The sequence below is a fragment of the Phoenix dactylifera genome, chromosome 3 (assembly GCF_051530095.1).
Source record: "Phoenix dactylifera cultivar Ajwa chromosome 3, Ajwa_hap1_PhDact_Kaust_v1.1, whole genome shotgun sequence".
NCBI lineage: Eukaryota > Viridiplantae > Streptophyta > Magnoliopsida > Arecales > Arecaceae > Phoenix > Phoenix dactylifera.
Window position 1 is genome coordinate 16,697,284 of NC_143192.1, and position 144,179 is coordinate 16,841,462.

Here is a 144,179-nt window from a genome sequence, read left to right on the forward strand (position 1 = left end):
ATCCTCGGCTCCTTCCGTCCTCCTCGACTCCGCTCTAAAGTCCATCGTGCTCCTCTGACTCTCTGAGAGACCCAGCGAGTGGTGACTGGCGAGCCGCCGCCCGCCGGCCGGATCTCCTCTGAGAGGAGTCCTCGCCAGCTCTCCTCGCCGTCCTCGGCTCCTCCGACCTCCGGGCTCCGGCCTCCTCGGGGTCCTCTACTCCTCCACTCCTCCGTGAGCAATTTAGCATCCCACTTCCCATTGTTCCCAAATCCCAAGTTCCCAGAGACCCAGACGGCCAGACCCCAGTTCCCAGTTCCCACTGATTCCAGGCAGTGAGGCAGGTGAGTTAGTTTATTAATTAATTTTTTAATCTAATTAATTTTTGTTTAGTCAAGTAAGAGACACTAAAATTGATTATTTTTTGGTCCAATTGTAGATTAGTTGTGACTTCAGCGGTTTGGCACTATTCGGCCTCTTCTCGCTGTCGCCGTCGAGTTCAGCACTCTTCCGCTTCTTCTCGACACAATTAAGTTCGGCAATAATTGTCGGAACCCGAGTTTGTTTTTCTTGACACAATCAAGTTTTATCATTTTTAACTTTTTTATATTTTGATTTATTTGTGGTGTTTTTTTAATTGCTTAGTTTGATAATATTATTTATAGATTAAAATGTCTAATAGAAAATATGATTGTGGGTATGAAAAACTCAAAAAAAAAAGAAAATAGATTCTTTTCCAAATACATGCATTGCTTACAGGATATTGTTAACAATACCTGTAACAGTTGCTTCTGCGGAAAGAAGTTTTTCAAAATTAAAGTTGATAAAATCTTATTTGCGGTCAACTATGTCTCAAGAAAAATTAAATGGATTAGCTATATTATCGATTGAAAATAGTATTTTAATGAATCTTGAGTACAAAAGTTTGATCAGCAATTTTGCATCTCAAAAAGCTAGACGGATTATTTTTGAATAAATTTTTAAAGTATTTTGCACTTATTAAAAATTTATTATTATTATTATTATATTAAAAAAAAGGCCCCTTTTAGAAAGTTCGCCTTAGGCCCCCAAATGCATTGGGCCGCCCCTGAATGAAACTAAGGATAATGATGCTGTTGACCCCCTAATAGATTTTGATGAATACAAAACACTAGAGTAAAATTCCATTATATCTTAACAATTTAATTGAGGAATTCATGTGTCTTATTAAGAATATTGTTAAGAAATGTCTAGGCAAGTTCCCATAATTTTTATGAATTTATTGAAGAATATTTTGAGTTAAAGAAAACAGATCAGGGACAGTCGAGACGTCTCCGGATAGTTTCAGAGACGTCTCTGGCACAAACAGGAAGAACCGGCACACTTGGAGACGTCCCCGACACCTGCCGAGTCGTCCCCGCGTTAGCGGAGTCGACTCTCTCAGTAGCGGAGTCGACTCTCTCAGTGGCGGCAGAAAGGCAGTTTTCAAGAGATATGCGCGAGACGTCCCCACAGTAAGCCGAGTCGTCCCCGCAAGTAAAAAGGAGACTTCCCGAGTCGTCCCCAAGATAGCGGAGACGGCTCTCTCAGGGTTTTCCAGAGAATGGTTTTCTGGGTGATAAGGAAGCGGAGTCGACCCTGAGACAGCGAAGTCGTCCCCATGCATAAAGTGCAGACAACCCGAGACGTCCCCTGAAGGAGCGGAGTCGACTCTCTCAGGAAATACCAGAGGACATGTTCTTCGGAGATAAAGAAGCGGAGTCGTCCCCAGATCAGCGGAGTCGTCCCCATTCAAAAAGTGCAAACAAGCCGAGACGTCCCCTGAAAGTGCTGAGTCGACCCCAGACAACGGAAAAAGTAAAATCTTGTAGCCGAGACGTCTCCCGTTGAAGCGGATACGTCCCCGGAGCGACTGGGACGCGACTGACAGCTTTTCAGGTTTGGTTTGAATTTCAAATCCTTCTTTCTTTGTCTCTAACGGCTATATTTGCTTTTTGGGCTATAAAAGGGACCTCTTAAGTGCTTCTCAACAACTCTTCACCAACCCAAAGCTAGATCATTCAAGAGAGAAGTAAGAAAGAAAAGTTCAAGGGAGTGAGTGCATTCAAGTGAAGAAATCAAGTGTTTTCAAGCTTCCCAAGTGATTTCAAGCTCAATCACTCTCGTGCGCTTGGGATTCAAAGCTCACACTCAATCCTACGCGCTCCACATCGGAAGAATCAATATCTCCCATGCTTCCAACGGCAAAAGGATTCTTCCGGGTTCTATTGTTCATAATTGCAATATTTGCTTTTTAGAGCTTTTCCTTTCTTTTGTAAACTCTTTCGTTGTGGTGCTTGTTCCAGTCAAGGGACTTGGAACAAGGGAAAGGCGTCCCAAGCCTAAGTGAAATTGGGGGTTTTAGGGTTTGTTGTGAGCCCGGTGTAAAACAACGAGTTGGGTAGTAAACTCGCAAAACTACCGTACTGTAATCGTGGATTATAGTGGAAATTCTCAAAGGTGATTTGGGGAGTGGATGTAGGAGCAGTGGAAGCTCCGAACCACTATAAAACCTTGTGTTTGCGATTGACCTTTCTCATTCCTCCTTCTTTACTTTAGTGCATATATTCGTGTGTTTTATTTTTAATTAGTCAAAAGTTTTTAAAACACCCAATTCACCCCCCTCTTGGGTGACCATCTCTGGGCAACAAGTGGTATCAGAGCAGGTGCTCTGTGTATTTCTTGAAAGACCTAACCGTCTTAGCCAAAGATCTAGATGGCAACACCCTTTAACAATGTTCCTGCCGAGGGGCAAGCAACCAATAGACCTCCACTCTTCAATGGGACAAATTATACCTATTGGAAGACTAGAATGAGAATCTTCATTCAAGCACAAGACTATGCCTTGTGGAGAGTTATAGTCAAGGGACCACAAGAACCATCACATGTGGTTAATGGCATTCGAGTTCCCAAACCTGAGGAGGATTGGGATGAGAATGATGATAGGATGGCTCAACTCAATTCTAGAGCCATGAACTCACTATTTTGTTCTTTAGATGTAAATGAGTTCAATAGAGTCTCTACATGTAGTTCCGCTAAGGAAGTATGGGATAGGCTTGAAGTTACCCACGAGGGTACAAATCAAGTCAAAGAGTCCAAAGTGAACATTCTAGTTCACAAATATGAATTGTTTAAGATGGAACCTAATGAAACCATCACATGCATGTTTACACGTTTTACCGAAATTATTAATGGCCTAAAAAGCTTGGGCAAATCTTACACTAACCCCGAACTTGTGAGTAAAATTCTCAGGTCACTGCCAAAAGCATGGGAAGCAAAGGTCACGACGATTGTAGAAGCCAAAGACCTCAACACTTTGGGGCTAGAACAACTCTTGGGCTCATTGATGACGCATGAGCTCACGATGAAGCAGCATGAAGAAGAGCTGCCAAAGAAAAAGACAATCGCACTCAAGGCTACCTCAAGTGTATGTGAAGAAGAGAGCAGTGAGAATGAAGAAGAAAGTCAAGATGAGGACTTGGGTTTGATAGTAAGGAAGTTTAAAAAATTCATGAGAAGAAAGAAACCCTTCCCAAGAAAGAAATTTGGAGGGAGAAATGATTGGGAAAAAGAAAAGGAAAAAGAAAGAGACCCAATCGTATGCTATGATTGCAAGAGACCGGGACACATTCGTTCCGAATGCCCTCAACAAAAGAAGTATTTTGGAAAGAAGAAGAAGAAGGCATTGAAGGCAACGTGGGATGATAGTGACACATCATCCTCCGAGGAAGAGAAGGAAGAGACCGCCAATCTATGCTTCATGGCGTTCGAAGACGACGAGGTATGTCAAAACCCAACCATAAATTTTACTTTAGAAGAATTATATGAGGCTTTTCAAGAACTTATGGGTGATTGTAGTATGTTAGGAGCAAAGAATAAAGAATTAAAAGCCTCCAATCAAAAACTAAAGGAAAATATTGAAAACTTATTAATTGAAAAGGAGAGCATTAAAAATATTAACACTACTAACCTAGAAATCAAAAATTCAAAACTGAGCATTGAAAATGAAAAGGCAAAAACACTAATTAAGGAATTAAATCTAAAAGTAAAATCCCTACTCGATAATAATACCTCACTTGCACAAAATGTTGAATCTCTTAAAAAGGATAAGGAAGAACTAGTCAAAGAAAATTTGAATCTTAAGAATGAGGTACATAAATACAAACCAATTGTTGAAAAATTTACACAAAGCTCTGAAAAATTAAATCTTATTCTTTCAAATCAAAGAGCTGTTTTTAATAAAGCCGGATTAGGATATAAAACTAATGAGCAACAAAAGTATCTAAAGAATTTCTTTGTAAAAGCAAAAGACGTAAAAACTGAAAAACCAACATGCTTTCTTTGTGGAAAGAATGGACATAAAGCCTACTCTTGTATTCAAAGAAAAATCCAAACTAACAAGAATACATTTGTAAAAGCTAAAAGCATAACTAAAGTATGGGTGCCTAAGGGAACCAACTACACTAACCACGAAGGACCCAAGAAAACTTGGGTACCTAAGAGCTTCACATGATCATTTTGCAGGTATGCCTTGCAGCCGGAAATAAAAAGAGAATGTGGTATCTTGATAGTGGTTGCTCAAGGCATATGACCGGTGACAAGAGTCTCTTCGTCACCTTGGAATCAAAAGAAGGAGGAGTAGTCACATTTGGAGACAATGCTAAAGGCCGAATTATTGGTGTTGGTAAAATCTCCATATCACCCTCCTCATTTATTGACAATGTATTGTTAGTTAATGGACTAAAACATAATTTGTTAAGTATAAGTCAATTTTGTGACAAGGGCTTTAAAGTATCATTTGAATCATCACTATGCATAATTAGTAGTCCATTTGACAATGAGATCATACTCACAGGACATAGGCATGGAAATGTTTACATGGTAGATCTTGATGATCTCACCATGAAGGATGGCCAATGTCTTGTAGCCATGAATCCCAAAGTCAATGAGACTAGTTGGTTATGGCATCGTAGGTTAGGGCATGCTAGCTTGGATTTAATCTCAAAATTAATTACAAAGGATCTAGTCAAAGGACTACCAAAAATAGACTTTGAAAAGAATAAAATTTGTGCTGCATGTCAATTAGGAAAACAAACAAGAAGTTCTTTCAAGTCTAAGAACATAGTTTCAACATCAAAACCCTTAGAACTAATTCACATGGATTTGTTTGGACCCACTAGAACTGCTAGTCTAGGGGGTAAGAAATTTGGTCTTGTAATTGTTGATGATTTTTCACGTTTTACATGGGTTTCATTTCTTGCACACAAAGATGAGTCCTTTCCCGCTTTTATCAAGTTTCATAATAGGGTTTCAAATGAACTCAATCTTAAACTAAAAGCAATTAGGAGTGATCATGGTACCGAGTTTGAAAATTAGTATTTTGAAAAATTTTGTGAAGAAAATGGTATCAATCACAACTTCTCGGCACCTAGGACACCCCAACAAAATGGGGTGGTAGAAAGGAAGAATCGCACACTAGCAGATATGGCTCGTACCATGTTGTGCGAATCGGATCTACCAAAGTATTTTTGGGCTGAAGCAATAAATACTTCATGTTATATCTTAAATCGTGCTTTAGTTAGATCCATCTTAAAGAAAACACCTTATGAGTTGATAAAAAGTAAGAAACCTAATATACGTTATTTTCATGTTTTCGGTTGTCGATGCTTTATTTTGAACAATGGAAAGGACAATCTAAGTAAATTTAGTGCTAAATCAGATGATGGGATCTTCTTAGGTTACTCCTCATCTAGTAGAGCATACAGGGTCTTCAACAAGAGAACTCTCGTTGTTGAAGAATCCATTCATGTTGTTTTTGATGAAACTAATAGAGATTCTTCTAGAAAAGAAGAAGATGGTGATGTAGGTATACTTGAAGACCAAATAAAAGAACTCTCCACTCAAGACAAACAACATGAGGATGAGATCAAAGAAGATACAAATCAGCGAGATGAAGAAGATCAACCTCCATCAAGAAATCAAGATCTTCCTAAAGAATGGAGGTATGCACATGGTCATCCAAAGGATCTAATCCTTGGTGATCCTTCACAAGGTATAAGAACTAGATCCTCTTTAAGAAACACTAGTAATTATCTTGCCTTCGTTTCGCAAATAGAGCCTAAATCACTAGAAGAAGCTGAAAAAGATGATAATTGGATGAATGCTATGCAAGAGGAATTAAACCAATTCGAGAGAAATGAAGTTTGGACTCTAATGAAAAGACCCCCTAATGTTTCAATTATAGGCACCAAGTGGGTGTATAGAAATAAACTAGATGAAGATGGAATAGTAATAAGAAACAAAGCTAGGCTAGTGGCCAAAGGATATAATCAGGAGGAAGGAATAGATTTTGATGAAACTTTTGCTCCTGTTGCTAGGTTAGAGGCTATTAGACTGCTTTTAGCATATGCATGCTTCATGGATTTTAAACTCTATCAAATGGATGTAAAAAGTGCATTCTTAAATGGCTATATAATGGAGGAAGTTTATGTAGGACAACCTCCAGGTTTTGAAAATTACTTACATCCAGATTATATGTATAAATAGCATAAAGCATTGTATGGACTTAAGCAAGCTCCTAGGGCATGGTATGAAAGATTAAGTAATTTTCTAATTGAGAACAAATTTAAGAGAGGAAATGTAGACAAAACCCTCTTTATTAAAAGAAAAGAAAATGACTTATTGCTTGTACAAATTTATGTGGATGATATAATTTTTGGTGCTACTAATGATAGTCTTTGTCAAGAGTTTGCCAAGCTTATGCAGGGAGAATTTGAAATGAGCATGATGGGTGAGCTCAACTTCTTCCTTGGGCTGCAAATAAAACAATCAGAGGAAGGCATCTTCATCAGTCAGACCAAGTATATCAAAGAAATGTTGGAGAAATTCAAGATGAAGGATGCAAAAGAAATCAGCACACCCATGGGCTCAAGTTGCAAGCTTGACAAAGATGAAAAAGGTAAAAGTATAGACTGCAAATTATACAGAGGTATGATAGGCTCTTTACTTTACCTTACTGCTAGTAGACCAGATATATTATTTAGTGTTTGTATGTGTGCTAGATACCAAGCATGTCCTAAGGAATCACACTTGCAAGCTGTTAAGAGAATTTTTAGATATCTAGTAGGGACATCTAATGTAGGCTTATGGTATTCTAAACAATCTGACATAAATTTAATTGCTTATTCCGATGCTGATTTTGCCGGGTGCAAACTCGACAGAAAAAGCACAAGTGGCACATGTCAATTCTTGGGTGCTAATTTGGTTTCTTGGTTTAGCAAGAAACAAAATTCAGTTGCCTTGTCCACAGCTGAGGCTGAGTACATTGCAGCTGGAAGCTGTTGTGCCCAAGTTCTTTGGATTAAGCAACAACTTGAAGACTTCGGTATCAAAATGGATAATATACCAATTAAGTGTGATAATACAAGTGCAATCAATTTAACAAAAAATCCTGTTCAACACTCTAAGTCAAAGCATATAGAGATTAGGCATCATTTTATTAGGGATCATGTGCTGAAAAATGATGTGATGATTGAATATGTATGCACTGAAAATCAATTGGCTGATATCTTTACAAAGCCCCTTTGTAAAGATAGATTCAACTTCTTAAGGAATGCTTTGAGCTTGTATGATCCTAGCAAATGAATTGAACTTGTATTGCATTGTTTGCTGCGCAAACAAGTAATCAACCTCAAGGTAAACATAAGTGAAAACATGAATTCATCTAAGCTAAATGACGAACTGTTTGACTTTCCGGAGGATGGTTACCCTCCCTTGGACTCTTCATGGAGATATTTTCAGAGCCTATTTCATAGGTATTCGAAATTTGGTCAAACACTCCTCATTTCAATATTAATAATTCAAAAATCATTATCAAATTATTATAGGATGTATCATTAAGGGGGAGGATCACAAACAAATTCACTCTAAGTTCATCAAAAAAAAAAAACATGTTGATTAGGGTGATTAAACAAAAATTGGGAGAAGATAGAATTCAGTCTGAAATTTTTCAGTGCCGGAGACGTCTCGGGCAAATCGCAGAGACGTCCCCCCAGGGGAGACGTCTCGCCTTAGTCGCGGAGACGTCTCGGGGACCGAATGAGGGCTTTTTAAATAGGTCGAAATCGCTCGAGCCGACCCGAGCTTCCTCCTTCATCCCCAACCAAAACGAAAAACCCTAGCCTCCATTTGCTCTCCACCTCAAACCCTAGCCTCCGTTTGCTCTACATCACAAACCCTAGCATCCATGGCACCAAAGAAGGTTAGGACGACCCGTGGAAGGCGACCTAGGGTAGCGGCCGACGGTGAGGATCGGCGGGAAGAACCCTCCGCGCCGTCTCCTCCGGTTGCTCCGCCAACCACGACTATTTTCTGTGCAAATCGCACAGTCACGACCGGAAGGTACATAGATTTCTCATTTTTAGATCATGAGGGGTTCTCTATTGGAGAGAGACTCCGAGCCCAAGGGTGGGAGCACCTTTGTACCCTAAATACCTTGACCTACCCCGGCCTAGTTAGAGAACTTTTTAGCAATATGGCCTTAGGGGACCAAGGGTACACTGCATATGTCCGGGGGACATTAGTAGAAGTCAATGAAGATGTCCTATCCACTGTCTTACAAATTTCTAGGGACGGTGAGGCTCCAACCTCACATCCCCAAAGGGAGTCAGCCCTAAATTTACTTTTAGGAAGAGAGGACTGCGGCCCTCTTGATGTTGTCAATTCCCAGGACCTAAATGCAGAGATGAGACTTCTCTTAAGTATTGTCAACCGGGTCCTATTTCCTAAAACCGGTCGCTTCGATTTTGTTTCGGAGCGAGACTTAGTTATAATGCACCACATCCTACTAGGGATCCCTCTAAACCTCCCTAGACTCATGCTAAATTACATTGCCCTATGTCATAGGTATTCTAGGTTTAGTATACCCTATGGCATGATCTTTATCTTAATCTTTAAACACTTCAAGGTTCCCATTCCAACAAATGAACCTGCAAAGCCCTTGAGAAACACCGACTATTACAATGAGGGCACAATGAGAAGAATGGAATTTCATAAGATAGATGGATCGTGGGTCAAGGTACCAAAGAGAAAAACCCAAATCCTAGAGCCTGAGATCCCACATCATGAGTCTGACCATCACTCTCCTCCACCTAGCCACATGGATATCCCTGATATTCCCTCCAGCTCAGCTGGACCTTCCACATCCATGCCACCACCTCCTCCAGTTAGTGGGCCCTCCTTTCTGTCAGAGGATCAGATGCGCACCTTAGCATCTGCCATTTGCCAGCAGATGAGGGAGGAGATGAGATCCATGATCTCCACAGAGTTGGCCCCCATCAGAGCTTCACATGAAGGGCTTCTACAAGAGATGAAGGATATTAGAAGTCAAATTGAAGCTACAACACAAGAGATAATTGGTGTGGGTGCCACCCAAACCATCAGATCATTAGAGCTCAAGGACAGCTTGAAGAGCATTTCCAAGAGTCTTAAAGAGCTAACAAAACCAGATGGCAATGTGAGCACCTTAGTTGCCCAACTCAGAGGAAGAATTGAAATGGCAACTATAGAGTTTGAGGCACTTGTGGCAGGTTTCCACAAGTCACAGGGAGATCAATTTAAGACCCTCATGGATTCCATCAACACATTCATAGATGCAGCTTGTAAGGTTTATGAACAAAATACAGCTGGTAGGGCCCATGAGCAACGTCGCCGATGATGGATATCTTGTAGGATCTTCTTTTTGTAAATCCTAGGCCATTTTTGAAACACTTTTGTATTAGAAATCAATACTTGTAATGATTTCTTCTTTTTGACTATGTACTGACTTCAAAGGTTCACAATGATACATGAATACAATCCCTTTTGAAAACTGTGTACATTGCCAACTCTATGTATGTGTTTCTATGAATGTGAATGTGCCTCTTGATGTGTCATAAGAATCTCATAACATACATTAAGTATTCAGATTTGGCACAACGTATCAAAGCATATGAAACAGGGGGAGCACAACCTGAATATCAAAGGGGGAGTAAAATGAACACTGAATATATTGAATATAGAGATAATTTGTCCCCTTCATTGTTGATGACAAAAAGGGGGAGTAGATATTGAATGTAGAGATAGTGAAAGGGGGGAGCAGTTATATATATGGATATTGAATATGGAATGCAAAATTTATAATCATACTCCAAAGTTGATTTAGAAAAGATAAAATTGAAGAATATTGACCTTAAGATAATTGCCCTTCTGGAAAAGAAAGGGGGAGTCAAAAAGAATCTAGCTTTCAATTATCCTCAGCATCAATACTTCATTTTAACTTGATTCAAATTCAGTTGATATGCCAAAATCATTTAAGAACTATAAAGATCAATCTTATGCACAAGGAAAGAACTGAAAATTGAATACTTTGAGTGATGCACATTGTATCTAGTTCTAATCAAAACATTATACTTGTACATCTGATCGAATACTGTGTATATGTTTAAATCTCAAATTTTGCATATACTCAGTATTTTGTCATCATCAAAAAGGGGGAGATTGTTGACCCCCTAATAGATTTTGATGAATACAAAACACTAGAGTAAAATTTCATTATATCTTAACAATTTAATTGAGGAATTCATGTGTCTTATTAAGAATATTGTTAAGAAATGTCTAGGCAAGTTCCCATAATTTTTATGAATTTATTGAAGAATATTTTGAGTTAAAGAAAACAGATCAGGGACAGCCGAGACGTCTCCGGATAGTTTCAGAGACGTCTCTGGCACAAACAGGAAGAACCGGCACACTTGGAGACGTCCCCGACACCTGCCGAGTCGTCCCTGCGTTAGCGGAGTCGACTCTCTCAGTAGCGGAGTCGACTCTCTCAGTGGCGGCAGAAAGGCAGTTTTCAAGAGATATGCGCGAGACGTCCCCACAGTAAGCCGAGTCGTCCCCGCAAGTAAAAAGGAGACTTCCTGAGTCGTCCCCAAGATAGCGGAGACGGCTCTCTCAGGGTTTTCCAGAGAATGGTTTTTTGGGTGATAAGGAAGCGGAGTCGACCCTGAGACAGCGGAGTCATCCCCATGCATAAAGTGCAGACAACCCGAGACGTCTCCTGAAGGAGCGGAGTCGACTCTCTCAGGAAATACCAGAGGACATGTTCTTCGGAGATAAAGAAGCGGAGTCGTCCCCAGATCAGCGGAGTCGTCCCCATTCAAAAAGTGCAAACAAGCCGAGACGTCCCCTGAAAGTGCCGAGTCGACCCCAGACAACGGAAAAAGTAAAATCTTGTAGCCGAGATGTCTCCCGTTGAAGCGGAGACGTCCCCGGAGCGACTGGGACGCGACTGACAGCTTTTCAGGTTTGGTTTGAATTTCAAATCCTTCTTTCTTTGTCTCTAACGGCTATATTTGCTTTTTGGGCTATAAAAGGGACCTCTTAAGTGCTTCTCAACAACTCTTCACCAACCCAAAGCTAGATCATTCAAGAGAGAAGTAAGAAAGAAAAGTTCAAGGGAGTGAGTGCATTCAAGTGAAGAAATCAAGTGTTTTCAAGCTTCCCAAGTGATTTCAAGCTCAATCACTCTCGTGCGCTTGGGATTCAAAGCTCACACTCAATCCTACGCGCTCCACATCGGAAGAATCAATATCTCCCACGCTTCCAACGGCAAAAGGATTCTTCCGGGTTCTATTGTTCATAATTGCAATATTTGCTTTTTAGAGCTTTTCCTTTCTTTTGTAAACTCTTTCGTTGTGGTGCTTGTTCCAGTCAAGGGACTTGGAACAAGGGAAAGGCGTCCCAAGCCTAAGTGAAATTGGGGGTTTTAGGGTTTGTTGTGAGCCCGGTGTAAAACAACGAGTTGGGTAGTAAACTCGCAAAACTACCGTACTGTAATCGTGGATTATAGTGGAAATTCCCAAAGGTGATTTGGGGAGTGGATGTAGGAGCAGTGGAAGCTCCGAACCACTATAAAACCTTGTGTTTGCATTTGACCTTTCTCATTCCTCCTTCTTTACTTTAGTGCATATATTCGTGTGTTTTATTTTTAATTAGTCAAAAGTTTTTAAAACACCCAATTCACCCCCCTCTTGGGTGACCATCTCTGGGCAACAGATGCTATTTGGTTATGGCACCGTAAGTTAGGTCATGCAAGTATGGACACAATATCAAAACTAGTTAAAAGAGATTCTGTGATAGGTTTGCCAAAACTAAAGTTTGAAAAGAATAAAATATGTGAAGCTTGTCAATATGGCAAACAATCAAGGAACTCCTTTAAATACATAAATTGTGTCTCTACCTCTAGACCTCTAGAACTACTACACATGGATCTATTCGGCCCAACTAGAACCACAAGTCTAGGAGAAAATAAATATGGTCTAGTTATTGTAAATGACTTTTCTAGATATACTTGGGTCATGTTCTTAGCTCATAAAGATTAAGCATTTTCAGTTTTTAAGAAATTTAATAAGGAAGTAACAAATGCTAGAGATACTTCAGTCATAGCTATTAGAAGTGACCATGGAACCGAATTTGAAAATCATTTATTTGATGAGTTTTGTAGTAAAAAGGGAATAACTCATAATTTTTCTGTACCTAGGACACCACAACAAAATGGAGTTGTAGAAAGAAAAAATAGAACCCTAGAGAAAATGGCTAGAACCATGTTATGTGAAAATAACCTCCCTAAGTACTTTTGGGGGGAAGCTGTTAGATGTATGCCCTAGAAGCCAATCTGGCTGACACATTATTAATTCTAGGGACATAATTTTGTACTTGACTATTTATTATTGAATAAATAAAAGGCATCTTTTCATTCATTTTATTTATGTGTCTATGAATCGTTCAAGAAATTAATAAGATGATGATGCATATTCTCAAGAGTTGAGAATTTGAGCCATGTATCATTGGTGATTAATTTCTAAATGCTCCTGATCAATGGATCATCACGAGGACGGTGATCGATCCGATCAGTGCACAGATCACTTTCCTTCTGGATGGATGAGACTTCAGTCCACAGTGTAGGGACACTGAAGTGATAGTGCAGGTGCTTGTTAGAGAACAAGGGTACTAAGCGTGACCAAGACAAGAAGTTACTTGGACGTCTATCCACTCGTCAGTGACTTGCTTGATGTTGCAGTAGTATGACTGGTCCTTTGACCTGCGGTGCTTCGGCTACTCACAGTGAAGATTGGAATGAGTCGACTCCAAAAGTGCCAGGCCAGCTCCAGACTTTGGGGAGTCGACTCTGGGTTAAGTCGAGTCGACTCCCAATCGAGAAGAGCACTTTAATTCAAATCCAGAACAGTTGCCGAGCAGACTCCAGAAAAGTATGAGTCGACTTCTGCTGCAGCCGAGTCGACTCCAGATCGCGCGAGTCGAGTCCGATCCCAACGGAAACATTGTCAGGATGTGCAGAATGTGCAGAACGGCTAGAAGATTGTGTCTAGCGGCTAGTTTCCGTGGGGAATGGCTTAAATAGCCACAGAGAACTGTAGCAAGGTAGAGAAGTCATATTCTTTTCAAAGAAAATACGAAATCTTCATCTGCCAAAGGATTTCAACGGAAAAGAAGGAAGAGGGCCATTAACTCCATTCAACCAACTCTTTCCAGCATTAAAACAACCGGCTGTAATCCGAGGGGTTATAGTGAATTCCCAAGTGAGGCTTGGGGAGTGGACGTAGGAGCAAGGGTTAGCTCCGAACCACTATAAAATCATTGTGTTTGTGATTGCCTTGTCGTCTTTTACTTTCATTTCATTCACTGCACATAGCATCTAATTAATCAACTTGCAAAAAGTATTAATTAGTAAATCACAAACCATTTAATTGCAATAATTATTTTAAAACCCAATTCACCCCCACCCCCTCTTGGGTTGTCTATCTGGGCAACATTTTGGAAGAGGAAGAAGGGGCTTCTCGAACTCTAAGTCTCCTCTTTGAATGCATTGATAATCTGATGTCAGAGGAGAGCCTTGAATGCGAAGGAAACGTTTGTTGGATGGAGTTCAATGCGCTTTTTCCTTCTTTCTCTTGTATTTACTCTTGAGAGCCTTTGGTAGGTGGAAATTCCTTTTTGTTTTAATGGAATAGCTCTCTTGATGTCTATTACTGTTCACTCTGGCTATTTAAGCAGTCCACTTTGAAAACTAGCCGTTAGACAACATTTTGTGGCCGTTCTGCACAATCTGCAACTCCTGACAGTGTATCCGTTGGGGTCGGAGTCGACTCGCTCGATCTGAAGTCGACTCGGATGTTGCTGGAGTCGACTCATACTTTACTGGAGACGACTCGCCCACTGTTTTAGGATTTGAATTAAAGTGCTGTCCCGTTCTGGAGTCGACTCGGCCAACCCTGGAGTCGACTCGCCAATGTCTGGAGATGACTCGGCCCTCCGGAGATGACTCGTTCTCAGGGTTCCAGAGATCTGTTTTTCTGCATTTCTTTCTCGAGTCGACTCGGATCATCTTGGAGTCTACTTGGCTCTGAGAGCCCGAAAACTGATCCTCTGTGTTTGGAGTTGAACTGCCTCGAAGTCGACTCGAATTTTGTTGGGGTCGACTCGGCTGACTTGGGAGTCGACTCGGGAGCACTTGGAGTCGGCTCGGCTCTCAGGATCCGAAAACTGTTTCTCTGTGTTTTGAGCTGAACTGTCTCGGAGTCAACTCGCACATTGTTGGAGTCGACTCGGCTCTCAAGATCCGAAAACTGTTTCTCTGTGTTTTGAGTTGAACTGCCTCGGAGTCGACTCGCACTTTGCTGGAGTCGACTCGGCTCTCAGGATCCAAAAACTGATCCTCTGTGTTTTGGCTTAAACTGCTTTCTAGTCTTGCTTTCCTCTGAGAGTCGACTCGTACTTAACTAGGAGTCGACTCGCCAAACTTCGGAGTTGACTCGTAACCTTTTAGAGTCGACTCGGTTGCGAGATCTGAAATACATTGTTCTGTCTTTCTTCTGTTACCCTTTGGAGTCGACTCGGAAACGTCGGGAGTCGACTCGGCAACCATCGGAGTCGACTCAAACCCTTCTGGAGTCGACTCGCTGACAGGGTCTGAAAATCAACTTTCTGTCTTTCTGTCAGTTCTCAGTCGGAGTCGACTCGTAGTGTACCGGAGTCAACTTGAGCATGTGCCAGAGCTTCTGAAACACTTGGAGTCGACTCGTAATCTTCCGGAGTCGACTCGAGCTTCAGACTTTGGTTCAAACTGAGTTCCATACTTAGCCAAAATGTATTGAACCAAAGCTAGAGACACTTAAACATAAATTCACAAATATTAGGCTGAAACACTAGATTGAATTCATTAGTATAAGATATACTCAAATGCTTTGAGCTCATCAAAATCAAATAGGGTTATAATCAATCACTCCACACCTTTAATATCTGCAATTGTCCAACAAATAGCCGTTTGATGCTCCTTAAGAATCTACACAAGCTTTTCTTCTTGCGGTGCACTAAGTTTATTGGAGATGATCACTGGTAATGTTCCTCTGTCTCCAAGGAACACGTACTTGAGGTGACTGGGGAGAGGCTTCAAATCTGGAATAGGGCCTGCAAAACAGAGGGTAAAGGCCTTTCATTAGAAACTGGTAATGCAATATAAGAAACGTCTGCTGTAACTTTGAAAAATTATTCAATGCTGCAATAATTTTCTGCAAATCAGTACTCAAGACTAACTCCTCATTCTCTTGCTCAAGATGCTTACTAATGGCAACTTCTAATCCATCTTTTCCATCAAGTTCAAAAACTTTCTGTGCTAAAGAATCAATCACATCAATAGAATAAACAGGATTATCATCACCAGGATATTTCATGGCATCATAAATATTAAATTTAATAATTTCACCATCAAATTCCATGGTAAGTGTGCCACTATGAACATCTATCTTAGTCTTGGATGTCTTTAAGAATGGTCTTCCTAACAAAATAGGAGCAGTTTGATCACCATTCTCTATATCAAGCACATAAAAATCAGCAGGAAAAACCAAATCATTAACTTGCACAAGAACATCCTCAACTACACCCTTAGGATAAGCATTAGATCTATCAGCCAATTGAATCACAACACCAGTTTTATTCAAAGGTCCAAGTTTCAAAGAAGCATATATAGAATATGACATGACATTGATAAAAGCTCCTAAATCTATCATGGCTTTCTCAAATCTAGTAATACCTATCGTACAAGGGATAGTAAACATACTTGGATCTTTGCACTTTGCAGGAATTTTTCTTTGAATAACTGCAGAAACATTCTCTCCAACTCTCACCATCTCACATCCTTTAAGTTTCTATTTCCGCTTAATTGTACACAGTTCTTTCACAAATTTAGCATAACGAGGTACTTGTTTAATAGCATCTAAAAGTGGAATATTTACCTCGCATTTACGAAAAGTCTCATATAAATCTTTATTTTGCTCATCTTTTCTAGATTCTGCTAAAGCTTGAGGAAAAGGAGATACTGGTTTATAAGCCGAAAGAGGCGGAAACTTATGCTTAGGTACATCATCGTCATTGGAAACGTTCCTGTCTACAACGACATTTTTCTCCTTTTCTTGTTTCGACGATGCAGGGGTTCCCTTTGTTGGAATCTCAACCTCTTTACCACTTCTCAAAACGATTGCACTTGCATTTTCTCTTGGATTTACTACTGTTTGAGAGGGTAATTTCTCCGAACTTTGTGCCTCTAGCCGACTAATTGCGGTTGCCATCTGGCCCATTTGATTGTCCAAACTTTGAATACTAGCTCTCGCCTCATGTTGAAATTGTTTTGTTTCCTGTTGAAATTGCAAAGTATTAGTGGCAAGAGTCTTAACAATATCTTCTAAAGACATATCAGAATTAGAAGTTTGGCCCGGTTGTTGTCTCGGAGGATATGGCTGCTGATATTGCTGAAAATTTGGACGGTTTTGAGTTGCGGACTGATTTACTTGTGGATTTCTATAACTAAGATTGGGGTGATCCCTCCATCCCGGATTATATGTGCTCGAATAGGGTTCATACTTCCTTTGAGGTTGTCCAGGAAAACCACCCGCTGCATTCACTTGCTCAGTGGGCTCTTCTTGAAGAGTTGGGCACATATCAGTTGGATGTCCTACTACCGAACAAATCCCACAAGCCTTTTCTTTTTGCATATTACCTACAGCCATTTGACGAACAAGAGAAGTTAGACTCGCAATTTGCTGTTCAAGGGAAGAAATATTTACCTCATTAACATGCTTAGATGGAGGGTCAAGCCTAGTGCCAAATTGTTGAGAATTGGCTGCCATATTTGCAATCAAGTTTCTCGCGGTTTCTGAAGTTTTATCCACCGAAGCTCCTCCACTAGCAGCATCAATCATGCTCCTTTCAGTGGGTAGAAGGCCCTCACAAAAATACTGGATAAGTAGTTGCTTACTAATTTGATGATGGGGGCAGCTTGCACATAATTTCTTGAAACATTCCCAGTATTCGTGTAGGGACTCTCCGTGTTGCTGCCTTACACCACAAATTTCTTTTCGAATGTTGGCCGCCCTTGAAGCTGGGAAATATTTCTCTAAAAACAATCTCTTCATCTCATTCTATATGGTAATACTTCCAGATGGTAGATAATAGAGCCAATCCTTAGCCGAATCCTTCAAAGAAAACGGAAAGGCTCTTAATTTAATTTGCTCTTCGGTCACCCCTGTGGGTTTCATACTCGTGCATACCACATGAAACTCCTTTAGATGCTTGTGAGGATCTTCACCTGCAAAGCCATGGAAAGTGGGCAAGAGATGTATTAGTCCAGATTTTAATTCAAAAGTAGTAGCATCTAGAGTAGGGAATGTTATGCATAATGGTTGTTGATTCAAATTAGGGGCAGCAAGCTCTTTCAAAGTTCGATTTTCAGCCATGACTTCCTCTTCTTCTAAATCAGAATCGCTAGCAAATAGGAAATCAAGAGCTAGATCGTTCACTTCAGAATTTCTCCGAGCTTCCCTCCTCAACCTGCACAAAGTTCTCTCTATTTCTGGATCACACTGCAAATCACCTTGATTAGAAGAGCGAGTTACAGTCATAAACAATCAAGAAAACTCTAATAAACCATGAAAAACAAATCAGAAAAAAAATTAGAGTAATGAAAATAAATAAAAATTCTACGCTAAAACACAAAAATGCCTAAAAAAAACTATAAAACAGTGGAATTTGGCCTCGAGAGGGTGGGGCTAGTAATCTAATGGATTAACTAGTCTTGCTCAGAACGTCGTTTACTTTCAGAAAACTATAGTAACAAGGCCTAGTTCCACCAAAAATCAGAATTCTGCTGAAACTGTAACTATCGAAAACTAACGATTTTTCTTTTTTTTTTCAAAAATTTCAAGCACGAAATAAAGATCACAAGAAGCACAAAAATCAACTAGAATCACTCCCCGGCAATGGCGCCAAAATTTGGTGTGCTGTCGCAGGCAACCAAAAATAAAACCTATACTCCTAAAATATATATGTAGTAGTGCGAGTAAGGATCGTTTCCACGGAGAGTATCTAGCCTAGTTTCATGCAACTTGAACAAGGACGGAGGGGGGGGGGGGGTTTGTGTATAACGAAAACAATAAAACAATTAAAGAACAATTTAGATTAAAGTATTGAAATCAATCAAAAGAACAAATCTTGGCCTAATTCAACATCCACCATCGGAATTTTACAACTAATCATTGATGCAAGGATATATCAATTTACACTTTGAATGTCCACCGTTAGAAATATTTTTCTATCTCTTCTTAGTCATAGTTAATTAAAAACAAACGATCTAATTAACTCTAACTACTAAACAACCCAAGACAAGCGCTAAAGGTTTAATCTAGTAGCAGCCTTAAGAATTAGAGAGATCGATGAAGCTAAACAACACAAACACAAGCGGTTGCATTTGATTTAACCGAGTATTTTTCCTAAGATCTGAAAATTTCTGACGCAGTAAATTATTAGATCTTAGTTGCTTCACAGATTAGAGGGATCAAATAATTACGAATTTGATATCTAACCTAGCAGTAGATTGCAATGATAATAAACTAGTAGGCCTCCTAGTAATTAAAGGAAAACAATCATGAAAATATGCACAGAAGGACATTCGACATCAAAGCATAAATTGAACAATGAAAACAAATTCAGATCTCACAGTTTTATTGATTCCGAGGCTTCTGTTTCCTTAGACTAATAAAAGCTTTAGCCATGTAGAGCCATGGATGAAAACTTCCAAGGAGAAAAGAGAAAGAGGAGTCCTCCCAAAGAAAAGAGAAAGAGCCCCCTTTCTTTCACCTTTATCCCTTCCAAAAAAATCTCCTAACAAATATTCAAATCTAACTAATTATGAAAAATAAAATAAAGTCCTAATATAACTGGAAAAGTGGTATTTCCAGCTGGGATTTTCGTGCATCAAATCTGGAAACTTCTGAGAATTGACCGAGTCAAATCCATGTATTGCAGGCTAAGGACATGCAGCAACTTTAAGACCACTTTTGACCTTGATAAAGCCAGTATCTATCAAAACTCAAAACATGAAAGTTGTAGAGCATTTTCGTAGCATTCCACAGCATCTTGAATCATCTCAATCAGAGCTCGGATGAGAAAGTTATGCTCAGATTACGAAGCAATATCGAAACTATCCAAAATCACTCAATTAACTTCGTTTTGTACTTAACATTTCCATTTGCATCCTAAATCAAAATATAAGAATAATGAGTACATTTAGGCACAAAATAAGTATACAAGACTAAACATTAAGAAAGAAAAATATGACATTTTGCATTCTCATCACTTCTATCTCCATGAGAATCTCGGACTAAGTAGCAGTGAGGGGAGTATAGTTTCCATACCTCCCTGGTGGTGTTCTCTGCCGAAGCCGTAATCTCGGTCGGGGTTGCAGCCTCGGGCGAGGCAGACTCCTCAATCGAGGCAAGTTCTTCTCGCGGCGAGGTGATCGGCTCCTTGAGCGGTCGTATTCCTCGCGACGCCTCTTCTGCCCCTTCGAGGGTCGTTCGGCGGTGTCTCGTCATGAAGCCATGGCCTCTTCAGCCTTTGCATACTTCCGAGCTTGGGCCAGCATCTCCGTGAAGTCGGCAGAAAAATTCTTCTCGATGGAGAAGAGAAACTTGTAGGACCGAGCTCCTATTTTTAAAGCTGATATGGCGATCGATTGGTCGAGCTCGCAGACCTTCCAGGTAGCGGCGGTGAAATGATCGATGTAGTCTTTCAGGAATTCTTCTTCCTCTTGCTTTATGTCGAGAAGAGAATCTGACGTTCGCCGCTAGCGCCGGCTGGTGGCAAAATTGGCAGCAAACTGTCTACCTAGCTGCTCGAAGGAGAGCACGGTGCTCGGCTTTAGCCCGGAGAACCAAAGTCGGGCCGTTCCTCGGAGGGTTCTGGGGAAAGCCTTGCACAACAGAGCCTCCGAGAATCCTTGCAGTGCCATGAGAGCTTTATAACTCTCTAGATGATCCAAAGGATTGGTGGTCCTATTGTAGAGCTCTATCTGGGGCATTTTGAATCTTGGTGGGATTGGCTTGTCCTCGATTAGGCGAGAGAAAGGCGACTTGGTAGTGAAATCGGGGTCGCCCTCGCGCCTCAATTTGCCGCTCGAATTCTTCGACCTTCTTGTCAAGTTCTCCGCCTTGGAAAGTCACCATGGTGGTCCGTCCCGGTACTGACTGATCCAGGGTTGATCCGATTTTCGAAGGCTGCGGCCTTCTATCCTGTGGCTCCTTAACAGCTCTCTCCGGAGAGATGCTTGGGTAGAACCCTGGTGACGGTGCCGTTTTTCATTGTTGATCCTTGAAGAGCCATGGGGATCCCGACCTTGGGACACAGACCCATCTGGAAGAAGTGCCGATCGAACATGAACCCATGAAGGCAGTACAAGAGGGGCCTCCACTTGTTGCAGGCCTTGGACTGCTGTTGCTAGTGCCTGGACTTGCTGCACCGGCATGTTAAATTGCTTAGATTGGATCTGCGGAACTTGATCTGTCGGAGGCCTCGGTGGTGGGTTCTGGACTGAGCGGCCCAGGCTTGGTGCACGCTGTCTGGAGGCATTAGAAGCCCCTCTGCTCCTTAGTCTCATGATCACGACTCGGTCCCTTCCTCTAGCGCTAACTGTTGCTGGAAATTAGACTCGGAGGTGATCGCGGACCGAGAAGGAGGAGCTCCGGCTGTGATGCGGTGGCGGGCGGCTGTCTCCGGCGGACCTGCAAGAAGCCTTTGGCTGGAGGTTCCGGCGAAGGCCCTCTGATGCTTAAGTCAGAGAGGGGTTTTGGAGATAATGGAGATAATGGAGAGATATTTTTGGTTAGGAGAGAAGGTCCCCCCTAGAGCTTTCCCCTTCTTATAGGAGGAGGTGTAGCGGTTATATGCAATCGGATGTGATTGTGCGAATAAATGAGTTACCTTAAACGGTCCGAGATTTCGGGCTAGCTGATGATCAGTTGAGATTGCGTGAATTCAAATGTTGACAGCCGTTGAGGCAGGATTGCGGGATTTGATCCTGGATATGGAGGATTTGATAGTCCTTTTCTTAGGCAGACCGACTGGACTGTTGGTGGAGTCGGGGTCGGCTCAAGGTCAATCGGGCTTTGCTCAGCCGAGACCATACGTGCCGAGGTCATGCTTGCCGAGGTCGTGCTTATTGATGTCATGCTTGTTGAGATTGTGCCTGCCGAGATCGTGAACGCTGAGGTCGTGCGCGCTGAGGTCATGATTGCCGAGAACATGCTTGCCGTCATCACGCTCGCCACCGGATTTCGGTGCTTTGACCATGTGCTCCGGGTGATCCACTTTTTCCCCCAACAGAAACATATGATATCTTTTTGCAAGTAAGTGGATTATAGATGCAGATTTCACCCATACTCATTGATCACCAAGAACCTGGCCTCATTGGATATAACAAAAATTAATTTCAAAAATTTAAATCCTTCAACGTAAATGGAAACGAAAGCTGAATTAAGCATCATAAAACCTGAGAAAATTATGGGCTATTTTATAGTTTGACTTGAACCATATTCAACTTAGTTTGCACTAGAGCGTCCCACCCTTGGATAGTATTTAAATTAAAATAAAATTTCAGATCATATATCAAAATTAAAACAAAATTTAAGGCTATATATTTTATTCAAAAAAATAAAGGGTTGATCATGAGAACCTTCTGGAGTCGGCCGGCCACCTGCCACGTGATGCGTTCAATGAAGGGAGACCGAACCGGCGGAGCCCACCTTCGCTTCTTTATTTATGGCCACGCCTGTACGTCTTTCTTCGTTTGGCTCTCGCTCCTCCCGCCGGGCCACCCCTCAACATCATATCCGATCATTTCTGCACCCCAACGGACCGCCCACGTCAACGTTTCCCTTGTTCCTTGTTCGTGGGAAACGGAACGCGAAACGGATTGGTGTTGGTGGGAAACGGTTAAAATATGGAAATACGGGCCCCATCTACGGTTCCTGCCTTTCAGAACTTTCGACCTTTTTAAGCTTTCCCCGAAAGGCATCGTTTTTGGAGTGGAAGGAAAGGAATTCCTATGGGGCACAACTGGAGTACCAAACAGATCCTCGATACACGTACTGGTGCAATATAAGATGTCGGCGCTGGTTGGTGCGCGAGTGACCAATGGAGTGACGCATGGCAACGACGTATTTGGTAGAGATTTGGGCCTCACAGTTTTGATTGAAAGATTTAAAGCGTAAGGGGCGCGGCATTTCATGGAAGCGATTCTAACCCTCTGCTTCAGAAAACCTAAAATCCATTTAATTTTTACCTCGGCCGCTCTATATATTTGTTAATCCCCCGACAGAACCATCGAGCGACGACTCGTACGCTCCAAAGAATTCAATCTAGAGAGAGAGAGAGAGAGAGAGAGAGAGAGAGGAGGAACCTCCTCTCCCTGCATTCCCTGTCCTTCGAGATCCGATCCCTATAAAACCCCTCGGTTTGTTCACAGATCCAAATATATTGTTCAAGAATTCCAGATCCGATCTCTATCTTGATCGGGAGTCGTTTGACGCGAATTGGATTCGATTTTTGTGGTGTTTCTGGATTGATTTCAGGGGAATGGCGGATGATGCCGGCGCGGCTGCAGGGGAGGATCCGGCGAAGTCCTCGTCATCGTCGTCGTCGGCTGCGGCGAAGAAGCAGCGGAGGGGGTTCTTCTCCCGGATTTGGAGGGGGATCTTTGGAGTGAGGAGTGAGGACTATGAGAAGAGGCTGCAGTACTTGTCCAAGGAGGAGGCCGCAGTTCATGCGAGGATGAAGCGGCGGGCTCAGTCGTCCAGGAGGATGGTCAGGAATCTTATTGTTCTCTCCGTCATCGTTGAGGTGCGTTCTTGATGCCATCGTTGGCCAGTGCTTCCGTTCGTGGAGTTGTTTGAGATTTTCGGAGTTCGAAATTTCATAATTAATGCTGTGAGTTGCTTCAAGACTCTGTGTTTGGTTTGTAGTATTCGTCAGGTAGGTAGTTGGTGCTCAAGTATGAAAATTTCTTGATTTCTTTTAAATTTTGCGCTCATACTTGCAGTTGCTGTGACCATAAGGCATGACAAAAGATACGAAAAAATAAAAGGAAAGAGCTTGCTTATGAGAATCATGATAGCTTCTTATAGCGTTTTGGTTCCTTATTTAGAAAATTAGCTAACAGAGTGCACTGGCTGTACTTCTAGAGCTTGATTTCAGATGGGTGTCTTGTGGTCATTATGGCTTTTGCTGGCCAAATGTTCTATGGGAAAAGCTTGTAATGGTGGAGTCTTGAATACGATGTCAGGAAAGAAAAGCAGTTAGGGCTATGTTGTTCCAAATGATTTACTGGGAATGGAATTAGAGGTTTGAAGTTGAAGTTCTATAAGATATAATACATACTCAGGATACAACTAACAAATGATTTCTTCAGATGCTTACACCTATTCTCTCCAACTTATTATAGCCAGCTCTTTGTATTCCATAGTTTGGCTCCAAATACGACTCCTAATCATTAAAAAACTGCAGTGCTGTAATGTTTTCAGCTTTGAACCCCCAACATATCCCTTGATATGGTACATCACTTTTATAAGTACGAAAACTCGATATTAGCCACTTGACTTCTTTCTTGAATCTGTATTCACTACTTCCATGGTCAATCAGCTGTGACAATGAGCAAAGTGCCACCCACTTTCATGTCTTTTGGGCTTGTTTTGTGTCCTTAAAAAAGCCTGTTCCCTTATTGCCAACACTATATCCTTTACCTTTTGGTTTCATCAATTTGTTTCACAAAGTTTGTCCTAAGGATTGTCAAACTAGTTATGAACCAATGTTTGATTTAAAAGTTGAGGCATCATCCTAGGTGATTTCATATTTGCTGGAGTATCTGACACCATTTTGTGTTTTGGTAGCTATAAAATCTATGCATGGATATGTAAGTGATGGCCTGATCATTGTAAACCACACATCATTTGAAGAACGAAGTGTTCCAATGTGCTATATGAAGATGACTCTGGAACCATGTTAAACAGGGTTAACAAAACATTGAAATCTCACTAAGGGTTGTTCATGGTTTTTTAATCAATGACAGTTTTATTTGCTCTTATTGATATTCAATTTCTTTGTGAGATCTGCCAAAAAACCATGTTTCCTCTTACATTGTCATAAAATGAATAAATCTGCAATATGTTCTTAGAAAGTTGATCATAGTCATTAACGAGTATGATCGTTTTCATTCTTGATTAGGAATTCACCTTTGTGTCTGGAAAACCTGATATAAAAAGTGTTATTTGTCATTAATAGCCTGGTTTACGATTCTATATCTGCACAGTTAGCATTTCCACAGACCATTGGAGCATCTCTATGACCAGTTTTGTGCATGTGAGATACAACCTCTCGAGATAAATGGAGGAAAACACTTCAAACTTGGAATTGTGGTGCACTTTTTGTTAACTTTCAGTGCTAGTTTGAACTCGATGTCATTTGTATTGAGACCACCTCAGATTTACAGAACTGATGTAATTAACCTATATAAAGGCCGGTTCCAACCTTTTCTCTATTTAAAATTTAATTTGGACTCCGGAGCATGGTCTGAGATATTTTTCTCTATTAATCATGCATGAATGCCAACTATGTTCTAAATCATAAAAACACAAAACTACTTGATATTTTGACACCATCCTTTTTCATTTTCATTGCTGCAATAAGTTTGAAGAAATCTGTGCTGTAACTGGATAATACTAATATTCTAGCCAAAGAAGTTACGACTAGTGTGTTGAGAATAGTTAGTAAGGACATGAATGTGGAGGATTTTGTTAAATTTCCAGCCATGCGGGAGCTTCTTTGCTTGAATGATGATTAGATTATTGCATCAACTACTTCAACCACTATTTGGAATCTTTGCTTCATTAATTTGTGCCTCATGCATGAGCAAATATAGAATAAATATAGTCGTATATATCCTTAATCCTAAACTTTAAGCTACTCTGCATATTGTTCATATTTTTCTCCTTTTGCCTTCTCATTGGGGGGTGGGGGGGGGGGGGGGGGTGGTGGGAGTGTGTGATGCAGGATAATTTAGGAGGATGGCCTGCTATGTGTAGATGGGCTTCAAGGGTGAGGGAAATCAAATAATAGGGAGAAAAGTGTATAGAAGAAGAAATTAGAGATAGAGGACACAGAAAAGGAGGGGGGAGAGAGGATAAGGAGAGGAGAGAGAGAGATATAAGAGACAGAAGCAACTTTCTTGTTCAACAATACAAATACAATGCATGATTCAAATATATTCTCTTAGCTATTCCATACAATCAATATATACAACCTACCCTAACTTGAGGAACTCATAACCAAATACATTAAAAAGCTGACTTGGGGCCCAAGTAACTTAAGGCAGGCCAAGCAACCCAAGGATCATGATTCTAATAAAATATAAAAAAAATGCGCCTAATACATAAATAAATTTGGGCCATATGATAGTTTTCGTGTTTCGATATATTGTGTTGACACTGTAGGTAATTGGATGAGTCTTGAATCATTATAAGAAAATTTGTGTCCTATGATCCTAGCCCTTAACTTTATCATACTCTTCTGCTGCATTGATCTTGTCCTCGAGATCATTTCGATGCTGTCTATCATTATGCTTCATTGTTGAATCCCCAATATTTGATGATGGAGGCCAACTGGAAATTTTCTTGCAATTACTCAATCAATTGATTATTCTATACTTCTACGATCAATGACCATGAAACTTTTGATTATCCAATTGATAGCACCATTGATAAATCTGCAAAATTGGTGAGGAACTGATCTTTGAAGTTCTTTGAGACAATTGCAATCCTTGTAGATGGTGATCCATTCCTTAATGAATTAGAAAGTGCTCGAAGCCTTCATCTTCAAAGCCTTCATTTTTCTTATCGAGGTTCTCTAAGCATGGTGCATCTTCAATTGCAGCTTCTTGATTTGAAGCTCAATTGCTTCTTGGACATTCTATGGACTGATCTTTGATCATAAGATTCTTATCTGATGGATATTTTTATGCAATACTTTTGATTTGTTTTATGTTGATAGATCTGTGGTTGCACTGGAAGAATATGTGCAGAAGCTTGCTGATGATTGAGGGTCAGATATGATGAAACTAGATAGATATATTGCACAACACCCTGGGTTATGGCATATGCTTGCAAAAAAGCTTTAGTTGATGCAAGATCAATCCTGAAACCTAACCCTTCATTTGTTAACATGATGATGAGGGGAAAGAGGAAGGATAAAAAGATCATCTAGGGGAGAAAGGAAGAAAATAATAGGACCCTTTAGCTTTGATACCCTTTGTCAAATTTAGCTTACTATTTGGTGACATGTCAAAAGACAACCGACGGAAGAATAGGAAGGTGAAATAAGGATGAATAGTGTATGATCCTTTTGCTCTGATACAAAAATGATGCAGGACAAGTTAGGGGGATGGCATGCTATGCATGCATGGGTCTAGTGCATTGGGATAATCAGGGAAATATAGAGAGAAGAGAGTATGGTAAAGAAGAGAAGGCACTTGAGCAAGAGAGGAGAGAGTGAGGGTGAGGCCAGAGAGAGGGACGGATAAGAGGAAGCAACAACTTTCTTACTCAATGATGCAAACCCATTACTTGATTCAAGCCTATCCTCTTAGCTAGTTCATACACTCGATACATATGGCCTACCCTAACTTTAGCATGTAACAAAACACACTAAAAAATGTGACTGACTGCCCAAGTAAATTGATGGCCGGGTAACTCAAGGCCCAAGTTGCTTGACAGCTTAGCAATGCAAGGACCATGGCCATGACTCTAATAAAATATTAAACAAATACACACCTAATACATAAACAAATTTGGACCAAATGATAGTTTTCATGTTTCAATATACTTCATTGATACTCTAAGTAACTGGATGAGGCTTGAATCATTAAAATGAAAATTGTATCTCATGATCCTAGCCCTTCATCAAGGAGAGGAGGTTTCGATGCAGAAAAGATTGAGGTGGTCAAATTTGGAATTCTTCATGATGATCTCAATCTTTTTCAAATCTATAATTTCCACTTAAATTTGAAATTAAAACTAAGATCTACACAACAAATATGTAAGAGAGAGACTTTGAGTCTTACCAAGGAAATAGCAAGAATTATAGAAAAGAAGAGAAAGAAGAAACCAAGGATCATTCCTTGATGTATCCAAAAACTTTCTTGTCGTTGTTCTTACTATATGTATATTGGCTTTATATCTTCCAACTCTTGAAGCTTGGTTTTAACTGTTGATTTGATCAAGGTTTACAGTGCCAGTTTCGGTTCACATGCCAATACCCAAATGGTACAGTGTTGGTATATTATGGTTCGTGGTATCAACAGTTGGTATTGTGAAACATTCTTAGGGTTGCAAACAAACCAAACATAAGCAAGCTAAGGCTAGCTTGAGCTTGGCTTGAAATTTGAAAACATTAGCTTGAGCTCAGCTCAAGCTCAATTCAAGCTTGGAGGATGGAGCTTGACCTTCACTGTCTCACATTAAGCGGGCTTGAGATCAGCTCTCTTCAACTTAAAATGACATTGTTTCCCTATTGAAATAGCAGAGATTGTGAAGAGAATCTTAGCAGCCGCTGAAATGGATGGCAAGACTAGGATAATCAGATCAATATTTTGTTGTGAAAAATCACCTTCCTCAAGGCTAGGATCATAAATATGAAAAGAATATAAGTAAAACTGAAGGCCAGTGTCAATGAACGTGGGCTTTCATGGTGAATAGATGATTTTGTAGAGGAGTCGGAGTTGTTGTGGTGGAGCTTGTAGGTGAGAGAGAAGTGGGAGGAATGTGTAGGCTTAGAGCCATGAGGATTGGAGGGAAGAAATAGATCCTTCATCAGAGAGAAGAGAGAAGGGGAGTGCACCACTGTGGAGTGTTAGAGACAGATAGGAGGAGTGGACTAGAGCATCTTAAAAGCTCTTTAATTAATTATGATCCAAGTGCCTAGAGTGCATATAGCATCGTAAGAGCTCTCGTATTGGTCCTAACCTTTGGATTTTGATCAAATGACTACAATGTACTGCATATATTGCAACCATTACATTAAGATGTAACAATGGAAATACATTCTTTGAAAGATAGTTGCTAATTTTAATTTTACATACAATGAAAAATAATAAAAAGTTCTATCCTTAGTATTTGAAGCTATATCAAGCCAAGCACGAACAATCTAGGCCTAGTTAGTTTTCATCTTTCTTGTGTTTCAAGCTCAAATTTCTTGCTCATCTTCATCTCGTTTACTTGTTGAGCAAGCTAGTATCACGCCATGTTTTAAACCAAACATGACTTGTTCATGAAGAGCTTGCTCATTTGATGGCCCTAGGTGTACAAGGTATTGGTTCCCTATGGATATGCATCAGTATGCCTAGTATGGACTGGTATACTCAGGTATTGTAAACCATGGATTTAATAAAATTTGTTCAAAGGCTAAATTAAAACTTGGGAGTAAATAAAATAAAACTATGATATTATATTCCTAATCCTGCCGTGACCACCCTCAGACTAGGTTAACTTGGTCAAACCAAGTCTGTTTGGTGTGCCAAACACAATGAATTGATTTGCCTCCCAAAGCATGTGCCATATAGCTGAAATGGACTCTGGCTTCTGAAGTTATGGCTTCCAAAATAATGAGTTTTTCCTGACAATACAAAAAAATTCAAAGTTATGGCTTCTGAAGTAGGCATGTTAAACATCTTTGGCTATTCAAATTTGAAATTCCAAAAGATGCAATTATCTTATAGATTAATGACTTTTTAAAATGTTAAATATGTTTTCTTCTTTCGTCAAATGGATATTATTATAAGAGAAAAATAGTTCTTGATGCTTAAAGTGAAGCAATTAACCCGAGAAATAGGCAAATAAGTTGTTAACTGAGGACTTTCAGTGCTGATGAGCTTTTTCACAAAGAATAAGTGCTAAACAGATATTTTCGAATTGCCATTACTGTGTAAGTTGAAAATCTTGGTATTCATATAAAGAATGCTATGCTGGTAAAATATGCCTTTTAACACTAATGGTTCATCAGTGAAATTTGTTGTTCTACTTCAAAATGAGTTATGATCAGTGATAAAATTTCTAATGTAATGTGTTTCTCTCTGAGAATGTTGATCAGAAACATAATGCATATTTATTAAATTTAGAGTTTTGGTGTTCACTTATGGCCATGAATAACAAGTGAAGACACTTAGAATTTCACCAAATTTGTTGAATTTCCTTTTCTTGTTTTGCAGTATGTGCAACTACTTCTTACTGAAAAATCATGAATATGGTGGATTTGTTGTGACTATGCTTGTATAGTCAGAATACATGACACTTTAAAGTATTGGACAATAGATAGCTGGAACATCCTTTCACTTTTTGAGAACTAACATCTATAATATAGTGGATTGTAATAATGCTTTGGACGTCTTTTATATTCAAAATGCTTTCGAGTTCCTGTGGATGTCAAAGCAGGTGGCATAGAGGTCAAAGCAGGTGACTCATATTCTTTTGCAATCTTCAGCTAATACTTATTCTACATATAGGATGGTTTTGCATTTAACCCTAGGGTTTTCTTAGGCAAGTGTGGTAAAATAAATCAAAGGTCCGCAAGTAGATGCCTATCATTTGTCATAGAAAGACAGGGCATATAGCTTACGTGAAGAGGATTATTTGTCTGACATTATTTTTCAAAAATGATGTGTCATATTTTTCAGTGAATTTTGCACTTTTGATTTTACAATTATCATTTCCTTGTAGATCTTTAGAAGTTTTGTTTTTTTTAGAGGGGCTTTATTTCTGATCTTTCCCTTACCGAGTTTGACATCCGACATCTCAAAATCTGGATCCAGCTATTGTGCCTATATAACAAATATTTTCTTCTACTTTAAAGTAGCAGGTAGTGTTATAATTTGAGATGCTGTGATAACCCTTTGACTCATATGAAATGTTTAATTCCTCATTATAGCATGGGGACTTTTGTTGGATGCATAACTTGCATGTATGTGAAATTTAATGTTTTTGCTGTTTTCCCATATATGGTGAATATGTGGGTATAAAATTGTTTGGTTCTTGATGCATGTAGGTGGTTTTGTTTGGATGTCAGAAGATCTTATTGGCTGATAAGATCTTCAGGTGGGGCATTATTATTGGAAGTCGTGTTGAAAATGGGATCTTTATGAGGGATGAGGGAGAGATTGCGGAGCTAGAGGAGCAACTAATCTTTAAATTTTGAGGATAACATAAGTCACATTTGAGAAGTGTTTTTATCTTTTCCCTAAAAAATAGGATTAGTTGCCAACGCTGTCTGCCTCCTATTTATTTCTGCCACTTGGTTCTGTTGGTTTTCTCAAAAGAGAGGCCTTGTTGAAAGATCTTAGTAGATCAATAAGATTTTCTGACATCCAAACTGGACCCTTAATATAACAATTTACTTGATTGAAATGGGCTTAAATAAAGTTGCCATATTTTGTGTTTGAGCATAATTTATTTCAAGAGTGTTTGGCAGATACTCATTTAAGGTGCACAAGAAGTTAATCAGTTGATCAGTGAAGGACTCCCTTTTTGATAGGGATGCTAAATAGTGCAGGCTATGCTTAGGGAAGGTACTCGATCTTGGCCTTGCATTGTAACAACATCATTGACCTAGCGTAGGATAGGTGCCTAAGTATGAAGTCAAGGACTGCCGAACCGGGTTGAACTGCCCGGCTCGGGCAGTGCTGAGTCGACCCGGTGAAAAATCAGGTCGGTTCAACTAATCTCTTCGGTTCCGGCCTACAGCACTGGCCAGAACCTCTAGGTTCGACCCAGTTTGGGTAGTGCTGAGCCGACCCGGTGTGAAATTAGGTTTGTTCGGCTAATCTCTTCGGTTCCGGCCTACAGCACTGGCTGGGACCCCCACAACACCGGCTGAAACTGGTTCCTTACCGACCGAAACAGGCCGAAACCGGTTCCTTACCAACCGAAACAGGCCGAAACAGGTTCCGTACCGACTGGAGCCTGCCGGAACCGGTCAGTTCGGTGCAGACTCAAATTCATTCGCACCGAGTCAACCTGGTTCCAAATCGAGTTGTTACTGTGCCTCAAACTATTGTGCCTCAAACTATTGCCACCTGATTGATGCTTTTAAAGCATCAGATGGGCATTGGGAAGGCCTCTCGGGTCTTTCCAACAGCATTTGAAAGAGGCATCGCCACTCGATCCGATTTTAGATATCGGTATGTATGTTGGACTTTAATTGTATATAATTGATTGCATTATTTTTTAATTTTTACATCACTATTTGATTTGAGAATATTTTATGTTGTTTATTTTATGATTTGTATCATTTTAAAGTAAGATGCATCATATAGATTAAATCGGGATCATAATAACATCAAAAAAACATCAACAAAACATTAAGAAAACATCAAATTAGACTTAAATTCATAGAAATAGTTCAAAAAGAGTGATTACCAATTAAATATTTTTGAAAACTCCAAAAAAATTGGACGTGCTGGTCCGTGAACCAGCACGCCCTACCCGTATCGATTCGGTATGATACCGAACCAGTACCGAACCGTACCGGGCGCCGACTGGTATGGGTCCTGGTATCGGTGTGGCAGATCTTGTATCAAGTTGCCTCACACATTGATGTTTTCCTGCGTAATGCTGGGCTGAAAATTGGACCTAGCTCTAATTTATTGGAAGCTCTGCTTGAAGTTCATGGGCTTGAGTTCGGAGGTCAAACCTAGTTTTTTTTTTTCAAGCTTAGGCTTATGCTGGTGACCTAGAGATGCCCATTAAAAACCATAATTGCCATTGCATGGTTGCCTTAGATTTGAGCAATTCTTTAAGTCAGCTTGGGCAGCAAGTAATTAAGGGTTTTTGTTTGAAATGGACAACTAACAAATTTTCTGTGGTTTCTTGTTCTTGAAATGTTTATGAAAATGATCTTGTAGAATTAACAGAGTTTTGCTAAATTGGTAGTTAAACTACTACAGTGAGATTCTCATTTTTGCAAGTACGTTTAGGGTGATTTTCCTTTGTATTATCTAAGAGAGGTGTTCTTGTAGACTGAGAATATAGATCTGTTAGTTTTGTTAGTATATTTACAAAATTTTTGGCTTCTTTTTCATGGAAGGTTAAAATGCCAGTCTCTAGCACTATTTGTTGGTTACGTAAGCCAAGTTTATAATCTTATTGGTCGATTATCAATGCAATGATCATATAATGCCTTATAGTAACCTTTACCTTTGGTGTTGCACTTGCTTCAGTATTATGTTCCTGCTTTGATTTTTAGATGCCTCGAACTATCAAATTCTTATATCAATAACTATTGCTATTTTTCTACTTAAAATTGCTTTAAACTTGACCCTTCAATTCTCGTACTATTTGAATCTTAATGTCAACAATCTTTGCTTAAAAAACACTACTAAAATAGCAATCATTTTGATTAACTTACTTGGATGGTATTTAATTCCATCATTTTCAGGTGCTTATGATTTGTATCATTTTCAACAGCCTTTGCTGCCAATTATAGTGTAGGATTCTCTTACAAGTGCAGAAATATGTGCAAGTTCGATATATCAATAGTTTATGGACATCATAAATTGTAAATTAGGTTGTTTTCCTTTTCTAGATTTAATAGAAAGTTATTACTGGTAAATATTCGTCAGTCCCTGCTGGTTCAGAACTCCTGAAAATATGGTATTCGGACTTAATTACCTGTTGGAAACTAGTAGTTTATCTTAGGATCCTGCTTTCAGCATATATTTATCAAAATATTCTTTGTTGAGTAGTAGAATGGATTAGGAAAGTATCGTGTTCTTAAAATTGTGTTTTCGTGTCATTTCGATGTCTTTAGAAATGATGTAAATTATGTTACGATGATTTCTTATTCAATAATGTAAACATTTTCTTTATTGTGGTGGATTCCAAATTCATCCTCATGTTCTTACTTTCTCTTATCTTTCCTTTTCAAAGTGTCAACCCAAGCTCACGTTGGTCTTATTCTCAAGGTCACATCATTTTGGGTTTAATTTTGAATATGCTTGTCTTGATGGGCTTCATCATATTACAATATGATTTGTGCCCTTACCAAGGTTTGTAAAACTGGTACCATGACCTGCACCAGTTAGGTACCAGGTCAGTATGGTATCGTATTGTATTGTACCATACTAATACATAGTATGCATGCTAGTACCGATTAGGTGTGGACAAGAGTGAGCAAACGAGAAAGAGAAGAAGGTGGAGAGAGAAGGGGGATGAAGGACCTACTAGATAAGGGGAGGCAAATCGGTGTTGGAGATCGTTAATCAAAGTCTAGAGATCATGGAGGGGGCCGATGGTTGGTGAAGCGATGGAGAATATCGAGAAAGGCTGGAGGTCACGGTGGGGGTTGGTGGATGGCAGATGCAAGGTTCCCCATGGTAAGCGTATTACCAGTGGCCTAAGTGGAGGGCAAAGAGCCATCATGGGTGGATTGATAGAGACAAAATGAGCGAGCAATTGAGAAAGTTCGAGATAGTTTGGGGAAGGGAGGGGTTTTTAAAAGAAAATGATTCTGCCGAATCAGTAGATGCCTATTAGAACTGGTCCCTAGCAGACTCCATGGACGGATTGAGAGAAAGAGAGGGCGAACGAGAAAGTTTGAGATAGGTTTGCAAAGGGAGGGGTTTTTAAAGGGAATCGATTCTGCGGAACCAGCAGATGCCTATCAGAATTGAGCGGAACCTAGCAAAATCGGGCAATTTTGCTTGGTTCAGACCAATCTGCATCTATTCTGTTTGAGCAGCCAAACTGACTTGGTTCCACACCAGTTCGGGTTGGTGTAGGTCTGTTTGGCAAACCCTCGCCTTACCTACATGGCACATATCTATGTTTGTTAGAAGGTGATGCATTGTTCTATATGGTCCTACATAGTGTAGAATCATTCTGTAGCATGTTTGATTGGTATGCTATGATTGAAAATGTAATATGCTTCTTTGCTTGCTTGCATAGTGTTTTTTTGATGTTAGTTTGTGACTTAAAGTTTGCTAAAATGGTGTAGTGTGTTATATATATCTTTTAATAATTCAATTGAAGACGGAAAAACTTAGAGGATGAAAGATCTATATAGATCACATGTAGGAGGGCCCTTGCAGGCCAAGAATCTGTATTTCTTTTTCCTGTATTTGGCACTAGTGACATTACAATGACTGCAGAAGTGAAAAACAGTGATTATAAATTGGTGCTTTCTGTTTTGGTTTTAAGGATCTCACACCACAAATGCAATTGCATGCGAGCCTTCTTGAACCTAAGATTATATTTGTGAGTTTTGACTTTGTAATTGGAAGGCATTGATCTGTAATTTGTGGCTTATAAAGTTTGAGGGAACACATCTATTGGTGAAATGAAGGATTCTGGTATGGATATGATGTTAGGTAGAAGGGTTCTGAAGCTAATATGTTGATTTCTTTTGTTTGGCACATTTGCATTACCATCTTGTGTCTAAGCTATGTTCTTTCATATAATCAACAAATTATGTTAGTATCAGCTTCGCATTGTGCTGCTTCTGAGTTATTTTTTGAAAAATTCAGCATAAAATCAGCTGTCAATGATGGAGAATATAGTGGGGACATTTTTCACTTTTGAGACATTTTGGAGTGCATCAATGGCCAGATTGGAATGGGGAGTCATGATATACATTGTTAGCCAAGAGCAGTGTGTTTAAAGCCAACCTTCAGTTTCTCCTGTTTTGTTTTCCTGTTATTTTGCTTTTTCACTTCTGCTTTATCATTGTTTACTAATAAATCTACAGGTTGATCAAGGTTGTCATAATCAAAAGTCAAGTATTTGAAAGCAATTTTGGTAACAAGGAATCAATTGGAGATAGGGTTTAAGAAGTTCACAAAAAAATCAGAAAAGGATTGGAAACATTAAAAAATAAGATAAATTGAAGACTCTCGGATGGCAAGTGATATTATAAAAGAAATGAGTATTTAATCTATTACCTATAGGTATTTTACAAGTTAGTTGTTGATCGGTCATAGTTATTCTAGGGAACCATCTGTAGATAATACGATTGGTCAAGAGTAATGGGGAATCAATTAGTGGCTTCATGAAATTGTAAACAATCTTTCAATGAAATTTATGGTGGAATCAGTTAGTGATATTCTCAATGATATTTATGTTCTCTTGGTCTTTGTAGCCAAAACTGGAGAATGTTCATGTTATTGTTTTTTGTTTTTGTTCTCTCTTTATTCTTGAATTAAGCCTGGATAGCAATGACCAAGGATTCATGTCTAGACAGTAGCAGCATGTCGTGCCAGTATGTACCATTGCAGGAAGAAAATGGTATCCAAGATGGATGTCAACACCGGTTCCTTCTTGAACTAAGATCACCCAACTGTCCTGGTTGTTTCTGGACACCTGGGATGCGTTGGGATGGTCACCGAGATGGGCTAGGACATTTTTGTTTCTAAAATTCTTTTTAGTTCTTGTTAATGACTGTTTTAGTTCATCCTGATCATACAGTCCCCTCCCAGTTTTGTACTGTCTAAAGAGAAAGCCAAGACAGGGTCTGATAAACACTTGGCAACAGCTGTTGAAACATCATTGGAATAGCTGAGGTTAGATAGTTGCAATATGCTCCAGCGTTTGGTAATGTTTCTCTTAGCTGTAGCCCATGGATTCTAGGCTGAGAACAAATGGGAAAGGATGGGCTAAGTTTAATGGGGCCTTTCACCAAAAATAAGAAAGTGCAGGCGTTTCTATTCACTTTTGCTGCAAATGGTGTGATTCCCTAGTTTGCAAATTTGTTTGTTATCTGGGTAAGCAATGAAATACGCTTGTCTTATGATTTAGTTGATGAAATCGAGATGGTTGCCTGCGCCATTGTTAGATGATATTTTGTCAAGCATTACTACTTTAGAGAATAATCAAATAGCAGACATGTACATAATGTCATTGATATACCTACTTCCAGATGACGGTGTATAGAGAAATTCTGCACTTACCGAAGCTAGTTTGTATATTTCTCCATGTTATAATGCGAGAATTGTCATAGTTGAAAGATCTTGTCAGTGTTTTATATGAGATTCAATGTAATTTTAAGAGTACTCAAGATGGCATATTTGATAATTTTAGGGGCGTCTTTGATTTTATAATAGCAAAGTTTATATGTGGTCTAGATGAAAATTCTTAAAAAATGCTTAACTTAGTTTTCTGTGTTGCTGGGACATATTTTAGACTTGTTTTCATCCGCTCTGCACAATGGCAGGAAATAAAGATATTAGTCTATGCAGATTTTCAGATATTAATATCAGAATACTGGAAATTAGTTGGCCCCCTAGCTAGGTGAAGACCATGCTATATTGTGGATTTTCTTTTTCTTTTTTTCTTTTGTCAATTGCTGTTTCTTTTCTTTTTTAAGTTTCTTTTAAAAGCATGGTTACAAGCACTTGTTACAGGACAATTTGTGCTGTTGCCACTGTCGAAGTAGGGCTGGTTATTTTCCATATATTCTTTTGTTTCAGGAGTGTTGTCAGTATTTATTTTGTCTCTCTGAAAAGTATATGCTTTCCTATTTAGTTATAGATTGCATTTTCCACTGGAACCATGCTTCTCATATCTCTTAATTTTTTTCCTTTTTTCAGGTTGTAGCAGTGGGTTATGCTATTATGACGACAAGATCACTAGATCTGAACTGGCAGATGAGGGCAGTTCGAGTTTTGCCTATGTTTGTTTTGCCTGGTTTATCTTCTGTTATCTATTCAACACTTGTAAGCTTCACAAGGATGCGTAAATATCTCGAACTCTAAACTCAAGCTGAATTGTTATTTAACCTTCACATTTACTAGTGATCTTCTATTTCTCATCTACCTGTAGATTGTTTTTAATATTTATTACATATATATATATATATATATATATTTGTCTTGTGTATTATTTGGTCGAACTGATTTACCATAGAGAGTACCTTTATGTCAGCAAGAAGATTGCCTTTCCAAGATCTTTGTTTGGTCCAAAACTTTTGTTTTCTTTAACAATATGCAATATAAATATGAACGCTTACTTGAGGACACATGGCTTGGAAATTTGAATTTGTGATGATTTTGACACACAAGGGGCTTTAACAGATTTTTTTTTTTTTGTGTCATTCAAAAACATGTATGCATATTTGATGCATCATGCCTTTACAGGATGCTAAATGTTATGATCCTAATCGGTGATCGTTGAACCGGTACCGAGAGTCGTATTGGTCGACGACTGGTATGGTATGATAGCGGTATGTACCATATTGAATCACGGTGTACTGGAACTAGAGGGAGAGGGGGGAGAAGAAGGAGAGGGAGGAGGGAGACGGAGAGAGAGGTTGAGGCCTCCGGACTCACCTGAGAGAGAGAGATAGTCCAGACATGGAGATAGAGAGGCCGACGAGGGCTTTGCAAGGGGATAGAGGTTGGAGGAGGAGGCGAGAGGGAGAGAGAGGGGAAGCGAGGGCTTCGAGATTTTTGAGCCATCCGACAACTCGGAACTTGGTGATGGGGACCGAGAGAGAGAGAGAGAGAGAGAGAGAGAGAGGATTCACTTGGTCTGATGTCATCATCATCGGACATGGATGAGAAGCTGTCCAATGGTGCCATCGGAGGATAAAGGCTGGTGGAGGAGAAGGGAGGTGAGGGCTTCAACATTCAAGGGCATCAGGAAAGTCCGAGCTCTTTGAGCCTTCGAGCCTTCTTAACCAGCCTCGATTTGATTGGTTGAACCGTGCTTGTAATTGATTGTTAGGGTTTGATATATCCTGAACTGGCTAGTTCGGTACGGTTTGGTAATCCCTGACCTTAACAAAACACCGAAAATGGCTAGCATTAGAGGTTTGCTAGACTTAGGTCTTAACCCGATATGTAGTAGACCATCATGCTCCATATCTGATGTCACTGGTGGGCCACTCTATGGCGGCTCTCACTCTAGTCTGGGTAGCCCTTGCTATGTGACAACTTTCACTTGAGGACAACCGGGTAGCCCTTTCCCTATGGCAGCTACACTGTAGTCACTAGGATAGGCAGCTCTCGCTCTAGGTATTTTTTTTTTCCGGCAGCCTTTTCTCTAGATTGGCCATTCTGTGGCTCGAACTCTGGACATAGGGCTAGCTTCAATACCAAATGTTATGACTCAAATCAATGCACCAAAAATGCTTAGGTGTTTAGAGGCTTGGAAATTTGAATTTGTAAATGATTTTGACACATAAGGGGGATTTAATGGAAATATTTTTGTTGTTCTGAAAAAAATTATGTATTTTGACATGTTTAAGCCTTTATAGGATTCTCAAGCAGAAAATTCTTCTACGTATCTCTACTACTAAAGAGCATTACATATTCAAAATTTGAATAATATGCATTTTTCTGAAGAATGCTTCCTTTTGTACTTTAACACATCACATTGTAAATTCTGACCTCATTTTGTTCAGGTCCTTCATCCTTCATGATCTATTAGGAATATCATTCAACCTACAATATGGCATATTTTGATGTTTGACTGCTAATTTAAACTATTTTGACAATCCATATTAACTATCTAATTCCTTTGTATTCTGCTGAATCATGCCTTATATAAATTTATCTGTCTGACTGCTTTTTACCATTTTAAATGAGTTTTCTTCCTTCTGTCAATTTACTTTCTAGTTTCAACTCCTTTTGGCAAAAATTGTTTTACTCAAATATAATCTTGCAAAATACAGGAGGATTTATGTATTAATAAAGTTGTCAGTCATTGCTCGTCCTTTGTGCTGGAGCATTCTCCTGGCTTTTGTTGTTATCATCTTAATTAATATTCCATTCAGTTTAAACAAAGGCATGGAGCTTGTGTCCATATATTATTTGAACATGTCTTTAAAATACTGTGGAGATGTCAACATGTCCACAATTCCCATAAACAGCATAACCTGTGTCAATGTTGGTTGTGCCAAAAAGGTGATGTTCTAGAAATATTTGGGTCCTCAGTGATGTAATAGTATTCAACCATGCATCATGGTCATATGTTCAAAAGAAATCTAATTGTATCACATAAAAATTACATCCCTGATAGATGATAATGGCAGATTAATTGACTCTAAAACATCTTGGGAATACCTAACTGACAGACTCCCCATTCTCTTAGGGCAATCGTAACCATGATATCATTCTTATCATTTAGGATTAATTGATGGAGATGGAAATCCACAATTTGGCAAAACTTCATAAGAAACAAAATGTATATGAAACAGAATTTTCTAACAACTATAGAGATGCTCTAACTTTATATCTGAGTGAACAAAGATCTTCATATTAAAGTTTATGAGATTTTGGTATGTTAGAGGCTTTTCTATGTTAAGAATACTTGGGAAAGGGCTAGATAGTTGTGATTGTGATATTTATTATAGTCAGCAGGAATCTAAATGGGTTGATAAATCCTTCAGTTTTACAACATCACCTGAAGCTTCAGTTTGGTTGGACAGTCCATGTGGCTAATAAGCTATCTTTGCACGGCATCCCCATGTACAGGATCAGTTTGTATTCTTGACATTTCTGCCGTGTCCAATTTTCTTATTCTTAAGCAACCTCCTGATTATGCTTAGTCGATCATGATTATTTTTTTGTCTTTCTTTTCTTTTATTTTTGTTTTGACAAAATTTGACCTGGCTTTCTTTTTTATTGATTCTTTTCCCTCTTAAGAATGCTAGCCTATCTTACTGGTGTCTTCTTAGGCTAGATGGTTGTGATTGTGATGTTTATTTATTATAGGGTGAAATGCTTGCCTCTAGTAGAAGGATTATTTCATTACATCTTTGCAAGCCAACGGAAATAACCATATCCACAATAGACAATCCTTCCTGCTTTATTGTGGTGGCTTGTGTTGATTATTATTTATAAAGTCCTTGTTGAATACAAAAAAAATTGATCCATCTTCATGTCTCCGTTCAAGTTTTCTTGGGTTGCTTCTGTACCTTTTAACACTTTATTTTCCTGATTCTTCAATGGGGTCCCTTGCTTTGCTTAGTCTATTGCTAATTCTTCATTGCATGTGATCATCCCATCCCAAAAGGCTCTGTTTCTTTACCATCTGTTGCTGAAACTTCCACTGATAACATAATTCACCATATTGTATCTTGGTGGCAAGGCTAAGTAGCAGCCTGTAACTAGTTTACTGAGTTACATGTCTTGTGACAATTTTTTGCAAGATGTTAAACGAGTTTTCCTTGGTGCTGCATATGGCTATGCAGATGTTTTGGTCTGTTTTATGCAGAATTTTCTTTGATGGACCTAACAATATGTGAAGAGTGTTTCCTTTTTACCTTTTACTTTTCTTCGGTTTCTGCCTTAGTGTTTCTTTGCTTCAGGTATCTTATGGGATTTCTGTTTTCTTAGAATTGTAATTTTCTCTTATCAGAATGTTGTTGCATGTGTTGTTGTACTTGATATCCTGTTAGATTTCTAATGACTGAATATTATTTAAAATTTATAGAGTTCTTTATAATTTTCATGTGTAATTTAACCTTTCAGCAGTTTCTTCTGCTGACATATTTCCTGAGAATGGATAGATTTTATTGGCGTCTTTAGTTATTTTTCTTTCGGGTTTGTGAGATGCTTTTTAAGGAGCTTGCTGATTCACTACAAATGTTGATAGTTGTGGATGTGTTACAATATGTTGATAGTTGTTTATGTTGTATGATTAATTGGGATACTGATGTGATTCGGCACTCATAACTGATTATGATTATAATATCCTGCTGTTAGTTGATCGCAAGGACCAGAAAATGCTTGAAAAGCTACGTGCTGAGAGGAAAGAAAAGATTGATGAGCTTAAAGAAAGAACGAATTATTACACAACACAACAACTTATTCAGGTGATTAGCTAAAGTTGGTCATGTACTCCTTTCTTCCTTCCCCTGTTCATCATTTTTGTGAAGTCAGGATCTGTGCTTGCATATTATATGCAATATATATGTTGTTATTTAGTATACTACTTCCAAGTTGAATTCCTGCTTTTGATTTCTGACATTATATCTTGTGCATAATCATGAAATTGGGATTGATAAATGACCATCATAACTCATTATTATACTATCTAATTCAGTCATCCTGTTTAATGCTAATGTTCTGTTAACCTATGATGTGATCTAGTCTCGGAAGCTCGGACTGGCTAAAAATGAAAGTCTCTGAGAGCTTGGATCCATTTGTTCTTGTCTTCGACTAATATGGTGCTGGTTTGCTTATATTTAACTCCACTTATTTGGTGCCTCTTTGTCCAGAAATATGACCTTGATCCTACTGCAAAGGCTGCGGCAGCAAGTGTTCTAGCATCTAAATTGGGGGCAGATTCTGGTTTGAAAGTTTATGTTGGAGATGAATCTAAGACCGATTCGCTGTCAAAAAGCAAGGCTGTTGAGCTGGTGCAATCTGATGGGCTGCGGAATAGGAAACAATCTCATCCAAGAAGCAATTATACTGGGAGCACAACTACTCAGGTGGTAAATGAAATTTCCACGGAGTTCAGGGGTGACAGCCAAGATGTGCCAATTCAGTCTCAGAAGGTTGTTGAACATTTTAAAGGTTCAAGCCCTAGCAATGGTGGATGGATTGCACGCATTGCTGCACTGCTTGTGGGTGACGATCCATCAGAGTCTTATGCACTCATTTGTGGCAACTGCCACATGCATAATGGTGCGTAAAATAAATATCATGTTCCCCTGATGGTAATTCATTGAACATTTGTTTGTTCCATTGGATGCAAAGTAATTGATTCTGTGGTTGGATATTCAGGACTAGTCAGGAAAGAGGATTTTCCTCACATAACATACTACTGTCCACACTGCGATGCTTTCAACACACCGCCGCAATCTGTAGAAGTTGCCTCAGTTTGCGGTTCTGGCAGGACCAGTCCACCTGCTCCAATTGATGGGAATCATGCTTGCAATGCCCTGATGGGAAGGGAAGTTGCGGACAATATGACAAATGCTCTGGAGCCCTCTGTGGTGGGGGCTGATAAAGTAAATGCTGTTCAGGCTAGCTGAAGATCTTGCATAATTACATTAACAGTGTTTCTTTTTACCTGTCTCTAAGTTGTGATATGCCTTGTGTTGTGGAATGGAAGTGTAATAGGACCACATACCATTTTACTGTATATTGTGAAGAGAGAGTAGGGTGTCTGGTTATATGTACTGTAAATTTGTGTCTCATTATCCATGAATCCACCAATTTATCTGTAGTAGCTGTTGGTAGAAGTAGGAGTGCTAAATGAAGAGATGATTTGTGAAGATAGGATCTCCTTGTCTCGGAGCGAAGGCTGCAAATGGGTTTGATTGACTTATGACCCAATTCGACTCACTTAGACTTGATTCGACCCAATTTGGAGGACCTATGGGGTCAGGTCGGGTCTTAAAATTGGTTTCGTTCTATTTTTCAGATCGGGTTTGGGTTTGCTGAATCTCAACTTGATTCAGAGAGCTGACTCGATCCATTTTTTTTGGGGTCAATTTTAAATCATTTATCCAACGACTCGATCCGATGTGACTCGAACCTAAATTATCCATTTAGACCTGCAGTCTGTAGGTTTACAGTCTCTACCAGTAAAAATCAAGCTAAAATTGTTTTTTATAAAAAAAAAAAGCAAAGGCAAGAGTTGGGGGGAGTGGTACAATAGTATTTATCTCAAGCTCTAGATCATGCCTCTCCACTCTTAGGGCAACAATCGGTCATAGGCAGAATGCCATGTTGTCGATGGGATGGCTATATATACAGGCGGCTCTTCTCCACCCTTTTCGTACAAAATTGAGTGGCCTTTTCGGTTCTCACCGCAAAATAAAAAAAAATGGCTTAGCATATAATAGGTGGTGGAATGTCATATCACCCTGATGGGTCACCCTTAATGATGATGGGACGACTATAAATACAGGCGGCCTCTTTCCTTCCCATACGAAATTGGGTGGCCTTCCCTATTCTCACCACGAAGTAAAAAAAAAAAAAACTGCAGGGTAGTGGAAATGAAAGGAGCTATAGTGGCTGCTGTTGCTTTGATTTTAGGAGGGTGGAAGATTCGCTCAGGTGAGGGACTTGCGGATCTTGTCGGAGAGCATGGCATCGAAGGCATCAAGGTCCTCTATTGCTACTGTGAGGTAGTCGGAGCTGTGGACAAGGCTCTCCATGCGATTAGAGGAGAGGGAAAGAGAGAAGATGGGGAGAAGGAAGGGGACTATTGAGGTTAGTTACTGATAGAGGAAGTCACCCCTGTCGCCACTAAAGCCACAGATGAATTATTTGAACTTGCAAAGGATGGAGTGGCCGGTGAGGGAGCCCTGAAATGGATCTCCGCCATAGGAAAACTATGCCTGGTCATTGCAGAACACCGCCCCCTCGTCCCACCCCGACATCTCTCTCTTTCTCTTTCCCTCTCTCTCTCGATCTCGCTCGCTCGCTAGGCTGAAAAAAATCGGAAGCTCTCTCGCTAACTCCTTCCATTCCCTTTTTAGTGGTAGTAGTAGCAGCAGTAGGAAAATCCTTCTCGGCTAACTCCATGCCTTGCCTTCATTCATAAATTAAAGCAGCAAGTCCGGACCCAACTCGGATTTGGACCCAGACCCGACGTAGATCCAAATTTTGTGGATCGAGTTTGGGTTATACATGGACTCAATACAACCCGAATGACCTGTTGAGTCAAAAATTATAGTCATGGACCTAACCCGACCTGATTTTCAATTGGGTTGGGTCTGCGTCCAAAATTAAAATCCGAACAAGAAACCGGGTCAGTTTGGATCACTCAAGACCCGAACCGACCCGCTGCTTTTTGTTAGACGATTTATTATGTTGCTAGAAAGATTATATGGCTGCATAACATTTTTTTTGATTAACTATTAAAAGAAGAAAATAAACTTTTAAATTTTGGAAGTGTTCACAAGGATTAAGATATAGCAATGCATGTACTAATAAGTATGTAATTTTAGAAAACCCTAGACTTGACATGGGTATGTTGTGCTTTAAATCAGAGTTGCACAGTGGAAACATGATAAATTGAATTATTTGACATTAGTCAAACAAAATGACTTTGATTTAAGAAGTGTTATGACTTGATTTGGAAGAAGTATCCTCTACTCTTGGAACTATAGGTACAAAAATTTCGTGGGCAAATTTTTTTTTTAGGAGGGAAGAATGTGAAACTAGTGGATTGGGCCTGGTCAACATAACCGACCTAGCCATATTTGGGCCAACTTCATGTGCGACGCATGTGAGGGACGATCGAGAGGCAGACTCCGGCTGGGAGTTTTCTTCCTCTCCGATCGCGATGGTGATCGAAGTCCCATCGCCGCCCAAAGATCACCTGGATAAGGCTGGGATTGTATATTTAAAGAGCTCCTTTTTCCTCCTTTGAGTTCACCCAAGATCAAGCTATCAATCCCAAGCTTCTCCTTCGATCCTCTTCCCCAATTTGTCGTCGGCAGGAGCTGTCGGACCTCCTCGTCGGATCAAGGTAGGTTTTCTTCTTCTTCCTTTCTGTCTATCTAGCTATTTAGATGAGATTTGGACCGACGAATCACTGAAAAAATCATCCGAAATAGGGTGCCCTGTTTTGACCCCTTTTTCTTCCAAGTTTTGCTACCGTTGGCCACCGTTGCCGACAATGACTGTGACTGAGAGCATCCATGGCCACCTCCACCTAGGGCTAAGCCACTATGGGCTACCACCTCCTCTAATCGAAGGGAAAAGGGGGAGGTGGACTCTCCCCTATTTGGGAAAGAAGAAAAAATCTCTCTCTCTCTCTCTCTTCTTTCTCTCTTTTGTTTCCACTCTCTTTCTTTGTTTACTTTCTCTCTCTCTTCTTTCTCTCTTCTTTTCTCTCTCTACCTGAACGTCCTCTCTCTAGAGTTGATTGGACTACATAAGTGACTTTTAGTGATTTCTGGATTGATCTAGGTGAAGGATCTTGATCGAGAGTCGTTGGGCAATATGCTAGCTCCACCCTAGTCCTTGCCAAATGCCGTTAGATTTGGTCACCGTCAATCTCTCTCAAACCATCTGTACCTAGTTCGAACATGATCAGATAAGTTTTGCCTTGATTAGGGGTGTCGAGCACTCCCGCTTGGTCAGTCTTATGAGGGTATTGGAATTAGGATTTCTATTTTTTTGGAATGATTATGATAAATTCTGATATTTTTGTAAATACCAAAATTTTAGAAGTATTTTTGAAACTGATTGGACTGATACTTTAGATTCGCTCGCAAAGTAAGTAATGTAAATCTTTTTCTAGATCTATTGGCAAATTATAGATATTTTCTTAAATGAATCATTCTTGATTTTTGAAGTTGATACATAGTGTTTTATTATTATATGCATCTCTTTCTAGAATATTGTATAATTCTTAATTGATCGTATTGATTTTGATATAGATTATGTTCGGTTGATTTCGATGTCGTATGAATTTATGCATCTTACTATTTGAAACACTGAACATGAGAAAACAAGTTTTTGTTTTGAAGGATTTGGACTCGCAGCCAGACTATATATTGATACCTTGCTAATGGACGTTATTCACTGGTATATCGACATCCTGTTAGTGGAAGTTATTCGTTGGTATATCAATTTTGTGCTAGTAGAGTTTATACGCTGGCATATCGACACCCTGCTAGTGGGGGTTATATATTAGTATATTGACACCCTACCAGTGGGGATTATACGTTGGCATATCGATACCCTGCCAGTGGAGGTTATATGTTGGCACTTTGATGAGTTCATATTTTGGCCTAGCCAAGGGTATAAATATGGTCATAGCTCATAGCTATCGAGATGAACTTTGAAAGATAATTGATTTATGAAACAAAATTTAAAATTTGAAGTGACTGAATGGCGAATCAATTTGGCTTTGAGTCGATGTATTTTGCATGCTGAATTTTAGTATATTATTATTATTTTATTACTTAATTTATTTAGCTAGAGTGTTCATTATTTATTGGACTATCTAGCTTATTATGCAATTTTTTACTGTTTTTACATATCCGAAGAATTAACTCGACTCGAAGATTTATCAAGGAAGAGTGATGAGAGATAAGATTTTAATATCTTTATTTAAACTAAATTTTATTTTAGAGTTGATGCAAGATTTTAGAATATTATTGGTTTTGTAAGACTTTTAATTTTTCTATTTAATAAGAATTTTGAACGATATTATTTAAATTATTTTCGCTACCTAATTTTGATATCATGATGAGATGTCTTGCATGCTCGTGGAAAAAGTTCTCTATAAATGTTCGGCGGTTGCCACGACCCCTGGCTCACGATTTCGTGTCAGGGGTAGGACATCTTGCATGCTCCTTTAATTCTGATGTAGGAAATCTCATAGATAGGCTGGTTTTATTTTGTTTTCTTCTTCTCTGTAGAGCAAAGAAGTCTCCACCTTACTTCATTAAGATAATAGAGCTAGAACAAGAGGGCCCTGAAGGAGGTTAGGGCAATACAAGAGGATAGCTATAACATGGTTGTAAGCGATAGCATATGCAAAGAAGATTTGTTCCTGGGGACCAAAATTTCCCATGATTTAATGTACATTTTCTCTCAAGAGAACCTGCCAATACAAGAGCTCCATCTTGTCAGAAAAAGGATAATAAAATTTTGTTTTCTAAAGTCTTCTGAGAGGGAGGCAATTGCATAAGCTCACTCCATCGTAGTGAGCAATTGATCTCCATTGGCTCATAAGGAAGATCGTTTGTCACCTATGTTAAGCGGTGGAGCCGTATCCAACTCCACCCCACTTACCTTCCTGCCACTTCTCGCCATATCATTGGAACCATGGTTTGGAAGTCCTTATCTTCAACAACAGATAGAGACGATGAGGGGCTGACGTGGTGATTCGTAACAGAAGTAGCCGACGATCACGTTGGAACGGTGATGTGGATGAAGATGGTTGCTTCGTCTTCCCTGGGATGAGTGAACTGGAGACTTTGCTTGCTAATTCGTGGGGGTTTGTGAGAGCACTGTAGAGGAAAAAGAAGAAATTAAGAACGTGAGGTTCTTGGGTTTTTCCTTGGGAGTGAGTTGTTCTTCCTCTGTTTCTTTTTCCTTTGTTTTTTCTTTTCTTTGTTTGTACGTCTCTCAACATATATACAGAATATCGGTGGGATCTTTGTGGACGTAGCCCAACTTGGGTGAACCACGTTAAAATCTTGTGTTGATTTGTGTTTTGCTTGCTGATCAACTTCTCTCAAATCTATTTTTTATATCATCCCATTCCGTAACAACTGGTATCAGAGCTCTGTTCGTGCTTCAAGTGGGAGCAATGGAAGACGAGAAGTTGAGAATAGAGAAGTTCAGCGGGACGAACTTTGAGCTGTGGAAGATGCAGATTGAAGACTGCCTTTATCAGAAGGATCTCTATCTTTCGCTTGGAGGGAAAACTAAGAAGCCAATGGATATGATCGATGACAAGTGGGAGATCGTAGATCGGAAGGCCCTCGGGACGATTTGCCTCTCCTTGGCAGCGTCTGTTGCATTCCACATATCAACGAAGAAGAGCACAACGGGTCTCATAAGTGCATTGGCAAGGATGTACGAGAAGCCGTCGGCATCAAACAAAGTGTTCTTGATGAAGCTGTTCAATATGAAGATGGCTAAAAACGGAAGTGTTGCTGAAGATCTGAATGAGTTCAATACCATCACCAGTCAGTTGAACTCGGTCGGCATCAACTTCGACGACGAGATTCGAGCTCTATTGATCTTGTCCTCCCTACCGAAAAGCTGGAACAGGCTGGTCATGGCCTTAAGCAACTCCTCTGGATCATCTAATCTGAAGTATGATGATGGTATTGGTGTTCTACTCAGTGAGGAGATCAGAAGGAAAGCCTTCGGTGAAGCATCAGGGACGGCTCTACATGTAGAGGGTAGAGGCTGGTCATAGTATAGTTCAAAGAATCATGATAGATCGAAGTCAAGAAGAAGCAAATCAAAATTTACCAAAGACAAAGGAGATAACTGCTGACACTGCGGCAAGAGGGGGCATATTAGGCGCTTCTGCAGGCCTATCAGAATCAGATAGAGAGCACTACACAGGAGACTAGCTCTTCAGCAAATGTTGCTGAAATTTATGATACTGATGCCTTACTTTTGTCTTTGGATGGGCAGGCTGAATCATGGGTTATAGATTTCGGCGCCTCTTTTCATGCTACTGCACAGAAGGACATCCTTGCACATTATGCCCAAAGAGATTTTGGACGCATCTACCTTGGAGATAGAGAGCCATGTAACATCATTGGCAAAGGAGATATGCAGATTGTTGGAAAATATGTCCTAAAGGTCAATCGTCAGCCTGTTGATGATTGAGATGTATATGAATTAATAAATAATAAAAGTTATTTGATATTTTTCATCGCATATTTTAATGCATCTTCATGAACTCAGGTGATGTGATGAAGTCCTTAGAACTCTTTTAAATGATAAAGGAGGATTTGTCTACAAGTTCTTAAACCTGTTCACGACTGAACGGTATGCTATTACTAGGACAATGGCATTATCATGTATAGGTCGTTGTGTGCCATATTTGTTGGTTGTCCTCTTAACTAGAAAGTATGAAGACACTGGTATGCCACACAGGTGAAGTGTAGGAGTACATTTTACTGAACGTGACCTGTTTCGAAGCGCTCTGCTGTCAAGAGATGTTCCGAGTGGATATGGGTACAGGTGTCCCTCCGACCTGAGATCACCACAGTGACTAGCAAGCAACTCACTGTACTTTGATACCGGACTATCTGAATTTCTAGTTTAGTGACGGAAGTTTTCTGGGTACAGTTAAGTACTTGCGAATTCGGTGTGTGAGTCAAGATGGGATTGACCCCTCCTGGCGATAGGAGATAATATTGTTGTGTTCAATTCAGCAAAACCTTGACTAGGATAGTCCTTATGAGGAGTCACAGGATTTGTAAAGTTGAAACACATTTTGGATGAACTGATTAAAGAGTTGACAGTGAACTCTGAAGTCATCCTATGCATTCGGAGTCATAGGGATGAATTATACGGTAACCATAGTCCAAGAGTTCTTGAATGTTGCTTTGCAATCATTCGGTCTATCCGGACGTCGGATACTATTGCTAGATGGTCATTTCGATTAGTACAGAAAGTTGTTCTTGTGGTACCGTCTTAGGTTCGAACCTATGGGGTCACACGCATAGAAGTTTTTGGGTTGATTAAATGGCTGATTGATGATTAAGAATCGTCCAGGGGTACATTGGTCAATTCGATTAACAAATTACCCTAAGCAAATATTGCAGTAAAATAATTATTTAATTATTAGAGGATTAATTGGCAATTAGATTGCTAATGAACTCAATTTGATTGAATGATTGGGCTTAGGTTGAGCCAAATTGAATTAGATTCAATTTGTGCTATATTTGGGTTTGACCTAATTGGATTGGGTTCGACCCAAGTAGATTGGGTTGACCCAATTGATGGAACTTGATCTAAGTGGATTGGGTTTGACCCGAGTCAATTAGAAGTCCTTATTTGATGAGGATTCTAAGTGCAAAAATTCAGAATTCGAAAAGGAGAATTGGCGCCAATAGTTGGCGTGAGAAGGAAATGCGGTTCCTATTTGGGCGCATGAATCCCTATTTATTAGGACTTCAAAACACACAAAAGGTGCCTTATCCCCTCCTCTTTCCAGATTTGGAAATGCCCTATTTGATAGGGATTTTAATTGCCAAAAGATGGCAATTTAATTGGCGCAAAAGAAGGAGTGCATGGCGTGGGGTCTTTGGCTATAAAAGACCTCTACACGCCTAGGGTTTGATAAAGGTGATCCTTATGAGAAAGTCTAGGTTCTGAAATTTTGAAGCACATGACAGCCATCTCTTCTTCTCCTTCCTCTTCATCCTTTTTCTTCTTGAAGAACAATCAAGAGTTGATTGCTTCAAGAGAGAAAACTTCAGCCATTGCAGCACCTCCTTGCGAGCTAGCACTCCCGTAGACGTCGATCTTTCTGGAGCTTCGCGTGGACGATCCATAGAGGCCGGACGTGTGTGCAGCTGCAGAGTGTGATCAAGAAATTATCAAAGGCTTCTAGCAAATCAGTTATGAGATTTGATCTTTTTAGATGTTAAGATTAGATCTTAACATGTTGTTGAAATTTCATGATTATATGTTAGACATATAATCATGGACTCATGTTTTACATAGATGTATAAAATCCTAGAATTATTTTATTATTGAGATCAGATCTCATGCATGTGTTGAAATTAAAGTGTTTAATTTTAACTGCTTCCGCCGAAAATTTTAAAAAATCATGCATACTACCCACATGGGTTCCCCAACACAGATTAATATGGCAAGCCATTCAGTTTTGAAGTTGATAGATGTGAGACAGCTTGCTAGTGTAGGCTATGTTACTTCATTTGTTGGTGACTCTTGGAAGATCATTAAAGGATCTATAGTTGTTGCCCGTGGTAAGAAAGAAGGCACGCTTTATGTGACAGAGGGCACTATGAGTTCCATCTCAGTTGTAGAGTCAAGCACAGATTCAGCATTATGGCATTGTAGACTTGGACATATGAGCAAGAAGGGAATGAAGATCATGCATTCCAAAGGAAAGCTCTTAGGGCTCAAATCAGTGGATCTAGAATTTTGTGAAGATTGCATCTATGGAAAGCAGAAGAAAGTGAGCTAGTTGAAATGAAGACGACCTTGACGGTCACAGAAGTTGGAGTTGGTCCATACCGATGTCTTTGGACCAACCCAAGTATGCTCATTTGATGGTTTTTCATATTTTGTCACTTTCATAGATGATGCTACAAGAAAACTGTGGATTTATTTCGTAAAGAATAAATCTGATGTATTTGATGTCTTCAAAAAGTAGAGAGCTCTAGTTGAGAATGAAACAGGTCTGAAGCCGAAGTGCTTGAGGTCAGATAATAGAGGAGAGTATTGCAATAGAGAGTGTGAGGAGTACTGCGCTATCCACGGAATCAGGCGAGAGAAGACAGTTCCAAGGATACTACAACAGAATGGTGTAGCTGATCGCATGAACCACACCATCATGGAGCGTGCCTGGACATGAGACTGCATGCTAGATTGCCTAAATAGTTTTGTGCAGATGCAGCGAACACTGCTGCATATTTAATAAACAGAGGACCCTCAGTTCCATTGGATGAAGGATTGCCAAAGGAGGCATGGATTGGAGAGGAGGTAAATTTATCACACCTAAGAACTTTTGGCTGCATTTCTTATGTTCATGAGGATTCTACAAGTAGGAACAAATTGGATGCAAAGTCTAGAAAATGTATTTTCATTGGATATGGACTGAATGACTTTGGGTATCGCTTCTGGGATAAAGAGAATAGGAAAATCATTAGAAGCAAAGATGTCATATTTAATGAAAATGTGATGTATAAAGACAGATCTGAACAGTAGGATAGAAAGGAGTATGTAGAGCTTGAGGAGATTTCTGAGAAAGTGTAAAGAAAAGTCAAGAGAATAGAGTGGTACCTATAGAACTAGAAACCCCTATTGCTATCAGAAAGTCTACTAGAACTGTTAAAGCTTCAAGTCGTTATTCTCCTTCTCTACATTATTTATTGTTGACTGACAATGGTGAACCAGAATGTTTTGAAGAGGTTTTACAGGTTGATAGCATCACAGCTTGGCAGAAGGCTATAAATAAGGAGATGGACTTCTTGATGACAAACCAAAATTGGGATTTGGTTCAGTTGCCTATAGGAAAGAAAGCTCTTCACAACAAGTGGGTTTACAGGCTGAAAGAGGAACAAGATGGCACCAAGAGGTACAAGGCCAAATTGGTTATAAAAGATTTTCAGTAGAAAGCAGGTATAGATTACACTGAGATTTTTGCTCCTATCATTAAATTGACTACTATTAGATCTGTGTTGAGTATGGTGGCATCAAAGGATTTGCATCTTGAGTAGTTAGATGTGAAAACCGCATTCCTCCATGGTGATTTAGAGGAGAAAATTTATATGCATCAGCTAAAATGTTTTAAAACTCCAGAAAAGGAGGAGATGGTGTGTAGGCTCAAGAAGAGCCTGGTATGGCTTGAAGCAAGCTCCCAGACAGTGGTATTTGAAATTTGTCAGGCTTATGTTTATGCACGATTACACCAGATGCCATGCTGACCACTTCTATTTTGTTAAGAAATTTGATGACTCTTATATTATACTGCTTTTGTATGTAGATGATATGCTTATTGCAGGATTAAACATGGAGGAGATCCAAAATCTCAAGAAAGAGTTATTACATGAGTTTGCTATGAAGGTTTTGGGTCCAGCCAAACAAATTCTTGATATGAGAATCACTAGAGACAGAGCAAACAGAAAGCTGAAGTTGTCATAGGAGAGCTATATTGAGAAGATCCTACAGAGGTTCAATATGGAGAAGGCAAAACCTGTTAGCACTCCATTGGCTAGTCACTTCAAACTTAGCAAGAATTATTGTGCAAAAACTCCAGATGATAGGGCTCATATGAAGGAAGTACTGTATGCCTCAGCGGTCGACAGCCTTATGTATGCTATGGTGTGCATAAGGCCAGATATTGTATATGCAGTAAGAGTAGTTAGCCAGTTTATGAACAATCCAGGCAAGGCACATTGGGAAGCTATTAAGTGGATTCTCAGGTATTTGAGAGGTACTACTGATCATGAATTATGGTATGGAGGCTCAAAGATCAGGCTTCAGGGTATGTGGACTCAGATCTCGTTGGTGATCTGGATAGCAGGAAAAGCACCATAGGTTATGTGTTTACTTTGGATAGCGCAGTAGTCAGTTGGGATTCAAAGTTGCAGAAGATAGTTGCCTTATCCACTACAGAGGTCGAGTATGATGCAGCAACGGAGGTATGCAAGGAGCTAATATGGCTTAAGAACCTGATGACAGAATTGGAAAATCTGCAAGAAGATGTTAAATTGCACAGCGATGGTCAGAATGCAATCTATCTTGCAAGGAATTCAGCGTTCCAATACAAGACGAAGCATAGGTATCAGATATCATTTTATCCGCTCTCTTTTGAGGATGGTCAGTTTACTTTTACGAAGATCCATACCAGCAAAAATCCTGTAGATATGTTAACCAAGGTAGTTACAGTTGAGAAGTTGAAGGTATGCTCAGCTTCTCTTGGTCTTTCACACTAATGACGGAGTAAAGATCCCGCCCGATTGAGCTATGATACATGTTGAGGCTCATGTACACAAGCATTATGCTTGAGATGAAAGACATTATTTGTGGAGTTTGTCACGTCTCCAAGTGGGAGATTTGTTAAAAGGTGGAGCCGTATCCAACTCCACCCCACTTACCTTCACGCCACTTGTCACCATGTCATTGGAACCATGGTTTGGAAGTCCTTATCTTCAACAACAGACGAAGACGATGAGGGGGCTGACATGGTGATTCGCAACAGAAGTAGCCGACGATCACGTTGGAACGGTGATGAGGATGAAGATGGTTTCTTCGTCTTCCCTGGGATGAGTGAACTGGAGACTTTGCTCGCTAATTCGTGGGGGTTTGTGAGAGCACTGTAGAGTAAAAAGAAAAAATTAAGAACATGAGGTTCTTGGGTTTTTCCTTGGGAGTGAGTTGTTCTTCCCCTGTTTCCTTTCCCTCTGTTTTTCTTTCCCTCGTTTGTACGTCTCTCAACATATATATAGAATATCGGTGGGATCTTCGTGGATGTAGCCCAACTTGGGTGAACCATGTTAAAATCTTGTGTTGATCTATGTTTTGCTTGCTGATCTACTTCTTCCGAATCTATTGTTCATATCATCCCATTCCGTAACAGCCTAAATATGCCTTTGTAGTTGTAATTTCGTACTAAGTCATTGTGGTAGTAGTTAATGATATTGCCTCCGATCCTCATCTCTTTGTTCTCATTATAAATCATATTTATCAATCTGTCTAGTATGTAAATCCTTGTCATTGCTGTCTTTTTCTCCAAGACTAATGGTATTTAGTAGTGAAGCGAATGTGCTAGCTTATTAAGTTGGTAAGGTTCTTGATAGTTGGACAAAAGTGATCAGGGATTGAAACCTGCCTTCATTAGTGTTTGGTGGGTTAGGAGCATTTGAGGGTGGGGCCACCCATGCTCATTGCCTACGAGCCATCCAAAAAAAAAAAGAAAAAAAGGTAAGTGGTGAAGCTTTTATGTGACAAAATTACCTCCTGGCTTTAGTTTGGAAATTATTGTTTTCATGTACCTGACCCAATCCACATTTCAGGGCTCATGGATCGAGTTGGGGTCAAAAATTGGACCCAGTTCCAAAATTGGGTTGGTTAGGGGCTTTGTATTTCTGACCCAACTTAATCTGTTTCCAATTTGAGTCGAAGAAAAAATCGGGTCTGGCTCAATCTAGATTCAATTTTCCCTAACCTGAAAACTTGAATCACATTAAACCTCTCTTTCACCCTCAATGTCCTTAGAGTTCATCAAATGAATTCTCATTTAACCACACCCTCTCTTGGAGTGAAGAATAACCTGGTGATCATATCATTTTAGTCAATGCTGACATCCTAGGCGTGGCCTTCCATGGGCTCTAATGGGATCTTCCCCCCATATACCAAATAAAATTAAAAAAAAAAAATTGCACCTTAAGAATGATCATTTTCTTGGATCAAACTAAATTTTTTTAATAAAATATGTATTGAAATTACGTTTATAGATTTACTTAAAAATTCTCATTACTTTTATATTTAATTATCAATTGTTATATTTTTATTCATAAAATAATAGCTAAATGCCTAATCTGAATGGCAGACTCAGCCAAATCCAGTCATCTCCCAGATTTGAACATTTCGGGATGATCCGGATTATACTTAACCCTAATACGAACATTTCAGGATGATCCGGATTATACTTGACCCTAATATGGCCCAAATAATCCAATGGATTTAAAATCTTTTTCATGGACTTGACCCAACCCCTAATAGGTTGAGTCTAGATCCTAAATCAAGATCCAAACATATTTGGATGGATTCCCAGCATGTCCCAATCTGACCTGACCCATTTGTACCTTTACAATAACATGATTTGAGTCTTTTTTTCCTCTATTTTTACCTAAGAAAAACCCTCTGTGGTTGTCCAGCTGAATACAGATAGCCGATATTATACGTATGCCTGCTTGTGTTGTTATCACTATGTTTTAAATCAGTCTCTGTCTTGGTGTTTGGAAGAATCTCCTTTACAGATCATTGACGTTGTGGTACAATCCTCTTGTCATCTAATGTTTATTTAACTCAGTAAGAGCTCCGAAGGGAAAAAAATGCTGGGCCCTAAGAAAGAGAACCAAACTGGGGATCCTTTTTTTTTTTTTTTTCAAGTTGTGAGTTGTGACAAGCAAACCAGATTGTTCTATTGTTCTGAGGTATCGTTGAGAAAATCAAAGTGGGTTCTTTCTTCTTTTATTCTAATTCCATTCGTCGCTTTTTTTATCATTTATCCACTATCCATCGATGTAATAAAATTCAACTGAGTAAATGTTGGTTATGTACGTGGCGGACGAGACGGAAAAAAAAAACTTTGGTATCCTTGCTTTTTGATTGGAAATACTGGGGGGAAGATGGATTGATTTGATTTGATGTAATCTTTTTTTTTTTTTTTGGTTAGATAAGGAGTGAGATGCTATGTTTGATTCAATCATCTTTGCCGGATTCTTAAGAGATATGTTTTTCAATGAATCCTTTCCTTTTCTTGAGGACTGAAATTGTGAGAATCCGTGCGGACGTGTATTTAGTCCCACGTCGGTTATTCGCTGGGTAGATCTTGGATACTTATACAGGATCAAGAAACTCAAATAATACCTTTCGGTTAGCCATTTTGGGTGAGGTCCTGTGTTGTTACAAATGGTATCAGAGCAGATCCGGCCTATAACCTATGTGGATTAGGGGACACTGCAGCACAGATCCATTAGGGCTGACCACGGGCCAATCATGGTGTTTGTGATTAGATTTGAATATATATGAACGCTTAGCAACGAATAAATCTTGGGTACTTATACAGGATTAAGGAACCCAAATAATACCTTCCGGTTAGCCATTTTGGGTGAGGTCCTGGGTTGTTACAGAAGTGATATTTTGTAATTGTTGGTTTATAGTGAAGAACTGATTAGAGTTCAAGTGTGCTTTTTTCAAAAAGAAAAACGTTATTATTTTTACTTGCTTTTCTTATTGGTTTTGTTGATAGACTAATTCAAAGGACTTTAGGATAATGATGGGCTGCATTGTCATTTTCCATAAGAAAAAAAAAGAAAATGTAAATATATACCAAGAGAGGACTAGAAGGGTACTTAAATTATTGCCAAACATAAATTTCCAAATTCTTCTCTTTTGCAGTGTATTCTGTCTATGTCTATGTTAAAAGATATTTTGAGATTTTACCCTTTTTTACTCTGATTCATGAACGAATCGTTCTATTAAAAATAGAAAGTCTTTCAATTATAACAACCCGTACCTTTTTGGCCGGCTCTCGATGTTCTTCAATAAAAGATACTATATTAATTTCATTCCATGTCCATTTGTAAGTTGTTACAGTCAATCTCCCTCTATTTTTGCTCTTTTTTTAATTTTGTGTATAAAGCTTTAGTATTCTTTGGCTGCTACTCTTTTTTTTTTTTCCCTCTCTCTCCTTGCGGATTTTGTTTATCTTCATAAGAGAAGTAGATCTTTATTCGGGCGCCGACTCAATGACTTAGCATCCTTCATCGAACACAGAATGCTGTTTTTTTTTTCAATTATGTATTCATTTAAATTAATGAGATAGGAAATTGCCTCCTAAACTAGCGATAAATTTGTCATTCTATAAACACAATAAACACCCAAATTTCATCAATTTATAGAAAACCCCATTGATTTTTCCTCCACATCCAAGTGTGACCTATTCTTGCATGTAATTCTCATGGTTAGCAATGCCTAGTACATGACCACCTCATAATATTTCTCTTCTATTCTTATACAAGGACTTCTATTTTGTGAGCTTTCTTCATCTCAAAGCCGAGTCAATTTCTAAATGTGGCTTTTCTATGGCAAGTTTCAGGGTGCATGAAGGCGACCACATCTCATCCTTTCAACATTTTGGCTCTTCTACATTGACCAACATACCCTTTGTGTGGTCTTTTCCAGTGCACTAGGCGACATTCTGCTTGCTTTTGAACAGTACTCCAAGCTTTCTTCTCTCTTCTTTCCTATTTGCTTTTGGTATGAGAAAGAAAGAAGGAGCTCTTTCATCTTGTTAATATATTTCCAGTGACAAGCTTCATCCTTTAAGCAATAGATCTTCATAGGTTGGGTTTGTTCTTCTTTGTCTAATCTTAGGTAGAAGGACAAGCACTAATGGAAGGCATGGAGTGGAAAGGGTGTGTCTGTAGGATTAAGAAATGCGTTCTTGATCTCCTATCGATGGAGGAGGATCTGATCGATGATGATGAGGATTCATGGGAGCTGATGGGAAGGGACCTTCGCCTTAAATCCACCTTCTTATATTGTGATCTCAACCAGGTGATCTCAAATGCAACAGATGAGCACAAGAAGGCTCTCACTGACCTTGCCAACAAACTCTTCTGCAACATGGAGGAGGTAATTTGTGTTTCTCTTCTCCAACTTCTCTTGCAAGTATTCCTACAATTTCTAACTCATTTAATTTATTTATTTGGTGACATTGAGAGATTGAATAAATGGTATTTAGATTATTTAGATCTTTTAGTTGAAATTCTCTGGATGTGTGGATGATCTTTACCCTTCTTTCTTTTATTGAGAAATTTCGACTTCAAACATGTGCTAGTCTTCTCTCTCCTTCCTTGTTTATCACTTGAAGAATTCAAGACTGTTTTTGCTAAGGATGTTCAATTTGTTTAATGTTTGGTCAATGAATTAATTGAGTATCAGAGCCCAGAGAAAAGTCTTGTTTCCATATAATGCATATTTCGAAGAAGGTGGATATATGTTTTGTTGAATATTCCTGGCCTTTTTTGATTGTAATTTTGTCAGACCACCAATATATCTAGAGCATTCAATCTAAGGTTAAATCCTAGTGGGACCTCAGGATTCCCTTCTTTCTTTTCCCCCAAGCCATCTTAGACTAAATATGTGGACTTATTAGAGCTTATGGACCCCAAAGCTCATCATAATTGTTTTTATTCTGATTAGAGTGGTTAAGAATTGTTAATTGAAGGCCTAGGTGTGTTAGACCATTTTTATTTCAACTGGCAGTTAAATATGGACACATTTTGGCTTTCTGCTGCCTTAAGTTATTGTTGTTTATCATTCTAGCGTGGATGAAAGGAAAAGACTATGGTCATTCGGTTGAACCGATCAAGTTGCGAGGAACTAAAATCATCTAGATGTAGATCTAACTTGATAGATATATTTTTCATATGACATCATATACTGATGAATGAGCTAACTTAATTATTTGGTTTTGGTTTGGCTGGCCTTTTCGATGTTAAATGGCAGCTCGGCCATGCAGTGAAGAGTCGAAGCATTTCTTCGATGCAGGTTTGCTACAACGACACGGCTCATGTGCTGCAGGAAGTAATGGCGGCTCTAATGCCCACACATTAGGTAGATCATTTAAAAGATTACATGCAGCTTGATGAGAAAAATGCTCTCTCCCTCTCTCTCTTTCTGTTAGTTTTTCTTTTTCTTCTTGTTGGGAGAATGAGAAGCCCCATATTCATGTGCAAATGGGGGAGCATGTCATACATGTAGATAGAAGCCTGATAACATGGGTTTGAAATGAAGGAAGAAGAAAATTTGGGGTAATCAAAGGGGAACATGGCATGTTTGGCATTCACAGACTATACTACTAGACTTTTCCATCTCATGCATATAATCAACACTTAATCCTTACAATATGAGGTGTGAAGCTGTGGGAATGTATATGCCTAATATCATAAAATCGCCGATTTCAGCATGTGCATTGCATGTGAGATGATGCGCGGATCTGGCATGTATTCTCTGGGTCATTACTTAGAAGAATGATGAAGATTGCCTGATTTACTTACTGTTTATTTTGTTAATTTGGGGATCGGCTGAACAGTATCCATGGTCTTGACCGGCAACATCTGCCCTTGCATACTGCATGAATCCCAGAGATTTGTAGAAAAATGATAATCAACATCATCTATCGCCGCATACTGCACCAATCTCCAATTGCCACATAAGACTGGTGAACTCGGACGCCGGTCAAAATAGATGATGTGCAAGATGGGAGAATGGAGATACAAGATGAGAGTAGAACTTGACCAAGAGTCTTGGCTTGTAAAAGAAATCTTGGTCCATTCTGTTTTGCAACAAATTGTAATGCCAATTTTGTTATTAATTAATTTTGCTTCAATTTCCTAATGGTTGATGGTCAGCATTGTAACCCAATTATAGGTCAATTAATAATTAATTTCTCCTAAAACATGAGATGTAGCTGAGAAATTAGAGCTTAGAAGGTCCAGGGAAAGAACACTTATCACTTTATACCAATAGCCTTCAGGTTACTAGCTGTTCTGTCTGATGGCTGAGAATTTGGCTTCCAAACAACCCTAATAACTAAAAAACAGTGCAACATTGAGGTATATCCTGCGATACACATGGCTTATAGACAGTGACATCTCACTATTGTCCATAAAAATCTTAAGAGGAAATTCCTTATCCAGTACACTTTGATGGACATAATCCTGCAGTCACTCAGGACCATCCAAAAATTTTGCAATGAGGATGGTATCTCCACTGGCATTGCAGCTCTGTTCCACAAACTCCTCTCCAAGCTTTGCTTGCCATCAACAGAGCTGCTCCAAACCAGATCACATAACCCAAAAGCTCCAGAGGAATTCACCAGGAGAAGATTCACAACAACTGCAGCTCTCACAACATCTTTCCTAGTTAAGACAGTCTTCCCAAATTTGAATAGTGCTTCATGTTTGAGATTCAATTTGCCATGTCAGACCAGACACCAGAAGAGGCTGATGGAGACCTCCTGTAAATCCAGGCAATGTTTCTAGGGTGGGATTACGATCCTCCGTGCATAAAAAAACTGATTTGTGCAAGAATGCGAAAATCGTTCAATAAGTTTTTAATTTTTACCTTTGCAGCTAGATTATGCAGCAAGAGACAGATGCAAGTGTAGTGCAAGAATGCCATAGCAACATTGTCGTAATTCTCAATGAGAGTTTTTCCATTATCTAACAGCTTCAATGTTTTTTTTTTTCCTGTTGGATAGCAACTTCAATGCTTTGAGTCTATTTAAGATAATGGGGGAAGAACTAAACGCACAATAGGACTTAGTAATGCAACATCCAGGTTATTTAATATGACAACCACGATCCCTTTTTCAAATCAAAATGTGGCAAGGCTCCAAGCAGAAATAGCTGACTGCATGACAAATAATAAATACCCATATGACTAGCAGCTCAGTTCTTTTTCTTTCCTCATATAGGTTTGGGTTAATACAATATGAAGACTGATTCATTTGTGGAATGTAGAATGCTGAACTGACATGAAAATGATGAAAAAGAATCACTTATCTGCAAGCACCTAAAAATGTTTATCATTCCAAAAGTTCTCTCTCTCATGAAAGCATATACATGGTGACTCTGAAGCAGGAGCTAAAAATATGCAGTGTCAGGTCATACTCAGCCCAGGAAATGAAGAGGCTACTACTTCTTGATGCTTTGTGCTCCTTTGATATTCCAACTCAGGAACTTGACAGATTGCTCTTGATGGTCTATGCAGGAGAGATATCTCTGACCATTTCCATGCATTTACAGAAGGTATTTTTGTAATTAGATTGCAACTCATTTCACGCTCGGTTACCAGGATTTTGGTTCTTCCTTCAAATGACCGCTGCCTGGTGCGTGGGCCTTCACAAAGATTACAATGCCAAGGATAAAACAGACTACCATCAGTGCTTCAGACAAATAATCAGTACGTATTTGTGGAAAATCAGGTTTTGACCATGTGCCTTCATTTCAAAAACATGGTCACAAAAACTTCACCACAAAGAATACTATATTGTAGAACATTCTTACCAAAATATTTTAATTCAGATTCACATAAAAACTTAAGGCTGGATTACAAAGCAATACGTTTGGTTTGAAAAAGCACAAACATGGATAGCAGATCGTTTTGGAGCTGTTTGGATGCCTGGATAAGTTACTCGTCGGACAATTCAATTAGATATTGATGGAGAGGGGAGAGGTGGCTGCATGGAGAGAAGAAATTCTCGAAACCCTGGCAGCCAAGAAACCCACAATCCTGAAAAAATTGCGATGTTGAACTCCATTGAAAAGGTGATTTACAGTATCCAATTTTTTAGGGATTATTTACTAATTTTATTCTATGTTTTCTCGATTTCGATAAACTCTTCCCCTCCCTTTATTGAAATCTTCTCCTCATAGTTTACAACCCCTTTATTATTGTCAGCCCAATTTTCTTAAATCCAAAGAATAACCTATATGAACATCCAAACAGGCCTAAGTGCTAATTTATAGCTGATAAAGACAGAAAAGCATTTTGTTTGATTTCATTATCTTTAGTTTATATGAACATGCTATTAAGGTGCCTCCTTAGGATAACAAGTATACAGTAACAAAAGTGCATCAAGTTCAGATAGCAGGGGCTGATAGCTCAACTGGCTAAGGGAGGCATAAACTGAAGAAGGATATGATTTAGTTTCTTGACAGAAGCTGATAGCCATATAAAAAGTCCGATATTGATAGATTATTATTAATTTATTATTAACCAATGTTTGCTTTTTTTTTGCTCGATACTCATAACTCGATTATGGTTGTTTGTCTATCTGTGATCTTGCTGATTTACCGGTCTGCCAGAAAGCCTATCTCTACTAGACTATTGGATTTTAATTTTCTAGGTGATATTGCTCTAGCTATTCTATTTAGGAAAATTTGCCAGGCATATTTGTTAATTGTCTTTAAACTACAATCTCTATTTGTTCCTTCTCCTGAATTATGCATATCTCTCCACATTACCTCCGAAAGGTGAGTTTGGAACACAAAATCATCTACAAGAGACATCTACATATTAAACTAGAAAGACTAATTGCAGAGTATTAATTACAATACTGAAGATCAGCATCATTTCCAGCCAAACCTAACAAGAAGTATAACAAAGACTAATTTCGGTCATAGCATGAATGGCGATATTGAGTTCTTTATCAGAAAGTGCATGCTGAACTAAGTACTAGACAACATATATTAAGACAAAGGGGTAACATGAGCCTAAATTGGCAGGTGAGACAGAATTATAGTACCAAGGAATGTGAATAGATGCATTTGGGTGTTAATTGTTTCAAGATTTTCTCCACACTTCTTTATGAGCGCCATTATCTAGGACCAACAGTACATGTACTGGAGTTAGAAACAGCTGTACTATCTTACATTTTGCACTGCTTGGACATTTTAAGGTTCTGTTTCATAGGAAAATCAGATAAGAAAAGGGTCTGCTAACTTGTTGAAAAAAAATCAAATATAGGGCTCTCAAACAACAACCTCAGCCAAAGGAGCTTTAGGCATTGGCCGAATTTGGTCAGGTCAAGCTAATAGATGTGCCTGCAACTTATGCTCTGGCATAATACTTTATTTTAAAATATAGAGATTTGTATCTACATGGCCAAGATAGGCAGTGGACTGCAATTGCAAGAAGAATTTGGCACAACAATTACAATCAAAATTTAAACTTTACCACAGTATCCTAAATAAGCATAACAGTCCTCTTGTTTTTATATTACATGGCAACTACCAGCCATGAAGCACGGTAAGTTCAAAGAAATAACAAATACGGCAACAATGGGCAATAAGGAGAACTTAGAATGTGAAGGTGGTTATGAAGGCAGCCCTATCCTCTTCACTGTTCATGAGATATTCCATTTTGAGCTTTCGATCAGTGTCCTAAGAGGACAGCAGTTTATTCTGCAATGTTTGATGAGAATGTCAACGAGAGGACCTAAAAAGTGATAATTGAAACATTGTAGTGGTATTTTGAACTTGAATTTATCAGGTCAAGACAGGAAGAGTCCTGCTTTCCATGAACAGTAACTGGCCTCATTATCTATGATGCCTAGTAGAAGCTCTCCCTCTATGTACATGTGCAAGGATGAGCAAACATGAGTGTGCATTTTAGTTTGGTTCAAGTATAGGAAGATAGGACCTGATCTGTGACTAGATTTTAGTGTTTAGACCTCAAAGTATACACTGATTCAAAGGAAAGGAAAAACACAACAATATTCGACACCATGTTGTAAAACTTGATTATGACTTGATTGTCACCTAACAGTGGCATAGGTTCTATCTTAGAACTTGATTATGACTAATTATTTATGATGGTGAATCAGCCCACAATATCCATCATATTTTGTAGAACATTTTCTCTTACAACATATGAAGTTTGACAATAAGGTTCACGATCTCGGTACTGAACCCCATACAAGTACCATTTAGTATAGTGTCAGTACGCTCAATACAGAGTTCAGTTTAGGATGTACCAAGTCTCAATTCAGTACCAATATGGCATGGTACACTTGGTATGGGGCGGTGCATACCAATATGGCAAATCTTTTTGGACAGCCTTGTCATATTTTAATACTCCCCCTTAACCTAGATTACACATATTAACCATGTCTGCTTGAACAATATAGTCCTCAAATATCACTTTGAGCTTCCTCGAAATGATTTTGAACTTTAGTGAGCACATGTACTCACTGGATATAGCGACTTGATTGTTACCTCACAGCGGCATTGGTTTAGCAATGATTGCACTAAGGATCCTCGAACTGGTACCGGGTGCCGTATTGGTTGGTACTTGGTACAGTTCGGTATCGGTTTGGACCGAACCGATCCGGTATCGAACTGGTTGGGCGTGCCCGTTCACACTCCGGCACGCCCTAATTTTTTTTGGAGGAAGTTCTCTCTCTTTTCAAACTTTTTCTATGAATTTAAATCTAATTTGATGTTTTTTTGATGTTTTGTTGATCTTTTTTGATATTTTCTGATGTTTTTATGATTCCAATTTAAGACTAGATGATGCATCTTATTGCTTTAAAATGATACAAATCATAAAATGAACAAAATAAAATATCTTCAAATTAAGATACAATAAACTACATGCTTTTAAAGTCCAACAAACATACATAATGATATCTAAAATCGGATCAAGTGGCGATGCCTCTCGTAAATATCCGGATCATCAGCATAATTAGGAGCATATCAACCTACCTCTCTATCCAAGCGGCGGCGTAGTCTTGTATGTTCATCCCATAAGAAGCGCGTGCTGGGTTATAAGCACTTTTGAATCTTTCGCTGAAGCTCTGGCTTTGAGAGATGTTTGGCTGATAATACGACCGTCGAGGGGATCATATCCGTATTCGAATGGATCATAGGTTGTCTGTGACTGCAAATAATAAAATCCAGTATAAGACTCGGAACCTGATAAGTCTATAGATCCTACTCTACGTATGAGGTCATCTGGAGTTGCATCGTGTCCTCCTAAATGACCTCGAGGAGCCCGCCTTCAATATGCAATCATATCCTTACGGGCTCTGCTAGATCGTCCATTGTGGTCCCGATCCTATGTAGCATGCATAAATTGGAACTCACCGGTGTATCGAAGACCACCCTGCGACTGTGTCTCATGAATAGTGGCTTCTATCCTCCATTTCCTTTATGGCCAGCAGATCCATGGTCACCAGAATTGTCATCGCCGCTGTTCCAGGACTCCTCGATATTCTTCATTAAGGTTGTAAGTGCCTTTTATTTTTTTTGGTCTGCTGGGCAGCTGCCTTCTTACCCTTCGTGCCCCTCTCTGCCTCGCTGTCGCCCTCCTGAACGAGTCGACCATATAGCGTAGTAACCTCGTTCGAGCATCTTTCGATCATGTCTTTGATAGGATGTCTCAGACAAGGAGTTATGTGGTGACTGGCTCCCCTGCAGCTGTAGTTGATCAGCTGTAGGAATGCGTAGAATATTGCGGTCAGCCCATTGCTCTGCATCGATTTTAGCCTCACTGGCTACGAAGCTGGCCGGTCGTGGAGGCGATCCTGGTTTGTCAAGCTCCAGTTCTTACTGGCCCATAAGCCATCCGATCATAGGATAATCATCATCATCAACGAAAGTACTATAAATCGAATCTGCATACTAGAGCTCCACTTCCTCCTGAATGTATTTAAGCCTCAACCTTAGATTGTAGTGGATATATACAAAGTCATTAAGGTGTTTCTGTGTCAAACAGTTCCTTTGCTTGCTGTGGATGAGGGTGAAGGTGGACGAGTTACGCTCACAGCCACTCGAGAAGACCGTCTGGAAGAGGATCTGGATAGCTAGCCCTTTAAGATTTTTCACCGATAGCTTAAAATAAATCCACCATTCAGCTGCAAAAATATTGGTTTAAAATAAATATAAGAGAGTACCATATTAGTAACCATCTAACGCCAGGTGAATGTTCTCTTGATGGGTAACATACTTGAATTCAAAGAAGATACCGGTTAACTTATATATGCCACTTAAGTTAAATTACCTCTTCTAGACATAAGGCCGCGACTTCTGGATCAGACTCCATCTTGTAAATGAAATTACGCAGAGCTGTCAGAAGTTCGTCATCCATACCAGTTCCAGCTATGTTGTATTAGAACCGGAGATTCAGGTAATATGCTGTACATAAAGAAGACCGTCTTAGTAAAATTATGCAAATATAGGACCAGTCTAATTTTCAATATTTTTGCTTACTGTTAGATGCAAGTTCCTACCCATTTGGTAGTCCCACCGCCGCTCAATGATGTCAATGTACTCCTAGGCATGGGTTGGATCTGCCTCGTTGATTTGAGCCTTTGCCCTCTCCATCATGTGATGCAAGAAGCCCATCTGGGGGTACCTCTCACTATCTACGATCCAAAGCACTTCATATAATGGTTTGATAGCCTTCACTATCACAATGGCCTGCTGCCAAAATGTCTGTCACGTCACCAAGTCTTTAACCCTGCTCCTTTAGTGTCGTGCTGGGCATATCTATTTTTTGCCATTCGGGACTGACAAACATCTAATGTAGGGCTGCTTTCTTTTTAAAAGGGCTATTAAGTGTAACGTAGTTCGTAGCAAAGCGTGTGACTTCTGATCTCAAAATCTCTTCTCCTGCAAACCTCCTCATTACTGAAAGGACCCAGGTATGGTTATAAATATACCTGGTGATGGTTTGGGCCGTCTTCAATGTATGCTGCACCCTACGGATCTTCTTAATATCCATCAACATGAGGTTGATATATTGTGCAGCACATGGGGTTCAAAAAATATGAAGCCGCCGCTCCATCAAGATTCCCTCGGCAGTCTTATATTATGTCCTATTATCAGTGACGACCTGCACGACGTTCTTCCCTCCTATCTGATCAATCGCCTTCCTCATAATTTTGAGGATGTACGTGGAGTCGTACACCTAATCAGAAGCATCAACCGACTTATAGAAGAAAGTCTTCGCACTATGTCAGAAAGTTGATGCTCTACCTGGTGGACCGGTCCAACCATCAGACATCATAGTTAGTCTATATGTGAGCCACTTGCTCTTGTAGGAAGCAATCCATTTCTCTAACTTCTTATTGTTGTCAAGAAGCTCATTGTAAATGTCCTTCGGGCTTAAGAGGATCTATACCGGGATCGGCAGCCTCTATAGCAGAAATGACAGACCTGTAGTCGTATTATTTGCCACATTCGCTGAAATGTGGCTAACGTGGAACCAGGATCCAATAGCTCGCCGCATATCCTTTTTCTTATCCTTCTTCAGCATTGAGTCAACCCTCTGCTGCTTCAAATCTCTACTAAAAAAAGTATGCAGATCTAAATTATGGATTGTTACCAAAAGCGTCCAGCATAAATGAATTACAGCCACCGCTTTTGCTAACGCCTTCTCTGACTGAGGAGGTCCTCATGAACACGAGGTACGCCCTGCTGCTCGCAGAACCAGAGCCCGACTCGTAGAACGAGGGCCCAATAGAGCCCTATACCTAGCCACCTCCTCCTGCTGCCACTGATCATACAGGCTCGCCTGCATGGCAGCCTGGATCTGTGCCTCTTCTTTATTTGGAGCGGACACCTCCTCTGACTCCCTAAAGTGACAGAAAGGTGGCTCTGTTGCTCGATGTTCTACCTCCGACTTTTTGGGAGCCCTCTTCTTCGCTTCTTTGAAATCAACGATATTATTTTTCATCAGCTATCGAACCTCCTATGGATATTTGCGGCACATAGATACATCGGAGTGCCACCAGCTAAGTGCTGCTTCAATCTGGTTATCCCTCTCCTGAACTCTTAGTTGCACCAATTGCACTGCCACTGGTGCCGTCTCGAGAGTATTCTCCCATGCTCCTAGCCAATATAGCGCTCTGGGTCCTTTTTTTTATGGCTCCATTCTTACACGGGTCAATCAAGTATGCCAGTTTATCAATTATTTAAAATTAGCAAATTATTATTACGAGTACGATATTTTTTTATCAAAAAATATATTTTATTTATCTAATACATAATCCTTTTTTTTAATTTATTTATGTATTTTTAATAATTTATAGTTTAAAAATGTTTATATATCATAAATTTAGAAAAATATGATTTCTACCTCAAAAATTACTTCTGAATTATGTAATACGTACTACTAATTTTTCATAATTTTGGTATTAATTATATATTTTACATTATTTTTTATATTTAAAAATAATTTTTAAATAATAATATTTCAAAAAATTAATTTCAGCTCAGACCATGTAGAACCCAATAATGGATGCTACATATATTTTTCTAGGCCCTCAGGCATGCATACAAGATTACTTATTTCTTAATTTTTTCTAAATTTAGGTCTAGCCTACTTTGCGCATGATTGGATGAAAACTCTAATGAATGAACATCGGTCCCTGTCTACCTACTTTCCAATGCCATTGTCCCGGTGAGATTTCTGAGATCCTTGGAGCAGCTGTTCAGGGACTTTATATGGGGGAGGAGTTGTGGTAGAGGTGGCGTTCACTTGATGGCGTGGGAGGTGGTGTGCCAGCCGACTAGCTGTGGTGGATTGGGGGTTCAGTCCCTGGTAGTGAGGCGGGAGGTGTTAGTAGCCAGACATGCGGCTAGATTTGTGCTTGAGCCCGAGAGTCTATGGTCCTTGCTGATGAGGGCTAAGTATGGCGCCTTGGTACCTGGTGTGCGAGCGGGGCATCGTCATTCCCTGGTGTGGAGGAAGATGTGTGCCAGAGCTATGGTAGTGCTCCCGGAGATCGGATGGGCTATTGGCGACGGTCGGTCTATCGATGTGCTAGAGGATAGGTGGGTGACTGAGTTGCCGCTTTGCCGTATGCCGACGATGGTGGATCCGACGAGATTAGCAGGGTGGAGGGTCAGCGATCTATTGGATGATGAGGGGGGTCGATGGAGGGAGGAGTTGGTCCGGAAGATATTTGGGGAGCAGTTGGCGGAGTTGCTCTTGGCCTGAGCGGTCCCTACTGGGGGGAGGCGGATAGGCTAGTATGGATATCGACGGGGCGGTCACGAGTGCGAGCTAGAGACCTTCATGCATTGATCAGCAGGGAGCCAGTTCGACAGATTGAGGGTCGGTGGATATGGAGGATGCGGATTCATCCACGAGTGGCACTCTTCATCTGGAAGGTGGCTTGGGGTTGCCTTCCGACCAGGAGTTTATTAGCTCGGCGTGGTATGAGGATCTCTCAGTGTTGTGAGGAGTGTGCAGATATCGAGAAGACTATGAAGCACATTCTTTTGCAGTGCCCTAGGGCCCGGGAGATATGGAGGAGATCACCAGTTCCATTACCGGCCTCGGCGGCTTCGACGCAGGACCTGATCCATCTGTTGAGAGATTCCACGCGGTGTCCTAGATCTGCTGAGGCAGGAATTTTTGGGGCGTACCTGTCCTATCATATATGGTTGGACAGGAATGCCGGCCTATTTAAGGGAAGGAGGTCGCCCTCGAGGGTGGTGGTAGACCGGGCGATGCTGCTTGCGAGGGAGGTTATTGGGGCGGCTGCGGTAGTCACTTCTGGGTTGGTTAGGAATATTTGGTGTGCTCATCACGCTGTTTCAGCGCCACGGTTTGCCCTTGTTTTCTGGGCACCCCCACCCCTTAGCTATCTCAAAGTGAACTTTGACGGCAACAGGTCTGTGGATGGTATGTGTGGAGGGGTCGGATTTGTGATTAGGGACCATCTCGGTAGGATGATGATAGCAGGAGGGCGGCGCATGCCAGGACTTACAGTGGTTGGAGCAGAGTTGCAGGCAGCCTGGGAGGGTATATCCTATGCGAGGCAGGTACTCGGGCCGAGCGGGTGTTCCTCGAGGGTGATTCATCGGTGCTGATTGATTGGATTCGGGGTATGGATCAGTTTGGGGATGGCCACCCCCTCATCCGAGAGTCTCCCAGGATGACTCAGATAATGGCTGACTTTCAGACGGTACATGTGTTTAGGGAGGCGAACCGGGTAGCAGACTGGGTCGCCTCCTTTGTCGCCCGGCATTCCGGTGGTTTGCTTTGGACGTCTGCATCAGACATCCCTCCACAGTTGTACTTTCTACTTTCCTATGATTTGGAGGGCTGTACTCACATTCGAGCTATATGAGATGAGTAGCCGATTTTACCAAATAAAAAATGAACATCAAATTTTTATATAGAGTAACTTGCATGTCCATAAATATGTTTCTGATTTTACATTTTTTTATTTAAAAAAAATATCTTTTTCAATCCAAAAATATATTTATAATTTTTAAAAATTATATATAATACAAAAATTAAAAATTTTTATGTTAGCATATACATCATCCATAGATCTACAACATATACAAAAATCAAGCCCAAATCGAAAAATTTGGCATGATCTCTTATTTTGTAATTTTCGAGCTATTTTTTCAAGGTTCCTACAAAACAAAAAAGAAAGAAGATAGAAAAAAGGAAGCACACCTTGTTTAGCCTTGGCTCTTCCTTCTAATAGCCTGAATCAGTGTGGTTTGTGAATTTTTTGAAAATAGAAAACCGTTTCCATAATTTTGGGAAAGCCTTCTTCAGCCTTCTCCTTCAGTTTTAAGCCGAACGCCAGGCCACAGCCACAACGAGCGCTGTGGCATGGCAATTATTGCCACAGCGGGCGCTGTGGCAATAGCCGCCGACTCGGTGCATACCGACCGGTTCGCACCGAGTTCGAGTCGACTGGGACGGAATTGTTTGGTTCTATCTAGTACCGGCCGATTTTGACCGGTACCGATTAACAATTACTGATTCCAGCCGGTATTATTGAGGTTCCGGCCCCGTTTTCCTATAGCGAACGGACCCGGTTTGAGACCGGGTCAGCTCGGTTTGGCCTGAACCAGGCGGTACGGCCCGGTTCGGCAATCCTTGGATTGCACTAATCTTACATGGTAAATGGTGCAACAAGTGGAGCCAAAGCTTTATATTCAGCCTTTACATTGAAGAAAGAAACCATTTGTTACTTCTTTGCTCTTCCATGAAACTAGGTCACCGAAAAAAATCTATAGTATCTATAGATCAATCATTGATTAGATGCAGCATTGTCCTAATTACGAATGGTGTATCGCTTAACCTTAGTAGCCAGGATCTTACACCTAGGGTGCTGCATCACCCGCTTTGGGTAACTAAGTTCCAAACTTTAAGATGTCCTCATGTCCAGTGGCAAAAAATCTTCAAAAATGCACCTTCTAAATGAGGAGCACAACGACTATTATGAACTGGCTAAATACTCCCACTACATATTGATATTGAGTCGAATGATAGTCAAAAAAATTAGGCATCTAACTAGCTTTCAGGACTTTTTGGATGACATAAAGGCTCACCTATAATTTAAGTTGGACTCCATGGAAGATCCAATTGAGGAGAGAAATTTTTCCTTCAATCCAATCAACTCAAAGTCCTAATAGATCACCAAAACAAAAGATCAAAACATTACAAGAAAAACTGAAAGTAGGGTTTCTTAGCCCTATTTACTATCTTAAAATCCAATATATAAAACAAAGGCTCAGGGCCTTGTTTTGTACTAATGGGGTCTAGCTTTTAGTTAAAATAGGATGTGTTTTCCCAAAAATAGAAAATTCAGATTTTCCAAGATTGACCATGAAGCTAGATCACAACTCCAAATTAACTCATGCTGCTAAATTCTTCCTAGACAGGGATATACAACTTGGTCAAATTGTTACTGCAAATAGTACAATGTGTTTGATCGAGTGTTTTATGGCATTAAATGAACTTAGACTGAATTCAGCTTGGAACTTAATAAACCTTATAGTAGGCTATATCATCATCATACTAGCTAAGCTAATTCTTTTGACACCTATGATGACAAAAATGGACACCATATGAGAAAGATATAGCCTCCAAAAGTTAAGTTGCATGATCAAGGTCAAAATATAGAGATCGTGCTCCCAAACCATGTCTAGACCTACTCGAGGCAGCCTACTTGGTGTGCAACGAGTGTGATCTCTTGGATTGCTGATTTGTTTAGGAGTTTAGCTCATACTATATCAATTGAAGATGAGGAAACTCTTACTTCCCCTTCTCATGATGGAACCACTTCACTAACTGGACAATTGGCCTTTTTTGCTGAACCAAAAAAACTTATCTTCCATCACCGAATTTCTACAACCTTTCTTTCCAAGATGCAATCCTTAGCGAATATCTTTGCTCACTCCACTGATAGGTTGACTATGAGTGACAAAAAGCCGGTAATCTTTGTCTTCATCTATCATGGAAGGCTTACAGGCTTAAGCAACTTATGGCATGTTGAAAGAGCAACTACATACTTATTCTCCTATGACCGTCTTGTTATGGGGAATTCGAGCACACTAGGTTACTGAACCTTTATGTTGCCATAAATAAGACTTGATCTTCAAAATGATTTTAAAACTAAAGCTCCAAATTGATGTCATCATGTAAATAATTCACCAACTATGATTTCTGGGAAGTACACTCCCTTACATTAGTGTTTCATTAGAGACCCCTTCAATATCAATAACTTCTTGAAGTAACAACAGAGATGAGATTTCAGGTTTACCCTGGTCTAGAATATTATTTGATGGAAGCTTACCTACACCAACTTTGGAATTCTATGATCATCAAGCCACACTATAAAAGCCTCTTCTCAGCTACATGTTTAAATTACATGCTCCTTTTGTAACCACATATGTTAGATTTTGTAACCCAATAATGTTAGATTAGATTATTCCTTAAACACGATAGGATTGCAATCCTTTCATGTTCAGATCAAGAGCTTTTGTTGTGGAGGTTGAGCTATCCCATGTGATCTATTATGTGCGAAGAACTAGCAGTTATTTTAATTTGCAGAAGATAAAACCATAAAGCTTTTGTGATCAACTCTCACAAAACAGCGGTTATTAATTTAAAGTTTAATACATGATCTTAAAGGAGAAAACCCTCAAGCTGAGTCGTTCTTTAACTTACAAGGAGGAAGAAAACACTGAAATCCATTCATAATTATCAAAAGTGTTGCTAAATTTTTCAAAATGGTTATCATTCATCTATTGAAAAATTATAAATCATATGTTGTAACTTCTAAACAAGTAAACATAACCCAAGATTCATAATTCTACTGAACAAAAAACATAATGCAAAACATATGTAATAAATATCTATTCAAGTATGTCTCAAACTACGAAATTAATCCCATCACTGGAATCTGATCTGATCTGATAGACTGATACTAGTGAAGAAATTAGTGAAAGGAAGTACCCCAAAGTCAGCTTCAAAGTTAATACCCGTATGCATAAAATGGACACGTGAACATTTCACTATTGCTCTCAGAAGGATAGTTAACTTGTTCTGTCCTGATAACCAATAAAAAGCATAACCAAGACCTCTAGTTCCAGCACGTGCAGGTTAAAGCTGTTAGATAGGGATTGTGCATGGCCAATGCCAACACCAGGGACAGATCAGCATACAACCTATTAATTCTTTTATAAATATTTTTAAAAAGAAAAGGTACTATATCATTTTTTTAATTTCTTCAGAGCATGGCACCTGTGCCAACATGGCATAGCAAAGTATGTGCCATGTTGGCCAGTGATTGACATGACAGTTGAATCCTTGATACTACAAGAAAAAGCAAGAGAGAAAGGGAAATACAATAAAAAATTCACAAAAAGAAGACAAAAAAAAAGAAGAAGAATTTACTTGTGCTAACGTTCAGCATATGTTCTTAGTTCCCAATATCATCTGATGTTCAATTTTCAAAATTCCGTGTTCCCAATCCAAGCTTATAACCCTCAGCATCGAAATAATTTGCAGATGTTGCTTCCCTTAGATTAAGTGGTTTGAATGTAGATATTGCATATTACCTTTCAAAACTCTAAAAATCTTTTTGCACCATTTTTATAAAACAAAAAAAAAAAGTCCAGTCAGTTTTAAGAACAAGGAGAGTCCACAAAATATCTTCACCAACTTTGTCATACTATTCCAGATTCTTTAATCAACATAAAAAGAATCAGATATCTAGTTACATACATTACTGATCCATTCTCCAATTGTTTAAGCATTTGGCTTCATCTAGTTAGTTAAAATGGAATCACAGCTAAGTTTGCTAAAGGCTGCAAGTTCAAATCTCCTCTAAGACAACTATTTGTTTAATTAACCTGGTTGTTGTTCTGCCCCCCTTTCAGTCTCCAACATTCATGATCGCAACTGCACGTCAGGATGGTGTTACACCTAATGTTCATTGTTGTCTCGTTCTCTAATTGCTTGAGCATTTGAGATCAATTGGTGAGTCATTTGAGAGGGATCAATTTGTTAGTTAACAAAGCAGCTATATATACCATACACAATTTTGCCTAGAAACCATTGGAAATAACAACATAGGGAGCAGGCGACAACTTACTTGACTGGCACTTGAAGGAATGGAACTACTGAAAAGGTCCTCATTTATTGAAACAGGCAAAGGAGGCATCTGACTCATAATACCAGGCATCTCACTCATGCTGTTAAAATAAATTAAGCATGTTCACAAACTAGCAGCAACACCCAATAACACATATATAATTTATTAACTAACAGCTGCTAATTCAAATAATAAATTATTATGACATGATACCTTTTTATAATAGTTGTAATGTTGTTTCTTGTGCGACAAAAGAGTTTAATGTTATTCTGTATCTGCAAAAGAAAGTACTTCAATAAAAATTAAAAAATAAATATAACATTCGCTGCCAGGAAACTCTGCACTCAGATGCAAAAAAAATAGAGAGACGGAACAGACATACATAGGAGAATGTTGTCATGTTTTGATTGGAATCTAGAGAGATGAAATTAGAGCACAAGTTACTTAAATAATGTGTAATAAATATTAGGTTTCTTTCTTTTGATTTTCCTGTGTTTATTTGGCCTATCATGTATAAAAAAATGGTTGAAAAAATAATAAAAAACAGCCAGATCTAATAAATTTGTGTTGGCTCTCCTTTCAAAGGATGTGGATTTAATCAGAAATGAGGATCCACAAAATTGGATGGATGAAGGCCTTCACCTAAATAGATATTCTTTGTCAAATGATCTAAGTTGTGAAGGCTTGTGGTGGGAAAGATGATACCTGCAGAAGTTCTTGATTATGACTTACATGTATCTCTTCTTCCATGTGGCTCATAGGACTTACAACATTATAAGTTAGCTATTTTCATGTTGTTGATGAATGAAATCTAGACCTTGTACCAAAAGCTATTCTACCATCCTCGTATCTGTCTGAGATTAATAATTTTAACTGTTTGTTTGTTAAAATCCAATGCAATCTCCAATAAAAGATTTATGTGGGCAATTATGTGTTCGTTGGTTCTCTCATACTTTCAAATCCATAAGTGACTCACTATATAATAAACTGGTTTATGCATCGACGTAGAACTCCTACTATTGATATGTGGTTATGTCCAGGTTTGAATTCAGTAATTATGCCATCTGTTAGTTAAAAAATCATAAAAAATTCCAAATAAATGAGGTTTGTGCCAATTTGGCTAATTCTATATTTAATTGAGATCTAAATTTTGATCTTTTAGTCTCAGAATCTCTCCTCCTGCATACTTTATCATCAGTGAAAGGACCCAGGCATGGTTATAAATATACCTGGTGATGCGTTGGGCTCTCCACCGTTTGCTGCACCCTACGAATCTTTCTAGTGTCCATCAACATGAGATCGATACAATGTGCAGCACATGAGGTTCAGAAAATATGTGGTCGCCGCTCCATCAAGATCTCTCCAGCGGCCTTATATTGCGGCCCATTATCAGTGACGATCTGCACGACATTCTCCTCTCCTACCATATCAATCACATCCTCCATAAGTTTTGGGATCTATGAGGTGTCGTGCACCTGAGCCGAAGCATCAACCGACTTGTGGAAGAAGATCTTCGCAATACAATATGTCAGAAAGTTGATGATGCTCCGCCTGGTCAGACCAGTCCAACCATTGCACATGATAGTTAGTCCATATATGGGCCACTTGCTCTTGTAGGAGTCAATCCATTTCTCCAGCTCCTCCTTATTGCTGTCAAGAAATTCACCTTTGATGTCCTTCGGACCTGGAGGAAATACACCGGGACCGGCAGCTTATATGGCGGAAATGACAGATCTGTAGTACGTATTGTCTGCCATAATACTGGGATGTGGCTGAAGTAGAACCAGGATCCAATAGATCGCTACATAGTTTTCTTCTTATCCTTCATCCACATTGAGTCTATCCTCTACTGCCTTGAATCTCTGCTGGAGAGAACATGCGGATCTACATCATGAATTGTTGCTCCTGGTGGAAGCCCTCTAGATGACTTCTTTCGACAACCAAAACTATCCAGCATAGATGCAATCCGACCACATTCTCTGCCGACGTCCTCCCTAACTGAGGTTGTCCTCAAAAACTCTGGATCTTCCAAGCTTGCCTACATGGCAGCCTAAATCTCTGCCTCCTCCTCAATCTCTTCTGGCTCTCTAGAGTGATAAAAAGGTGACTCTGCCGCTCGGCGATCCACCTCCGCCCTCTTCTTGGAAACCCTCTCCTTCATTCCTTTGGCCTCAGCGAAATTCTGCCTTATCAGCACACGGATCTTGCCTGGGCAATTCGGACATGTAGCAGCCTCACCGAAATTTTTGGCTAAGTGTTGCTTCAACCTGGTTACCCCTCCTTCCTTAAAGACCTTGTCGCAATAGTTGCACTGAAACTGGTTCCATTGCCCCTCTTCCCCGACTCTTCGCCCATAAGACCAGCCAATATCATGCTTTGTGAGGTTGGTTTTCCTTGATGGCTCCATTTCTATCATAAATTGACAACATATCAAAAAATTAAGCCAAAATAGAAAATTTTGGCATGACTTTTTTTTTAGCAATTTCTAAACTATTTTTTAAGCTACTTATTAACAAAATTAAAGTAATAACATAAGAGAAAGAAACCACACCTTAAATAGTCTCTGCTAAATTTTTTGGAAAGGATCTCCTCCTCAATTTGTGGGCTATCTCTCAAATCTACCCTTCTCTGGTCCTCAAAGACCGGTATGCTCGCTGGATTTGTGATCTCTCTAGAGGCTCTCGTTCGGTTTTTATAGCCAAACGAGAGAGACACGCCCCTCTCACGGGCTCTTTTTTTTTTTAAATCTGTCGCCGAAACGGCGACAGAAAGAAACATGGGGCCGAAAGCCATGCGTTTTGAGTTGTATAGCACGAACTGTGGCCAAAAGGGCGACAGTTCGTATTCTGTGGCCAAAAGGAAGCCACAACGCGCACGCGTTGTGGCCTTTCGGCCACAACATTTTAAAAAAGGAGCGGCCGTTGTCGGCCACTTCTTTTTTAAACACGCTGTGGCCTTTCGACCACAGTAAAAGAAGTGGCCGACAACTGCCACTTCGTTTGAAAAACCACAGCGTGCCGCGCTGTGGTTTAAAAAATTTGAAAAACTGACGTACCGAATCGGCCGGTTCGCACCGGTACCTCATCGATACCAGACGGTAAAAAGATGTACCGGTCGGTTCTCCAAAAAAATCAATCTGGTACCAGATTCCATGCTGATCCGGTACTGGTTCAGGGAAGTACCGGTACGGCAGACCTTGCGCCAAAAATTTGTAGGCATTGTTGGGCAGGGAGGCTACTTGGCAGATTGAGGGCAAGTGGATATGAAGATTACGTGTGCATCCCCGAGTGGCCTTGTTCATCTGGAAGGTGACGTGGGGATGTCTACCGACCCGAGATGTGTTGTCTAGAAGGGATGTCAGCATTACTCTGGTGTGTGAGGAAAGCACTACCACAGAGGAGACCATCAGCCACGCTCTTCTGGGGTGCCCCCTGGGCTGCGCAGATCTGGCGGTGGGCGTCTGTTACCCTACCGCGAGACATGGGGTCGGCAGAGGCCCTGGTGATACACATGAGGATATTAGCGAGTAGACCGGGGACCATGGAGCGAGGCATCTTTGTTGCCTATATGGCGTATCATATTTGGCTAGATAGAAATGCTTGCATTTTTTAGGGGAGGATACCCCCGAGGGCAGTGGGGAATAGAGCCATGCGCCATGTGACTGAGATTATCTCCACAACCCAGTCACCTTCACCGAGGTGGGTTAGGAATATCTGGGGCTTCCACACCGCTCCTATAGTGCCCTGAGTTACTTTTGTCTCTTGGGAGCCCCCACCCCTTAGCCACCTCAAGGTGAACTTCGACGGCAGCGTCTTGGCGGGCGGAGATAGTGGAGGGATTGGATTTGTGATCCGGGACCACATGTCTAGACTGGTTGTTGCAGGCAGGCGGCGCAGTTGTGACATGACTGCTATTGGAGCCGAGCTCAGGGCAGCATGGGAGGGGATCACCTATGCGAGGAGTAACTTAGGGGCTGACTGTATCATCTTGGAGGGAGACTCTACTATGGTGATTGAATGGATTCATCAGGTGGAGCATTAGGGCGATGGCCATCCACTACTTAGGGATATCCAGCAATTGGTGTCCAGATGTCGCAATATCCAGGTTTCTCATGTCGGAGGCGAACAGGGCTGCTGATTGGGTCGCCTCCTTTGCTGCTCATCATTCGGAAAAGGTCTTATGGATAGGGCCCAACTCTGTCCCTTCCCCCCTATGTCATCTTATTTCCCTTGACTCTACGGGTAGTACTCATGCTAGACTGATGTGAGCTACCATTGTACCAAAAAAAAAAAAAAGGAAGCCAGGCAGCCAGCAACAGTTGTTACCCCTGATACCGGTTGTAGCAAGTATCCACAACTACTGCGAGCAATGATAAGCTATAATGGAGATGGCAAGTGACAGTTGTTGCTGCTGTAGGCAGTGGTGGTGATGGGCAGTAGCAATAGCAGATGATATTGCTTCACCAAAAAATAAGGAACAATTATAATTTTTCAATTTCTCCTATTTCTGGAACCCTTAAAAAATCATTAGTTTTTATATTTTTGATTTTTTTTTTCAGGTGCCTCAATCTATAGGCACCAATCAGAACTTATATAGGCCCTTCTGGCACCTATAATCTTCCTGAAAAATTAACTTTGAACATAAAATTTTCTATAATGCTAGTTATACAGTTTGCTAATTAAATTCCAACTAAAAAAGGAACCTTCTTTTTGTTTTGAAAGTAAGGAAGGTAGAGCCATCAACTGTCATGTTTTAAGACAATGGACAAAATATTATAAGAGAGAGGAGAAAGAAAAGCAAAAGGGAAGAGATGGAAGAAGCATAGAGAGAAGTAAAATAAGAATAGACTCGAGAAACAGAAGCAAAAGATAAGGACGGAGAAAGAGGTGGGAAAGATGATAAGGTGGATCAGGGGGTTAAGCCTGGAACAGGGTGGCAACATTAAAGGTAAGTTTCCTGTTTGCCACAAGCCATATGTATCCACTCAAAGAGGCTCAGGCTCTTGATCTTGGAAAGAAGGTAATTAATTTGATAATTTTTTTAAAGAAGGATTTAGTGTTTGATTTTACATTTTTCACAAAATATGCTAATTAATAAATTAAGCATATTACCAAAGGTCCAAACTTGTCTACTTCAAGATGAACCAGTAACTTTTTGATGATGAATTATAACACCAAATAAAACCGCTAATTGACCTTGAATCTTTAGTTATCAAACAAAAAAATTGATATAGCTACAGTATAGGTACATTACGCTAAGCAATAAAATGATACTCCAACATCTCATACTGAGAAAAAGAAAGTTTGTCAGATATCAATACCTTAGAATACTATCCTATTGGCCCTTTTTCTCAAATATTAACTATATCAGACGATGAAGATGTACATTTTGAAACTCAAAATTGCTTGTCAATTCTTATTAACACATCAAGCATTGTGAGCTCTTGTATATGGATTGCTGTTGTGATAACAGCAGATTCCATGTACAAAACACCATATTTTTACTCCAAGTATAAATCAAAATCAGATAAACATAACTTAAGACAATCTTATAATTAGAACATAACATTGTACATTGTATAATATTGAGTATCATTTAATATGTAACAATATAGAGTGATGATAGTAGGGGGGAGAATTCCATACTTTAACAAAGAAAGACGATGATAGAGTTACGGGAGAAATCTGCTTTACTGCTAATATATGTACTCCCTTTTGAACAGTATATATACTGCCAGTGAAGCCAAGTCAGCACATATATTGCATAATATGGTGTAGTAAGTGCACATACTTAAGGTATTAATTTTAATGAATCTTATGTATTGTCTTCAGAAGGAAATAATTTCATAAATATGGTTTTTTAAACTTTTCAATGCTATGCTCAAAAGCAACAACCTGACTCATTGATTAAATGAACACACTACAAAGACTTGAAGAACATTAAGTGTGAACATGGTTTATGAGAAGGTTGAAAAGTAGGTGAAGGCAGATTCTTGTGAAGTTGAATGGATAGCGTGATATGAGGAGCAAATTACTACGATTCTTTATTGTATCAAGTGATAATTTGAAACAAGTTGAAGTACCTAATAAAGAGCAAAATATTTTGACACACTGAGCATTCATATAAACATGCATATCAATTAAAGACCAGCAAAGCCCTCAGCAGTTGATTTTGACACTGGATCCCCCCATGAAAAAAAAGCGAAAATGCACAGCAATCAAAAATAAACTGACATCTTATTTTTAATTATGCCTCTGAGACATTGTTCTATATTGGACAATAATGGGACTATATAAGAACTTAGCATGTTAATAAGAAATCCGGTGACCTTCCTCTCAATCTGCGAGCTTCTATTCCTTGTGTCTTAGTGTAAACAGAAAAGTCACAGGTGCAAATTCATTATTTTAGACCAACTTAAAAATTCTGGGAATACAGTGAGATACAACCACTTTGTTCTGATAGTGTGCAGTAGCATAAAGCCATGAACAGATTCCAATCATTAATAGCAAAAAGAATATGATGAGTGCAGCTTAAAGAGTCAAGGTGGGGAAGATCTAAGCTACTAACCTGAAATGTTGCAAGATTAGCTGCAATTCTGTTAAAAAGTTGAACATTTTCAGCTAGAAGATGCCTTGTTGCACCGTCAATTACAGGGGCTGCTTGAACAAACAATAAATAATTATGATTAGAGAAAATGTTTGAGATTTAACAATAAACAAAATTATATTTAACAAGAAATTTTTTGATATAAGTGAATTATCAAGTACTGAACCAGAAATCAAAAGACCAAGAAACCAAAAGTGGATGCAAAAATATCTGCCTATGCATCCAATAAAAATATCATTTACCTGTTTTGCTATTATCTGACCTATGCATCAAGTGGATGCAAAAATAAATGGTTTTAAATTTTTAATCATATGAGACCATGTTTTCAATGATCTAAGCATCAAAATCTATTGGTTTTCAATATATGCATGTTTAAGCATGTGTAGATCATGATAAATAAATTTTAACCTGTTAATACAATGGGGACCACCAATTTTTGCACCCACATAATGCATAGGTTGAAAATCTCTAACAAAGATAATTTTTATCTCTTGGAGCTTTTACGAGTGTAGATCATAATCAACCTTGTGGATTTCTGATTTGGACACCCCAACAGTAATCTTTGAATCATTTATGTATGCATGTATATATGGACATTTCTTTGTGTGTGTGTGTGTCTGTATGTATGTATGTATGTAAATGTTTAGTCAGGTGAAATTAGAAAATGGGGGTGTCATAATGACAATCCAAGCTGTTAACATGGTCTACTTTAAACTGCTTACAGAACAAAAATCAAGCCATTAAGAGACCCCAACCTATGTGTTTTAGTGGTAAAAAATGGACAATTTGAATACCACCATACAATCCTTATTTTTGACTATTAAAACACTTTAAGCTTGGGGTCTCGAAATTACCTACTTTTTCATTTGTAGGTGGTTTAGAGGTAGCAAATCACATACAATTGCCTGAATCATTATTGATGAACCGAATCCCCATCTTAAAATTTCTCTCCATATATTATTCTCAATTGTTTTCAGCAATCCCACTTATGGTGCATAAGCACTAAGAGCACTAACAATCTTTTGACCTAAAATAAAAATAATAGCCATTAACATCATGTATCCCTTTTACTATTATCCTACATTTTACCCACCATTCTTCAAAATTGAAAATTTTGGTCCCTAGCCTATAGAAGAAAGATACAAGATCAAGTTGAGATTGACAACGAAGTTTAATAATGCTCAAACTATGAAATAAATATATAGATCTCTTTGTAGCTCTAAGATCTTCACATTTCCTCAGTTTTTTTTAGTTTTAAGTATGCATCCTATCATGAATTTAGTATCTCAAATACTATTTTTATCAGTTTAATTTTAAAATTATTTATGAAAAAGAATTTGTAACTTTTTTGACCACTCAATGCATAGGCTAGGCCTAGGGGTCTCCAAATTACATGAGTTTTGGTATATAAATAGTTTAGAGGTAGTAGATTGCATCCAATGGATCTAATCATTGGTATTGAACCCCCATCATCCAGTCAAGACTAACCAGATCCGACTTGAAATGAGTTCTAGTTCACCTCTCTCACTCCCCTCTCTCTCTCTATAATATATATACATATACATATACATATATATACATATACATATATATACACATATACATATACATATATATATATATGTATATATATATATATATACTGAATAGGTCTTGGCAATAACTCTCATAGTTGAGTCGAGGAGCACAACTTTCCATGCCAGGAAATAAGGCCCTCCTTACAAAAAATAATTAAAGAAATAATAATAAGCTAGCAACAATTGAAAAGAGAGGGAAAGTGAGAGATCTAGATCCAATACATGCATAAGAAAAAAAGTAGTAAGGACTTTTGAAAGAATGACTTCATGGGAAGATGTATACTTCCACGAATTGTTGAACAGGCAAATGATAGGTTTCTAGAGTAGAAAGGTATCTATTCAAAGAGTGGCAGGAGGCTTGCTTGTTTAGGAGAAAACTAAAAATAGAAAAGGAAAAGAAGATAATTAGCAAAAACCAAGAAAAATGAGTCTAGAAACACACATGATGAAAACAAAAGTATGTAAAAAGAAGGAACAAATTGGATTAAATATCTAATAAATGAAACCCCAACGATTAAAAATATGTGAAAGAAAAGTATGGCGATTATACACTTAGAAGGGAAAAAAAGGAAAGGACAACTTAATGCAGAAACAAACCTACAAATCACCTTGTGAGGATATGTGATGGAGTGGTCAATGTTATGTAGGCTAGGATATTGGATATTGAACGATACTAGGCTATACGAGGCATGCCAGAATAACCCAGTAGGATAATAACAATAGGATTATATGTTGGTAAGGGGGCATACCTTATGGATAAGATACAGCTATAAGACTATTTACCAAGACTAAAAACATCAATGCAGGCAGTGATAAGGCTATTATATAACCACTTTATTGTATGGAGTGCAAGTTTGAATGAATAAGAAGGTCAATGTTACTTGGACATTGGCTTTGGCACCAAGTATGAAGTCAGGGTCAGCGGAACCATCCCAAACTGGGCGGTTCCGGCCGTTCGGAGCTGACCCAACAGCTGACCGGCACGGTTCCAGCAGTAGAAACAAAATTCGTTGCTGGAGGTGGAGGAGAAGAAAAGAGAGAACAAGAGAAAGAGAGAGCGGGGGAGAGAGAAAGAGGGAGTAAAAGGAAAAGAGAGGGAGGTGAAGGCCGGCCGGTGGAGGCCAGCGAGCTGTGCGGAGAACGCTCCTCCGAGCTTTATGGCTCCACAGCCCAAAAACAGGGCGGATCTTCTGCTTTGTTTGAAATAAAGGTCCGACTTCATTTTTTATCTTGCGATTTTTAAGTGAAGTCGGCAAATCGTTTCGAATGAAACAGCAGATTCGCCATATTTTCTTACCGCGGAGGTTTCCTCCGCCTCCTGCCCGGATCGCTGGCCTTCACAACCCTCCATCGGCTCCACTAGCCTTTGCCATTCTCCACCAGCCTTCCTCCCTTTCTCCCCCTTCTCTCTCTTTTTCTCTCTCTCCCGCCTCCTTTACTATGTCAGTATGGGACCGGCACGGCACAACATGGGTTCGTACCGAGTCGTCCCACCAAGCAACCAGTATGGTGCCTGGTATTAGTTCCGCCGACATTGTGTAAAGTGTTTAAGCATATCAAGCAAGTCGGCCGAACTGGGCTGAGCTGACCTAGGGGGAATCGGGTCGGTCACATGTTTTGTACAAAATCAGCTCCAAAACGGTCGGAACCGGTCCCGAACAGATAGGACCCGGCCGGACTCTCCCAAACCAGCAGTTTTAATGCGAAACCAATGTGAACCGACCGGTTCGCACCAAGTCACGCCAATTCTGAATCGGCCCCCTCTCTCCTCTCTTTCTTTTTGTTTTAAAAACTTCTCGGGCCTTTCCAACCCATTTGAATGCCCTCCCTTCCCTAAGGCAAAAAATATGCTGATTCAGCACAACTGAAGGAGGATCCAACTTTAAATAAGGTATGCTATCTCTCTCCTATCTCATTTTTTCTTTTCTTGTGTCGGAACAACGAGATCCAGTGGAGTGGAGCGAGCGGTGAGTGGGGCGTCCACGGCAGCGACGCCAAGGCTCGGCTCATAAGCACTCAGGTTGGGGTGCGGTGGCAGAGCACCGACAGCGAGAAATGGCGCAGGCGATCCCTCACGACAAAGGGAGATAGAGCCGAGCTGGTGCTTTGAATCTCGTGCAACAGAGTGGCTTTTGATCGAACACCTGGCGGGCAACTGGGATGGAGGACACAATGACAGTGGGAAGTTAGGATCAGAGACCAATGCGGTGCAACGCCCAAGGGTGGCAACTAGGGGCAGGATGGGGCCCTCTTCGGGGACGATAGGGCCAGTGCAGTCGTGGTCGGCGGTGGCGCAAGGAGCACTGAGGTGGCCAAGATGGACCACCCACCAAATCTCGGCGGAGGAGTTGAATGTGCTGAAAAGCCACTTCTCCAGGTTCTCTAACTACCAGTCGAGAAGGTGGAGAAGGCTCGGAATGCCTGGGCATCGTCTGCGTTGATTGTCCAAAGCTTGGGGCGAAGCATTCCAGTGGAATGGGTGGCTTGGAACTTCCGAGCACGGGGGGAGCTTGATTACGACATTGAGTTCTTCCTAATGGCCGAGGATCTCACAACACTTTGGTTCAAGAGTGGGGATGACAAGACGGCGGTGCTGGCTGGGGGGCCATTGGTGGTGGTCGGACAATTGCTGGCCGTGGAGTATTGGAGGCCGGACTTTGTTCCAGACCTAAGCTTGGTGAACCGGATAGCCCTGTGGATGAGGTTGTCGGGCCTGCCGCTCGAGTTTTGGGGGAGAGACTCTTTCCTTGACATCGCGGCGGTGGTGGGATGGCCGTTGGAGTTGGACGGCATCTCAGACCAGCTCCGGCAAGTGGGGTATGCAAGAGTGAAGGTGAGCTTGACACCTCCAATCCCCTTCGGCCGGGCACTTTCATCCAGGGGCAACTAAGAGAATATGGCAGGGCTTTATCTACGAAGACCTGCTACCGGCCCAAATCGAGGGTGGAGTCCGGCATTGGTGGGGTGGAGGCCCCCCCTATGACGATGGAGGCTCTGGAGGCCCCAATGGGGACGCCCACGGCAGGAGGCGCAGCGAGGGCCGGTCGGCTAGTCTTCGGTCCGTGGATGGCTGCAAGGCGCGTCCGCCAGCCGAGGGCGGCCGATGGCAAGGGAGACATGAGGAAGAAGAAGACCAAGTCGCCACTTGAGTCGACTCGATGAGTGGCCACACCGGAAACTAGGGCCGAGTTCGCCGCGGAACGGGTCAATTGCAAACGAGTAGTCACCGGATACTGAGGGCTAGCAGAAGCCCAAGAAGGTGGCAAGGCGCAGCTCGCCGGAGAAGGCGGCCATAGATTGGAACTCAGCATCGGCGGCGAAAAATTCAGGTATGCTCCCTGCTAACTCGGTTCAGGCTGGGGTGGAAGTGAGTGGGCCTCGCCAGGACTCGGCCTCAAAAAAAACGGGCTGGGTGTTGGGTGCGTAGTAGGCCAGCCTGCAGAGTCCTAAGGCCCGGGCCGGGCCTAGGTGCGAGGGGAAGGCCCGAGCGCGGCACAAGGATCAGCTAGGCCTGGCCCATTGAAGTAAGCCAGGAGCCCATCTAAGAAGAAGCTTGTCCCTGTTAGGCCTACAAGCCCCGGGCCGAGCAAACTCAAGCTTGCCCACCCCATGCTAGAAGAGGGCACTACATGCCAGACCGAGGACCAGTGCAGGTTCCGAAGCCGGAGCCTCTCATCGGTGGTACATGAGGGTCGGTCGAGGGCGATTTGGGCCGAAGCAACAGGGGACACGGCCGACCGACAGCGTGGCCTCGGTGGCCCCCTCACAGCTTGCGTAGGCAGCCTCTTTCGTGAGCTGGTACCGAATACTATCTTTGTCGGAGTGGCCGGGGGGAATATGGTGGTCGTCAAGTCCCTAGGGCGAAGTTGGGCATCAAAGGAACGAGAGATGCCCACTCGCGGGTGGGGAGATAGGGCTGGAGACAGCAGTGAGCGGGGCTTCTGACAACATGGGCCTTAGTGGGCCTTCTCACCACCAGATGGCTCAATAGCTAAAGGAGTTGCTGCTGAGGCCTAGGTCGGAGACTAAATTGGCGCGAGCAGGACCTAGTGGGGGAACTAGGCCGGAGGGTGTGGACCGGCCGACTGCTACCCACCTTGAGCGATGAAGATGCTATTGTGGAATTGCCGGGGAGCCGGTAAGCCCTCTTTCAAGCTGGCTTTCTGCAGACTAGTTTATATGCACAACCCAAATATCTGTGTCCTGATTGAGACTTGTCTATCAAGAGCTAGCTCGCAGCAAGTGAGGCATGCTATTCTGAATTCCTGGGGAAGCTATGCAGTGGAGTAACAGGGATTGTCAGGAGGAATCCTAGTGCTTTGGTGGCTAGGTGGATGTAACTTAGACATATTCCACATGTGCAAGCAGCCAGTGATCATAGTGGTATCAGAGGGGAACAAGTCCCCGTGGGTCCTCCTGGCAGCTTATGCAAGCACGGACTACAGAGAGAGAGAAGAGTGCTGGGGGAAGAGGCCATTAGTCTTCTCTAGCTGGGGTACCCAACGATGGTGATGGGTGACTTCAATTGTATCAATGGCCCGAAAGAGAAACGGGGGGAAGCCCTTCACCAACATGATCGAAGTCAAGGAGTTCCAAAATTTTATCCAGGGCAATGGACTGGCCGACCTTGGTTTTACTAGATTGAGGTTCACTTGGTGCAACAGGTTGGGGCGTGCACACGTTTGGAAGAGGATCGACAGAGCTTTTGCCACAGCCAGCTAGATCCAAAGGTTCCCAGACTTCTGGATATGCCATCTACCCCGGGTTGCCTCAGATCACTGCCCAGCCCTGCTGAGTACCGCGCACCTTTTTCTAGTTCGTAGTCCTTTTCGCTTCGAGAAGGTTTGGCTTTCCTATCTCCGATCATGGAAGGTGGTGCGTGAGGTATGGCGGATACCAGTGCGGGGTGATGTAATGTACAAGGTGACCCGAAAGCTGAAGCTGACCAGGCACCGACTACTCAGATAAAACAGAAAAGAGGTGGGCAATATCTTCAGGAAGATGGAGAAAATCGAAGCAGCCATAGCTGGCCTCCAGGACCAGGAGGTGCGCGGGCTCGGCTTATATAACGCTTAGCAGGAGGAGCTTAGGAGTCTACCATCCAGGCACCACTCACTTCTCAGGCAGCAGGACGTATTCTGGAGACAGACGTCGTAAGTTTAGTGGATCACAGAAGAAGACAGGAACACGAGGTTCTTCTACCAGTCTACCATCATTTGGAGATAGAAGAACAAAGTTGGCAGGATTGGTAATAGCAGCGGGCAGATGAGTAAGGACCTTGATGCCATTTCACGGACCTTGGAGCAGTTCTTTAGGTCAAGGTGGACCGATTCAGGTGGCGGCAGCGGTGCAGCATGGGAGTCCCCCCTTGGCACGAGTTTCGAGGGTCGAGAATGAGGCGTTGGTCAAGCCAATGTCAAAGTCTGAGGTCAGGGCTACCCTATGGTCTTTAGGTGAGGATAGGGCCTCAGGTCCGAATGGTTTTTTCCCAGTCTTCTTCAGGAGGTATTGGCAGATCCTTAGGCAGGAGGTGACGGCAGCTGTCCAGAGATTCCTTCAGTCTTCCACGATGCCGGATGAGTAGAAGAGGACCTTTATCACCTTAATTCCGAAGAGACAGGATCTGACGGAGCCGAGCCACTTCTGACTGATCAACTTGTGTACCACCCTGTACAAAGTCGTGGCAAAGATCTTAGTCCAACGAATGAAGGGGATCCTTCCCAGACTAATATGCCCGGAGCAAGGGGCCTTTGTGGGTGGTCGGTCCATCTCCGACAATGTGCTGGCTGCTCAGGAGTTCATGTGTCATCTATAGAGGGCACCAAGAGGCTGAAGTTTGATGGTTGTTAAGCTTGACATGGAGAGAGCCTACGACAGGATGAGGTGGGGCTTCATGACTCTTGGAGTGCTTTGGTTTTCACCCGCTATGGATCAGGTGGATCCAGGGGTGTGTTCAGTCACTATCTTTTGCCATTCTTCTAGTGAATGGCTCACCGTCACCGTTCTTAGAGTCTTCGGTTGGGCTGAGGCAAGGATGCCCCTTATCACCGCTTCTGTTCATTATTTGCACTAACTACTTATCTAGAACACTACGACACGCCTCAGCGAGGTAGGAGGTGGAGGCCTATAGGTCGGCTTCGGACTTATTTCAGATCTCGCATCTGCTATTCGTAGATGACTGCTTGTTGCTGGCTCGGCGACAAGACGGTCAGCGCTAGCATTTTGGAGGATTCTGGAGGAGTACTGTGCGGCATCCGGACAGCAAGTCAACCTGGCAAAGTCAACAATTTGCTTCAGCCTGAAGATCCATCCAGACATAAGGACGGCTATTACCGACATCCTGGGGATCGGAGAGCAGAGGGGACCTTGAGATACTTGGGGGTCCCAATCTCAGGCAGGCGGCTATGCAGAGCGGACTGCATTCCTATGGAGCAAGGCATTAGGAGCAGGCTGGAGAGTTGGCAGGTGAGTACCCTGTCGATGATGGGCAAAGTCATTCTGGTGAGGTCAGTCCTGAGTTCGATTCCTGTTTATCTGCTATCCCACTCCTTGGTGCCTATTGCAGCATTACGTTGTATGGAGCGACAATTTAGGAGCTTCCTCTGGGGGTGGTATGGGGACAGAGGTGGTGTACATCTTTTGCCGTGGGACTCCATCTGTCAGCTGACCAGCAGTGGGGGGCTGGCGGTTCATTCATTGATTGAGCGATGGAAGATCCTCACATATTAAATATTGAAGTAATTATCATCGATTGAATACACAAAGATTGAACAACCAGTAGACCATATAAGAGATATAAAATGAAGGTACTAAGGAAACCAAAAGAATAAGATCAAGCCAGCAGGTACAATTAATATAAGCTTGTTGCAGGAACAACTATCATGATGTCATATATATCATTCACTAATTTGAAAGCAGTTAAAAGCTTTCCTTCTGAAGATAAAATAGGGCATTGATGTTCTCTGATGTTCATCTGCCCGATGTGAAGGTAACAAAAGTTGTGTACAACACAATGTAAGCATTCATACCTTCTGAATAGTTTACTATTTATGCGGTTTATCTGAGTTCCAAGTTAGTTAAGTTGTATTTCTTCATATATGACACTAGATATTGTTCTAATTTGCAAGATAAAGACAAGAATAATGTCATGTAGTTAACATAACGAACATATCCTGATCTGATTTTGAAGGGTATTATGAAAGGAAACAGTATGAGCCTATGAAAGTTCAAGCTAAAACTTATATAAGTAACATAGAAATGGTGCATCGTTAAATAAGGAGTTGAGGTAAATATTGACTACCCAACGAAAGTTAACTTGGTAAACTATCAGCTCAGCTTAATCTCAAGAACAACCAACCTTCACATGAAAATTGATTATTGTGGTTCACATGATGTGTCATCAAAGAATAGGCAGCTGCATTGTCTGGTTGAATGGGATGTACATAAGCCCTTGTGGAACAATCTACCATCTTTTCCTGAAACAAAGAAACCATATCTCAAGCCTAGGAGTGGCATTCATGCAGATCATTTCCTTTAACTGATAGATAAATATATTTTTCTGATGGTTTTCTCCTAATCAACAAGACGGAAGCATGAAACATTATTAAAACATAAAGTGAAATATAAGCCCTCCAGTACAAAAGTGAAAGAGACAATCAAACACAACAAGTAGGAGACTGATATCAACATATCTTTAGGCTGCATACTTGAAAATATAATAAAAATTGGTCATTCAAATGATCTGTAGGAAAAAACATGGATAATTAAATGGAGTTTATTGGAGTAGATAAAAATAGTACCTTTCCATCTTTGATTTTCTTTCCTGCATAATATTCTTCTTGTTTCCGTCGTTTACCATTTTCTTTCTTCTATAATTAATACCAGGATATTAGTACACAACAACAATTTTCACTTGAATATGGTAAGCAGATATTCATTTTATAAGTAACAAAAGCATCAGAAATAACTAGAGCAACTAAAAGAATTTTATTAGTTAAATAAGAAGGATCCGAGGTAGTAGGGTATAAATGTTCCACTAATAGGAAACCCAAGCAATATAATATAAATTCAAGTAGGGTATAAATTTTATTAGAGCAACTAAAAGAATTTTATTAGTTAAATAAGAAGGATCCGAGGTAGTAGGGTATAAATTCTCTCCAAGCAATATAATATGAAATAATTATTTTCTGGATATCAATTTTTGCCATTATAGGCACGGTTATAATATGGTTCGGTACGAACGATCATTTAATCTTGGCATAACATCAGAATATATGCCAAATTTAATATGAAACATTATGTTAAACTAGATCTGCGCATGTAATAATGCATGTAAGAGGAAGCAAGGATGGCTGTGATCTCCATCCTGTTTACAATTTTTATCTCTCACTCAAAGACAGAGCAAGCATGGAACCAAAGTGGTGTATTTGTAAAAGGTGGAAGGAGCTATAGATGTGTAGAGGGTGGAGATTTGTAAAATCAGATGATATGAGAGATTTTCATTTTAATATTAATAAATGAGATTAATGAATGGGGAAAAGGGGGAGTGGGACTCACAGATGGGCAGTCAATAGCCTTTTGCATTTAGGAACATGAATCCTTTTACATAAGTCCTAACAGTGTATTCCATGATTTGACATGTAACAGTTATTAGTCATGATGTTTCTTAGTTAAGGAAAAAAAGCATCACTTGTTAAGTAAAAATTAAAGCAAAAAAGAAAAACACTATGAGGGGATGCATTTTGTAGGCTGTTTTCATCTGATACATTAAAGCATATTAATCATGTCATTTGCTTATTAGCAATGACATTCTTTACCTCTCTAAGTTTAAACCCTCTTGGGGTATATAAAAAGGAAAAAGCAAAGGAAGAGGAATGGGGTGGGCCGGTGGGGCGTAGCCTAAAAACCTAATCCAAGAGTAGGACCAACATTGTCTTCTTTTTCTTCATTAAATTATTCTCCCCTCTCGTGCAATTTTTTTTTTTCCTTTTAACAAATTAAGAAGTCATGAGAAAACATTTATATTTCATTGCTTTGGAGAAGCCCATGAGAGATGTTCGCAAGATTCTCCCCTCTCTTCTTTTCTGCAGTAAATAAAGACTTTCAAGTCTTAACCATGAAGATTATCCTCTATGATGTCAAGCTACAGGACTCAACAATCTATTTTGATAAAAGTAGTGTAACCTTTCTTGGCCAGTTCAGTCAAGAAAGTCCTACTTAATTGATTTCAGACCTAACTGCCATTAACTTACTTGGGAATCTCATTGCATTATTCAATTCTTGAAATGAATAAGTTTTTTTATTGAAAAATTTGAAAAACATGCTACCAGGTTGGAAAACACAATTTTTATCTCTGGGTGGAGGACTTTGTGAAAGCAGTCCAATCAGCTATTCCTGCTAATTGGATGCCAGTTCTAATCGTTCCTAAATGGGTCGCCAAGAAATTGGACAGTGTAAGAAGAGCCCTCCTGTGGAGAGACATTGAAAAAAGTTAATGGAAGTTTTGAAAAAAGTTAATGGAGCTTTTTTCATGGTAAATTAGTTCCAAGTCTAAAAAGGAAATTCAAGGTAGATTAGGAGTCAAAATTTTGCAGCTTTCTAATAAAGTGCCATGATGCAAGTGGTGGTAGGATTCTATAATGTTGACATCAATCCTTGGAGAGATGCAATCTGACAGAGCTATTACTGCAGAAGAAGGCATGAAGCAACCTCTCTTATTTAATCTCTTGTGCATCACCATTTTGGAAAGGAATTTTGAGTACAGAGAATTGGTTCTTTATGGTATCAGATTACAGTTTCAGGTGGTTCTACCATAAGATTTTGGAACAAAACTGGATTCTGGAAAGATAATTAGATTGACGAGGAGTCCTTTAACCTACACTTAATCAACCTTTTGTCATTGGCAGATAATATGGAAATTTTGGTTGCAGAACAGTTTAGATGGACAGCCATTGACCCTACATGGAAGGTTAGAATTAAAGGAACTACAAAAAAGAAGCTTTGAGAGAAGTACACAGATCTAGAAGCTTTGCTGCATCAAATTACACCAAGAGCATAAGAAGACTTTGATGGACTCCCTTAGCTAGAAGCAGTGTTACCTCGACATCTGCTTCCAGCTCCAAATCAATGTTGTATATGTATCTGAATCAGATAATCTCATTCTCTTGGATGCTTATAAATTTGCTTGCAGCTTTTATAGATTGGCGGAGAGCTGAACTGTACCAACAATGAGTTAGGCCTCCATTCTGACATTAGTAGCAAGCATTTATTCTTTTCAAGAATTGGACAAGAATGTAGATGTTAAAACAAATTTGCCAGATGTTATTGATATTATATTATATTCTTAGTAATTAGAGAGTTTGGACAAGAAATATGCATATTAAAAGACTGTAGATTTTATTTTCCTTTATAAATATTTAAAGATATAAATACATGTTACTTAGTCAAAATTATATTTTATCCTACATAACCCTGTATTTCCATGTTTCCTCTTGCCAAGTAAGACACTTGAATATTTCTCCAAATTTTTCGTTTCCATGTCCATACAACACTAGCTAGAGGTGTGAGGTTTCTTTTGTTAGTGAAAGAAGGGTGACTAGGAGAAGGGAACGAGGTCTTAGGCTAGAGACCAGATCACTCTCCATGTTATGGTTCCACGGTAGGTTGGCAGAATACCTTAGATTAAGGTTTCTTAATGGAGGTGGTGGTTTAAGGGTCAGATAGGTTGCAGGGTTTTTCCAAAAGCTTCTTAAATGGCTCATAAAGTTGACCTAGAATAAAGAGATGAGTCTTTTCTTAATGGTGATGGGGGTTTAATTACAAGAAGGGAGACAGTTTGGGTGGTCCCTATCAAGTGGTCAGAATATTCCTAAGTTTTAATTGCAGTGCTACCTAGAGGACACTTGGCATGGTGCCAAGTGCTTAAGTGTTGGAAATAGCAACAATCACAAATCTAAGCATAGCCATATATAGATATACATATAAATAGATACATACATTTATACATCCATATATGCTCATACATATAGTCATATACATAGTTAAGTACATACATATACACACATATATACAAACATACGTACATACATACATATAAGAATGTACATGTGTATAAATTAATACATCCAGATTATATAAGCTATTGTTTTGATGGTGATCCAAAATGAGATTGAAAGGGGAAGGAAATAGAGGGGAGATAAGCTAAGAAACAAATAATAGGTTAAACATGAATTTCCAAGTTGTTCAAGTTATTAATTAGGATAATTTAAAGTTTATTACGATGTGTTAAAATACTTAAATTGACAACTAATTTGTGATAAATTATACTAAAATTATAGTGACACTTTGCATAGAGTTAAACATGGCATCTTTATATTAGAAACAGACTAACACTTTGACTAAAGTGGTGTGCACTTGAAATAGTCCAAGGCATGACACTCCAAAATAAAAAATGCTGCACGACAGCACTTTTTATTGACAAAAACAAGACACTTCAAGTTTGTATCTAGCTGTGTTATGTAGTGTCCTGTCATGTCCAAAGCGTCTGAAATTGTCAACTTCTCCAAAAACCTTAGAATAGAGTTACCAACTAATAGAGAATACAAGATAATCTATGCATACACTAGGGCATATTTCTTTGCCATCATCAAGACCAATAATTCTATTATCCTGCAAGGTCAATACTTTGGTATGTATATCTGCAAGCAATCAATGGCTTGCTTCCCACAGGGAAGAGATAGTGATATACCAATTCTTATAAATTATCAACATGGAGGGCTTTAACCATGCCATGGTGCCATTACTCTAACGCTCATGAAAAGAAATACTTCATCAAATTGTTTATGAAAAGAATAGAGGACAAGGCAATGACATATAACCAATAGAAAAGCACAAAATGAAACAAAAGATGTTACCATTGTGCTTTTCTTTCCACGAAGAAATGGAATATGGAGTTCTTTGAGGAGGAAGTTGTTTTTTCTTTCATCCGGAATATACAAGAGGTAGAGCATCTCTCCCTCTCTCAGTCACTTAATGGGACATCATTCCAAGAAACTGGTAAAGGTAACAAAACTGATTGAATTTGTCTCTGTCATCACTTTTTATTGCTTCAATAATGTTAACACCAAATAATTATTTCTTGAGTGAAGAATCATAAACAGTTTAAAGGAATATTTTCATTTTTTAGACAAATCATTCATCTCATCTTGAAAGATTAAAAATTCTAGAAGTAGAAAGGAGAAAGAATCAGAACGTGCAACGTTGTGCAGAAATGCTGTCAAAAACTTTGTACAGTAATAGCGCACTCAAAAAAGAAATCTAGCGGAAGCATTCTGGCTACTTCTGGAAGATGATGATAATTACCCTTGGTTATTCCATTTTACTGTTGAATGTAAAATCATGAATGCATGATGGTTTTAAATCTTACAAGAGTTTAATGAAACAATAGATTTGCATGATTATTCAATAGCATTACAAACCAATTTACTTAAACTAACATCCTTCATATAATGATGTTAAGATAAAAGACAAGGTATTAAAGCATACCATCTAATTTAGCTAGTGATTAATTTCCAAACTGCAGCGTCTTTGATTTGCAGTATTTGAGGTATGATATATTGTTTAAAAATCTGCATGAACCACCTACAAAACCTTTCATCTTTATGATCATCAATCCTTTTTCTTTAGAACTAGATCTTAAAGGAGGCAATGAGTAACAAAGAAGATTATGAATTCAATGACAAAAGGAGAAGAAAATGTTTGCAGACATGCAATTCCAGCACCAGCAACTATAATTGAATGATGATTGCCGAAGTTGTCTGTGCATCTAAATTTGATGCACTCAGTAAAGGATAGAGCATTGCTCATTCATCATTTGATCTGATTCATTTATTTAGCTGATCCAAAGTACAAAACCATGAGAAAGAAAATGAAGTATTTGGCCCACCGAAGGGTTGGACAGTATCGCTCCTTGCCCAAGATGCAAGGGTTTGATTCCAGCCAGAATCAGGCCCCAAGGGTGGGGTGGGTATAGGGTAGAAAAAGTAGGGAGTAGCCCCTCCTAGCCTTTTAAACACCAAAAAAAAAAAAGAAGTATTTGAACAAGGTAAAAGTCGGGCAAGGAGTAATTAATCTGTCAGCAACAACTGAAGTTTATCACAGTCCTCTGACAGCAAGATAATGTACTCTAGAGAAGCATAGATAACCGAACAAAGTGATCAGGATTCTGTTAATGCCAACCATCCTCCATAAAGTGTGTCCAGTGAGGCCTATGCTCCACTTCCTTGAAGATCCAAAAATATCTCAGCTATGTCAATCCATTGGATGATCCTGTTGTTTCCTTTTTACATGTCCGCCAATGATATCACTGCTATTATATCTTTCTCTGCATGCAACCTAATCTACCTCTGCTGATGAAATTCACTCTACTTTTTGTAATTAAGAAAGAAACTCGTTCATTCATGTTGCTCTAACCACCAATTATGAACAGAGTCTCCTGACTTATGACTATACTACAAATGAAAGATATATATCTCTTTATTGGCCAGGGCTAAGCACTTGACATTCTTATATTTCAGGTCTGAGTGTCTGACTAATGATAGATATTCTTAATCCTAGACTCAGTATAGTTCTCCCACTAGAAGAAATTTTGCTTATGAGCGGCTGGCATATCAAAGAAAAGTTTAATGATCTTTAAACATACTTGACTTGTCGATGTGCCAATTAGTAAAATCATTATCAAAGACTCACGATGCATTCAAAATCTCCTTTGATGTTTTATGCAACATCCCATTAGAGCTTGTATATGGCTTCACATTGTTTCAGAACAGGTTTTAAGAGGAACCTTGCTCCACTTATAGACATAAAATGTCATCCTTGCCAGGAAAGGAGTGATGCTTCTCTTTGTTTGTTGCTCTAAGAATCACCTTTTATTTGGTTGATCACTGTCAATAATTTTCCCATTAATTGATATAATTATACTCTATATCATCTAAGTTTCGAGTCCATATCTGCAGAAATATATCAGTAGCAGGGCATGCAGCTGTTTGCAAAATTTTTATTGTTGATTCACAATATTTCACAGAATAATTTTGACAATCAACCAAAGAACACTTCATGGAGGGCATCACTTGAATATGTCGTTTTATGCCTTCTTATTAAACATGGTCGCACAAACACATATATGTTGGCATTAATTCATTCATCCATTACAGCAACCATGTGACCTTTAATGTAGAGATGATCTCCGATGCATAACATGTCGGTCTCACATAAGGACAAACACAAACCATGCATAATATTACGGTCAAATTGGTACTAGTTTTTCTCAATGAAATAAAAGGAAAACAAAACAGCATAAAAGAGAGAAACAATCTCCAAAACCATGCAAAGATTTGAGGTTTCGTGTTAAGGCACCAGACAGAAATCTGATAGCCTTTACAATACGAGATCAAACATGCAATTAACTTTTGTCCTACATAACTACTATCTATAAGCTCCATTATCCAAATATATATGTGAGCATAGAGTAAATAAGAGTAAACAAGTCAAAAGTGAAAGAGATAGAAGGAACAAAACATGGGGCACATAGTTTCAATATAAACCATGGGCCCCTCTTGTCTGACCACCTCTACAAACTAGCATGTGAGACCATATACACACATGTGAGCCAGGTTATAAGGCCCGTAAAAGAAAATCATATTGATCGAAGGCAAAATGGATCGTCCTAGCATGGAACCACCCAATTCCAGCCGAGCAGGCTAGATCTCGGCCAGAGGCCAGGCCGACCTCGGACCTCGCTAAAGGCCGAGCCGACCTCAACCCTGTCAACCTTGATCTCCGTGATTCACGCCGCCTCCAGCTTAGCTGATCACAGCTCGGCCCGAGACTACAGGTAACAGCCGAGACCCTCACCCTATAAAAAGAAAATAAGGAAAGGCCCTCCGTGAGCAATACAAAGCAATTCAAGGACCAAGGACCATGCCTTGCTGCCCCTGCCATGCTTGCTGCCAGGTATGGCCATACCCTGCCACACCTGCCAAGGGCCATACCCTACGACACCAGCCAACACCATGCCGTGCACAAGGACTGCCCAAACCGTGTGCCACAAGCGAACCCTGGCCTTGGCCACATGCCACCTGGCCAAGACCATCTCCTCCCATGATGAGGATGGACCATACCTCCACTACCTGGGCATTCTTATGAGGACTATAAATAAGCTATATCAAGAACACTCAAGGACTTCTCCCAACATCTCTGGATCAACTCTAACTTAGAAATCGAAGGGCCTTGGCTGGTGGCCCGGAACCCCCAGCCAAGGCTTTGTGCAGGTACCCCAGAGCGCATGAGGTGGCTCTCTCTCTCTCTCTGTCCTAGCCAGCGTCTTGTCAGCTTCCTCCGACGTGGTCACCCTCGGGCCAAATTTCAACCCCAACACATATCAAGGACAATTTGCATCTTCTACAAGTCAGGGAAAATGTTCTATAATTAAGTGAATGCAATCTACAACTAAATATTAACAAAAACAAAGAAAAATCGAAGGTTGTAAAAGCTATGAAGTATGAAGTAAGTTAGAATCATAGACAACTTTCTGTTTATAACACTAGAAATGCTTGCACTGCATAAAAAAGTTGTGCATTAGGCCCTTGATTCATCTGAGAATTAAACATAATTGAATTCAAAGGAGTGATACCAGTACCATTTGTATATGCATTATGCACCTCAAAAGTTTTTTTTTTTTTTTGCCATAAAAACTACTACTTCCTTTGACAAGTTTCAATTATTTTGATAGCAATGCTGGGTATGAATCAGTATCTTCATAAATAAACACTTTCAGTTGTGACTTTGCAAGGCAAGAAAAGACAATCAAAGAAAAAGATATGCACATCAACCTCAACACTCAACAGGTCCCAACAATATAATCATTTGGAAATGTGAGACAGTGTTGACTCTAAATAAGTTTATGCATGTAACAAAGAGTAAAATAACTACAAGTATTGGACATAACAAATCATAATACACGTGCAACAGGAAATCAGAACAGCATATAGATGAGCTATCATGAAGAATAAATTAAAAAATGCAACTAATTCTATAACATATGGAATACTTACAGTCATCCATCGGCACCTCATTGCAACATCTCTTACAGTCTTGTCAGGTAGTCTAGCTGCTATCTTGATATACTTCATGATATTAGGTTCATTTGCATATCTAAAAATTTCCATAAGGAACAGATCAATATGTGAAGCACATAGGAGGATGATACCCATAACAGATCATAAGATGGAAGTAATAGTAGAAATAGAAAGAAAAATCAATAAACGGACAAGCATCATTTGTTTAAAGGAGAGAATTAGTTAGATTAACTCTAACACTACTTATATATGAAAAAACATGATAAATGCAGCTTTAATCAAATGCAATCCAGTGCAATGTCCGGAAACTGCAATAGAAGAACTGCTCGGTAAAAGTCCTGGCTTTTCTTTGTTCACATGAATGAAATAACATTGCAGAAGGCATGAGTTATGTGAAACTAGGCCCGCACTGAATCAAGGAAGAATCAGAGTTTGGCTCGGTGAAATGTTCAGAACAAACAGAAAGTGATAGATATCAAAAACCACAACACTTAAAAGCAGACTCCTGCATGTGATCTTCACATATTTTTTTCCCTTCATTTTGACAACACCTAGACCTCAGAAACATATAAGTTGCCTGGCAGAAACAAAAGGTCGCCACCAACAGATTCATCGTACCCATAAAGGAAGAAATATGGAGAACTAATAAAATTTCAGAGGAAAAGAGAAGAAAATTTAGAATATGTGCATGGAGTGAAGAAGAACAAGCAAAACCAATAGAAAATCTACCTGTCAAGACCTTCCCTCAACTCGGCCAATTCTTCATATGACCAGTCGACAGCCAACCCTATGCCATGCTTGAGACCAGGCACCGGCTCAAGAAGGATATGGCTAGGAGAATTGCTAGGTGGGATCATCAAAGAAGCATTATTTATCATCACTGCAGGATTATTAGCCAGAATCATCCCTGCTGTGCTGCTAATCCCACTCATATTATTCGTGCCGATCATCCCTGTTGCGCTGTTTACTGCCCCTGACTGAAAAGAAACCACTTGCTGGTTGCAGAAAGATTGTGGGAAAACTCCCCCATGCTGAAAATTCATGCTACGATCTTCTGCCATATTCTTACCAAGAAATCTCTCAGAAGAACAATGTCATCACAGACGGTTCAAGTTTTATAATACGGTAGTCTCAAGATTTCTTCCAAAACCTCGAGATCACAAATGCAACTACCACGAAAAAATCCACCCTGAGAACCTTGTATCAAGAATCAACAAATCACCTAATCAAACTTCGAAAAGCAGACCTGCAAAAGAATCTCTTGAGACCCCGCTTTCAACAAAACCACCACCGAAACCACCAGAAACGATCGAGGATGGATGCCTCAACAGTCCAAAACAGCCAAAATCCAATCGTTTAGCTGTAACAACTCTGTCCGGTGATCCACGAACCAGCTTTCCTCCTTCCTTCCCTATCGAAGCAAAGAAAGATCACATCAGAGCTCAAGAAGACCTCTCTCATCTCATCAAAATCAAAACTTTACTTCAAAAGACTCTCTTAGAAAACAAGAAAGAAAGAAATAAACGATTAAATGGAGATCTAAATCCACCCAAATCTCATTCAAAAAACAATCTTTTGCATTCAAACCTACTCAAAAACCAGGACAAATCCAGAATAAATATCAAATAAAGTGGGAGAAAGAGAGCGACCTGTGCGGACGATCTCCTTGTTCTTTGTTCTGAGGTAGAGAGAGAAATCGAGGCCCTAATAAGAAGAAGAAGAGGCGGGGCGTCTGCTCTCCAACGAGAAGGCAGAGAAAGAGAGAAGCCACCCCAGTCACCAGTTTATAGCCACCAAAACTTATTATAAAAACAAAGAATTTATAAAGAAATCTAAGAGAGAGATCAGCCGGAATTCAGCAAAACAGTGGAAGTCCGGATTCCGGCATTCGATGCCAATAATTGTTGGATGCTTCTCCTCCACCTTTTTCCCCTCCCTCCCCTTTCTCCACCCACGAACTCACTTTTTTTTTACTAATCTTTAATTCTTGTTTTTTTCTCCTGTTTCCATATTTTATTTCTCGTCTAATAAATTTTCGCATTCTTTCTGAACTTTATGTTTTTTAATAAAAAGAATATACAAATACTTTTATATTTCAAAAAAAAAGTGTTTTTTTTTTCTTTGGTTACCCTTTTGGTTTGGTCTCTCTCTTTCCCTCCCGAGTGGTTCTATATACACCCCCCCATTGCTCAGGACACCCCCCAAAAATTAAAAAAAAATTAAATACTCTCTACACCCCCCCCCCCATTTGCTAAGGACACCCCTAAAAAATTAAAAATTCCTAAATTACCCCCCACCCTCCCCACCCCCTCACCTAAATTGCTCTCTACACCCCCCAAACCCCCCCCACCCCGCTCTTCCCCTCCAAAACACCCGCCGGCTTCTCCCTTCCGCCCAAAAAACCTCGCCTCAAGCACCTCGCCGGCGGCCAAACCCCCTCCGTCTCCCTTTGAACTGTTCCGCCCAAAGCACCTCGCCAACGCCCAAAACCCCCCGTTCCCCCTTCTCCCTCTCGTCACCGGCATTCTGTTCGGCTGCACAGAGCCGGACAGAATCCTTCTGTTCGGCTGCACAGTGCCGGACAGAAGCCTTCTGTTCGGCACTGTGCAGCCGAACAGAAGAGTTCGGTTGAGGGTTGCCGAACAGAAGGCTTCTGTTCGGCACTGTTCAGCCGAACTGAAGCCTTTTGTTCGGCGATCCAGTGCCGAACGGAGCACGAACCGTGAAAAAAAAAAAATTTCGAAACAAGGTGGAACACGTACCTTTGCGGCCGATTCTTCGTCCCAAATCACTAGTTGCTTGTCCATGCTTCGAATGGGGCTTAAATCTCCTTCAAAGATCGCCTAAACGATGTAAATGGATCGAGGGGTTTAAGGGGGGTTTGAGGGGTGTTTTTTTTTTTTTTCTTTTCAAAACGAAACGGAGGAGGAGGAAGGGGGGGTGTACTGAGAAAATTTCAAGGGCAATATGGTAATTACACTAAAGGTTAGTTTGGGTATTTTTTTTTTGGTTTTTGGGGGGTGTCCTTAGCAATAGGGGGGGTGTATATAGAACCCCCCTTCCCTCCCCTCTGCAAAGGCTTTAGCGCCCATCCCCATTCCACTTCCGGGTGGTTCTATATACACCCCCCCTATTGCTCAGGACACCCCCCAAAAATTAAAAAAAAATTAAATACTCTCTACACCCCCCCCATTTGCTAAGGACACCCCTAAAAAATTAAAAATTCCTAAATTACCCCCCACCCTCCCCACCCCCTCACCTAAATTGCTCTCTACACCCCCAAACCCCCCCCACCCCGCTCTTCCCCTCCAAAACACCCGCCGGCTTCTCCCTTCCGCCCAAAAAACCTCGCCTCAAGCACCTCGCCGGCGGCCAAACCCCCTCTGTCTCCCTTTGAACTGTTCCGCCCAAAGCACCTCGCCAACGCCCAAAACCCCCCCGTTCCCCCTTCTCCCTCTCGTCGTCGGCATTCTGTTCGGCTGCACAGAGCCGGACAGAACCCTTCTGTTCGGCTGCACAGTGCCGGACAGAAGCCTTCTGTTCGGCACTGTGCAGCCGAACAGAAGAGTTCGGTTGAGGGTTGCCGAACAGAAGGCTTCTGTTCGGCACTGTTCAGCCGAACAGAAGCCTTTTGTTCGGCGATCCAGTGCCGAACGGAGTACGAACCGTGAAAAAAAAAAATTTCGAAACAAGGTGGAACACGTACCTTTGCGGCCGATTCTTCGTCCCAAATCACTAGTTGCTTGTCCATGCTTCGAATGGGGCTTAAATCTCCTTCAAAGATCGCCTAAACGATGTAAATGGATCGAGGGGTTTAAGGGGGGTTTGAGGGGGGGTTTTTTTTTTCTTTTCAAAACGAAACGGAGGAGGAGGAAGGGGGGGTGTATGAGAAAATTTCAAGGGCAATATGGTAATTACACTAAAGGTTAGTTTGGGTATTTTTTTTTGGTTTTTGGGGGGTGTCCTGAGCAATAGGGGGGGTGTATATAGAACTACCCTCCACTTCCGGGTGGTTCTATATACACCCCCCTATTGCTCAGGACACCCCCCAAAAATTAAAAAAAAATTAAATACTCTCTACACCCCCCCATTTGCTAAGGACACCCCTAAAAAATTAAAAATTCCTAAATTACCCCCCACCCTCCCCACCCCCTCACCTAAATTGCTCTCTACACCCCCCAAACCCCCCCCCCCACCCCGCTCTTCTCCTCCAAAACACCCGCCGGCTTCTCCCTTCCGCCCAAAAAACCTCGCCTCAAGCACCTCGCCGGCGGCCAAACCCCCTCCGTCTCCCCCTTCTCCCTCTCGTCGCCGGTCGGTGCATTGCACCTCGCCAACGCCCAAAACCCCCCCGTTCCCCCTTCTCCCTCTCGTCGCCGGCATTCTCCCGATCTCCAACCACCTCGCCGGCTTCTCTCGGAACCACCTCCCCGGCCATCTCCCGAGCAACGAGCACCTCGCCGGCGCCTCCACGACCACCTCGAGGTAGCTCCCCCCCCCCCCCCGCCTCCAGTGCTCCGTTCGGCACTGGATCGCCGAACAGAACCCTTCTGTTCGGCAACCCTCAACCGAACAGAAGCCTTCTGTTCGGCTGCACAGTGCCGAACAGAAGGGTTTTGTCCGGCTCTGTGCAGCCGAACAGAAGGGTTTTGTCCGGCTCTGTGCAGCCGAACAGAATCCTTCTGTTCGGCTCTGTGCAGCCGAACAGAAGGCTTCTGGTGCCAAATCGCGTGCCGTGCTGAATTTTGTGCCGAACATTTATGTATGCAATTGAATTATTTTCTTTGATATAGCCTAACATTGAATTTCTATATTTTCAGACATGGATCCCCGTCCCGCCAGAGTTAGACCTACGGCGTCAGCTAGGAGACGTCGTGCTAGGATTGCTTCTCCCGAGCCTGCTCATATGCCATCGGACTCTCCTGAGTCAGAGCATGATGATATGCCCGCTAGGGGCGAAGACGATGAGTCCGTTGGACCATGTCCAGGAGGTCCAGAGGATGAGTCCGTCCTGATCAGTTTCAGGATGCATATAGCAGCTTCCATCTGGAGGCAACAGGTATTGTTTATTTGTTATAGCATTATATTTTGTTTATTGATGTTTTATAAAGTAGTAGTAATTATACATTTATATTACAGGAACGAGCTCCACTAAAGTGCATGAACCATACTGCCAAGGTTGGTGAATGGAAGTGGTGGTCTTTAAACCAACCAAATACCAGGTTCAGAGCACTATTGAGGCAGTCGGGCCTCGTAGAGTTAGTACAGTGCTTTTATCGATTCATCGATAAGATTCTGATTTCGGGCTTCGTAGAGAGATGGCAGCCCGAGACGAACACCTTCCATATACCATTTGGCGAGATCACTATCACGTTGGATGATGTATCCGCCATTTTAGGGATTCCTGTCGCAGGTGCCTCAGTAGCAGTTTCTCCTGAGAGGATGAGTGATCGGGATGCTGAGGAGCTACTTGTGGAGTTGTTGGGGGTGTCAGCTGGAGACGCGCGTCAGGAGGTACTGTCATCGCGCGGTCAGTCTGTGAGGATGGAGTGGCTGAGGACTCAGTTTCACTCTGTATCTGATAGAGACAGCCAGCAGAGGATAGAGTGTGCAGCACGAGCCTATTTGTTATTTTTGTTAGGCTGCACACTCTTTGCTGATAAGAGTGGGACCAGGGTGCCTATAGCGTATCTGTGTTTACTGCGGGATCTGGATAGGGTGAGCACATATGCCTGGGGTACAGCTGCCTTAGCATATTTGTATCGGCAGTTGGGGATTGCGTCGAGGTCATCAGTGAGACAGATCAGTGGTTATATGACGCTTCTGCAGGCATGGATTTATGAGCATTTTCCAGCACTCAGTCCTCACCCGTCGCTCGAGTATACTGATGCCAGTCCCCGCGTGCACCGCTGGATGCCCGGTACTCCATCCCGTACCACGATGGACCATTTAGTGGTTCTACGTGAGTCATTGGACCTTTTGAGCATCGATGAGGTACGTATCATATTACCATTTGCTTGTGTTTGTCAGTACTTTTAATATGCGATATAGTATAAAACTGAAATGGACCTTTTGTTTTGCAGGTTATTTGGGATCCCCATCATCGGCTTCGGGGAGATCGCCCATATATTGATATCGCATTTTTTAGTGGCTCCATCAAGTGCCTTGATATCTTAGAACCCTATCATCCAGAAAGGGTTCTTAGACAGTTTGGTCGTATTCAGACCATCCCTCGAGCGCCACTAGCCCCTACGCGAGCCAACAGAGGTTCCACAGCAGGCTCGTACCGGATACATTACTCCTATATGGATCAGCTTTGGGAGCGGGGGGAGGACCACGTGCTGAGCCAGGCGAGCAGGAGCCACCCAGTTACCCAGCCATCAGACAGCGTACCGGGATACATGGAGTGGTATCTCCGTATCACGCACGTTGCAGTTCAGCCTCCTCATCTGCGCTCGAGTACTCATTCTGGAGCTAGGGGAGGTCATGATGATGCTGACATGCACCGGCGGCGTAATGCAGCTGCACTCGGTATCAGTACCGACATTGTACGGATGGGTCCCTCAGAGGCTACGTCACTAGGTGCCGGGCACCTATTTGATGCTATTTCTCAGATGCATCAGGTACTTCTGGGTGATGAGCCTGGCCCGAGTACAGCACCCTCTCATTCGGATCCAGCACCCTCTCATTCGGACGTACAGCAGTACACGCGTCGACAATGGCGTCATAGGAATTGATGATGGAGCCTTTGTAATCTTTGTAAAACCTTTGATATTAATGAAAAATATATATTTTTGGTACATTTACGTGTAATCTTTGTAAAGCCTGGCCCGTTCTATTTTACACAAATATAAGATGACCCATGTCCGGCATAGTCATCCATCTGTCATATGGTGGACAATCATCATAATATGATAATGCATGAGTGATCTCAGCAATCGTCCCTTCCACACCATATAATGTGCGATAGTGGTCCGAATGACATTGCAACTCTTGCAATAAATCCTTCCTAACACACACCCAGTCATCTTCTCCAAATCCCAGTAAGTCAGCTATTGCCCTAAATCCGCAATTCCCATCAGCTTTTACATCCTTGATATGCTGGATGTATGGTCTCAAGGCAGAAGGAATAGCATCAATATAGATAATGGGCGTATGTGACTGGGCTCTAGTACGAAAAATCTGCAAATAATATCAAATGATAGAAAATATGTAACAATGGCAGAAATATCCAAATAGTTATCCGTCTCAGCACTTCCCGTACCGGCACGGCACGGCACGTCCCGACATGTCCCGTATCGGCACATCTCGGCACGGCACGTACCGACATGTCCCGTATCGGCACATCTCGGCACGGCACATCCCGTATCGGCACATCTCGGCACGGCACGTCCCGACATGTCCCGTATCGGCACATCTCGGCACGGCACGTCCCGACATGTCCCGTATCGGCACATCACATACCGGCACGGCACGGACCGTTCCGTAGACGTTGTGATACCTATTGTAAGAAAATAAATATTTGGTACTTACCTTTTGCTTGGGCCGCCTCTTTTGAATCTGAGTAGATGGATTGCGGATGGTAACTTTCTCAACACCAGGTGAATAACTATCCTGTCCAGATAGAACCAACTCAAACGCAGACGGGTCACGTCGAGTAGACGTATCAACCTTCATTGAAGCGCGCCCACGTGAACCAGTCTTCCGTTTTGCGGGCTCTAAAAGAGGTGTACTATCTGGACTTGCAATCTCTCGTAACTTCTTGATCATCTGCAATTGAGAAGCCCCATCTAACTTCTTGAATCGTAGCGCAATCAAATCTAACTCTGCATCACAACTCAACTGAATTGGCTGCACGGGGGGGGGTAGGCAGAATATCAAGTTTCCTCCAATGAGGATCTATGCAGTCGAGAGGAATGGGCCGACCTTCCACCCTGTACCGCGCAATCTGGTGAGCACATGGTATACCATGTGTGCGTCGAATAGCGCACCCACAATTTGAATCATCAAACCCAACTGAATTGGCTCGTTTCGATTGGGCGAGGACATGATTTAACGCACTTATAGATATGAAACCTCGCAACTCTTTGAATTCAGCTGGCTTGAAGTTGTGCTGCACTACCAATAAACTCTTCTCCAATGAGGCTTTAACGGAGCTGTGCTGCAACTCAATCAATCCATATATTCTAGTCCAAGATGACTCGAAACTTCCTTGGCTTGATCCAAGCTGCTTTTTGAGCTTTGCATGTGCACTCTCGACCCTAGTAAACAAATGAAAGTTAGATATAAGAATTGAGGCAAATTAAAATTAAATGAGTCTTTATTTGTGATACCTATTTGTCGTCACATTTCCGTAGTGCCTGCATGTATCCGTCCACGCCGCAACAAATCTTTCCTTGTATTTGCTCAGCCAAGTATCTGACACATACTGTAGTGCATCTGGATAGGTACCGAACTCTCTCTGCAGTGCACTCCAGCGATCATTATACTCGTCTTCCGTGGAGGACAGCACTAGTACATTCCAACTCATAATAAATTTATCCCATTTCTCCTTCAATTCGAAAAATTTTTTGCACTTGGCCAAAACATTCCTACTAATATGCCATCTACATAATAAATGTCTAGCAGTAGGAAATACTCTATGAATTGCATTCATCAAAGCCAAGTCTCTATCTGTAACAATCAACTCAGGCAAAACATCATCAGCTATGACACTGCGCAATCTCTCTAATGCCCAAGTATAGCTTTCTTCCCCCTCAGAATTTAAGTATACAAAAGCAACTGAAAATGTCATGTCAGTAGATGTCACCCCCACAATCTCTAAGAGCGGAAGACGATACCTATTCGTCTTGTACGTGCAATCCATTATCAACACACGGGGAAATGCACGGAACAAATCAATGCTGCCAGGGTGTGCCCAAAATAAGTCATGCACAACATCCGTATTAGTACAATTCCTATGCCACTCAATATATTTAGCCTCTGATAATTTACCTAATAGATGTTGCATTTCAGACCTCCCGGCTTTCTCTGCAATCTTAAACCGTTGACGTACATTGTAGATAGTCTTGATAGTCGTAACATTGAGGGCATCTCTTTCCTTCAATGTGGATAATATGTCCTTTGGACGAACCAAACTCTTCGACATATCCACTAACAATTCCGTCTCCTGCTCAGATAATCTCCCTGCATATGAGTGCCCCTCCAGATTCTCTGCAGCGGGATGATTGTGCACTCCACATACGACCAGTAATATCCAATCATCCGCAGTATCCAATTTCTTTCCTCTTAATGCAAAAGGGCATCCACACTTCTTTGTCCCACAGGCAGTCTTTATTCGCTTTTCTTTTTTGGTTCGGTACGTCCCACCCCTCTCACAACCTAACGTAATTCTGGGTTTCTTAGAAATGGTACCTGCATCGGATGATTTGATTACAACAACAAAACCATTTCGCCTCCCAGCTTCACGACACCAATTACACAAGTCCTCTCTACTCTTGAAGATCTATACATTAAACAATTTATGTAAGTACACAGTTGTAAAAATAGCTCGCTAAACTATTACAAAATTGCACAATACATTATAATACCTCGTAAGTTGTAAATTCGCTTGTGTAATCCAGTACAAATTCTGATCCAATTATACTCGATTCGGTTGTAGCATAGCCCTACATATAAAATAATTTATCACCAAGAATTAATGAATCAGAGGATCTGTTCGGCACAAAATTCAGCACGGCACGCGATTTGGCACCAGAAGGCTTCTGTTCGGCTGAACAGTGCCGAACAGAAGCCTTCTGTTCGGCAACCCTCAACCGAGCAGAAGCCTTCTGTTCGGCTGCACAGTGCCGAACAGAAGGCTTCTGTTCGGCACTGTGCAGCCGAACAGAAGGCTTCTGCTCGGTTGAGGGTTGCCGAACATAAGGCTTCTGTTCGGCACTGTGCAGCCGAACAGAAGCCTTTTGTTCGGCGATCCAGTGCCGAACGGAGCACGAACCGTGAAAAAAAAAAATTTCGAAACAAGGTGGAACACGTACCTTTGCGGCCGATTCTTCGTCCCAAATCACTAGTTGCTTGTCCATGCTTCGAATGGGGCTTAAATCTCCTTCAAAGATCGCCTAAACGATGTAAATGGATCGAGGGGTTTAAGGGGGGTTTGAGGGGGGATTTTTTTTTTCTTTTCAAAACGAAACGGAGGAGGAGGAAGGGGGGGTGTATGAAAAAATTTCAAGGGCAATATGGTAATTACACTAAAGGTTAGTTTGGGTATTTTTTTTTGGTTTTTGGGGGGTGTCCTGAGCAATAGGGGGGGTGTATATAGAACTACCCTCCACTTCCCCTTTGCTTTTGTTAGGACTCTCCAGATTTACCCCCGTTTTGGGGGTAATTTATCAGAATGCCATTTCCGGCCAAAACAATGGAAACTTAAAATACATCTAATCATCTCTCCCCTCTTTAGATTTTTAGTTCTTACGTGCATTGTATATGTATGCGGTATCTTATTATTGGAGTTAGGTTGGGGGGCGCGGGAGGAGGCAAAATGTGATGCTTTTGCTCTCCTCCGGTGCTTTTAGATGTGGGCTGATTCCCAAGCATAAATTAATTGAGGGTTGGTCAAATATTCCACCATCTTTCATACCGGGATGGTTATGGTCATTGAATTGGATAAGCTAGCTCATTCTAGTAGATAAATTTCATTTTTCAAGCATGAAAAAAAAATCATAGAGATCTATATACCTACATAAACCATCTTAGAGATACGTTTTCTATCAAAATGATTTTTATGACAAGATACCAGTGGTAGAGAAAAATTAGACCATAAAGTTGACACATCAAGCGTTAGGATCGCAAAAAATTTAGGATACTAGATTCCTACTCTGGAATCCATGCGATCTCCTTTCTATTATTCAAGTGTATTCATAGGGACTAAAGTTTTCTTGTTTCTCTCCCCATGCTAACTTCTTTCCACTATACAAACGCATTCATAGGACCAAAGTTTTTTTTCTCTCTCCCCACCCTAACTTCTTTCCACTATTTAAGTCCATCTACCTTTCTTTGAATCTGGTGTTTGAATTGGCTTAGGAAGTTATTCTAGCACATGAATTTCATTTTACCTTTCTTTGAATCTGGTGTTTGAATTGGCTTAGGAAGTTATTCAGAGAAAGGAAAAACCTATAGAGATCTACATTCGCCCACGACCTTCAAAGCTGGTTGTACAACAATTCATGCGACCATGGTTATAGCAGATCCTAGGTAACGCAATAAGACATGACGTGATGCAATCGGTGCACAAAGTCGTACGCCTCCCAGTACATGCTTATCTTCAATTAGATAACGTGTCCATAAGAAGATGCGCCACGGCAGCAGGAAACGGTCTATTATCGAACTCTGCGCGCCAAACATGGATCCCGGCCGCCTGCGCCAACAGCCAGCGCGTCCAACAAAGGTTGGAAGGCATGGCACGGATCTGCCCAATAATTGATGGACACGTGGCAGGCAGCCATTGTGCAACCCGGGCGGCGGAAGGTAGCAAGGAGCGGTACGGGGAAAAGGTACACGTGGGTGGTGCGTCCCCCAAAGCAAAGCACCAAATGCCCATCAAAAAACTAATTATGTGCACCCCACCGTACTGCAATGTGAATCCCCCCAACAGAATGGAAAGGGACCCATTGGTGTTTTAGGTGGAATAAATGATGTGTCCTCTCTCTCTCGCTCCCTCTCTAATGTGGACTTTCCCAAGCAGGGAGCCAAGCTTTAGAAAAGGGCCTCTTGTGGCCATTAGCTATTTGTTCTTTCCATGCCCTGCCACAATGGCAAGTGCAAAATGGATACCAATAGGACCACCAATCCATATTCTCCCTAAGACTAAACATGAGCAACAAATGTCCTGACAACAAGAGGAGGGGAACAAATTTCACCATTGTCAACTCCACCACCATGGCAAACCATAGGAGAGTCATGGTCATGACTGTCGTGGCTTTGTGCGACTTCGTTGAGGCTCTCCATCTCTTTTGGAAGTGGTCAGGCCATTGGTATCAATAGATTTCAGAATGTGAGGGACTCCCTGTTACCATCACTAGGCCACTGTTAACATCACCAAGTATATAGTGACTCCGTACAAAGGCTCCTCTAAGTGGAGGTCATGGACTAATCTGATCACTTTTCGAGTCACTGCAGCTGAAGGAATAGGTTTGTTATGCAAATTTCATTCCTCTTGCTGAGCTCACATATAATGATGTGTCAAGTTGAAGTTTCACATGATTGGAATCTTAATATGGATAGTATCGATGATGTCGTGGAATCAGTTGTTTTATGCGGAGTTGGTGCTACATGATGCAGGCATGAGGCTTCACCTCCTCACCATCTCTGCTGTGATTGGTCTAGGAATGGGGTGAGTTTATACTGGTCATTATTCATCAAGGCCTCAAATAATGTAGCTCACCAATGGACCACTACAACCTTACATATTGGTCCCCCAAGCATCACCCTATTATTAGCCTGAAAGCATGCATTTCTTGGCACGCCCTTCACTATTATATCAGGATCACAGAGGGGCGGTGGCTTCTGTCTTTAGCATGGACGCAGTTGTTTTCTTCTAGCTAGACTTCTTCTGTGCCTTGGAATTCTGTTATCGGAGTAACAATCCACGGCCAGGTTTGTTTTTTTTTGTGTCATTTTAGCACGCTCATGCTGCATTCTAAAAGGTAGCAGTTTTTTAATTGCAACATGTCATGGACGTGGTGATGGAAGATTAATGGGAGGTCCATCAAAGAAAGCTCTTTTTAGGAGGGGTTGGAGGGTATTCCCGTACTTCTGTCCTTGGAAAAGGAAGGACAACGATGTCAAAAGGAAGAACCCCACCTCTAAGAGAAAAGATTGCATACATATTTTGTTGCCCTCAAGATTGAAGCAAAACAACTCTGCGACAAAAGGCACCACCTTGAGAAGTAACTGGTGACTTTGGATTAAAGCAAGCTCATGACCACAGTTTTCATCGCCGGCACCAAGATCTCAGTCGATAAGATAGATCTCAGTCGATAAGATAGTTTGCATCTGAATGGACACATTAGTATGTATAAAAGTACACATGCATGCATATACGTGCATGCATATGCAAGGTAAAAACTTTATTTCTCGGTTGATATAATTAGATATATCTTGGCAGATTATTATATATATGATACAATACATTAGTGACTTTTTTTTAGTCCGAGTTGTCCACCTTTGTCTCCTTGTTTAATCTATGAAGAGGTGTCACTCCAAGATATCAAACTTTAAAAACTTCGACCAACCAAACCCTGAAATGTTAAGGATAATGAGAGGATTCTTTCTATTTTTAAGGAGAAAAAGATAGAGAGGTAGAAAGTTAATTTTGCATAGAAAAAAAACTACTTGATAATTGATTTTTCAAAACAAGGCAGTAATTGTTTGATTTTGCAATTCAACCTACATTTGGTCTTTTTCTGGATCAAATTACCCCTGCATACAACCTGACTGTGTATTTTCTAAAACCGGTGCCTAAAATATATATGGCGCAATACCACTACGAATGAGGAAAGAGGAGCAACATATACATGGCACAATACCGCTAAGAATGGGAAAAGAGGCGCGATGATGGTGCTGATGAAGCTGCAATGGCAACGAAAAAGAGGGAGATGCATGCGAAGGAGGGTAGTAATGTTCCAAGAAGGCTGAGTTCAGGAGAGAAGTGGAGGAGGTAGATGAGGTGGTGTATTTGTGATTCTACTGATCTAGTATATACATTAAACTAATATACAGATACAGTTTGCATTGATATACACCTTTTAATGGATGACACGCACAATGATATATACATGCTATTTCTGAGGATGTTTCTTACCATTTTGCCTACCATTTACTTAGTAGGAGACTGATAAAACACATTATATGATTCAATACAATTACAGTATTTGTCTTGATACACAGCACATTTGTCATGGGTTAGGTATGATACTCTGATCCATATTTACTTAGTATTGGATATACACAATATACTACTTGATATACATATGTTTTTGGCCAAATTAAATATGATCTTCAATGTATTCATTCCTTTTTTCCATACAAATCCAATTGCAAAATCAAAAAATCTCGTTTTATTTGCAGCATCGATTACTCTGTGTATAAAATAATAACTGGAGTCCAAGTTGATTAAAAATCTTGGTAGATCAGAAAAGAGAAACATATGACCGATCCCACGCCCGTACCCACCACGTTTTAGTGCACGACGTACGGCTGAGTGCATGCATTCTCCGAAAGCAGCATCTTACTCCAATTGTGCATGCAACAGTGGCCACTTAGCGCCACCTGGACCCACCATGTTTGCAGAATTCTGGACCCACCTAGAACATGGCCTCCTCAAAATCTATGCATGACACGTAAGCTAGACCAAGATATCTTCCTGATAGTACTGCTGCACTAACGAACTTTGTCGAAGAGAGAACCATCAGAGACATCTCTCCTTTCATTCAGAGAGAGACATCACATTAGTTTTTAATGGTTGTTTTCCAACAGCCTTCTCTACCTGTCATTATTCTACTTCAAAACAGAATTTAAAGGGTTGTCAACGAATAGACTTAAGAACTGCCCAAAAGCGAGAGAACGAGTTCTTGGTAGACCTGATCAGATCTGTCACATTCAGGAATGGACTCAAGAAACCAAAAGACCAGGTGACAACAATGCAAATGGAATCCAACAAGCACTTTTGGAAAGCAACCAATATCATCCTGAAGCTATTCTATCAACTTGAAGCCATCAGTTATGCATCAGCTGGCAAGGCAAATCGACTTCTTAACCTGATGATGTCAGAACTGGCCATCGACATCTGAAATAGACTGATGCTATGAAACCATTAGAGCTTTAGCGTCCACTTCATCCTCCACTCCATTGCCAATGCTTACTCAAATCGGCAGCACCATCAAGCTTATCCAGATTACCAAATTACCCATATAAAACCCACCGACAATATTTTCATCTCAGCCTCGCATCAAAAACCCATGATTCTAAAAATTTCGAATTTTAAATTTTGAATTCTGAATTTTGGATTTTGAATAGTATAATTTTAAGATTGATTCTAGTTATAATCTCTTATACATTCTCAACTATAAATATGCATAACTGACTACTTTATGAGGTTGGCCAAAAAAGTTCTCTACAATATTTTTTTTTCTGCATTTTCTTTTTTTTCTACGAAGCCGAAGGGTTGAGTTGCAAGAAAACCATAGATTGTCCGCATGTAGCTTGAGAGAAGCATACTATGGTATATTCAAAGACACAGCATCCGTGTGCGGTCAAATATGCTTTGGCATAACATTCACCTTCCTAGCAAGAAAAGGTTAAGCTTCATAGCAAAGAAACAAATGGAAAAAGGGGAATCATCTTAAAGAACCAGTATCTGCTCTGTTCTTTAAAAAAGCTGCCCTGAAAGTTCAAATCCTAAATGCACTTTTTCCTGTAGAAGATCGAACATTGGAATCTAATATATGCAAACAAATCTTCCGATGGTTAAAAAGCATGTCAAAACCCATCCAACAGATTCCTTCAGAAGATTATGTCAGTGGCAAAAGCAAAGGAAAAAGATACCATTAATCCAAAAAAAGCAAAATTTGGTATGACAAATATGCATGCTTTCATTGCTTAATGTTTTGTAGGAACCACATAGATAGGGACACCTGCAGTACATTTATCTAATGCGAGGCCTCCCGTAAAATTAAGGGATGTCCACCATAATCAATAACGAATCCTAATAGCACAGCAAGGTCGGCAGAACCGTCCCAAATCGGACGATTCCGGCCATCCCAAGCCGTACCGGTGTCTCATCGGTACGGTTCTAGCAACAAAAACGAAACCATTGTCGAAGCCAGAGAAGGAAAAGGAAAGAAAGAACTAGCGGGGGAGGGAGGGAGAGGGCAGGATGCCGGCGGAGACCGCAGAGAGCAAGGCCGTGGCTGTTGACCCTGTTTCAAACCAGCTGCGGTCTTAAAAAAATTTACAATTTTTTAGTGAAGTCGGCAAGTAAATCTGCAAGCCCGTTCAAGGCAGCCTCCTACCTGGTTCAAAAATCCGGCCGATACAAAAGCCGATATGAAAGGCTTCGGTGCACTGGTCGAGTCCAATTATTGCAGTTGATTCGCCAGTCAACTCATCCCCTTATTTCGATGTTGGGGCAGATTCAACTTCAAGCTAGGCTTTATCGGCTGGATTCCTGAACCAGGTAGAAGATTTAGTGGCTGCCTTGAACGGGCTTGCTAGATTCACTTGCCAACTTCACTTAAAAATCGCGAATTTATTTAAGGCTGCGGCCGAGGCTGGCCTCCGATGGCACTCCGCCGGCATCGGCCACCCTCCTCCGGCCCTCTTTCCCCCGCTCGCTCTCTTTCTCTTTTCCTCTCTGCACGGTCCCTTTCTCGGTATAGGCCCAGCACGATCCGTACTGAGTCATCCTGCCGGAAAACTGGTACGGTGCCCGGTACCAGTTCCTCCGACCTTATAGCACAGTTAAGAAAGTATTTAGAATAATATTCTACTAGCATCTGATGCCAACGAACTACTAAAGCAAGAAAATCAAAGAAGCCACAAAATTTGATTCTACGAGACCTGAAACACCAACCATAAATGTGATTTAGCACAAGACTGGATTGCTAACTACTACATGTCTAGATTATACCAATTTTGTTTGCAACATCCAAAGCGTCGTAATCCAGGGTCAATCTCACATATGCCTTTTTCATGCCATCAGGCCTGGAAAAGCATCAGAAAGGCCAGATTCAGAAATGCTTCAAGGCTCAACTACAGACGCAACCTGGATAGCATATTGGATGGGATAAAGAAACTGTTGCATTGGGAATACCAAATGGACACCAACCTGATCAAAGTATTGACTTTCTTTGCCTGAATGCCGTACATCTTCTTCACAGCTACTTTGATCTTTTTTTTGTCGGCTTGGATGCCAACTATGAATACAAGTGTGTTGTTATCTTATCTTCTTCATCGCAGATTCGGTGGTCACGGGATATTTGAGAATTTGATAGCGGTCAAGCTTGTTTCTTGGTGCACTGATTCTAGGATATTTTGGATTCCTCTCTTTCTTGAGGGTCTTGAGCCGGTGAAAAGTTACAGAAGTGTGAATCTTCCTGGCCTTCCTTTTCAGGGACGATGTTCCTGACTTCACAGCCTTGGCAAACTTCAGAGCCTGAGCTTTGCCATCAGGCTTCTTGGAGGTGGCTGCTTGCAGATGATCATACAGCATTACATGAGAATGAAAATTAAGAAGCCATGTTGCTTTTAAAAGTATACAGTATCCCAAGAAATCATCAGACAGTGTCATACCACTAGAACTATACATTTGGGAGGACTTGTGCTTATGCAGAGATTTCCAAAACATTTTTTGTACATCACATCCAATAATTTAGATCTTCATTTTGCAACCTAGATTGATGAAATTTTAAGCATAGAGTTCTCTTTACACCATGTGTGCACCATAACTGCAGTTAACTGCATTCATATCTGAGATGCCACGCATGTGATCCACATGCATGTGCGGGACTCTTTAACAGCTTTTTTTCCCATGCAAGTTTCTTTTTTTTTGTTGGGGGGGGGGGGGGGGGGGTGGTGGTTTGGGGAGGGGGGGCGGTTGGTTGCGGAGGGGTGCTTTGTAGCCTCTGGAGTCGACAGTATGTGCAGGATTCCCGGCCTGAGAGACCATGAAGTCTAGCATGCATGCTAGACAACAACTCAGGACCTCACTGAAAAAGACTAGCTGGAAGGTATTATTTAGATTCCGTGGCCTTATATAAGTACCTAATATCAGCAGAACCGGTATCGGGCACCATACCGATTGTCTGGCGAGACAAGTCAGTACGGGTCTATGCCATGTCGGGCCCGTACCGACACAGTAGAGGACGGGAGAGAAAGGAAAAGAGAGAGAAAAGGAGGGAGGCTGGCGGAGGATGGTGGAGGTCGACGGAGGGCTCGTGGAGGTCGGCGGAGGGCCGTCGAAGGCCGGCGACCTGGGCAGGAGGCGGAAGAAATGTCCCCAGCCGAAAAACAGGGCAGGTCCTCTGTTTTGTTCAAAACAAGGATCCAACCCTTTTTTTATTTTGCAATATTTAAGTGAAGTCGGCAAGAAACCTCTGCGGCCGAAAAACAGGGTGAGTCCCCTATTTCGTTCGAAATAGAGATCCAGCCTTTTTTTTATATTTTGCGATGTTTAAGTGATCTAGAGGAGCATCCTCCGTGCGGCTCGCGGGCTTTTGCCGGCCCTCCACCGACCAGCCTCCACCTTCCTCTCCCTCTCTCTCTCCCTCCCTCCCCCGCTCTCTCTTTTTTCTCTCTTTCCTTCTCCTTCTCCTCCTCCGACAATAGATTTCGCTTCCATTGTCGGAACAGTGCCATTCAGCTGTCGGGGTGGCTCGGAACGGCCGGAACCGCCCGGGACAATTCCGCCGACCCTGATCTACCCAGTACATAGCTGATGTGGGACTAAACACATGCTTACACGAGTCCTCACATGCTCCTCCCATTTAAGCCCATGCATGCTGGACATATTTATATAACTCATTTTGTTGATATCTGTATGTTCTAGTTTTGTCACCAAGTTTTCTCATTAATTAAGACATTTGTCAACTAAATCAATAAGATTATGTGATTGTGCTAAAGGCATCAAGTCATACCAATAAAGAAATAAATAATTATCTAAACAATGAGATGAGCTGCAAATTGCTGATTAATATGTTCTGAATTTGTCTGCTTTGCACATTGCATTTATTTAATCAATATGATGGTGATAAAGAACTTACATTTGCTCTTTTGATTTAATGCAATATCAATAATTATATAACTAAAATTCTGACATATATAGCATACCTTTAACAGGTGGGGCCATCTGGCAATGTGAATATATAACTTCAGAATATCAACTGCATTCGGTCATGAAAACTAGTGTTAGAAACATGATGCACACAACTAGGAAATAATAGAGTTACCATCCAGAAACCTATCAGAACAATAGCTAACAAGTTAAACTGTGTACTCGTGCACCCAAACAACCTTAGGTTAATGGCAACTACAATAATTTACCTGATTCAGGAACTAAGATCTCCATTTTCTGATAGATTCCAATGTCATTACAGAAAGTATAAGTGGAAAAGAAAAAGATAGATAAACCGTATAAATAACCCACAATAGAAACTCAGCCATTTCAGATTGCATTTGTGTCACGCCCCGAACCCAGCACCCGGGTCCGGTACACGACCGGCCGCATGAGCCCTAGAGCAGTGCCCTAAAAATCATGCAAGGCCTATGATTAACAAAGATTCCAACAAATCCATGATTAACTTAGTAATTCAAATAGGCAAGTCCGACATGTCCAAATAAACAAATTAGTTCAATTACAAAATCTTCAAATGTTCATCGTCATCAAGAAGCATAAACAAACTAATTAGCTAATGACTCCGATACTTGCACTCTGCGCCCATCCCATCTAAATCTAAGCATCCTGCAACTCTGATAAAAAAAAAGAAGAAAAGGGAATGAGCTTTAAAGCCCAGTAGGAATCCCTACACATCCACACCAACACAATACTAATATAAATCTGAAAACCACGACAAGTCGATGCACATATCATGAAATCATAAACCGGCTATCAAAGCTCAAATAATCAATATAAATAAGTACATCAATCATCAATAAAAGTCCAGCCACACAAGAATGATATAGCATATGATAGCTCATAAACATGTATTATAGTTTCAATGCCTTTTCTTCAACTAGATCCGGATTAATTATCTTTCCGACTTTGGGTTAAATCTCCGTCACATTTCTCAGCCTGTGGTGGGGCAACCAAATTATCACATTTTCAGCCTGTGGCAGGGCCTGCACATTATAGTTCCACATTTCTAGCCTGTGATGGGGCCTGCCAAAGTATCACATTTTGAGCCTGTGGCGGGGCCTGCACATTATAGTTCCACATTTCTAGCCTGTGAGGGGGCCTGCCAAAGTATCACATTTTCAGCCTGTGACGGGGCCTGCACATTATAGTTCCACATTTCTAGCCTGTGAGGGGGCCTGCACATTATAGTTCCACATTTCTAGCCTGTGAGGGGGCCTACCAAAGTACCACATTTTTAGCCTGTGACGGGGCCTGCCATAATAACAAGATAAACCCAAAGTCCCTTTTCATACAATCCGGTTTACATCCACACATCAATTCTTTTATATTTATTTTCGGCTTTAAACTAACCACGGTCACGTTTCCAGCCCGTGACAGGGCAACCAATATCATATGGTTAGTTTAGAGCACCACATCCAACAGTCCAATTATGTAGGTGTAGGTTATGCGCATGCATGCATCCATCATGATACCAACCACAAGCGTATACAATCATAATATCAACCACAAGCCAACACGATCAAAATATAATTTAATATAAAAACTATTTTTGATTTGTCTGGATCATAGCATATCATACATATCTAAGTATAAAAATATTATATAATGCAGGAGTATAAGGATCCTTACCTTTGTTGACAATTTAAATAACCAATCACCCGCCCTCACGGCGATAAAGAACCGGAATGCACAGAATCCTGCTCAACGTCCTCTCGTCCAACAGATTGTTCCCCTACAGAACCAAATAAGTATTAAAATTTACTCAAGATGAATGACAACCCAGAACCCTCAAAATAATGATCTCCCCATATCTAAGTCGAGAGAGAGAAAACCCCCAACTAGAGATGATCTAGAGAGAGAGAAGAGAAGGTTAGAGACAAGTGGCTCTCCCTCCCTCTCTCTCCCTCTCCTTCTTCCTATTCTCCTCGTGGGCATGTTCGGTGGCAGTGGCCACCTGTGGCCGGCGACCCCAGCGGTCGACAATCCCCCAACGTGGTGCCGGCCATGCACCACGCCCGGCGACGGCCGGCCACGCTCCACCCCCGACGACGGCGGTCGAACGGGAGGAGAAGCATGGCGACCGAGCTTCTTGTCTCCAAATCCCACGGCTCGCCGGCCGGATTCAAGAGGAATAAAGATCCAAAGATCGAGAAAGGAGGAGGGACGACTCACCTTGCCTCCGGCAAGATCCTCCCGGCCGGATCGACGGCGACCGCTTCGATTCCTCCCGCGGCAAGGTAAAACCCAATCTCCCTCTTTTTTTTTTTGTGTGTGTGGAAGGGCCCTCGGTTGATGCCCTAGGGGAAGAGAGAGAGGAGATCCTCCTGATTTGGTAGGGTTTTTATCACCCTAAAATCTCTCTTCCGGTAGATTCGGAAGGGGGAGGAATTGAAAACAGGGGAGGGAGAGGAATTGAAAACAGGGGAGGGAGGCTATTCCGATCGGGAGACTCCCTCCCCCCTTTTTTTTTGTATTGGGCCGCCTTATTCAGAGGCCGGCCCAATCCTAAGTGGGTCTTCACAATTTGTATTTCTATTTTATTTCAATTAAGGACGTTGTCATTTTAACGGTTTGTACATGAAGGTTCCATTTGCTTCACAAACAGCTTCACCAACATAAAATAATGTAAATTTGCTGAAAATAAATACAAGCATAAAACTCAAAACCTTCTGGTGAGGACTTGTTCCACAGCAGTTTTCATGCAACAAAATGATGCACTTCAAAATTAGAAGAACCATATCAAATATACAAAAGGCATCTTCAAGCATTCACCACATGCAAACAGACAGCTAATGAACAACATTTTCATCCTCAAGCTAGGTGACTCTCTTTTCATTTTTCATTTTTTTTATTGCACATGAACCAGACAAAACAAAAGCAAAAGAAGGTACAGAGAAAGATGATTCAGAAAAACTTTTGTAGGTTCATGGAAAACACCAGAAAAAGTGAAGTGATAAAACAATTTTTTAATATTATATATTGAATTCATTTGTGGGGCTAAACCTACACATGAAAACAAACCTAAGACCCCCTTTACCCACAAAACAAGATAAAGATTACAGTAAACAAATACGATAATATCAAATCAATTAGAAAAAAAAAGTGGATAAGTGTGCTTACTGCAAAATCTATCATGCACCTAGCAGGTATTTCCCACTCCAGAGAACCCTCCTGGCCCAGTATGTATGTTTATATGCAGTTCAAATCAAGGATTAAGGTGCTACTATGTGCCAAGCACATACAGGCATGTAGCATACCAGGCTTGGGATGCAATGCAATCAGCATGGACATAAATCATAATTGTTGTCTCACCAAAGTAAATGCATAAACATGTATGCACCTATATTCCATAATTTAAATATTTTAGACCTATTTATAAACAAGTACACATGTTGCTTAAAAAGACTAATTTGAGGCTTGCCTTGAGAAAAGGCTCTAAAAGAAGTTACTATTTTTAATAGTTCATGGTTCACGTGAAGTACACACCTTGTATTTACTCAACATTGTTTACTTTCACAGAAATAATAGGGGAGAAACCAAAGTCCAAACCTAAGTTTCATATTGCTGTTTTATGTTTTTATTTTCAAAAACCCAAGAAAAATGAACTAGACTGTACAACATGTATGATGAAACGTTTTGTTTCTTTAAACTGTTTCTTAAGTCTTTAGATCTTTTAGTAACAAAGATTTATTGCTTTCAAAAATAGTGAAAACAAAAACAAGGAATAGCAGAAGTTTTGTACAAATGCTACCTTCAACATCAATTTCCATTTCACCAATTTGTAGAAGAAAAAAAACAAAAAAACAAAAAAACAACAATGATGCCAAACAAAAATTTCCAAATTTGACTAAATTTTCGTTTTCCTTGATGAAATCATGTCCCTTTTGGTTTTCTTTTCCAAATTTTTCTAATCAACCAAACATATCCTTAAAGCATCTGGATGTTGGGCTACCATATATTCAAATAAAAAGAAAATAAACTAGTAAGGTAAGTTTTATTCATGAAATCCTTACAACTTCTTACATTTGAACTGCATCTAAGCAACATATTGTTAAATTTCACAAAATCACCAAACAACCTAACTAGGGTAACAATTATAAAGTTAACTTAATTTTATTAATATTAAATTCTAATTTAAATAGGATTTTTCAAAATGGAAACTGAATAAGCATTTTATGCAAGCTAGATCAACTTACATGGAAATTTTTATAGTCTTCCAATTGTACTTGAAACTAAGGATTTAAATCTTAGTCCTACTGGCCCCATACCAATTGATATATATAATACCAGCTCGGTGACAATACTCTGGTCAGTGGGCATCGATACAAGTAATAGTTTGCTGAACCTGATCCTGCCAAATCAAGGCAAATCAAGCCTGAATTGGTCCTGGCACCATTCAAAATGCCTTTTAAACCCATTCTTTTATGGTGATTTCACCATTTGAAGGTGAAACAGCTAAAACAGGCTAGTGTGGAGGTCAAAGGATAAGGTGCTAGATTAATATGCTGGGGGATACAAACAAGCTTCTTGCTAGGTGACAGCCTCCCCCATTTTCTCAATTTTTTTTCAAAGATTCAAGGATATATGATAAGCAAAACTTGAAGAAATTTAGCCTCCCCCCATTTTTTAGTCTTTTAAAAAAATCCAAGCATAAATGATGGAGATATTGAAGAAATTTACATGGAGATTATGCTGTAAATGGATTTAATGGTGTATTAACTCTAGACTCATGCCCTGATCAAAATCAAAGAAACTGGGTTTTTTTTCGGACGAACATCAACCATCTCTAATTTCATCTTAAACTTAAGAGTAAACCTAGCAAATGGTGTTTATTGGGGTTTACTTTTGGATGTCTTGATAATCTTTGGTATCATATATAGCTCAATGACTTCGAAAATCCTGGTTATGTTTCAATTATTAGTGCATAAATATAGATTTTCAATGTATGTTTAATTGCAAGTTATGATATGTTATGAAATAAATTAGCAATAAAAATATTTAGAGCACATAAAATATATTTATCAAAACATGTAGGATTAAAACAATAAAGCATAAAAAGGCAAAAACAATGTCTGCAGAACCGTCCCGAACCGCACCGGCGGCAGACTAGGACTATTTCGGCAAGAAAACTGAGATGCGTCGTCAGATGGGGAGGAGAAGAAAAGAGAAGAAAAGAGAAAACAAGCGGGGGAGGGAGGGAGAGGGAGAGGGAGGGAGAGGCCGGCAAACGGGGAAGGAGGTGGAGGCCGCAACCGCAGCCGGATCCCTGATTCGTTCAAAATAGAGTTCCGGCCGCTAAAAAATTTCAAAATTTTTTAGTGAAGTTGAAAAATTGCTTGCTGACTTTACTTAAATATTGCAATTTTTTTTAGCAGCCGAGACTCTATTTCGAACGAAACAGAAATCCAGTCGCAGCCTCTGCCTCCTTCCCCGTATGCCGACCTCCGCCACCCTCCACTGCCCTCCATCTCTCTCCCTCCCTCTCTTCCCCTTCTCTCTATCTCTTTTCCTCTTTCACCCCCTCTCCCTCGTCTCTTCTACTGTGTCGGTATGGGCCCGACATAGCACTGCGGAAGCTTATACCGACTTGTCCCACCGAACAACCGGTATGGTGCCTAATACCGGTTTGCCGATATTGGGCAAGAAGATTTGGAGGCCAACATAGATTGTACCACATACTTGTTGTACCAAAGCACACCAATTGATAACCTTCGTCAATATGGCACAAAAAATAGCACATGCTATATTGGCTGGCCATCCATACCTTGATATTTGAATCCTTGCTTGAAACCTTATTTTTTTATATTTTTCATAAGAATAAAACTGAGACTGAATATTTGATATTGTATAATGTATATGATAGCAATTTGCAATGTTCTGATCATTCCATTAAATTGCTATTCATAATAATTGTTTCGCAACTTTGTAGTTCATACTTGACAACTAAATGTGTGAACTCTAAATACACTTTAGCTTTGTAAATCGGAGACCCAAGAAGATCACATTTTTTGCATATGCTAACTAATAACTAGATAATTAAGTTTACTACAAATGTTGGGTTTTTTATCGATTAGTCCATAAAATCTTTCATATTTTCATATTGATCCCTGTCTTTTATGTGTATTTTAATCCTTGAAATCTGACAACTAATTGCTTATATGCCGCTTAGGTTAACTAGATGACAACAAAGTAATATGTTTATATTCTCCTAACAGTGTGAATGTCATATATTCTAGACATTTTTGGTTGTCGCTCTTACACTTATCAACCCCTTAACTCGTGCCCCTCTGTCGTTGGTCCCCTAGTGACCAAGTCTCAAGTGACAAGATGGAGAAATAGAGAAGAGGGCAAAGTGAGCAAGAACAGGCCAAGTCCTGAGCCTCCTTAGTTGTTAAGCCAAAAGCTAGTGGAAATACCAATTTGTATAAATGGAGAACTTCACAAGGATTTTTATGTAAATATGAAAATTAGGCAACAAGATGCAAATATGAAAGATTTTAGGGACTAATCTACTAAAAACCCTAAAATGTTTTGAACATCAATTCTTCAAAGATGTATTGTTATTCTCTTATTTAATATCCTTCCTTTGTTAAATTTGATAAAATTTCAAACTAAATCAAGTAAAATTATATGTATCCACTGAAACAAAATATTATGCTCTCAACTCTACCTAGTATATATTAAATTTATATTTGTTCGAGCTTCCTTTGTTAATATTTTCTTATTTTTGTAACTTATCATTTTCATGCCAGACCCTTTAAAACCAAAATTATAATAGTTGAAACTACCAAAATGTTTAAACCTCTGTCTAGATGAAAATGGAAATGTGATATGCTTTTTCAAACACTACCACTACTGTGCTACATGTATCAATTCCCATAAGACAACTTTGTTCACATCTACAAAATCGAACGGGATATCAAATTTATTTACAAAATAAGCCATGGCTCTAATGGTCTTAATTATGAAAGATAAGGAACCAGAAAAAAAAAAATCAAAACTTAACTCATTCATCACCATGACATCTAATATCCTGATGCAAAGCTCTGTTAAAAAAAAATACCTTTTTTTGCCCAAATAAAGAATAAACCTATCAAACTTCTATACACCTACTTCATCAATCAAAAGGATTACAAGTAATTTTTTGTTTATCTTATATGAATAATTCTTCCATTTGGACATAAAACCAATATAGCCTCATGAAGATTCCATTGCTAACATCAACACCAAAGAATCTAAATTGTCTATAATGCAATTTATGTCCACAATCAAAATATAATTGATTTGAGAACCTAAAATCACAAAATTGATCACATTCATGGCTATATCAAACAATAATGTGATGTAATTGAACATGTCCCTTTTCTTGTACAGGGGACCAAAAAAACCTGATTAAACAAGGAAATGACAATAACCTTTCCATTCATCTAAATTGCATTTCTTCTTGATCATGCAAACACTAAAGCTTTAGTGAGATCTTGATTCCCATTTGATCACGTAGACCATTTAATTACTTTTGCACAACTATTGAATTATACATGTTGTCTAAGCATGCTTTAACTGAATCCTTTAAGCAGCCCCTTCCATGAGCACATTGTAAAGAGAAGGCTCCATGTTTTTAAATAGGATGAAGGAACTTGATTCAGTTATCTTGTTATTGAAATGTTCATAATGGTCCATAGGCCATGAAGAACAACAGTTGGACCAGCAGTTTGTCTAATTTTTATTGGTAAATCTTTCCTCTTTGACAAATATATCACATTCTTCTCATGGAATTAATCTTTGCTTGGGTTATCCAAGAAAGAAGACAAAATTCCCATCAAACAACCTGATAAAGGTTCTCAATAAGGTATAGGCTGCTATTATCTGGGTAACTCCAAAATAGAGATGGGCATTGGGCCATGCCGGGCCCGGCCCGGCCCAGGCCCACCGGGCACAGACCAAACGGGCCGTGCCTGGCCCGGCCTGTTACTAAATGGGCCGTGCCCGGCACGGCCCGCTTAACCTAAAGGCTAAGCCCGACACGGCCCGCTTAACCTAAAGGCTAAGCCCGGCACGGCCCTAGGCCCGTGGGGTGGCGGGCCATGACGGGCCCGGCACGGGCCGTGCCATGCACGAGACGGGCTGTGCCAGGCACGGCCCGTCTGTCCAAAAAAAATAGCCGTTATGGGTGGCCCATAACGGCTATTTATGGCTTTTTACCCATTTTGCCCCTCCCAACAGCCATAAAATGGCTAATTTGAGAGGTATTTTGGGAAAAAAATTAGGCCCGCGAGCCAGAAATCCTTAATCCAGCCCGGCCCCCTTTTATGAGCCGTGCCTAGCACGGCCCGTTACTGTAGCAAGCGGGCCGTGCTGGCACGCTTCGTGCCGGATCGTGCCGGGCCATGGGCGGCCCGGCCCAATGCCCACCTCTATTCCAAAATATCAAAATAGGCACAAGCTGAAATGGTAAAATTTAGTCTATGGAGTGGTCAACGCATCAAAAGTCAAAAATTGATGGAACTAACTATGAATCTTCATTGATACCAATAACAGCTAAATTCCATGAGTAAGGTTAGCAAGAGTATAGCTGACTTACATGAACATTTGTGAAAGAAAAAAACAAAAAACTCCACTATATGCTGCAAAACAAGAAAACTATGGAAGTAATCCAACTAGTTTTCTATAAAATACTAATTATATTGCAAATGCAAATATGTGTTTGTAAGTTTGCTTATAGCCAATACTACTTAGGCAAAGTCAATACTAGATGCAAACTGATAGTGAATCAAATTATAATATCCAAACTTACAATTTTATGACTAGACTATCACCTTTCAGTAAAATTCTCATGTACCATAATTCTCCTTCATATGCCCTATCCTAAGTCCAAAACATGATGCACATGACTGTCAGATAGCAAATTCAGAGAAGACCCTATCACGGCCCACCGTTAGACTCGTTCTAAATTCAGACATTTGGGTGATGTATGGGGCTAAATATAGGCAAGCCAAGGATCTTAGCTCTGGGTCTGGGTCTAGTAAAGGGATACATGACCCAAAAGATTCTTATATAATAAGTTATCTCTTATGATTTGTTTCCTAAATGTTAGGCAGATTAAGCCTCACAAATTCCCTCATCCCTTGATCCTTTGATTGTCATACAATATTATTTTTTGCTCATTTGCACTAGCTTTTCTCATGTGGACCTGCTGGGAACCAATAAGCAGATGTGAACCTGCTATGCACATGAACATTATTATAAGTTGTCTTATGATTGCTTTCTAAATGTTACATGGACTAGGCCTACTGCCTCCCTTGATCCTTTGATCATCATTCAATGTCACTATTTTCTTCTCATTATTCACTAGGTTTTTACTAAGTGGACCTGCTGGGGACTGATAACGAACCCTGAAGCTAGTAAGTACATGACCCATAAACCTAGTGATTCATACAAATTCTCACCATCAAGACTTGGACCCAACTTGGTTGATGAATGGGTAGGATTTGTGTCACATAGAGATCTAGACCCCATTTTTTCAGTGGGGGAAGGGGAGGTCACATGATATCTACACCAGCCTGATGCTAGTGATGATGATGTATTAAACATTAGCATTGCTGTCATGAATCCACACACATAAATATGAACCTTGGGCAACATATAAAAGTCAGTTGACACTGCCTACTCTTTCTAAAACATTTCCCTTCTCAAGCCCACCTTAATCTTATTCATGGCTTTTCAAAAAGAAAGGACCAGAACCCTTCTATTCATTTGCTCTTTCCTTATCCATCATTGCTTAGCAGAGTTTAAAGCAAGAAAGCACTACTGTACATGCAATTTCAAAATTGTTGTTCATATAGCTCAAGAAGAGATTACAAGGTAAACATTTGTCTCCCTAAGTTACTCGATCCCAAAGTCTCAACAAACCATGAATTACACATAAGTAAATAACAATGGGTAATCCCATGATTCATGTAAAAGGAATGAAATACATGAAGCTTGTAAGAACTTTTTTTTGAGTTAACTTGTACGAACATAATGTCAAACAGCAAATAGCTCTAATATACCTTTGCTTCCACTCATGGTAATTCCAAAAGGTAATGCTCTCACACACCTTGCATCACAAATTAGTTGCTTAGTTTGATGGAAAAAGCATATAAAGCCCATAGCCTCGGAGAACATATTCACGAGGCTGACTCTCACCTCTAAAGGTGATCCTTCGAGAAGCTTAGGTACAGACAGCTTATTCAATGTTATAATTGGAAATTTAACAAATACATGTTTAAATATTGAATAGCCACATAACAATATCAAAATGAATTCATCTTTTACTTTGTTCTACTTCTTAATAAAAATTCTTACCTTTAATGATTCCATGAGCTCGTTTTCAAGCATCACTTGGTGTTATATTCGTTCATAAGGTATTCTAGAGTTGATATTACACAATCTGCATTTCAATCCTCCAATGCAGTTTCATAAATTATCAAAATATTTTACTGCCAATAAACTAAATCTTACAAGGCAAACGTGGTTAGCTGTTAAACTAAGCATACATAAATCGAGCAGTTACTAACTCATATCAATGAACATAATATAAAGATTAATAGGACCTAAAATCTTCACAATAGAGATTTTATTAAAATAGAACACTGATAGTTTGACAACGATTACATACCCAACGTAATCATTCACATACGAGTCACAACAGCCAAGCTACTCATATGCCTTCAAATGATCCGTATAAACAAAAAAAGAAAAAAAAACCAAAGCCAAAAACCTATCAAACGAATAAAACCGTAGGAGTCTAAGAAGAGCCGATAAAACATTAACAGCAGCAGCATTCGGGTTCAGAAGAACTAGCAATTCCAAACTCGAAGGATTCCAAGGCGGCGAAGAGGTGCAAGAAGACTAACCGCTTCGGCGAAGCTTCCTCCAAGCTCTTCCCCCCGTCTCCTCCCGACCCTCCCCAAAAGCCCGATCCACCCGCGCGGAGGAGATGAATTGCGCCGCCGGGAAGTTTATACGATTGTTGAAGCAATCCTGTCCGTCTAATTATTTGATGGAGTGTTCCCGACCGATGGATCAACGAAGATTCGGTTCAGGGTGCGGTAATATAATTTCCGGGTGCAAGATACGTGGATGTCATATATTTTCTAGATCGGTGGACGGTGGAGGATCAATTAGAATGCGGCATCAAATTATGATAGCCAGCTAATGCTGCCATATCAGCTAATAGCTACATTAATATGAGTCCACTACTATGATTATGTTTTACTTTTATATTTTGTTCATTTGTTATACTTTTCAATCAATCCCTTTTCATTCTTCTCTTATTATTCCATTGTTTCGTTTGATTTTTTTTCTAATAGAATTTTTATTGCTAATTTATTTCATTACTCACTTTTATATTACTTCAATTTTATTTCCAGTATATCCTTTATCTATGAATATATCAATTTAACAAATTAAAATTTGATTTATTTGCTACTATTTATATTTAACTTACTTTTCTATTTTTAATTCATTTATAACATCTACATTTGCTAACTTTATTTGTATTTTTCATTTTTTATATAATTTGAATTCTTTTTGGGGGTCAGATAAAACTTTTGGTTTTAGTTCTGCTATATAATGTTTTGTTTTATGAACTCATTTTTTATTTGTTTTACAATATTTTATTATATTTTTATTTTTAATTATTAAATTAATTTTTTTGAGGCACCCTATTTTTTAAAATATTTTATTATTTCATTTTATTTTTAATCTATATTAGAAGTTTTTAACTTTATTGTTATTTATTTTCTTTAGCAAATTTATATTTGATTTTTGTACTTTTGCTTATGTTTTCATTGTCATTCATGTTGTTTTACTTAAAAATAAAAAATTATTGTACTTAATTCATTATGTTATTCTAATTTTCATAATTCTTGTCAAGCGTAGAAGTATATAAAATTTGCATATTCTAGATATTTCTAATATATATTACGATCAACAACATGAACTCTGATTTGAATGAACTATCAATAGTGTTTGCTCTATTTAATCTTTAATCAAAGTTTCAACAACTCATATAAAGTTGATTCTTATTTTGTTTTAACTCATTATAATTCTTGTTTTATTTTAATTTCTGAAACATTGCATATTAGAAGGATTCTAAGATTTTGAGGGATTGAGAAAAAAAAAAAATCAGTTTTGGTAGTGTTAAATTCAATAATTTCTGCCACATCAATTTCTTCTTTATTCTTAAGTTCTTCGAAATTTAGTAACTCATCGATAGCCTTTGTTCTCTATTCGGTAGCTTCTTTCTCATGGTTGACGTATTGCATTAGCTCATGCATGCTACCAAAGGTATTTTTGAAAAAAATTCAGATATATTTGTTTTTTCTTCCATGCTTACTGCCCAAGTATAGCTTTTGTGAGTTCTCTTCCTACAAGCTTATCTGGAAAAACCATCCTTTGATAGTCCAAAAGTTGGCACTATAATATCCATTTTCTCCATCTTTTATTATTTTATTTTCATTGTTATCCACCTCTTGATTGATATCTTATAAAGCATCAATGAAATCTTAGGCTACCTCTCTAGTTGCTCTATCTAAAAAAACCTAGGACCTCACCTAGAAAGGCTAGACAAAAAATATTATTTGGATTTTTCGGTTGTTTCAAATGATATCAAAGCTAGGTTGATTTTTAAAAACTTAAAAATTAAATAATAATAATAAATTATTCAGATTAACGAGAAGGTTGATTTCTAGATTTTATTATATCGAGCAAGGTTAATTGGGTGTGTTAGATGTGCTTACATATCAAGATTATCACATTTAGTTGATTGCCCTACCGATGGAGGTAAAGATCCCTTTCCACTGCATAGTTATGGATATTTTATATGCCGATGAGTATGATATAGTATTATTCCACATAATATTCTATTATGCTTAATTAAGTATGCATATCATGAATATATAATTCATAAAGAAATTTTAACTAAAATGGAACAGGAGCATAGGTGGCTATTCTAATATGAAATATAGCATTACATAATTATGATATAATAATTAGAAGGGTAAAAAGGGGAGCATTTGGGCTTGATGCGATGAGTGTTTATCAGTCATAGGCTAGAGTGTAACACTCTGATTATGACTACTAGTTACAGGCCTAAGTGCAACACTTTGATTGCCAACCACAGGTTGAAGTGTAGCAGGAGTAACGTCAGGTTGGAGTACAATCATGGCCAGTCTAGAAGCTAGGAAACAAAATTCTTGGATGCGACCTATATCAATCAGATAATGTTAAATAATTAATTGAAACTATTATTAAATAGATTTGGACTATTAGCATGGCAAGGATGCTAGAGCTTAATGAGGGAGCATGTAAAAATCCGTACAAGTGTTTTTTCAGTCTCACATCATCTATGCATTAGATAGATCTTATATGCTTATCCAAGCCAATGAATCCCAAAAACGCTTCGTAGCAAGCTTATTTGGGTGAAATCCTAGGTTGTTTCCAAATTGCTTCATGATTCAACATGGATCGCTGAACTCTTTGATGCAGTTTTTAATCTTCTTAATTGGTAGCTGAAAAATCAATATTTAAAACAATAAAATATGTCATTATTCTTTATTCAATATATGTACATATTGTTATGCCCTAGTTGTTCTCTATCTGTTAACTAAAGTGCATGTTCACTCCCCATCAACAAAAGTGAATAGAGAGCTCTCTTTGGGCTTAAAAGAAGGCTAAGGATTCACTAAGACCTTGGTAGACAAGAATTTGTTAAGTCAGACCTCTTGGCTATTGCTCTAATATGATCTCCTGTCTGCTATCATTCTTATATTACTCTAATTCTAAATTAACCTAAGAATCCTTTGTGTTTTCTTTTTTTGCTCGCCCCATAGGGACATACTCTAGAATTTCTTGTATTTCTTTGTCGTTGAGGAGTTTCTTCCTCCCTTTCATCAAAAAAGAAGTGCTAAAAAGAACTTGATCAACTACAAGGCTTAATATCTATTAGTTGATAAAAGAGAAAATAGAGATAAAATTTGGCAAACATAAAAGAAATTATTGATCGAGGAGAGAACCAAGGAAAAATATAATCAATAGTGAAAATTATAGCCATTAGACAACTATGAAGCTTTATTTGTGGAACTAAAGTGAGTCTAGATGGGGAATGTAAAACTAAAGAAGAAACCATATGTTTAGTGGTCATTATATCTATAGTCCAAGAAGTAGAAATTGAAGAGGAGCAAAGGAAGTATTTGTCACATTTGCCCTAAACTATAGATAGGCGCTTATTGATACTGCTTAGGTGCAAGGGAAGGAAAAACTATCTACATCGACATGGAAGCTAGGTTCACAGTTTTAAATCCTTAATACAAAGTCTCAGTGTTTGGAGCCATTAATACCACCAGATGTCACAAATAATGGAGAAATCAAACTTCAACCATAAATCATTTTAGATCAAAGAAGCATGAAGCTTAATGACTAAGGTGATGATAGAGTTTCCTGTTGATTTTGTTAAATTACCACTAAAAGATGGAGGTTACGAGCCTATCAAGGACAACAATTCCAGACTTTGTTGCTATTCCATCTTAAACATAAGATTAATTTGAACAATAAGAAAGCATGTGACATGTCATCAAAAACCCTATCACTATCAAGCCTATCAAGGATGAAATTTCTCTAACATAAACCTGGTCTAGTACTACAAATAAATGCCAATTTAGGCTCAATCTAACCTAGTGTCATAGTTTGGTCCAATCAAAATGGTTGGGTTTCAATAACATTTAGACAATATGGCACTATTGGAATAAAAGATAATGCCGACTGTTATTTGCCAACGCTAGAAGGAAGCGTCGGTAAGTTATGTACCGCGCCAAAATTTGCCGATGCTTTTTATTAGCATCGGCAAATAATAACGATTAATAGCATCGGCAATAGACCTCAAGGTTTTATTGACGCTTTTTGGTAAGCGTCATCGAAAGTGTTGAATTAGCCGACGCAAATAGGCGTTGGGGTTATTAGACGACGTGATTAAGCATTGTCGGAATCCAATAACAAGACAATGCTGATAAGCGTCGTCGAAAGCTATATATTTTTCCAACCCTACTCAATCCCTCATCCTCCACCAACCCCAAATTCTCCTTCGGCAACTGCAGAACCTCCACTGGAGCCCCAAATCTGCTTTCTTCTCCGGCCAAGAGCTCAACTCTTCTTTCTTCTCCGGCCAAGAGCCCCAAATCCTCTTCTCTTCTCCGGCCGAGAGTCATCGTCCTCCTCCTCCAGAAAGCCCTCCACTGGAGCTTCTCCTCTTCCTCCTCGTCCTCCTCAAGTAAGAAAATCACGTCTTGTAAATATCACATATATTAATTTGATATTTAAGAGGGAAATGAAGACAATGGATCCTAGATCTTTGATTTAAACAGGCTTTTTATGCATGTTAGATCTTTGAATACTGATTTTATGTATGTTAGATTTTTGATTACTGATTACCATTCCTTGTTTGTTATTGGGGGTTGATTAAATTGAAGGTATGAGCTTTAGTTTTTTAAATCAGAGGTTGATTATCTTTAATCATCCACAAAATTTCCATCTAGATCGAATTGGATTATAGCCAAGCATGGGATCTTTTTAACCGGCGCTGAAGGTTTACCACTCTTTATTCTTGGCAACATCAAGGAGGGTTATCTCATGTGAGCTCCCACTCTGTATTCACAGTGCCAACCACTATATGTTGTTATCTGAGTAAACGATTAGCAAGCGAAAGCTAGACCGAATCCTTTATCCTTTATGGATAGCCCATAGGATTCTCATGTTGTCATTACTTTCTTGTTAGTTCACAATGCTCTTCCCATCCTCTATATGCCCTTATTTTAGCCGCACCTAGCCTTCCATCCAGGTGACCAACCCATTTCCGTTGGTCATCCATATGTTATCTTTTTTTTCCTCTCCCTAATTACTACTTATGTGCTCCGTTTTTCATGTTTCATGGCACATCCATCTTGGCATCTCTAGCTGCATTGTGATCATCTTCTTTGCAGTATCCTTCTTTCTCAAATTGTTTGACCTGTATCTCTAGTTCTGCTAGCATCTCTCATTGTCCCTTCAAACCTATACAATAAAAGTGAGTCAACTTAATCTCTACAATTTTCTCTCTATGATACATGTCCTGACACTATGACCCTCATTTTGGTTTCAAATCTGTATAAATAGATACAACTATGCAGACTTGCAAATAATAGATGACATTACATCACGAGATTCATGATCATGTTGTAATACTATAGTAATGATGCAATGCTATTGTCTCTATTGTCTTTGCCTACAGTTTTTATTTGAAGGAACATCCATGCGTAATATCTTTGGGATTACAATTCTAAGCATACACTGGTGCATGCTACTCTTAATCAGTCTGAAATTGCTTTCATTCTTATGGTCCATGAAAGTGGTATCCTCTGGACATAGTTTTTGGAGTTGGATCAACTCCATATTCTAATAACTGTCACAAAATGTCAATTTTCGTAATATCTTTGGGATTACAATTCTAAGCATACACTGGTGCATGCTACTCTTAATCAGTCTGAAATTGCTTTCATTCTTATGGTCCATGAAAGTGGTATCCTCTGGACATAGTTTTTGGAGTTGGATCAACTCCATATTCTAATAACTGTCACAAAATGTCAATTTTGCTATCCTTGGCCATGACGTTGACGTTGTACATGACATTGTGTGTTCTTGGCCTTATTATGTGGTGGGCATGTGTTGATAAAAATGAAAAATTTTGTCCTCTCATTACCAACTTAATTGCTTGTGCATTGAGAATTTAATATACGTACTACAATCAAAGTTTATAAAGTATATGTCAGTTACTAAGTTCTTTTTCTTATAAATTTTTATTGAATATAATATTAAATATTTTTTTTACTTATCTTGTTTAGATTAGTTACAATTCAATCAGTATTCTAATAGACAACAGTTGGATAAATAAGTCGAGATCTAGAAAAAAATATTTGGATGGAGTTTAAGATTTTATTTAATTTGCTTTTGAAAAAGCTAATATGAATGAAAAGATTTTATGTCTATATCGAAAATATGTAAATTATTTTTCTCTCGCTCCAAAAATTGTTAAAGAATATTCGGTGTGGAATGATTTTTTAAAAAGTTATAGTGAATGAGTATTTCATGGAGATTTTATATTGCCGTCTTCATGTAACCAACCCTCCTATATAGAACACACCTCTAGTTTTGGATTCGGTAACACAAAAAAGATTTTTGTAGAAGAAAATGATATAAGGAGTTTACTCAGAGATGCTTTTGTACATGGTATTGAAAATTTAACAGATTTTAGTAGAGGACAAAAAGCAGCTGAATAGGTAATGAGTGTAAATTTACTAATTCTAATGATGATACAACTCAGTATCATAACTTGGTGAAAGATTGTGATCAAGAACTATTTGTAAGAATTTTTTGAATTTTTTTTTTGCATTTATTCTATTTCAAATATTTAAATGGGTGGTCTAGCAAGTCTTTCACTATGCTATTTTAATTATTAAAGGATGCATTTTTAGAAGATATTACTTCGCCATCATCTTCCTATAAAGCCAAAAAATTAGTAAAATAATTGGATCTTGGATAAGAGAAGATACACAGTTGTCCGAATGTTGTATTTTATACTGTGGTAAAAATGTTAACTAAGAGTCATGCTGAATATATGGATCTTAATGATAGAAAAAATATAAAAAAGATGAGCACGATTTGTTAAATGAAGTGAATGCTGCACAGACTAAAAAAAAATCGGCCAAAGTTTTACGGTATTTTCTCTCATATCTAGATTGAAAATGATATTTGCATCATCAAAGACAGCTTCCTCGATGAGATGGCATGATGATGGTCGTACAAAAGATGGAATATTAAGACATCCAGGGGATAGTTTAGCATGGAAAGTATTTGAAGATAGGCATTATGAATTTGTTTCTGATGTTCGCAGTGTTAGGCTGGATTTAGCTACTGATGGATTCAATCCATTTCGAACAATGAGTTCTATATACAACACTTGGAATGATATGCTTTGATTCTATATAATTTATGTCCGCTCAACTATACAAAGTAGAATGATATGCTTCCTTCGTATAAGGTTGAGCTTCTTAGAGTTGTACAGGTAAAGATGTGAATTTGGTATTATATGTTAAATTGCTTACTATAGTATTATAAATTTTGATTTAACATTGTTATAATATTCTTTACTTTGGTGTAGAGTAAGTTTAGAGTAAGTTTGTGCTCCCTCTAAAGAGCCATGACTGGATGCTAAAGTCTCTCAATCGTAAATGAAAAGAATATAAGAAAAAGTTGAAGACATACTACAAGAGCGAGGGTATAATAGAGAAGAAAGTTGCTCGTAATTGTCCTCCTGATGTATGACCTCATTAGTGGAGGGAGCTTGTTCTCTACTGATTTTCCGAAAGAGAACAAATTGTGTATAGTCTCTCAATACCTTATATTATATTTATTATTAATATAGATTGTAAATATATGCATCGAATATATGCCATTGTTTACTTTTTTTTGCAGACATATTTGGATATTAGTAGAGCTGCACGAGCATCTTAGGCAGTTTTTCACACATCAGGCTCGAAAAGTTATGCAAGATGTAAAGATGAATTTGTAAATTTCTTTGAAACTCTTTGTTATATTTCAAATTACTCAATCATATATTCGTAGATATGAAACTTTTTGAATTCGTATGGATGCATCTTCCATCATATATCACGTATCATGGATAATATATAGCTTGCCAATATACTTTTTGTTGTAGATGGAAGAGCATGGAAGGAAGCCTGGTGAGGTGAAGTTCTATAAGATGACTCACACCGACTGAGATGGTGGCTTTGTTTGGAAAGAGTCAAGAGATATACTTGTATATTTTCATATTTGATTTATGCAATGATTTTTTATTAGTTATATTTTTTTTAAACATTAATATGTGATGGGTTATGGTCGAGTGAGGGGTTATGACATTGGAGTTACCCTCACTTAGATATTTGCAGTGAGCAGATATACCCAAGATGCCAGACAAAGTAGTAGCACTGCAGAGGTTTGTAGTCTAAAAGTAGCGATGGAGGAGATTTGGCAGATCCATCGGATAAAGATGGAGAAGATGAGAAAGAGCCATCAAATAGAGATATAATCTTTGTGGGCTAAACTTGACTAGATTGCATCTATATTTACATAGGTTTGTCCCTTCTTAGGTAAATAACTACATCTATTTGAATATTCTATATGATTATCATGTATTTTTGTATGAGTTTAATGATTTTCGTATTCTTAACTTAGAAAGTTTCTATGATTTCTTTGTAGGTTCCTGATACTTTGTCTACTCGAGATGATGATGTTGATGCCATCAACCTTGATAGCTCTTAGACTATTTATTTAGGAGTATTATATGTATATTTTTGATTTTTTTTGAAGCACATTGTAAATGTAAATTGATAATGTAAATGCAATCATATTTGACAATATGAATATTTCGAATGATCTATTTGATTGTGACATGTATTATTATATGACTTTTGTTGTGTATGTGTTTAGTGTATATAAATGTATACAGAGTTTTAAAACTAACTATTACGATGTTTTAAAGCATCATTAAAAGATATAGCAGGGGCGCTCATTTGCATCTCTAATTAACGATGCTAATTAATTAGAGATGCAAACAAATGTTGCTAATATAAGATGCTTCAAAGCGTCGGCAATTAGCAATGCTTATAAGCGTCGGCGTCTTTTATAATTATCGATACTTTCAAAAAACGTCGCAAAGTTAGTTTTCGATGGTAGTATAGCTGATACTTTTGCGACGCTTTAGAAAGCATCGAGAATAAAACTATCGATGCTTTTTTCGCATCGGTATATACAATCAAAAGTGTCGGCAATGCCTGATTTTTCTGTAGTGTGGTGCCTCTGAAATTGGATAAAAGATTAGTTAATAAAAGAACATGAAGTATTAAATAAGTTTCTGAGTCTAAAACACCAACCAATGAATTAGAACTCAACTACTAATACATGCATGCATAAAAATGCTATGCCATTTTTGTCCTTGATTGAGAAATATTTTGGAAAATATATATGATCTGAGCTGGGATCTTCTTTTATTCATGCTTCAAGTAGAGAGGTTCAGTTCCTCTCTAGTTCAAGCATATTTGCAAGCATAAAGCATTCTCTCTATCTGTTCATATAAAGATTAACACCAAAAAATTAATCAAAACAAATTTTCTCAAAAACTAAAAGAAAAGAAGAAAATGAAAACAAGTGAATATAGCTCCAACAATTTACCAAATAAATTAATGATAGATTGTTGAAATTGTCTTCAGAAGTTGGATTGAATTTTAATATTAAAGTTGTAGAAAATTATAGAAAGGAGACCAAAAAAAATAAAGCTGAAAAAAATTTACTACATCAAAACCTTGTGAGTTCTCCAAACTAAAACATGCAAACATTAAGAAAAAAGGATTAAGGAAACAATTAAAATATGATAAAAGTTGAAGTCAGCAATTTTAACCCGAAACCATATTTAATTTGCTTAGAGATAGTATAGATAAAAAGATTAAAAGTAGATTTGGTTGCTAATGTGTCACCACTAGATCAGGCAAATCCCTAACTCAACACTGCCACCTCCAAAGGCCAATGCTCAAAATACACCCCTGGCCCCGATTAGGGAGCTGATCTATACTTTGGCCTATAGATCAAGTTGTCTATACACTTTCCAAAGTGGCAACTAAAGTAGGTTTGAGTAATTTTAGGTCTTGTTAGCCACTCGGCCACATTTTCTTTGACACAGACCTCTCCTAGGGTTAACATTATTTTCAACTTTGAAGTCGATCCATAACATTGTTTTGGTTTGGTCTAGTCTAACTGTTTGAATCCTAATATGTCTTCAGGTAAAGTGATAGAACTATGTATATAAAACGGGACAGAAGATCAATAAATTAAGGTAAAAATAACCTTTGATGACACTACAAGAAAAAGGAGCTTTGGCGACGCTTTTTGAGGCTTTTACCGACGCTTATAAGCGTCGGTAATTTTCTTCCCGACGCTTTTCAAAGCGTCACCAAAGCGTCGGCTATGTCGGAGTGGAAAAAAAATTGCTGACGCATTTGAAAAGCGTCGCTAAAGTTATTTTTAGCGACGCTTTTAAGCGTCGCTAAAATTCCTCAACCAGTTCAATTAACGACGCTTTAAAGCGTCGTCATAAATTTTTTTTACAGAAAAAAAATAACGATGCTTTTGGTTCCATTCGAATCTGGGGTGTTCCCAGTTGGGCTTCAAGATTTCCACCATATTGACGATGCTTTTGATCATGTCTTGGCAGTGACAGTTCACAATCCCTCGAGGGCTTGGCTTTAATTCCGATCGAGCGATCCGGCGAGCGATCGTGGTGGGAGGAACGTCGGCGGGGCCATGGAGTCGGGATCGATGAAGCCCTCGCCGCTGGATCTGTTGTCGGCGATCCTCACCGGGAAGTTTGGCGTTGAAGGGATGTCGAAGGAGACGGGGGCAGCGTTGATCACCGAGAACCGGCAGCTGCTGATGATACTGACAACCTCGATCGCGGTGCTCGTGGGGTGCGCCATCGTGTTCGTGTGGCGGCGGTCGACCGGGAAGAAGGCGAGCCGGCCGGTGGAGCCGCCGAGGCCGCTGGTGGTGAAGACGGACTTGGAGCCGGAGGTGGATGACGGTAAGAAAAAGGTCACCATATTCTTCGGCACGCAGACTGGCACCGCAGAAGGGTTCGCCAGGGTTCACAATCCTGGTGCGATTGGTACCTTGGCGGGGGAGAAGGAGGAGGGATCGGGGGCTTGGGTGGCCTGAGAAGGCATGAAGCCGACGCCGGAGAAGAGGGAGGAGCTCCATCGAACTCCATCGACGCCGGAGAAGAGGGATCGGGGGCCTGGGTGGCCGCTCTCTCTCTCTCTCTCTCGCTTCTTGGAAGGATGGGTTTGAGGGATCGGGAGAGGGGAGGGGATTTGTAGAGAGGAGGGGGGAGTGGGCGAGCGGCGGAGAGAGAAGGGGAGGGGGGCGGCTGGATGGGTTAGGGATCGGGAGGAGGGGAGGGGGGGATAATGGCCTCCGACGACGCTTTCTAAAGCGTCGTTGGGAGGAAAAAAATAAAAAAAAAGGATTTTTGCTTCCGCCGACGCTTAAAAGCGTCGGCCCAAGCCACGGATTGCGACGACGCTTATAAGTGTCGGCGGAAGCCAGACTTCCTGGGAGAAAAAAATAAAAAACAAGGATTTTTGCTTCCGCCGACGCTTAAAAGCGTCGGCCCAAGCCACGGGGTGCGACGACGCTTATAAGCGTCGGCGGAAGCCAGACTTCCAAAAACCTTACCGACGCTTCTACTTAGCGTCTGCAGAAAAAAGTCGGGAAAGATAGTTATTTTTGTAGTGTGAGGAAACCTTAATTTCCACCACAGAAACATATCAACATTTAATAAAATTCACTTGCTCATATGGTACTTACATAGGGATTACAGGAAAAAGGGTAAAAGCCGACTCTTGATTGCCGACGCTATGTAAAAGCGTCGGCAAATTTCGTTGCCTGTAGAACTTTTCCCGACGCTTATTAGAAGCGTCGGCAAATTAAAGGAATCCACGACGCTTAAAAGCGTCGTCAAAGTCCTCAATTCCAAATGACGCTCGATAGCGTGGGAACTGGTTATAGGGCGACGCTATTACGCGTCGTTGTTTTTCCAGACCTACAACGACGGTTAAATGCGTCGGAATAATACGACGCTTATAAGCGTCGATATTAGACGACGCGTATAAGCGTCGTCGAATGCAAGCACACCATCCTAACCCAGCGACCGACCCCGATCGAGCCCTTATTTCTCCTCTCCGGCGCTGCTCGAGCTTCCGTACTCCTCTCCGGCGCTGCCCTAGGTTCCGTCTTGCTCCTCTCCGGCGCTATCGTCACTTCCGTCTTGCTCCTCTCCGGTGCCGGCCGTCCGACTCCAACCCCTTCTCCTCCTCCCTCCTCTCCGGCGCCGACCGACCGACCCCAACCCCTCCGCCCGAGGTATTTTTCTCCTCCTTCCTCCGCTCCCTCCTTCTCGCTTGTTCTCCTCCTTCTCCGCCTCCTCTTGTTCGTGTGTTGGTTGGTGTTTCTTTCAAATTTTACTGATTCTCTTGCTTGGCCTCCGCCCGAGGATCTCCTCCTCCTCCCTCCTCTCCGGCGCCGTCCGAGCAGCCCTCAAGCCTCGATCGAGCGGTATCCCTCCTGTCCGGCGACCGACGTCGACCGACCGGCCTGAAGCAACGAGGTACTGTTCTTTTTATTTGATTTTTATTTAAGCCATGATGTTGTTTTAAGCCATGATGTTGTTTCAGATGAAATTTTTGTTAAATTGAAGGGCATTTCAATATTTTTGTAAAGCTTTGCTGTTGTGCTTCTTTTAAGATGCTAAACTTAAGTATGGCTTCCCTCCTTTCAGGGTAAATAGTGACTGGGAAGCCGCCATTTGAGGTAATTAGATTTTCAATTCTACAGTATTTTACTGACTTTCTGCCTTGGATTATATGTTGATAGATACTGGCTAGATATCAATCTCTGAGTTTTTTGTTTCTTTTTTAAAAAAACAAACCATTACAATCTATTAGTTGTTTGATATTCTGATCTGGTAGTTTGGAATTTAATTAGCAATGTCCAATCTCATATTAAGTATAAGTTAAATCGTAGGCAAGTTTGCATGTTAGTTATTTATTTTTTTGAAGAATGTTAATTATTTAATTAAAGTGAGGTCTTTATCATCTTTCTTGCCTTCATACTTCATAGAAGTTATCTCCCAGCTTCTTACTCTGTTTTGAGGCTACTGTGGCCAGTTAAAGCTTGAAATCCCGTTTACCAGCACATACGCATTGCTTAGGTTGTGCTTCGCTCACATTTGGTCCTTGTATTGTTGAAGACCACAATTTGTGAATCAAAATCCAATAGCATCCGGTTTTGGTTTGCTTCAATCGTCAAAACTTATGTTTGCCATTGCCTTTTTATGGTTTATTGCTACGCTGTTGGTGGTCATGTACGACAGAAATTGTCATCAACTTGAATTGTTGCATTGAAGCACCGAGCTTGACAGCCTTAAGATGAGTTCTGGTTGCTTTGGATTGCAAAATAGCACCTTTTGTGGAGAAATGACAAAATAGCATTATAAGATAGCATCTTTTGTTTCAATCATCTGAAGAGATGACTTTAAATTGCCCTTTATGAAGGCTGGAGGGTTGCATCTAAAGGATGAGGAAGGATGCTGTATGTGAAACTGGCATAGTGAATGAGCTTCTTAGCTATAAGATGGCTGGATTTGTATTTGTTGGGGGCATATGGCAGGAACAAATCTTTAGCTAGAAGAGCTTCTTAGCATGTCCACCAGCCCTTGTACTGTTGAATTTGTGCATACCATGTATAAACCTGACTAGGCTGAATTTGATTGGACTTTGTCCTGCCAGCATAATTTACGGATTTGGCATTTGGAAATTGTTTCTGGCAATGGAATGATTATAATTCAGAAATCTTGCCAATGTCTACCAGTGAGTTGGATAAAATTGCATATGGATATCAATCTCTCACTATAAAGTTTGAGATAATTTTGAAGTTATCATGACTGTAGGTTACTGAAAATTGTCCCTTTGGTTGTTAATGATTATCAATAGATGTCTAACATGATTATATTTGCTTAAGACATGCTGTATATATAACTTATACAGTGCCGAATATGTATATATAACTTATAAAGTAACCCCTGTTTCTTTCCTGTCTGTTTTACTATTTGAGAGACATGAATATGTTCACTTTCTCATTGTATAAAGGAATGAATTCTTGTATTCTGTTGAAACTTGCTGACAGAGTACGCCTAAAAGATGTGGTAAAGTATGGGTTGATTCTTTAATCTGTTTGTGTAGATGATTGGTATCAACCACTTGACTGATGGATTGATATCATTCAGTATTGTCTGGACTTTATCTTCTTTGTTGAGATGTCCTAATTTTGTTTATATTTTTTTTATAAACTGCAGTTCAATCGGTATTCTAATAGAATGGACAAAAGTTGGATAAATAAGTTGAGATCCAGTGCCGAATATTTGGATGGAGTTCAAAATTTCATTAAGTTTGCTTTTGAGAAATCTAATATGAACGGGAAGATTTATTGTCCATGTCAAAAATGTGTAAACGGTTCTGCTCTTGATCCAAAAATTGTTGAAGAACATTTGGTGTGGAATGGTTTTCTAAAAAGTTATACTGAATGGGTTCTTCATGGAGAGTTCATACCTTCATGTAACCAACCCTCCTATCTAGAACACACTTTCAATTTTGGAACTAGTGACACGGAACAAAATTCTGTAGAAGAAGATGATATAAGGGGCTTACTTAGAGATGCTCTTGGACATAGTATTAGAACTGTAGGAGAAGATGAGCGTACAGTTAATGATCAGTCCATGCATGTTGATGAATCTATAAATTCTGATGACACAGCTCGTTATGATAACTTGGTGAAAGATTGTGATCAAGAACTGTATCCGGATTGTAAGAATTTTACGAAAATTTCTTTTCTTCTGCATTTATTACATTTGAAATATTTGAATGGGTGGTCCAGCAAGTCTTTTACTATGCTTCTTCAATTATTAAAGGATGCATTTCCGGAAGGTGTTACTTTGCCAACATCTTCATATGAAGCCAAAAAACTAATAAAAGAGTTGGACCTTGGATATGAGAAGATACACAGTTGTCCGAATGACTGCATTTTATATCGCGGTGAAAATATCAACCAAGAATCGTGTCGAATATGTGGAACTTCACGATGGAAAAAACATAAAGAAGATTAGAATGATTCGATGACTGAAGTGGATGCTTCACCGATTAATAAAAAACCGGCTAAAATTTTGAGGTATTTTCCTCTTATACCAAGATTGAAAAGGATGTTTGCATCACTGAAGACGGCTTCCTCGATGAGATGGCATGACGAAGGCCGTACAAAGGATGGAATGTTACGACACCCAGCGGATAGTCCCGCATGGAAAGCATTTGATGATAGGCATCCCGAATTTGCTTCTGATGTTCGGAGTGTTAGGCTTGGTTTAGCTACTGATGGGTTTAATCCATTCCGAACGATGAGCTCAACATACAGCACTTAGCCGGTTGTTTTGATTCCATATAATTTGCCGCCATGGATGTGTATGAAACAGTCTTCAGTAATTCTGTCAATGGTTATTCCAGGTGACAAGGGCCCAGGTAATGATATTGATGTTTTTCTACAGCCTCTAATAGAGGAATTGAAACAAATATGGGAGGGTATTGATGCATTTGATGCTTTTGCTGGCCAAAATTTCAAATTGCGTGCAGCTCTTTTTTGGACTATCAATGATTTTCCTGCATATGCTAATTTATCTGGTTGGAGCACTAAGGGGCGTATTGCATGTCCTTCTTGTGGAGATTCAACCCATTCATATTGGTTAAAACATGGAGGAAAGTTCTGTTATATGGGCTATCGTCGGTGGTTAGAAGCAAACCATCCATTTCGATTTTAGAAAGACTTGTTTGATGATACCATAGAGTTGCGATCTGCCCCTATTCCACCAACTGGAACTGAAGTCTTTAGACAAATGCATGGCACCAATTATATACCAGGTAAGGTCTCCAAATGTTCAAAGAAGAGGGGAAGGGAG

At 40.0% G+C, this 144,179-nt stretch overlaps 3 protein-coding genes and 2 pseudogenes across 14 annotated transcripts in view; 3 read left to right on the plus strand and 2 right to left on the minus strand.

Annotated features, from left to right (window-relative positions):
• Positions 1–22,418: 22,418 nt before the first annotated feature.
• On the plus strand, positions 22,419–42,647 carry LOC103721919 (uncharacterized protein At2g24330-like). Its single transcript, XM_088717889.2, has 6 exons — positions 22,419–22,894; positions 23,013–23,280; positions 37,058–37,202; positions 41,177–41,286; positions 41,692–42,103; positions 42,203–42,647. Exons 2-6 carry the CDS (start codon positions 23,017–23,019, stop codon positions 42,451–42,453), a joined length of 1,182 nt encoding a protein of 393 aa, XP_088574015.2. The 5' UTR covers positions 22,419–22,894; positions 23,013–23,016; the 3' UTR covers positions 42,454–42,647.
• A 14,961-nt stretch (positions 42,648–57,608) lies between these two features.
• LOC103721920 (photosynthetic NDH subunit of lumenal location 3, chloroplastic-like) lies at positions 57,609–59,746 on the plus strand. The gene is made up of 3 exons (XM_088717899.2): positions 57,609–57,979; positions 58,856–58,963; positions 59,442–59,746. The coding sequence occupies exons 1-2, from the start codon at positions 57,737–57,739 to the stop codon at positions 58,961–58,963; spliced, it is 351 nt and encodes a 116-aa protein (XP_088574025.2). The 5' UTR covers positions 57,609–57,736; the 3' UTR covers positions 59,442–59,746.
• A 1,022-nt stretch (positions 59,747–60,768) lies between these two features.
• Positions 60,769–100,728, minus strand: LOC103721923 (uncharacterized). 10 transcript variants are annotated; one of them, XM_088717891.2, is made up of 11 exons: positions 100,239–100,536; positions 99,836–100,000; positions 99,319–99,758; positions 98,566–98,665; positions 90,256–90,324; positions 89,814–89,931; positions 80,841–80,929; positions 74,487–74,563; positions 74,274–74,373; positions 64,621–64,795; positions 60,769–61,251 (listed from the first exon to the last, which is right to left on the minus strand). In XM_088717891.2, the coding sequence occupies exons 3-10, from the start codon at positions 99,648–99,650 to the stop codon at positions 64,655–64,657; spliced, it is 1,026 nt and encodes a 341-aa protein (XP_088574017.2). In that variant the 5' UTR covers positions 99,651–99,758; positions 99,836–100,000; positions 100,239–100,536; the 3' UTR covers positions 60,769–61,251; positions 64,621–64,654. The 10 variants fall into 10 exon arrangements, with proteins under 10 accessions (XP_088574017.2, XP_088574022.2, XP_088574018.2 ...); XM_088717896.2 differs by lacking the exon at positions 64,621–64,795 and having other exon boundaries at positions 74,487–74,548; positions 100,239–100,728; XM_088717892.2 differs by having other exon boundaries at positions 90,256–90,321; positions 99,319–100,000; positions 100,239–100,610.
• Positions 100,729–115,143: 14,415 nt separating this feature from the next.
• LOC103721922 (large ribosomal subunit protein uL23-like) lies at positions 115,144–128,460 on the minus strand (annotated as a pseudogene). The gene is made up of 5 exons (XR_016399792.1): positions 128,395–128,460; positions 119,129–119,231; positions 117,475–117,527; positions 115,475–115,833; positions 115,144–115,350 (listed from the first exon to the last, which is right to left on the minus strand). The product of XR_016399792.1 is annotated as a large ribosomal subunit protein uL23-like (transcript).
• A 10,465-nt stretch (positions 128,461–138,925) lies between these two features.
• Positions 138,926–144,179, plus strand: part of LOC148714653 (uncharacterized) — a 7,321-nt pseudogene continuing 2,067 nt past the window's right edge. Inside the window, exons 1-2 of the transcript XR_016400050.1 lie at positions 138,926–139,286; positions 142,720–144,179. The exon at positions 142,720–144,179 is cut by the window's right edge and continues 3 nt beyond it. The product of XR_016400050.1 is annotated as an uncharacterized LOC148714653 (transcript). The remainder of the gene's footprint in view (positions 139,287–142,719) is intronic.

Excerpts from the sequence above, each read along its gene's own strand:
- LOC103721919 (XM_088717889.2), top strand. The coding sequence starts at position 23,017 with ATGGCGGATGATGCCGGCGCGGCTGCAGGGGAGGATCCGGCGAAGTCC. Across the intron at positions 37,203-41,176 it reads TGTAAGCTTCACAAGGATGC|TTGATCGCAAGGACCAGAAA; the intron begins GTAAATATCTCG and ends TCCTGCTGTTAG. Across the intron at positions 41,287-41,691 it reads CAACACAACAACTTATTCAG|AAATATGACCTTGATCCTAC; the intron begins GTGATTAGCTAA and ends CTCTTTGTCCAG.
- LOC103721920 (XM_088717899.2), top strand. The coding sequence starts at position 57,737 with ATGGAAGGCATGGAGTGGAAAGGGTGTGTCTGTAGGATTAAGAAATGC. Across the intron at positions 57,980-58,855 it reads TCTTCTGCAACATGGAGGAG|CTCGGCCATGCAGTGAAGAG; the intron begins GTAATTTGTGTT and ends GTTAAATGGCAG.
- LOC103721923 (XM_088717890.2), bottom strand. The coding sequence starts at position 99,650 with ATGGCAGAAGATCGTAGCATGAATTTTCAGCATGGGGGAGTTTTCCCA. Across the intron at positions 89,932-90,255 it reads AGAAAATCAAAGATGGAAAG|GAAAAGATGGTAGATTGTTC; the intron begins GTACTATTTTTA and ends TCTTTGTTTCAG. Across the intron at positions 64,796-74,273 it reads TTCCTTCAAGTGCCAGTCAA|TCACAGACAACCTATGATCC; the intron begins GTAAGTTGTCGC and ends TATTATTTGCAG.